General features: G+C 43.9%; 2 long non-coding RNA genes across 3 annotated transcripts; one reads left to right on the top strand and one right to left on the bottom strand.

The window, feature by feature from the left end:
* Positions 1-58,166: 58,166 nt before the first annotated feature.
* On the bottom strand, positions 58,167-134,817 carry LOC138924973 (uncharacterized). Of its 2 annotated transcripts, none has more exons than XR_011440464.1 (8): positions 134,714-134,817; positions 98,667-98,794; positions 87,724-87,802; positions 79,192-79,427; positions 70,630-78,428; positions 70,011-70,132; positions 62,983-63,172; positions 58,167-58,372 (listed from the first exon to the last, which is right to left on the bottom strand). It is a non-coding gene; the product is annotated as an uncharacterized lncRNA (long non-coding RNA). The 2 variants fall into 2 exon arrangements; XR_011440465.1 differs by lacking the exon at positions 134,714-134,817 and adding an exon at positions 132,807-132,926.
* Positions 131,717-133,744, top strand: LOC138924972 (uncharacterized). The gene is made up of 3 exons (XR_011440463.1): positions 131,717-131,822; positions 132,238-132,548; positions 133,451-133,744. It is a non-coding gene; the product is annotated as an uncharacterized lncRNA (long non-coding RNA).
* Positions 134,818-144,179: the final 9,362 nt, after the last annotated feature.

Genomic DNA, 144,179 nt, shown 5'->3' with positions numbered 1-144,179 from the left:
AGCAGGCTAATTGGCAACCTATAGCTGTGGCCAAGCATACGTGGTCTTGCTCCCGTATCCCTCCTATCAGAGAGCAAATGCATGCTTTGGCCCAAGGGACCATCTATGTATTGGGTCTTCTTGCTCCGGTCTCAATTCTAATCCTTACAACCACACCATCAGCGGCGAAGGCTGATGCAGCAGTGGGAGGCATGGGTACATATAAGCATTCCATAAGCCATACAAGTATTCTGTAACTCAAGATTTGGGGAGCATGGTCCTTCCACCTGCTTGCCCCCATCCTAAGTTAGTTAACCCACCCCAACCCTCTCCCCTTGCTTCCTATTTTGTGTTTTAAATAGATTTAGTAAACTGGGTGTTTTGATCACCTAAATTTGATCTGTGAGCCCTTCTGTTCTGAGACCTCTGAAATAACTTAACCAATAAAGTACTTAGAGGCTACCATTGCACCACAGTAATTTCTCATGACAGGGACCTTGGGAAAGTCACCTCACCATTCTGAGCCTCAGTTTTCTCATTTAAAAAAAAAAATGGAGCTAATGCTACACATTTGGCAGTACTGTAAGAACAAATGAGATACTTGTGAGAAGGCATAGCAGAGCGCCAGGCATAAGGTAGGTACTGACCAAAAAATAGTTCCTTCTGCCTTTGTGTGACCCTGCACCTGTGGCTAACCTCAGCTTTATCATCCATTAAAAGGGTTTTATAATACCTACCCCACAGAGGTGCTATGAGGATTAAAATAGCATTTCTGAAATCACCTTGCACAGGGCTTGACATACAATAAATGGTCAATCCGTTTAAATTTCTATCTTCCTTTCCTTATAAAGTAAAAAAAAAAAAGTGTAACAGCTGCCTCAGTGATATAATTTCAAAAATGTGGAAAATCTCTGTGTTCACCACCAACTCAGGCTACATCCCTCACCTACTCTCCCTGCGTCCCACTCCTTTGGAGGGTTAGAGCTTTTGTTCCTTAATAGAGAATTACAACTCATCCTGAAGGAAGAAACCAAATGACTTCAATTCACCCTAAGACACAAATGACTAACAATAGATCCTGGCACAGAGATAAAGATTTTACAGGAAGAGGGAGGAGGGAATAAGAAGACAAGGGTCAGAGGAAGGGCACTCAGAGGTGAGAGAGAAGAGAAGGGCCTCCAGAAATAGGACCCAGACACAAGGCCATAACAAAGACACATTTATGGCTGTGGATCTGTCCAGAAAGGGCTAGGCCAGAAGAGTCTCTCCCTCAGACAGCCCTCCCTCAGACAGCCTCTCCTCCAGAAAACCCCTCCCTCAAACAGACAGCCTTCCCTCAGACAGCCCCTCCCACAGACGGCCCCTCCCACAGACGGCCCCTCCCACAGAAAACCCCTCCCTCAGACAGCCCCTCCCACAGACAGCCCTCTCTCAGACAGCCCCTCCCGCAGAGAGCCCCTCTCTCAGACAGCCCCTCCCACAGACAGCCCTCTCTCATACAACCCCTCCCACAGAGAGCCCCTCCCTCAGACAGCCCCTCCCAAAGAGAACCTCTCCCTCAAATAGCCCCTCCCTCAGCTAATTCCTCCCTCACACATCCCTCCCACAGATAGCCACTTCCTCAGAAACTCCTCCCTCAGACAGTGATGCAGCCCCTTCCAAAGATAGCCCCTCTGTCAGAGATCCAGCTCCTCCCCTGGTAGAAGATGAAGATGTATGCCCCTCAAGGTTGCAGGAGTCAACAGGCAAGAAGGGAGCAAGCATCCTATGGAAATGAGTTGCAATAAGTTGACATGGTCCATCTCCTGGAGAAAAGACCATCACTCCTCCTCTCCTTAGGGTGCGCAGACTACCACTCTTCTCCTTGGCCTCAGGGTGTGGGAAGAGGATTGTGGGATTTGCGGCTCAAACCAAAAGTGGCCCTTGAGTGAGTTTCACGTTAGACCAGCAGAGTCCCAGAGCAGTCTGGAAGCCATGGAGGGAGGCGGCAGAGAGCAGTGAAAAGCACAGTAGTCTTCGAGTCAAAAGTTCTGATCACAGGTTGAAGCTTCACACCTTATTAGGGCTGCACCCTGGCACAAGTCATATAATGTCTCAGTCAGTCACCAGAGTAAAATGGGGATCAACACGTACCTGCAGAGCAGATTTACCTCGAAGCTGGCAAAGCTGAGCCTCTGGTCCCCTGCACTTCCCGCACCAGCGAGCGCAGAGTGTTTGGAAATGGAAGCAGGTTGCCGGCAGGAAGCATTGTATGTAAGCATTTCTGATAAATTGCCTAAAGATCTCAGAAGAAAGAGAGCTGAACTTCCAAGACTATAGTCATTTTGTATGTGGGTGATTCATTTTGTGTCATGCTAAATTCATATTCACTTCTATATCTAATTTTATATTTGTACTTTTCCTAAAGCCTCCTCCCTCTAAACTGTACCAGCTTCAGATCCCACAAAACCTGGATCCTCCCCCTAAAGACCTCAGGGGGTTGTTATGTGGATTAAATGAAGTGGTCACAAAAAATGATTGTCTCACAGAAAGCTGGAAATAAATGCTTTTTAGATCTGATTCTGAGGTCCCTGCTCAGCACCCTTCTACCCAGGTGAGGTGGGGTAGGAGGAGAAAGGCAGCCCCGGAGGCCTCCCCCACTTTGGGAAGCCGACTGTAGAGTTGGCGGGGAGCCTGCGCTCTGCAGCCAGGGCCCCTCTGGTCAGACAGAGCCAGATGATGTAGTGACTTGATTCAGTGGATAAACATTCAGTGCAGCTTGCTGGAGGCCCCCAGCCTCACATTACTGTTGACACAGAGCAGATTCCCTTTCTCTAAACCACTGTTTATATTTTAGCCAAGTGTCCTACATAAATCTCCGATCCAACCACCAGACTCTCTGGCTGCTACAGAAGTGACCAACTAGAAAACAGCCTAATAAGGAGTTTGCTGCAGAAACTGGGGGTATCTCCAAATGAAAGGCTGTCTTGGGGCCACTGACCAGGAAACCCTGATGTGAGACTTTCCGAAATGAGGGTCCAGAACAGGATTGGGGGCAGCTTCATCTAAAATAAAGATTCTTTTAAAAAACGGTGTCTCAATTGTAGGACCAGGTCTATGAAACATAGGTTCAGTTCAGCTCGGGTTGAGAGAACATTCTGAAGTCCTGGCTCAGTAGTTCTAGAAAACATATAGGCTTGCTTCCAGTTCATACTCATTCTTTGATAGGGGGTTTTCAGAAGAAAAATAGAACACAACTTGGTAATCGCTTTGTGGTTCCATAAATTAATATTCGGTCTTGGTTCAGAGCTCAGCACAGTTGTGTGGTAAGCTGTGGTTTGGGGTTCACGGGCTGGCGGAGGCCCCTGCTTGGAAGGCCTCAACGCCTGGAGAGCTGTGGCTTCAAAGAAGCAAAGGGGAAATCTTCTCCTTGCAGTAGGAGCTAACAGCTGAATCCAGTTCATCTTGACTCAGCAGGGGACAGTTCCAAAACTGCTCTCCCAGCTATAGCTTTTGGGCGTGGGCCTCTTTCTTTTCTGCCATAGTCCTGCTTGTATCATAAATAGTCTAGTCCAGAGTAGCTGTTATTTTAAATAATAATTTAAAAGAGTGAGAGTCATCCTCAGGGATTGGAGGAAGGGAGAGGGTGTCTTCATATTTAGATATTCTGGACTTGATTATAAATCCTAGAGCTTGGCTGCTCTGTGGGGATCTTGCTTCTCTGGGCTCACCCTCTCTACATGGTTAACTGACTACTGCCATCTAGTGGATTTGGAGGCCTTTGATGATCCGGCGCCTCATGGACATGACGTTGGGCATTGTTTGAGAGAAGCTATGCTTAATTAGGGCAGCACATCTTAGGGTGGCCTGTAGGTAGGGTTATGGATCAATTGCCCTGGGATATCCTCATATGAAATTTATCCTCTTTGACGTAGGTTAAAAGAGAAAAAGCAAAAGTTTAAAACTTTAGTGCCTCTGGGTCATCAATGTTCTGGAGTTTATTTGGCAATTGAATCGAAACTGCCGTTCACAGCCTTACAAAGACTTAGTTGGCGCTAAGGCTATGCGTAACAGCCTCGCTGCTCAATTCCGAGCTCTCCATGCAGGCTGCCAGTGGCCAGATCAGACTATGGGTGTGGCTAGGGTGATGGGAGGAAGCCCTCAGTAGGAAACAGAAATCTGGGTCCCTGCAGCCATTCTCTGAGAGGGCTGTGCCTTCCTGTCCAGGCAGCCCCTGGGCTCAGGCCCCAGGTGATGGGTATGCCCTTCCCTGAGGAAGGAAGAAAAAAGGGGCCAGGCCTGAACCCCAGAACTTCTCTCTACCGAAGCTTCTGACTACCTGGAGTGGTTGTTCTGCCAGAGCAGATCAAAGAACTGCTGATCTCGAGTTTTCAGGAAGCTTAAGAAAGGGATCAGATGCAGGCTGCCCTCTGGCCGAGTGGTTAAGTTCGCGCACTCTGCTTCTGCGGCCTAGGATTTTGCCGGCTCAGATCCGGGGCACGGACATGGCACTGCACACCAAGCCATGCTGAGGCAGTGTCCCACATAGCACAACCAGAAGGACCTGCAACTAGAATATACAACTATGTACTGGGGGTCTTGGGGAAAAGAAAAAAAAAAAAGAAGAAGATTGGCAAAAGAAAGGAATCAGTAAACGTGCATAAGTTAGTCTCTAAGATGAACAATAAATGTGGTATGGCCCAAAACATTTGAATGAACAACCACATCAAGACAAACCAAATCTACACAAAGCATTTGGATGAAGTCTGTAAAGATTTCTTTTTCAGATATTGTAGCTTCATTTTCTCCTAGATTACAACCCATCCCTCTTCCCTTGCCCGGTGAGGCTGTGAGGTTTCTATCCAAAGCTGGAAACAGACCCAAATCACTCTCCTCCACCCCCCTCCAACCCCAGGCCTCAGTTTCCTCATCTGGAGAATGAAAGGGCCGGTTTTATTACTCCTTACATGTCTTCCAGTTGAATTTGAACTCTTCAAGTCTAAATTTTCCTTTGCACAGTTTACTCAAGTTTCTACTAGACGTGCTCAAGGTCTGAGGCAGACCGAACTCCAGATCTTTTACTATTACTTGGAATGTCTCCTGAGGTATGTTCATGCAGAACTGGAGGCTTTGGGGGCTAGAATAGGAAGTTGAGCTACCATCAGATGAGGTGTGTTAAAATGATTTTTGCAGAGTGGGCCTAATGAGAAGACAGCCTGTCTGGGCTCCAGCCTGCCTCTAACTTGGGTGACCTTGGCAACTTATTCATTCTCTTCAACTTTGCTTTCCACATCTAAAAAATGAAAATAGTCACCCCCTACCCTATCGCCCTCTCAGGATTGTTGGGAAGAAACAAACAAACAAAAAGGCATAAACTGATGCAAGAAGTGCTTCCTTAAAAAGCTCAATGTGAATTTTGAATGCCATTTTTCTGTTTAGGTTAGGCTAAATCTATTTAACGCTATAAATCTCTTCCAGATGATGCCCATCAAATGAAGAGCCAAAGAATCCGTGTCTGAAAGTTCACAGACTTTGCTTTTGAGGAGAAAGGCTAGACCAAGACCGAGATAAATCAGTCCCTCTAACCAACAGGGAAAATTTGGACCTTCTTTGGGCCTGTTCCTTCCAGTCCTTGGAGCATCGTTGCCTGGAACTGGAGCTGGGAGGAAGAGATGGCATATGGCCTGGAAACCACTGGCATGTTGCTTTTAGTGGATGGTAATGAGGAGAGCCGGAACTCACATCTTTACCCAAAAAATCTGCTACTGCTTCCCCTCGTCCACTGTAAACCCTCCATGAAAGAAGAGAGAACCAGAAAACTGCAAGATGTGCTTCATAATTGTCAATAACATTTGTGTCATTTTGATGCTCTAACTCTATTACGTTAATTGCTTTCCTCTCTACACTTTATTTTAAGGTGAACATTAATTGATTCCCAACTGTAATCACAATTATGGTGAGTTATCCTGATTAATGGAAGATGTGATTAATAGGTAGGAAGGTGCAACTATTTCTCCTTCCCAGAGAAGAGATGATATATGCCATTATAGCTGCACTGTAGGCTGCATTTTCCTCAACAATTCAGAGCTAATGCACAGCTATCAATCACCAACTTCCATTGTTCTGCCCAGTTGACTAGACACAACTCCCTTCAGTATGGCCTGATTCTCCTTGCCCACTGACTGTCCACGCTTCCTTGGGGAACTCTCTTATTCCAGACCCCCAGGGTTCCAGAGATAAGAGAGATGCCAGCATGTCAGCTCTGAGTTCTGAATCATGAATTCTGGCGCAGTTAAGATGGGCAAGGTGACAGGTGTGTACACCCAGGACGTACACCCTGTTGTCCTGAAGCGGAGGCCCCTCTCTGAAGCTCTCTCCTTCCACCCTGGCTCATCTGTCCTGTGTCTTGCTCTATCACTGCCTTGCTGAGAGACAGAGAGGCTCATCAGATGTACTGACTGGTTTGGTAGCTAACGCTGAGATAATGAACTCTCCCCAGTAATCCTGTAAGAGGAACCTTGAGTATTCCTCTTTATGACTCCTTTACGTTGATCAAACTTCCTTCCCAGTCTCGTCTCCAGGCAGCATCCCTCTTGCCTAGACCTCTCGCATCCCAGTCACTATAATTTAGTTACCTATTGGTCCAGTGGCATCTTCTGTGTAGAAGCTTTGGGCTATTTGGAAAGGAGAATTAGAAGATGCTTTGAAGCTGAAATGCCCGATAAGCTTGGAGGTTTCCTTCATAGTATTTGTTTACTTGGGGTGTTTGAGGAGGGCTTCTCATGGAGAACTTTTGTGGGGAGCTTATGTTTGTAGTCCATGGCTCTATCAGCCTCTGATAGTGTCCAAAATTCATACTTCTGTGCCTTTCCCAGAGGCAGGAAGGTCCTTTCTCTCTCAATTGTCTGGTGAGATCCTGCTCATCCCCCAGGGTTGAGCTTAAGTGTAAGATCATTCCAACCCAGGTGCCCGTCTGGCCAGGCAGATCGCACCTCCCTCATCTGCACTCTCAGGCACTCTGGCCATACCTCCACACTGTCCACACAGCACAGCAGCATCACAACCTTGTGATCCAGACGTCTGCTGTCCCAATTATGTGCCAGACAAATGTCTGAGTCCCTGCAGAGCTTAATGCAGCTTGTGCATGCCCCAAGACAGCCTCAGAGGGCGCCAGCAGGGACTGAAGTCCAGCCCTCGCTCTGCTTGCCAAGCCCTGCTCCCTGGCCTGGAGCTAAACCTGCCTACAGGAAGGGAGCTTTTCTCTTCCTATAAAGGCTCAGCCTTTAGCTGACAGCGCTGGCCCTGGCTGAGTCAGCCCAGGGGTACATCGCTTCCTGCAGGGCCCAGACACGGATGTGCTCACAGCAGCCCCACTCTGACTCTATGGGCATGATTTGATCAGCATGACCCCTGCGGATGACCTCAGCTCCTTCACTATTTTTTGTAAATGATCAATCACACTCAGCTTTTGCAGCTTTTTTGTAGACTTTACTGAAAATCTCGAAGGGAAGAAGGAGAGCTGTGCATCTTACATGTTGTAGCACACCACCTTGCTAATCCACCTGGCGCATTCGTGTTCTCCCCACAAACGGTGCCCTCCCAGTGACAGCACAACCCGGCCTCCTCCTCCTCCTGGCCCAGCCCCTTACCGCCACAGCCCCCCCGGCTCCCATCCCATATCTTCTTCCTCCTGGATTTCCCCTCCTCCCTACATCCATTTCATGATCCAAGCAGACTCCACCTCCGACCTCAAACCTGAAAATTCTTCCATCACAGCTCGGCAAACAAGCTTCAGTTTCCAGGATGACACCGTCCCCCATTTTACTATTTCCTCTCATGCCCTACCACCAGACTAATAATGATAAGTTTAAAAATACCCTTCTGTTATAATTTATGAGTTAATCTACCAATTAAAATGTGAGTTCCATGAGGGCATGGATTGTGCATTATCTGTCTTGATCTTATCTGGTCTGACTTAGATTCAAACTCCAGCTCCTTCACAGACTGGCTGTGTGACTTTGGGCAAGTCACTTAACTTTTCTGATCCTCAGTTTCCTCACCCACAAAATAGAGGCAATTATCATGCCTATTTCAGAGAGTTCAACGACCCTCTCATTCAACTATGAAGAGTGAATGAAACGATGCACATAAACGGCTTGGTGTATAAGTGTTTGATAGACGTTAGGTATTATTATTAGTGTATTACGAGGTATTATTATTATTAAATATTAGTGGAATGATTGCTGAATAGGATTGTACTCTCCTCAACGTAGCTGGCAGCTGCCCTCATGGATGGAGTGATGTAGGTTCATCCTATTCTCCAACCACAATCACCATCAATAGTAGCCAAATGCTTTCTCACAGAAAATCATGCCAGATATGTAGCTGCACATGAGACTCAGGAACTTCTTTATTCAAATCACGAGCCCAGATCTTGCCCATGTGTGTGGGTTTAGTCCCAGGATTATACATTTTAAGGATCTGTGGATGCTGGGTCTTCCTTCAGCCTCAGGGCCTTTCTGCTCTTAATTGTTTTTGTTTCAAAATAGCTCAGCTCTTCCAGGCAGAGGAAGCAGTAGGCTAGGTCCTGATGGACAGTTAATAGATGTGTGTGGGCATGTGTGTATGTAAATATTTAAGCATCTCAGAAGAACCGAGATTAAGAGTTGTGGACGTGTGCATCAAAGATGATGTTACAGGTTAAGGCCCTTCAGTAAAAGCCTTGCTCTAAAGCTAGTATAGAGACAACAGGCACATTTTCAGTTTGGTTCGGTTCAACAGATTTTTATTCATCATCTACTGTCAACTTAAAAAGCAGATTTGCCCCTTATTTTATCTCAAAATTAGTTTATTCAGGAACAGCCAAAAGAATTGCAACTTGGGATGTGCATGCTACAGCAAACCATAGGCAAATCCAGAAAAGAAAGGAGAGGATCTGCCTTTATAGAGAAAAAAGAGGAGAAGGGAGGGGCTGTTCTAAACGAAAGTCCACTGGGGGGACTAGAAGTTCAGGGCAGCAACGGCTTCTCATTGGTTCAGCTTTGGCATTTCTCATTGGCTGGGCGGTTGCCAGGTGAGGAGAGAAGTCTTCCCTGAGCAGGAACGTGCTTTTACTTCTGGCGGCAAGGTGCAAGCCTTCCTCTCTTCCTGTTTGGTTTAATTGACGATGTGTGATAGGGCGTGAGAGCTCCCCCTACAGGCCTTCCCAACTCCGACTTCGTTAAGGTTTCTTTTATTAATTTCCACACTACTAAGTGCCCAACGCTGTGGCAGACAGTCTGATGAATAGCTCTGTGTTGCTACAATAATACTGCATAACAACAACAATAAAAAACACGACACCTGAGATTTCTTTCTCCTGCATAAGATTTCTTGCTCCATCATCTGGGGTCAGATGGTCTAAGTTGAACTTGGCTGCAGGTCTGCGGGTCACCTGGAGAATATGTTTTATGCGTTTCTCTTCCTTTGTGGACCCATCAGCTACTCTGGGAATGTTCTTCTCATGGCCTGGGCGGAGGGGAAAAGCCCAAGCCCAACCATGCTAGCCTCTGTTTTGTCATATCTTCTAATATTTTACGGGCCAAAGCAGTCTCATGGCCAAGCCTCAAGTTAAAGGCTAAGAAGGTATTCTCCATCTACTATGAGGCCAAAGCAACTGCACAGGCAAGCCCGAAATCAACGGAGTAGGGAAATATACCATTACCCATGAGGTGAGGGTGGAGTGAAAATTTCTGCACAATAATCCAGTTTACCGCATGCCCTCGTGGTAATTCAGTATAAAAGAGAGCTTCCTCTGAACCCCGGAAGTGAGTCCAGGCTTTATCATAAAGGAGAGGTGATTGTGCGATGTTGTTATGATTTTTGTTGCCGTTGTTGTTGCTTGCTTATATTTCGGTACATCGGGGCAAGCCGATCAAGGAAGAAGCAGGACTAGTGCTCGGAGCTGACGTTTTGATTCATTCTCTGGATCGCAAGGAGTATCTGAATAGCAATACTTAGGTTACAACTTTAAGTTCTCAAGCAATGAGGTGCTGTTTGAAGCTTTAGCTGCTCACTGAAAGTGTTTTAGCCTTTCCAATTTAGAGATAAAGCATGCCTTTTGCTAAACTTAATCAAGGATTTTTGGCCTGGGCTTCCTGAAAATACAAGCAGAACATTATATGTAGTGTCCATCGTTTTGTCAGGTCGTCAATAGGCCCGTAACTGGAGCAAGGGAATCCTCTTCTGGATTTCCACAAAAAGGGCAAAAGAGATCTTCAGAAACAAAAGCTCGATGTTGAATCCCAGTGAAACTGCAGACTTGATTGCTAAGGAGATGGTTTCTGAATCCTCATCAAATAGAGTGGTGATCCCATTCTCCATGTTTCTGTTCAAAACATCCAAGCCAAATTTACTTATTTCCTTTTGGGAAGTCTGTAGATTTCAGTAAGGAATTTGGCAATGACTCCTACAATACTCTTGCAGTCACATTAGAAATATGGGCAATAAGACAATACGCTTAGGTCAAATCTTAGTTATTTAGAGTGCTATTTAGAAAATGTTGATTAAGGTCACCCTGAAGGCCTGACTCTGGCCAGCTGCCTCAGGACTCTGTCCCTGGCCCTCTCCTGTCTGACAGTTTTATCAATTACTTGAATGAAAAAAAAATTAGAAAGCATGCTAATCAAATTTATGGGTGAAACAATGCTGGGAGGGTCAATTCAAACAAGGGCAAACCTGCACTCAGAGTAACAGGCTAGAAGTGATGCAGCACATTTAACAAAGAATCACAAAACCCCAAATTTAGGCCCTGGAGCAATGCAGGTTGTGAAAGTCAGCTGCCTTGACAAGAGTTTAAGTAGAAAGCATCAAGCGATTTCAGACGGGCTTCAAGCTCCGTCTGAAGCAGAAGGGTGAATCAACTGCCCAGAGAGCTGACAACATTTTAGATGCTGCCTTCATAGCAGTTGTGTTCCAGATCAGAGAAAGTCATAGTCCCACTGGACACAAAGTTGATTCAGGCCCTTCTGTCACCCCAGAAATGACCAGGGATAATTTGACTTTCTGGCCAGCTAGAAAGACATGCTCCTCTTCTCTCATTTTTGACTGATTTTCCTTCCTACAGCTCTAGCTTTAGGCATAGAAGGCATAACTTTTGATCTAGCAAATAAGCATTTCATGCATTCAATAAATATTTATTTAGCACCTATCATATGTAAGCACTATACTGAATACCTCTTCTAATGCTAGAGGTGGGATGAGAACCAAGATAAACACCAGAAGCCCGCAGTAATGGGGGAAAATACACAAACACACACATTACAATGTGAAAAGCGCTAACATGATGGTGTTTGCAAAGTGCTGTGTTAACACTGATTTCTCCCAGGCAAGAAGTATTTTCTTGGGCCACAGAAGGCAGCTCTTTGTTTTAGAGGGAATCAGCATCGAGGTCATTTCATCCTCAGGCCAAATACAGGGCCTGGCACATAGCAGATATAATAAACAGTAGTTGATGAATGGAGGGATGAGAAGAAAGACTGCCTGGCAGATCCGAGAGCAAGTCCCAACTCTGCCACTTCCCAGCAGGGAGACCATGGGCAAGTTGACTCAACTCACAGAATCTTAGTTTCCTCATAAGTAAAATTGGTATGGCGATCCTCATCTCCCATGCTGTTTTGCAGATTTAATGAAATGGAATGGGCTAACAGACGTAAAGCACCCATGATGTTTGAAAGTATCTGGGACCTAGTAAGAACCTAGTAAGAATAAACTTTAGTATCCATTGTTCCTCTGACTCATGTGCCAGCAAGATCGTGTTTGGATTCTTCTGGGCGTCACATTTTAAGAAGGGCATTTACAAGTTATAGTCTGTTCAGAGAAGAGACCAAAATGAAGAGAGGTTTAGGAAGCAGGAAAGACTGAGGGGCCAAGGAGGCGAAGACAATTTAAGGGCTTTCCTCTGTGAAAGGAAGTGGCCTTTTCCAATAGAGCCCCAGAAGGCCATACCAAAAGGGGTAGGAGATAGAGGAGTTCAATTCCAGCTCTGGATGGAAGACTGTCCTGACAATTACAGCTGCCAAGAATACAGTGAGCTGCCTCTCAAGCAAGGAGCACCTCATGGCTGGGACTCCTAAAGCAGAGTCTGGAGGAACAACTGCAGGGTGTTCACACAATCACTTATTTATCCAACAGAATATTTATTGAGCATCTACTTTGTGCTCTCATCTTTCCTAGGGAAATTTGGATGAAAAAGAAAAAGCAAAAAAAGGCAGCCCCTGGATCTAAGGCTCTCACAAAAGCAAACTACTGTAACACGCATTATGCTGTAAACCGCCATGGGTATACAGAGGGTTTTGTAGAGGGGTTTTGCATTTGGTTGGGAGGCAGGACAGAAAGACCTCTAAGGTCTCTTGACTCCTATTATTCTCTGATTCTGTGTAAGTCACAATCTCTGTCTGCAAAGAATTTACTCATCTGATCCACAGACTTTCCTCAGAATTAAACCTTGGAGATCCAGGCCCCTAATGCTCCACTGGGAAGACTCCACAAAAGTAATAACAATGGTGTCTTCTACCAGAAACACACGAGTCTGCTGGAAGAACATTCCACATCTGTTGTAACATCTGAACCTCACATCTAACCTATACAGAAGACCATGTCTAATAGATAAGGAAATGCAGCCACAAAAACAACATATGAGACTAGCCTACAGTTACCCAGATCAGTCCTAGTAGGGCTGGGTAGGACTCAGGTCCCCCAAATCCCATTTACTGTTCTTGCCAATAGACCATAATGCATTTAACTTTCTCCTTTGGTGGATTTTGTCCCAAAAAGTTTCTCCTTTCCTCTGCCTCCTCCCCTCCCCTCTACTCCGTTATTGCAAGCACAGAATCTGGCAGATGAATGACCTGGCTGATCGCCCACTTTTCCCTCTGAAATGTAGAACCCGACATCTTTTATATTTGGAATTCCAAACACAGTCACTGCTGTGTCAGAAAAATATTAACTGTTTGAGCAGCGGGCCTTGCCACCAGCCCGGGAGAATGATAAGCACAGGAGGAGGAGGCAAGCGGCTCGCTGCCTTTGTTCAGCTCTCAGGGAAGGTGCCTGACCTAGTTCGGGCGGTGATCATGCTTTTTAAAAATAAAATAGAGAGATTCAGAGGCCTGCGCTAGGAGCATTAGCTGTGTGGGGAAATGGCCTTCTTCGAGACCAATAAATGTGTGCTTTGGCTTATTTATTTGGCTTTCATTTGATGTTGAAGTGGCAACCAGTGGGCAGGTCCTGAGGCCAGGACTTCTGCAAATGTTGGGCCATTTGGGATGCTGGCAGTTCCGTTGCCATTTTTTATTCCTCTGAGTGAATCACTCTGACAGCCTGACAAGGCTGCTGAGAGACGGCGTGAGGCTCCTGTTTCGACAGTTGTCCTGTCAGACTGAATAGCATGCTGTGTCCGCGTGGGCAGGAGTCGGGGAGAGAAAAGACAGGGGAAAGATGAGGGCGCATGAGCAGAGAGCTGCACTGCAGCCTGGTATGTCCCATGGCCAGGGGCCCTGTGAACACCTCCAGAGCCACTCCCCAGGCTGGTTTGGAATTCTCTGACTTGATCGGGCAGGTGATTTGTGTTTTGTTTCCAGAAACACCAGAGAGAAAATATAGGAAAATCTCTAGACTTTCATTCATGAAAGGTTGTACGTTGTAAGGAATTCCCTAAAAGAAACTATATTTTTCCCATGGCAGTATCATTGGAAGATGACCCACACCTACACACCCACACCCCACACATGTACACACACTCACACACACATTCACACACACGCATTTACATGCACCAGCACTTCATAACCCCCTTATCTTGCTTTATTTTTTCCATAGCACTTAAAATTTTCGGAGTCACTTATTTGTGTAATGTCTGTCTCCCCCTACTAGAGAATATTAACTCCATGAGAGCAAGAACTTTGCTGTTCATTGCTGCGGGCCCAGTCAATAAAAGAGTGGCTGGCACATAGGTAGTTCTCATTAAGTAACTGTTTCTTCACTTGTGGCCTGAAGTCCTGTTATTGGGGATTTATTAACTTAGTTTTCAAAGGCTTCAGTTATCAAAATGCAAACATCCCTAGAACAGCACTTTAAGTCTTAATAATAGTTCCCAGCTAATAAATGTTAAGGACAGAAGACTCTGCCGTGATACTATGGAGCATAGACACTTTCTAGAATTAGGCTCGAGAGGAAGGCAAACAGGTGAGGAGGAGCTGGAACAGTAGTGTGAGAGACAGGTAGAAGACAGTGACAGAGCCTGAAATGTGGTCGCTTGATTATTTTGCCTTTTGGTTCTGCCTTGGAGTCATGTTTGACTCTCAGCTGTCCCCAAATCCATCATGAGCCCCTATCAAATCGTGTCAGCTCTGGTGGAAGGACTCCTCTCCATTCTCACTATTGACGCCATAGCGCCAGACCTCATTGCCTCTCCCCGCTGGGTGGTGTCACTGATCACCTAACCAGCTTGCTGCCTCCACTCTTCCCATTTTAGCCATTTTGCATACCACTTCCAGGCCAACTTTCTAAAATACCACTTTCTTCTTACTCCCCTATGGTCATCATTAGGACTTCTTATCAATATTTCTGATTCTCCCTTTACAGGCATATGATAGGCACATGCCTCATCCTGTTCAGTGAATTGGGAGCAAAGTGATGGCTGTTGCTTCTGGGCTTGAGCACTTCATTGCTGGTGTGAGACCCTCCAGAGCTCTTTCTCTCTGTTGGTAGCACAGTGACTGCCAACATTTGAGATTATTCTGGGTGCCTGAGTGACCAGGATGAGCAGACACCCCTGCTAACCCACAGAGGACATGGAGCAAAAAATTAACCTTCATTATTTGAGGCCCTGATAAGTGGAGGCTTTTATTACTGCAGCATAACACAGCCTATCCTGACTAACGCATAGCGGCCACATAAGAACCTACGCTGTTTTTCACTACCTGTGATTGTCTGTGATCTAGTACGCAGGCTGTGGTTAAACAGAACTGCATCTAAATCCGAGTTTACTACCCACCATTAGATAAGGGCAAGCTGCATAACCTCCTGAGTCTCCTCATTTGTCAAATTGGAATAATAATACTTACTTTGGGTTGATAAAAGGAAATAACCCAGTAGTAATGCAACCTATGGCAGGCACTCAACAAACCTGCTTAATATGGGTAAGTACCTCTTTCCTCTTCCTCCTCTTTATGCTGACATTTGCATGTTTCTAACAGCTGCCTTGCCGAGCCCACCTGACTTACCTCCACTACTCACCCTTGCAACAGATGCTCATGATAGCAGGAACAGTGATTCTCAACCTGGCTTCACATTCAAAACACTCAGGCCCTCTGTTGAACTACCCATGCCTCACCCTCACCCTGGACCAATTTAGTCAGCCTCTAGAATTGGGGCTTGGGCTTGGTTTTTTAAAAAAGCTCCTCTGGTGATTTAAATTGTGCAACCAAGGCTAAGAACCCTGATCCAGAAGCACACTGCATGAGTGATGAGTACAGATTCTGGAGCCAGTTCCCTACTGCTACTTCCTAGCCATGTGACTTGGAGAAGCTTTCTCTGTGTCCTTTCCTCATTTGAAAATGAGGGTGAGAATAATAAATTCTCTACTTCACAAGCTGTTGTGAGGGTTAGTGGCATAGTGTGTAAAGCACTTCTGAGTGCACGGCCCATGGTAAATTCTCAGTGAAGGTGATCGCTCCTTCCCTCCGACTGCCCTCACCCCTGCAGTACCTCCTCCTCCTCAAGGCCCTCTCCATCTCACCCCTCCCTGAAGCTTTGCTTTGTAACTCCTTCACGCACCTTCTCTACTCCAGATCAACTGCATGTGGAGTGTGTACTGCGATTCGGCCTTTAAATATACAACGTACTGCCCTTCAACCTATTAAGTCTGTCTCCTCAACGAGACTAAAAGCTGCCAAAGGAGTGGTGATAGCCCATGCTTCCTTTTCTTCTCTGTCCCTTACAAGAACTTTGGAGGACTGTGCACATAGCACCATTTGCTGATGGATTGGCAACTGATGGATTCAAAGACCAGTTTTCTGTAATGGCTGCAGTCACTGGCACCACCAACAGCTTTAACACCCCATCACATTCTCAGGGCTGGCTCTCCTTCCAGAAATCAAGCAGAGGTTAAATAACCAGGCAGTCAAAAGATCTAGATCTGAACCATTCGGCACAGAGGACAGAAGGACAACCCTCACCTCCCCAAGTCCCTTTGAGGGTGGTGATCTCACCCATTTGGAGGAGAGAACTGAATTTTAACTTGCATATTCCAGCTGACAAATGATGCTGCTCCAAAGAAAGGGAATTCTGGGAGGATTTTACTTCTTGTTCTTCCTAATCTCCTAAGATCCATTGAAAAACACTTCCCACCTAAAAATCTATGGACCCTCCTGGCTTTGGCTCAGTTGATCTGGGATCCATCCTTCCAGGAGGCTGCCTCCTGGAAATCGCAGGCCCCCTTGTTCATCCCAGAGGCCCTTCAGATGGGGGAAGGAGAGACAGAGGAAACTGGTGACAATTTCTGAGGAGGCTGGGTTGGGTCTCTGAGCCCACCAGACTGGTATCTGTTATCACTGCCTCTTTTCTCTCCAGTAGTCACCATGAGAGAAGAGATCAGGACTGATGGTTGGGAGCTGAAGAAAAAGTTCTCAGATTCATATGAATCCTGCCAACAACTCACCTCTTCCAAATGTCCACAGGTAAAGAGGCGAAAGGAAAAGAAGGAACCAATCCTCCCCACCCGCTATGCTCCAGGCTTTTGGTGCTTTACACAGCCTTCCATCGACTCCTTGTCACAACATGTGGAATGAGTTTTCCAAATAAGGAAACAGTCTCAGACAGGAGAAGCAACTTCCCTGGTGAGGGTCAGAGCCGGAACTGGAGCCAAGTTGGACAGTGATTCTTTCATTTATTCATCCTCTTGCAGGATTTAAAGTTCCTCATGGTGATGGCAGATGATGATGGCAGGAGTTGAGGTAGAAGGGAGGAATATGAGAGATTTGAAGCTCACATGCGTGTGCACGCATTAAAAATGTACCCGGGATTTGTTTTAATCGGGTATGGTAAGATCGCAGGCATGGAAATGATTGTCATGAAGGAAGAAGTTTATAGTCATAGGTTCCTAGAAATGGGAGGCATGGCACGACACGCAGGGCCACATGGGGATAGACCAGGGTCAGTCAGGAGGCAGAAGGAGTGGGAATAGCACGCCCCAGAGCTTAATGGGGTTCTAATAGGAAGGAATGTGTGAGGCAAGGTAGGTACACTGAACAAGCTTAGGACTGGATAGTTTGAATAATTGCAGGTGGCTTTGAGCTATAGAGTGGTCTCGAGCTATCCAGTACCAGGCCCTGGGGTGATTTACCGTTTGGGAATATTGGCTTAGTGTGTGAGAGTTTGATAAGAGAGATGGTTGGGGGGGGTGGGCTCTGGATGGGTTGGTTTGTATATGAAAGGTGCACTGTCAGGAGAGTCACTGGCTGTCTCTGGGAATTAGCTAGCCTGGGAGGTCTAGGTTTTCCAGGATCAAGTTCCCAAATGCCAGAGCCTCAAGAACACAGAAAATAAAATATACAGACAATAAAATGTGTGATGGAAAACTCTATAGATGAAAACAATTGGGAGGAATAAAAGGTGATTTAGTCCCACAACTCATTCCACAAAAGACAGAAGCCTTCTCCTGAGGTAGAGTCTGAAAATGGCAACAATGAAGCTGGAAGAGGGCCAACACCTCCTCTGGGGTCGATGCAGCAGAAAGGAAGCAGCATCCTCAGGGAAGAACAAGTTTTGGTCAAGGTATGAGGATAAAGGGAGGAGTCCAAAAATGTAGGGATTTAGGAAAGAGTCATAGCTCTAGAGACAACAATGGAAACAGATCAAGAGTGGAAAACAGCGCACGGAGGTCAGACAGATGGCGTAAGACAATAGGTGAGAGGCCTGTAGGAGCTGAGAAACAAGGATTTGGCGTTATGGTTTAATTGACTGCCCTAGGTCGTGGACCCACACAGGCTGAGGTCCCAAGTAGTTCAGGAAGCCTGATTAAGCTGGCAGTACATAGTCAATGCTCACTAGTTTGATAATATGTGGCTAAAATGTTCCTGAATTTTTTAATGAAAATTCTTCACAGGCAGCTGTAGAAAGGATTTCTTGGCCTCTGATTGTCCTACTCCCAGTAAAATTACAAGGCTTAGGGTGGTTCAGAGTTTTAAGACTTCACTTCTGTAAATGGAGATGCCCACGGTATTGGAGGAACTGCCTTTGACTTCTCCCCACAGAAACAGGAAATCCCTGATGTCTCCTAGTGGAGCCCCCATGGCCCATATTTCTTGGGGTCTTTGCTTTCCAAATCTGTCACTATTGCAACAAACAAAGTGAGTGCTCAGGATATCAAGACACAGGAGACAGAGGAAGTGGGTATGAGACATAGTTGACCTGAGATACTTCCAGGACCTCTAGGTTCAAAACCCAAGGAGCTCCAGGTGGTCACACAAAGATGTAGAGGGTTCGTCCCCAAACATTTTTCTCTTAACCAAAGGAATCAGTTATTGCTCAACTTCCCAGTCCGGCCATATGGAAAGCCTGAAGTTTGAACTTTTCCTGTGCCTCTGCACCTTCCTCCCAAAGCTTCTTTCTCTCCATGTTGCATGACCCCTTGCTGGTGCTGACCTTTATTCTTACTTGCCCTCCCTACCACATCCCACACTTCGTATTTGCCCCATATGATTGCTTTTTAATATGTTTATTCGTTTGTTCCTCAAATATAGAGCACCTACCATGTACCAGGCACTGTGCTAGATGTTGGCAGCCCCTGATTTCTATGCTATGTAACAATCTCTGATCAACCTAGATTCATGAAGGATCCCCTACATGCAAACACAAGGACCAGGGTGGGTCCTGGGGTGAGGTGCAGGAGGGGAGACATGCTCAATTCAACTCCTGACTGGCTGGAGCTTGCAGTCTGTAGAGGAGACATGACCTACACAGGTCTTCATTCTGTAAGACAAGCTGAGCAATGGATGGGACACTGCTAAGAGGTGTCTTTTCAATTATGGGAAGAGCAGAGTTAAATCCTAGACTCTTCCATTTAACTCACTGTTTGATGTTGGACAAGTTTCTTATTCCTCTGGGAGCTTCAGTTCATCAGGTTGTAAAATGGGAATGATAATTATCTGCCCCCAAAGTTGTGAAGATCCAATAAATTGATCCCTGTGGAAGTGTTTTATAAACTGTAAAGAAAGATGAGGATTATTAGTATCTACAGGTTAAAAAAAATTGTGTCCCCAAATCTTACTCCTGAAGGATAAGCTGTAGTGTAGAAATGTTTCCCCTGTTATCCAGATCTTAAAACCAAACAAGCTGGCTTCTGAAAGGTCTGTAGCCCTAGGGAGATATTCCTAACCACACCCTTTTCCAAGTTTCTATTACAAACTCTAGTAGTTCCCAGAGAGCCAGGGAGTAAGGAGTACACAGCTTTCTGGGACGCTCACTCACAATCAGGGCCTCTGAACTTCATGGACATCCTCTCTCCAGAATGTACCCAGTCCGAGATAGCAGAGCTGAGTGCCCATTCAGATAATGAGCTGCACAGCTGTGCAGCGGCAGCCATTTCCCCAATTATGGTGGCATTAGGGAAAGTTATTGGGAAGGACTTTCTCCCACCATTGAGTCGTAAATGCTTTGCTAATTTGCCTGATGATACATTTATGATGGTTGCTTGCTGATCCTCTTCCACAATCCACCTTTAATGGCTGGTCTGTTTGGAGAGGCCAGTCTTCTCCAATGAACCAACTTTATTTCATTATGGTTTATTATTGTATTTTGTTCAGGGAGTGCCTGCAAAACGAGAAAGTGGCCCGCAAAACTCTCTCGTCACGGGTGTAATTACTGCCTCAGTGCTTAGAAAGAAAGAAAAACAAATAGTAATCTTTGCTAATTGAAACAGTAAAATATGTGCAGTTCAGAACTATTCTGTGTAGAATTTTAAGAGGAAAAAACCCTAGACACACACACACACAAAAGTACACACTCACACACAAAATGGAGTGTTGACCCTGAAACTATGAATTATAAATAAGCAGAACTCTCTCTCCTCTTTCTTGCTCACTCATCTGTCTTTCGTATCTCCTTATTTTGTCTATGTGTGTATGTGTTTGAAGCTCAGTGTATTGATATTAATTATTTTTCAGATTTTGGGGGGGTAGGATTATTCTATAATTAAATCCATTTCCCTTGAGAGAATTTACTTCCCTTATTTGCATTTCTTCTGCTCCTTTCACAGAAAGAAATGTGAAAAGAAGGTTTTGTTTGCACTTGGTTCTGCAATTGCTCCACTCTCTCTTTCTTCTTTCTTTTTTTCGCAGGTTGTCCTAGCCTCTGGCCATGGCCGTAAAACACAAACCAGTCAAGGATTCTCAGGGCAATTTTGCACATCTTGGGTAAGTGTAGGGGGTGGTGGTGTTGTCCTCCATAAGAGAAGCCACTTGTTGAGTAAGTGAGCAATTCATCACATAATTAATTTGTTTCTATTGTAAAGATAAACCAACTGCTGGCTTCGGCTGGTTCTACCTCCTCACTGAATCAGACACAGCATGTGCAAAGGTGGAGAAAGCAGATGAAGCTTCATGGATAACTTTCTGGCCAATTTGATCATGTTTTTAAGAGCATAAGGATCAGAGACAGTGTGATACATGGAAAAGCAGAAGCTTTATGGTCAAACAACCTTAGGTTCAAAACGTACCTTACTTTAAGGACATTTCAAGGTGGAGCAGGCCCAGTAAAGCCTCCTTCTCACACTGACTACAGCTAAAGACTCTGGATGAAATACAAAGAGCAACTGTCTGAAGACTCCAAAAGTAAACAACTGCAAGCAGATCGTGAAGGGGAGTAACACCTGGAGGTGCAAACAACATGGGGATGAGTTCCTGGGGCTTTTCTTTCCCTTTTGTCTCACAGCATTGACCTGAGCATGGCCCCACACATGGAGCGGTACCCCATTGGCGGCACTTGCAGCTAAGATTCTGATTGAAACATCATTCTTCTGGTCAGTGGAACTGAGCAAATGGGGTGCCATAGGCAGAACAGCGTGAGGGAAATATTGGAGGAGAGAGAGCTAGAGAAGAAAATCTTCTGATTCTGTGTATGAACCCACACAGGTCCAGGGTCACCGCTAAGCTGGGTATGCACGAGAGGGTATAGCAAGGGCTTGGAGAACTGAGCTGAGATACGAACCGCCACCCACAGCAGGTAAGACAGAATTTATAATTGATCCTGACTAAGCAAGATTAAAATAAAATTTTTAAAAACCAACATTTTCTAGAGGACTTTAACAGGATGTAGACGATGCACAACATAGCATTTATACTATACAGGATGCAATCCAAAATTACTTGACAGACAAGGAAACAGGAAAATGTGAGCAAATCTCAAGGGAAAGACAATCATCAGACGTTAACCGAGAGCTGATCCAGATTTTGGAATTATCAGGCAGATACTTTAAAGACTTTAAAGTGACTATTGTAATTATCTTGCATGAGATAAAGGTAAACACACATGAAAAGGATGGAAAGAAAGTTCCCAGCAGAGAAATAGAAATCATAATAAAGGACCAAATGGAAATTTTAGAATTAAAAAAAATAATCCAAATTTTTTTTTTTTAATTTTCACTAGATGGCCTCAATGTGACTTGATGGTAAATCAGTAGGCATTTTCCAATCTGAAGGACAGAGAGAAAAATTACAGCAAACTAAAAAACAGAGCCTCAGGGACTTGTGGAATGATATGAAAAGGTCATTGGTCATCATCCCAAAAGGAGAGGAGTACGGATGTTTGAAGAAATGACTAAAAACTTCTCAAATTTGGTAAAAGACATAAATTTACAGATGTGAGAAGCTCAGCAATTCCTAAACAGGATAAACTCAAAGAAAACCATGCCCAGACACATAACAGTCAAACTACTGAAAACCAAAGATAAAGAAAAAATACTGAAAGTAGCTATGCAAAAACAGTACATTGTATATAGAGAAACAATTATTTGAAATACTGTGGATTTCTCATCAGAAACCAAGAAGGTCAGAAGAAGGAGAACAACATTTTTAAAGAACTGAAAGAAATAAAACTATCACTGTAGAATTCTATATCCAGCAAAAAATATTCTTTATAAATGAAGCTGAAATAAAAACATTCTCAAATGAGGGAAAACTAAGAGAAGTCATAACCAGTAGACCTGCTGTAAAAGAATTTTTAAAGGAAGTTCTAAAGGGGAATGATAACAGAGGGAGCTTAGATCTTCAGGAAAGAAGGAAGAGCAACAGAAATGTTAAATATCTGGATAAATGTAAAAGACTATTTGTCTCCTCTTAAGGCCTTGAGAATATGTGTGGCAGTTGAAAATGGAAATTATAACATTCTTTTCTCTTTTTTTTTTTTTATTGAGGAAGATTAGCCCTGAGCTAACTACTGCCAGTCCTCCTCTTTTTTGCCGAGGAAGCCTGGCCCTGAGCTGACATTCGTGCCCATCTTCCTCCACCCCACATGTGGGACGCCCACCACAGCATGGCGTGCCAAGCGGTGCCATGTCTGCACCCGGGATCCGAACCGGCGAACCCCGGGCCACAGAGAGGTGGAGCATGCGAACCTAACCACTGCGCCACTGGGCTGGCCCCAAATTATAACATTCTTTGGTGGGGTTTTTAACATATGTAGAGGTGATATATATGACAACTATAACATAAAGGAGGAAGAGAAAGAGACCTATATAGTTTTAATGTTTCTCCATTTTACTTGAAGTAGCAAAGTATCGACTTTAACCAGACTGTGAATGGTTAGGTATGTATAATGTAATCCCTAGGCCAACTACTAAAAGTAACACAAAAAGAATAGTCAAAAAGCTGATAAGTAAATTAAATGGAATACTAAAAAAAAAATAAATAAATAAAATAATCCAAAACAAGTAGTTAGAGAGGTAAGCAGGAAATCAAAAACAGAAGGGACAAACAGAAAATGAATAATAAAATGTTACACCTAAATCCAAGTATTTCAACAATCATATTAGCTATAAGTAGTCTAAACACACCAGTTGAAAGACAGAGATTGTCAGATTGGATTTTTTTTTTTAAATCTACCTTTACTGCTTACTAACTATAAGACTTTGGAAAGTTACTTAATCTTTATGATCCATAGTTTCTTTATCAATTACAGAAGAGTAATAATATCTACCATGTAGGGATATTATAAAGATAAAATGAGGTGATGCCAGTTAAATGCCTAGTGAATAGTAAGAACTCAGTAAATGATATCAACTATCTACCAATGACCCTTAACAGTGACCTCTAACAGCTACTAAATTCATTAACAGGGGTGTAAGGCCACTATTCCTTTAGCCCTGTATTCTTTTGTCTTTGAGAAAAACACTAGCAGAAAGATGTGATCACAAAAGATTGAGGATATATCTTCCCCCAAAGCATGGTTTTTTAATCCCACTCTGAATCGGACACAAAATTACTATATATTTTTTTCTTACAGTATCACTACATATTTATAATGTCTTTAGCATTAAGAATTGGTAAATTTTATAGATTGGCCCTATTTACACATCTTCCATCAACTCTAAACATTTATTTATTTGAACTAACTCCTTCAACTCTCACTAAAATAATTCCTACTTACTAAAAAGTAATATCGATTTTACTTCCCATAAGCATATTTTAATTTCACAATATTGAATGTCATAATAAGGACCCAGGCCACTCAAAATCTGCCCTTACTGACTTAGACAATTAAGGCATCCACTAATGAGCACACATCCTCCACAGGAAGGCACAGCACTGATGCAGTCTCCTTGTGGAGAAGGTAGACTCCTGGGATTCCAGCCAAAGCAGAGACAGGAACGTAGAGACTGGGAGTACATTTAAGAAGCCAAGGCTGCCAGAGTGCCAGAGAGGCCATGGACCTTGAGCTCCATCAGCAGCTGTCAAATTTCCTCAGTGAATATTTTTCCAGGGGTAAAAATACAGAGAAGTTCATCTCAACAACTATAGTGCTACCCATATGCAGGGCACAGAGCCAAGGACCAGGAATAGAGAAATGAACCAGTGAGTGAATCAGCACGACTGCTACTCTCAGATGGCTAAAGGCCTGATGGGGAAGACAGCTCATCAACAGATCATTTCAGTCAAATGTGGTCATTGCTCCGTTCATACCCTATTGGACCAGCTTCTGAAGGCCTTGATGCCTAGAGACCGTGCTCCCTCCAACTCCAGCTGTCCTAACCATCAGTTTGGAGAATCCCTAGTCTGAGAACTTCTGGTTTTCTTCAGTCAACATCATACACATAGGGAGATTTGGGAGTCTATATATCCTCCTGGTGTTTGCAGTGTCATTTACCATTTTTGTCTCCTGTCATAGGAGCCATTATAATATTTGCTTAAGTATTTAAATCAAGCCCTTTGCTTTAAGCTAGTGGTTGCGGAGCTTTAATTAAAGCATATTTGCATACATTAATATCACCCAGCTTCTCTACATTTTAACTGTATTATTGCATTCAAAACATGACATTTCAATAACAATAGTTGTCAGTGCCTAGGCTCTTATTTATGCCACAATTACAGGTCCTGTTAATTATAGCCCCGGCCGGCTTCTCCAGCTCCTTCTGACAGAGCCGCTTTGCAGCCAGGGCTTCAGCTCTTTCAGTGTGTGCATTTCACCATTGGTAGAGCAGCTCGACCATGCAGCAAAGGGTTTAAAGACGTCGGCCTCCCATTATCTCCAGCCCTGCCAACATTCTGGGCCTTTGGGAGTCAAGAGGAGCAAATGCAGCTTTTATATCACAGACTATTGGGCCTGGCAGCTTCTGGCTAATGTCCCAGACTTTACTGAGGATGGATTGGTGTGTTTAAAGCTGAGGACCAATGCGAACTCTGATCCAGGTTGGAATCTTCTCTAAGGTTGGAGTAGTCAAAAGAAAGAAAAGAATTTTGGTGGACTATGAATGCTATGAGTTGCAGTGAAGAAATAATAGGGAAGTTTCTACCTCATGAGTATTGCTGAGCATTGCTGGAGTCTAGAAAGGGATGGGAGTGGATAGCTGCTGCTTAGTCAGTGTCACTAATGAGCTGGATGCTCAGCACAATAGAAGGTCCAGTCAACTGATGAATTCCTGCTCCTACTTGTGGATTTGGTCCAGGTCACCCACCTCTCTTGACAAGCAGAGTTTATCATTCTCGCCTCTGTGCGCTCAAGGCATATGGTACTGAGTCTGTTAGGGCACTGATCTCTCAGCCTTATTCTCCTCTCAAGTTAAACTATGAGTTCCCAAGGGAAGGGACCATACTTTGTTTATCTTCCTGTTGACTGATACATATGGGCCCCCAATAAACACTCTTGGGGAAAAAATGAATAAGATACCATAATACCAGATGCTAAGGGTCTGAACCAAAGCCCCAGATCAGGTAAGGGCCCAAGTCGTGGCAGAGGCCAAGATGAAAGGTCACTACCACACCTGACAGAGGGCGAGCCTTGCTCCCGCCAGTGGACTCGCCCAGCCAGCCCAGTCACTGTCAGAGCATCCAGGGAGCCCATGACCTTCATTCTGCCCCAGCAGCCTCACCAATCATACACTGAGCATCCCCTCCCTGTGGCCCCTAAGGAAGTCTTCAGAAATCAGAAACATGACTGGCCTGGGGTGTTCCAAAACTGCAGCGACAGCGAGAGAGGGGAGGCCGTTCCAAAACCTCTTCTGCGGGCGCAGGGCCTTTCGGAACCCCATGATGAAGCCAGAGGAGTGAAAAATCAGCCTGAGCCTGACATCTCCAAACACTGAGGCTAGAACAATAAACAGTGAGCTCAGCGGGCAGGGAGACAAGGCTGCCCTGGGTTTCTCATGTTTCTACCCAAATGCTCTCCTGCAAGCTCCAGCCCACAGACAGCCTGTTTGTCTACTATGGGCCCCTGAGCTGTCACTGACCTCTGAGAGCCAGGCGGAGCTTCCTGGCCTGACAACAAGGTGACAGGAAATACTTCTGCAGCTCAGAGAACAACAGGAGGACACAGGGAGCCTGAAATTGCCATGGCCTCGTTGGAGCCCTAAGGTGGTGGGGCAGTAGGGCTGCTCGGGGAGAGCACGTACACTTGGTTTGAGCTCATGCACTGGACAGGGAGGGTGGTCCCTCCCATTGTTAGCAGCCATTTTTTATGCCCTGTCTGTGTACTGCCTTGTCTGCAAGCTTTCTGCAGAGTTCACTTCAACAAAAATATATCGAACACAGGCTCTATGCCAAGTACTGTGCTGGATTCTGGAGATAGAAAGATCAGTTAGACTCAGATTCTGTCTCAAGAGAGTTTGCCATCTAAGTGGAGAGACAAATAGTTAGTATTTCTATAGTGTTAAATGGTGATTTTGGGGTGTACATGTTACCAAAGGAGCAGAGAAGAGGATCACGAGGCTGAGCCTGGGTATCCAGGAAAGCTTCCTGGAGGAGGAGACATCTGAACTGAGTTCAGAAAATAAATAAATTGTATCCAGATGAAGAAATATGGAAAAGGTATTTCCAGCGACACAAGTAAGATGAGCAAAGGCACAAACGTGAAACCATGTGATGTGTGCAGGAAGCTAAAAGCAGTTTAATGGGGCTGGATGTACTGCAGGACAGAGACTAAGTATTGGTAAGTCTGAAGGATTGGCAGGGGTCAGGTCATGGAGGGTCTTGTAGGGTCCTTTGTGGCAAGGGAAAGAGCTTGGATTTTCTCCACAGGAAAATGGGCAGTCTCAGAAGAGGTTTAGGTAAGGAAGTGGCATCAGGGGATCTGGTTTCCAGAAAGATCTCTCGGACTGCCGTGTGGAGAACAGGTGATTAGAGGACACTCCTGGAGGTGAAGGGACCCATGAGGAGGCTGTCACTGTAACCCAGGAGAGACCTCAGGGAGAGGCAATGAGTGTAGAGAGCATTGGGAGAATTTGAGAGATATTGAGAGGATGGGCTTGACCAGACCTGGTTATGAGGCTTTAGGGGGAAAGAGAGGCATTAGGAACACCCTCGAGATTTCTGAGGTGGAGAGCTATGGGAAGGGTAGTGATGTTGTCTGAGATAATAATGGTAATTATTATCATATTAATGACTTACTATGTGCTGGACATTATTGTGAGTGCTTTGCATGGAATATTTCATTTCATATTTGCCACAACCCTATGAGATTAGGACTATTACTTTATTTTATAAATGAGGAAAACGAGACACAAAGAGTGTTAGATAACCTGCCCGAGGTCACACAACTACTAGATGGTGACCTTGAGACTGTGAACCCTGGGCAGTCAGTCTCCAAAGGCTATGACCTTGACCGCTGGGCTGTGTGGCCCCCCAGGACACAGGTGGTGCCACAGGTGCCTCCCATAGTGTCTGGCACTTGGTCGTGGGAGTCTGTCTTGGTTTGAGTTACTCTAGCAAGTACAGTCCACCCTCCATGTCAGCCAGTTCCACATCCGTGGATTCAACTAACCTCAGGTCGAAAGGCCTATGAGGGTCGCATCTGTACTGAATACATGCTGACTTTTTTTGTCGTTATTCCCTAAACAATACAGCATAACAACTATTTACATAGCATTTACATTGTATTAGGTATTATAAGTAATCGAGAGATGATTTAAAGCATATGGGAGAATGTGAATAGGTTATATGCAAATACTAATACTACACTATTTTACATAAGGGACTTGAGCGTCCACAGATTTTGGTATTTGCAAGGGTCCTGGAACCAATCTCCTGGAGATACTGAGGAATAACTGTACTTTATTTGGGAGGTTGTGACATATTAAGAAATACTTATTTGGTCTCTGCCTTCGGTTCTTGAGAAATAGCTCCTAAACCCTTGTAATTTCCTGAGTGATAGGGGTGTTAGGAGCATCTTTTGTTCTAATATTTGGTCTTTGAATCCAATTCCTGACACAGAGCACCTAAAACCCTTATAATTTCCTGAGTGATGGAAGTGATTGAAGCATCTTACACAGAGCTCCTAAATCCCTTGGAATTTCCTGGATGATAGGAGCATCTTTTGGTCTAACGAGGTGACTCTTGGTGGACTCCTGGATAGCTTCAGGACGGGGCTGGTCGCCAGAAAGACCAAGTCATGATTAGAAGCTTAGAATTTGCAGCCCCATCCTCTATCCTCCGAGGAAGGGAGAGGAGCTGGAGAGTTGCTAATCGATCATGCCTACGTGATGAAGTCTCCATAAAAATCCCTAAACTATGTGATTGAGAGAACTCCCGAGTTGGTGAACACATTCACATGCCAAGAGGATGGTGCACCCCAACTCCATGGGGACAGAAGCTCCTGTGCTCGGGACCCTTCTGGACTTTTCCCTGTGTACCTCTATATCTGGCTATCCATCTGCATCCTTTATCATGTCCTTTATAATAAATGGGTAAATGTAAGTAAATATTTCCATGAGTTTTGTGAGCCATTCCAGCAAATTATCAAACTAGGGGGAGAGGGAGGACTCATGACTGTAGCCAAGTCAGACAGACGTGTGGATAACCTGAGGACCCATTACTTGCAACTGGCATCTGAAGTCGGGGGCAGTCTTGTGGGACTGAGCCCTTAAACTCGTGGAGTCTGATGTTAACTCTGGGTAGTTAGTGTTAGAATTCAATTAAATTGTAGGGCGCCCAGTTGGTATCCAGAGAGTTGGAAAATTGGTTGGTGTGGTGAAAAACCTCCCACACATCTGATGTTAGAAGTGTGATGAGTAGAGAAACAGTTTTCCTTTAGAAGTGATCCCAGGAAACATCAGTACAGGAGTGGAGAAGTGAGACAGAGGAGGGAAGAAAACCAGTAATGGTAAGGTGATGTACAGGTTACAGCTGTAACACTCGGGCTCAGTCCTTCTGGGGACTTCTGGGATCAGCGTAGAGCATGTGCCTCAGAGTCGTCCTGCCTATGGGTTGAGGAAGCTGGGGTCTGTGTCTGCTCACTCCCAGGCACTTCCAGCCAGCTGCGATGGCAGGCAGAGTGGGCTCCGGTGGTCAGAGGAAAGCAGACAGACAAAGTATCGTAGATGCTGGCAGTGGAAGTCTGGCCAGAAGACAGGTGAGAGCCAGGGGGCATTGACAGTATCTGCTACAAAACCCGGTAAGTACCTTTGAAATGCATAACACTCTGCAATGCAGAACGGAGGACTACTTCCATATGCCTGAGCTAAGGAGGGCAGAGAGACCACTGGAGACAACGTAAACTGGATATTCCAAGTGTTTAACCAACAGACGTCCCGAACCTCTTTAAAGTTGTATCATGGAACTTGCAGGACTGAAGGACTCTGGATAAAGTTCTTGCTGTGCTGGTAAGGGAGGAAACTGAAAAAAGCAGGAAAAAGAAAGAAGGCTCTGGGAGATTTTTCACCTTTCCTTATTCCAAAATCATGGGTGGAGGGAATGTCACCCAACTCAAACCTGCTGGAGGGTCCTCTAAGTAGAAGCATTGCCAGTGGCTCAGGACTCTACTTGCACGGGGTCAAGGCTGGGTGTGGGGGAGGGGATGCCTCCTCTGCGTAGCTGCAGCCCATATTCCCATCAGCAAGGTCTCCCCACAACGCCTCGCTCTGAACACAACCACATAGCCCTTACCCCAGGCTTCAACCAACTCTAGGTCTGAATTTCCATTCACTTCTCTAAAGCAGAAAATGCAAGCAGTTTTGTAGTCCAAGGTCAAGAAAATGACCACGTAGCCGTATTCCTGAAGTTTGGTGCAGAAGCAATGGAAAGATTGCAGTAGAATTAAATGTTAATTATAGTCTTAAAGGTAATTAAGACTTAGAGGATTAGAGAAGATGCTTTATAACAAGATCTGCCCATTAAGATAAAATGTGCAGATCAGGACTTGGACTCTGTGTTCAAAACCATGCAAAACTGTCTTCTAAAGAAATATAAAGTTATTCAAGTTGGGCTGACTAGATATGGAAAAATCAGAGAGATGCCTCTTGTAGATAGAGAGTTAAGAATTAAATGTCATCAAGGCTGTCACCTTCATCACCACGCTGTCGGGTAAACTGTCTACGCAGCTACTCACTTCAGATACCAGAATTTGAAATGAGATCAATCTCTCTGCCCCAAATTTCCAACAGACTCTTTTATAAAGACAAAAAAAAAGGTTCAGCTGAGAATAATCCAGCCAATACAATGAAGTATACTACATGCAGTTTCTTTTTTTTCTTTTTTTAAAGCTGTCTTTCTGGTGAAGTAAACATTGTTCCATCTCATTTAGGTTCTTGTTTGTTTGTTTGTTTGTTTGTTTTAAGAAGTTGGCCCTGAGCTAACATCTGTTGCCAATCTTCCTCGGGTTTTTTTTCCTCCCCAAAGCCCCAGCACATAGTTGTATATCCTAGTTGTACATCATTCTTCTAGGTGGGATGCTGCCACGGCATCGCGTGACCAGCAGTGCTAGGTCTGCACCCAGGATCCGAACCGCGAACCCCGGGCCACCAAAGCAGAGCTCACGAACTTAACCACTACAGCACCGAGCCAGCCCCTACATTCAGTTTCTTAAATGGTAATCTTTAGCAGGAATATGTGTATGAAATCAAGTAAGTAGTGAAGATGAAGTTCAAACTAGGTCTGTCTGATGCCAAGCTCATTGCTTTTTAACTACATCCTTCTTGTCTCCCAAATGAACAACAATGTGTAGGGACACCCACTGTCTGAGGAGTGACTGAAGATTAGGTGAGGAGGAGAGAGTTAGCGGGTGAGAGAAGCGAGCCCTGATGCTGGGTTGGGTACGAACTTGGGAAGCCTGTGCCGAGGATGAGTCCACAATGCCCCTGTTGGCCTCTCTGCTCCATGACTAGGCAGCTTCCAGCTGGAAGCGTCTCCAAATACTCAGCGCTTCCCCTGCTTAACTTTCCACTGCCACCAACAAGGATGGGGAAAGCTCACCTTCAAACACCACTCCTTTGGGATTCTCAGGTGTGCCACTTTCTCTTGTCTTTTGTTTTCCTGCCTGTTGTGGACTGAATTGTGTCCTCCCCGCACAGCCCATATGTTGCAGTCCTAACCCCCAGTACCTCAGAATGTGTATATCTTTGGAGAGAGGGCCTTCAAGGAGGTAATTAAGGTTAAACGAGGTCGTAAGGTTGGGTCCTAATCCAATAGGACTGATGTCCTTATAAGAAGAGACACCAGGGGGGCACACGCACAGAGGGAAGATCACGTGCAGACACAGCGAGAAGGTAGCCATCTGTGAACCAAGAAGAGAGGCTTCACCTGCCAACACCTTGATCTTGGACTTCCAGCCTCCAGGACTGTGAGAAATAACTTTCTGCTGTTCCAGCCATCCAGTCTATGGTATCTTGCTATGGCAGCAAGAGCAAACTAGTACACTCCACCTGCCCATCCCCCACTTCCACCCCCTAGAAAGGCCCAGCCTACAAAGTCAGAGCATCTCAATTCCCCTGTCTCTCAAATGAAGGGCTGTAGTAGACTCTCCCTAAGTCACTTCTAATTCTGGCATTCCATCCACCTGTGACGTGAATGATTCCCGTGGAGTGGGAGAGAATCTCAGGGTATAAACTGTGAGTGCATAAGATGGCTCTCTCTCAGCTCACTTAGCTCAATGGATTCTGCTGACTTTTAAAGCATTACTTAACCTCTTCCAGGATTTTATTTTTCATTCACTTCATGTTTCCTAAGTACGTGCTGACTTCTCTGTTGCTATGCCTCCCTGTTTTACCCTAAGTCCAAGTAAAATGCTCTTATAAACATTTACTTGTACTCTTTTTCATATTCTCTCCCTCTCTCCTCTCTGTCTCTCTCCCTCTAGAACTTCAGAGTCAGACACTCTAAACTTGAGACCTTGTTCTGTTACTTAACATTCAATGCATAATTTTTGGCCTGTTGGCCTTTCCAAGCCTCATATGCAAAAAAAGTATGTGGCAGAAGTTGCTGCATGCCGTCCAAATCTAGTCTCCTTTTCATTCTTAAAGGCAGACTCTGACTTTTCTTGGGGCATAAATGTGCAGAGCTAGAAGACCCAGCCCCATTGCAGCTAGATGCAGCCATGCGACTAATTCCTGGCCAGTGAAGATGGAAGTGAAAATATTGGCAGGTTGCTTATAAGAGCTAGTTTGGCTGGGAAATGAGCCCTTTGTCTTTCCTCCTTTCTTCCCTTCCTGTTTCCCAGAATACAGGTGTGATGACTGGATCTTAAGAAGCCATCTTAGACCATGAGGTAAGCAAGAGGATAAAAGAAATGCGCTGAGGATGACAAAACAGTACGATGGAGGAACATGGGTCCCTGATGACTCTGAGGAGCCTCCATACCAGCCCTGGGCTGTCTTGCTCTCAGCTTCTTTTACGTGACAGAATAAATCCTTATGTGTTTAAGCCACTGTTATTCGGGGCTTTATATTATAAGTAGCCAAAACTTTACCCATCAGATACAGAAAATAATAATACCTCATAGAATTTTTGTCAGAGTAAAATCAGATCATATATGTAAAGAAATTTAGTACATTCTGATATACAGAAAGTACTCAATAAAACTTAGCTATGATTATTAATAGTCCTATGCTTCCTTGATTCACTGAAGGAAAAAAAGAAGGGTTGTTCATTGAGTTGGGCCCCAGGTCTGTACTTTATCAGAAGCTCACCTCCTAGTGGCTTAGACTCCAGTGTCTTGGTGTCTCCAGAATTCTGCCCTGACAACGGTGCCTCTCTGTGGCATATAGACCCAGCCCAATGGCTTACCCTGGCCTGCTGATCTCAGCACTTTCATGGTTCTTTCTTATTGCTCATTCCTCTCCAAGTTTGTATACAATGTCACCTTTCCCTCTGACCTTGGTGCTCACCCTTCCTGACCCCCTCAACCCACACTCCCGGAATCTCTCAGGATCACCACACACACCCTTTGCCTTCTCATGAAGTTCCTGCTGCTTCTGAAACCTTCTCTCCAAGCCTAAACCTTCTCAAATACCTGCACATTTCCTTCTTAATAGAGTTTAACACTTCTGGCTTGAGCAGAGTGGGCCTGCCTCCAAATGCACAGTAATTTCTGAGTGGAGGTTTTATTTGTTTGTTGTTTTTTTACAGAATCTAGCTCCTTCTGTATAACAGCAGCAACTGGATTCCTGACGACAGAAACCATGTGAGATAATAAAACGTGCATTGTTTGGAGCTGTTGAGTTCTAGGGTTGCACCATAGATAAGTAACAAACTCCCGGAGGGACGTTTCATGGCATCTCTCAGAATGCCTTGCACAGCGTTGGTCTCCTAAGAGGCGTATGTTAAGTACTTGTCAGTCGATTGCTTTGACCAGGAGGACGGCCTGCTCCCTCCAGGGCATGGGAAAGTTGAAGGAAGGCTATAACGTGGACCTTTAGGGCGGCAAAGAGAATATAAAATGGTGAACTAAGGACAGCATAATACAGCAGTTTATTAGCTCTCTAGGGCTACTGTAACAAATTATTGCAAACTCAGTGGCTTAAAACAATGAAAATTTATTCTCTTATAATTCTGGAGGCCAGAAGCTAAAAATCCGTTTCGCTGGCCTACAGTCATGGCGCCAGGAGGGCTGGTTCCTTACGATGCTCAAAGGGAGAATCCACATCCCAGCTTTTCACGCTTCTGGAGTTGTGTTTCTTATACTCCTTGGCTTATGGCTGCTTCCTCCATCTCCAGAGCCAGCAGGGCAGCATCCTCAAATCTCGCTCCACTGCTGGCTTCACATCACCTTGTCTCTGTAAGGACCCTTGTAATTATGTCTGTCCCACCTGAACAATCCAGAAGAATTTCCCCATCTCAAGATCTGTAACTTGATCACATCGGTTAAGTCTCTTTTTGCCCAATGAGGAACATTCACAGCTTCTGGGGGTTAGGCTGTGGACATATTTGGGGGCCATTATTCAGCCTACCACAAGCAGAAAAACCCTACTTCTAGAGTCAGACAGACTCGAATTCAAATCTTCTGATTAACAATTGTGTGATGTTGAACAAATAATGTTTCACCAAGCCTGGGTTTTTGCATCTCCATGGCATGGACAATAAAACCTGTGAAATGACTAGGATATGTAAAACCACCTGGCACTTAGTGGTTTCTAAGTAAGTCCTGGCTTTTCTCTTCCTTCCTCTTACAGAGTAACCAGGAAGAAAAGGACCTGGGCCAAGAAGGAAGAGAACTCGGGCCCTGCGATTTGTAAGCAGTTTTGTGTGGCACTCACGGTTTACACAACGGCTTTACGTCTACTGTCTCGCTTGACTGGAATTCCCGTTTTACCAAATGAACAAAACAGAGGCACAAAAGAGTTAAGTGATTTTCCCAAAATTACCCAGCTAGGACGGGTCAGAACTAGGTTTTCTGATGCTAAATCCTAAACTTTTTCCTTTATACCCCATGCATTCAGGTAGGGCCTACAAGAATCCGAACAGCTACCAAACAAACTAAAGGAAGAGAGAAAAGAAGGACACCAAAATAGTGTGTTATTGTGAATGCTTGGAGGAATGGTGCTTGAAAGCTAGGAGAGGACAGAAAGGGAAAGAGATGATGAGAGGACTGCGTTCTCCAAAGCAGACCCAGGCTGGCTCTGGGGAAACAGCAAGAGAATGGGACTTGTCTTCACCCCGATATGATCCATTCCCATTCCTTTCCTCTCACAGAGGTGCAGAGGAGCACTGTGGAGAGTTACCTCAGACCTTTGGTCATAAATAACTTTCAGATGTGGCTACTCAGTTTGACTTATCTGATGAGATACCATCTTGGGGGTCAAAGGTCAATCCGGGGGACGATTCCATGAGCCTTGGAGGGAATTATGTGGGAGCTCGCTGTGGCGAGGCCTGTCTGGCTCCTGAGCGTGGGGTTTTCCTCTTGGTCATCTGCTGGGATGGAGCCACACTCAGGAGGTGGGAGAGCCACTCTGCTGAGGGCAGAGGTTCACACTGGACTTACACTGAGGGAGAGGGCTGTTTGACCCCACTAGGGTGAGAATAACAAAATAAAATCAATAACATGAACACATCACACTTAGCCCTTAGCATTTACAAAACTCTTTAACGTATGCTTTCTCACTGGGCCTCACAAAATCATGCTCATTTTACAGAGAAAGAAGTAGATACAATGGAAGAGCAGTCAGTTTCTGAATGTTGAATGTGGGCTAATCACTGGGCTAGGAGACTTATAAGAATTATGCAAACATAATCCTCCGCAGTTCTCCACGAGGTAGGTCTTCTCATCTCCAGATGAAGGACCTGAGGCTCAGAGAGGCTTGCCCAAGGCCACAGCTGCCAGGGGACAGAATCGGAAGTGAAACACAGAAAGGGCAAGGTGCTTACTAGCAGAGGATTGCAGACGAGAACATGCCTGTCAAATGCCTGGCACCCGGTAAAGGCTCCGTAAGCAGTAAGCGTTACTTGCTACCATCAGTGTTCTTCGAAAAGCTTTGGCCCATCTCCTCTCCAAGGATCACTCTTCCGAGGGCTTCACCCAGCCAAATCTTTGCTCTGGAGTTGGGTTAAGCCATTGCTGGCTTCAAGCCCTTCTCCATTAAAAAGGACCCACGGGGAAAATGAATGCACTGGCTTCCTACCAGTCATCACACCTTTGTGTGAGCCATTTATCAGAAGGATTATCTCTTGGGAAGCCTAGGAGGGAGCATTCCTCTCCAGTTGTCAGAGGATTTGATGAGGGAAAGCGGGGAGTGCAAGGTGCCAGCAGGTGCGTTGTGTAGGGTCTGCTTAAAGTAGCCCTGATTATGGACTGGAGAACCCTAAGTAACCATCACTCCCCCAACTGCGAACCCAGAGAGGGCACGATGGCCATCTCTCTCGTGGCTACAGCTGCTTTAGGCGCTTACTTGGGAATGTCTGCTTGTCCACTGATTGAAAAAATGGACACTAACACCAGTGCTTGTTTCCACAGATCAGGCCCAGCAAAGCCAGGTCTCCCCAGCTGGGCCACCTCAACTCTGACCAGCAGGGGTCACATCTGAGTGACCAGAAGCTGAGAGGTAAGGCTTAGCCTCTGAGAGTCTGGCCAGCTGACAGCAAACCTTTGGCTGCTGAGGGCTAGCCCCGCCCTTGGTCAACACATGGAGGGAATACTGAGGAAGAAGCAGCAGGGAGAGTGGTACAGCCAAGGGGAGGTGGCGCTGGTCTGGGGCCAGCACCCAAGGAGCCCAGGAATCAGGGAGCCCGCAGCCTGGATGGACAGAGGCAAGACCAGAGTGATCTACATGGCAAAGTGTGCCTCTGGAGGCTGGCGCCAATGCCACTTAAATACGTCATCTCAGACAACTGCTGAGGCAGCTGTTTGCCTAATGTCCTTCCTGGCTGGTGGCAGGAGGCTTTGTCATTTCCCCTGGATTCCACCCCAGTCAGATGGGAGCTGAATCAGTCCTGGGTCCGGGCCCATCCCAGCTGAAGGGATGGCGTGGGCCCTTTCCGTGTCCACATAGGTCTTGGCTTTGATCCTTTCTCCCTGGAGGAGGAGTCAGAGGGCCCTCCCCAGCAGTGGGGGGGACACATCACAAGAGGGCCTTGGAATAATATGCTCCTGTGGCATCCCAGAGCCTGGCCGTCGACGTACGTGAAAACACGCCTTCAATAAAACATGGAAAATTAAGTCAACCTGCCAAAGGCTTCCTGAGGGTTGGGAGTAGGGGTCACTGTAGCAGCTAACTTAATTTTTCCCTTAGTTTCTGTGTGTTCTGGAAGCAGGTGGACAAGTGCAGCCAGACTTCAAATGGCTCCACACGGGAAATGGGATTGGAAGAGCCCTCTGAGGATCTCTGAGGACAATATTTTCCCCCTTTTGGCTAATTTCTATTTCAGTGTTAAGGAGAGGTCTTTTGTCCCTCTAGGCTGCTGTCCTATTCACTTTAATTTAGAAAAGAAGCCTTTAAAATATTGAATTGAAAATTATTTTCATGGTCTGGGAAAAGAGCCCCAGCTATGGGGGGCCACAGGAACAAGGACTAACAAGGACCGGAACACAGCAGCACGCACCAGCCTGCAGGCCAGGTCAGGGGGCCCCCAGATAGGGAAGACTCATCTCCAGCATGGTCACCGCACTGAGGCCAAGGTGAGGAAAGGGAGGACATGAGGTGACACGGCCAGGTAGGGTGGGGCTGTGGGGAGTGGGGCCCCAGAACCAGCCCAAGGCAGGACTGAGCCCAAGCTTTGCCCAAACACAGAGAGCAGAGGGCTCCAAGCACGAGGTCCAGGGCAATCCCAAAGATGTCTTTCTGCCTTGTTTCTCCAGAGAAGGGGGAAATCCTCAGGCTGCTTAGGGGCCCCCATCTCCCTCAACAAGGAACTCTACTCCCTAAGGGATGACCACTTGGTCCCTGTCCCTGGCTCTGCCCCAGGACAAAGTGCAGAAAAGTCAGTTCAAAGACAGCAAGCGGGGTCAGAAGAGGTGGGCTTTGGGGCAGAGTGAATCAAATCCAGGCCCCCACTCACTGCCTGGGTGGCCCTGGGCAAGCAGCCTAATTTTCTTATGCTTCCCTTTCTTCCTCTGTAAAGTGAGGATGATGATATCCACCTCAAAAGCATTTTGTGAGGGCCAATACCTGGAGAACAGCCAGTGGAGGGCCTGTCACATGGGTGCACAATGAAAGTCCTTGTCCACTTTCCGTTTCTTCTGAGGAGGGGCCCAGGGAGAACACGGAGACCCCAGCCTCGGAGCATTTGCTGCCAAACCTAATGGCACCTGATGCCTGAGCCTCCCATTTGAGAAGGCATGATCCACCGAGGGACAGGATGGAGCCCCAAACCCTGAGGGACATTTGCTGGGTCTCACTCAGCACAGAGCCCCAGTAAGCTACCCAGGGAAGCACCCATAGCCACTCACATTTGCACAGCATGTTATAAACCTCAAAGGACCTTCCCTACGTCACAGGCATTGGCTTAACACCAGATACCGGATTAGGCAGCTAGAGCAGGTCTGTCTTCTATCTTTCTCATTTTACAGATGAGAAACCTAAGGTTTCAGCAGCTTATATAAATTGTCTGAGGTCATAGAGCTAACGAGAGACAGAGTAGGGGTTCAAACCCACTTTGGATGGTCTGGTCCAGTGCCCCCTCCACCACACCCTGTGAATGAGCATCTCTCTGCTGAAGCCACACGTGAGGCTGAGAGGGAAGAGATAGGAACCCACCCAAGCTTAACCACAGCTTCTGGGTTGGAAGGGCTGGGGTGGGGGTCGACCCTTCCAGAGTGGCTTGTTAATTTAGTGCTAGCTTGAACCCTTCAATTAGCTGTTGGACAGAGCCAGGCCCAGGAGCGATGGACAGCAGGGCTTAATGGAAATGGGGATGTTGGTGACGATATGAACAATCTGAATTATGGTCTCAATTTGCACAGAGCCTGATGGATTTGCAATAATTCCAAACCAGGTCAAGTGTCTGTGTCTCCTCTTTTGCTGATCTCACACAAAGTCTCTCCATTTGTCAGGCTCCGGCTCGCTCTCCCGGAGTAGCTGCCCGCCCTCTCCCTCCCTTTGTTAGCTCTGCTCTCTGCAGTTCTCTCTGCAGCTCTCTGACCCGAGGGCATCTCTGCAGCTGGGCCCAGGAGGACTGGGGCAGCCACTAGCAGATCTTTGGGACCTGGGAGCTTTGAGGCCATCCACAGGCACAGACCACACTGTGAAGTGAAGAAAGGGACAGCTCTCCACTATCTAGGGGCTTCATCCTGTGGTGGTTTTTAAGACAAGTGGACAGCATGACTTGGTACCTTAGGAGCTCACTGTGTGCAGGTGTAATACGGCTATAGTTAATGGATTCTGGGATATAGTTGAGTCCTCCTAATCGTAGGAATTAGGATAGCAGAAGTCTGGAAGAAGATGCCAGAAATTCCTGGCCAAGTCAGGAATAACTAACATATTCCATTGTTCACAAGCATTCTTGAAAACTGGGAAGATCTAATGACATCTTCCATCTTTCTGGACTCCTATAGCTGGGGCCTTTGAACATGCGACAGGTTGGTTTCACGGTGGGAGGGTGCTGATGTCAGCTGGAGGGCAGTGGCAGGATCTGTAGATTTGCTGCTGTCAGTCTCCCTTGTCTGGTACTAGCCTGGCTACAGTGGTGGAGGAAACCTCTCGGGTTGTCTTGGTCAACCACCAACCTGGTGCTTCTCCACAATTTCCCTAGCAAGCGGTCGGTCAGCCTCCCTCGGTGCCTTCAGTCCTGGGGATCCAGAGACTTGATGGGGCAGCCCGTGCCATCTCCAGGCTGCTGTATTGCTCAAACATTTTTCCTTCTATTAAGGAAAAAACTATCTCCCTACAGTTTCCACCCTTTCTTATGTACACCAAGGACAAAATAATGGTTAATGAAGTATTTAATTTTATTTTGGTGTGATTTGCTTGGGGATTGTAGCATAGCCTCCTCTCTTTCTTCTTCCTGGAGGATCTCCCTGGTCTACTTAACAGCATGGGTAAGGAAAAGAGCACTAGAGTAGGGTTCAGGAGACCTAGGCTGTGACCCCAGCTGAAGCAGGTCTGTTCATGGCTCTGTCCCTTCCCTTTCACTCGATATGAATTCATCCATACATGTTGCTGGATGAGCCACAGTTGCTGGAGTAGCACCTACTATACACTTGGCTCAAGGATGGCTGTTGTAGAATACAGAAGATTTTTAAAACAATAATAACAGCAATTATTATTATTACTATCATTTATTGAACATTTATTATATGTTAGGCATTTTGCTAAATACCTAAGCTCTTCCAATCTCACTTCTCCACCTTAACAGTTCAGGTCTATTATTCTGTCCATTCCATAGATGAAGAAACAGAGGCCCAGAGAAGTTAAGTGACTTGCTAAACATGACATAACTGATCACTGTAGAGGTGCGATTTGAACTCACATTTGTCTGGTTCTCAAAATATGCTCTTGACTGCTATGCAAAGATACCACCCCAGCCTCATGGAATCTAAAATCTAGTAGAGAAGAAAAAACTAAAACACGAGAAACTCTAGGATATACATACAAATATTGAGTCACTATGTTGTACACTTGAAACTAATATAATGCTATATGTCAATTGTACCTCAATAAAACAATTTTTAAAACCCACTAAAGACAATAAAAGATAATGAAAAGGGAGAGCAAAATTGAACTTGAATCTAAACTTCAGTCTAATAAAAGTGTGCTGTGCTAAAAACGGTAGCGCTCTCTCTCTCTCTATATATATATCTGTTGAATGAATGAGTGACTCTCCAGGCAGAGCAAGGCAGAAAAGTCCCAAAGAAAACATGGAATTTGAGAAAATTCCAGGGTACTATTTCCAGGGGATTAAAAGAACTGAAAGAAGAAATCCTGTGCGGAAATCACATTAAAGAAAAGATGAAGTTTTAACTACCCATTCATCCATTCACGTCCTAAACAAATGTCTTTAAGCACCTCTTTGTTACAGGCATTGTGTTAATAATACTGTGACATTCAGTCCTTGCCCTTCAAGGAACTAGCCTGGGGGAAAGTCAGGTACTTAGGGTGGTGGAGTGAAAAGGAAAAAAAAAAAGGAACACCAGGATAACAAAGTAAAACAGCAAGGAAGATGCTACTCTGTGTTGTGCAGATGGTAAATGTTTTGGCCTTGAGAGAAAAGAGAGAGCAGGGTGGGCCAGACGCGTGAGGAAAGGCTCCTTGGAGTAAGCCTTGGAGCGTGGGGAGAAGGAGGCAGGGAGAGGAAGCGTGTTGAGTGAACAGTGAGGAGGGCAGAGGGGGCGGAACAGGGACTTGGGGTGTGGTGGGCAAAGGATGCTTAGAGCCACGTGGTGAAGGACCTTGAATGCTGGGGTAAGGGATGTAACATTTATCTCCTGGACATCACAGAAGAGCTTTCCAGCGAGAAAAGGCATGGAAGTAGGACTGCATTATGGTGTGTGGAGCAGAGAGCTCGTGTGCCACCTGGACGACACAGCCTCCTTGCCACTCAGCACTTGCACGGAGTACCTACCATGCTACAGTCTGTGAGACAGGGGGTGGGGGCTTGGTGAATAAGGAGACTCTTTAAAACTGCCCATCTTTAGGGTGAGAGAAGGTTAGGAGAGAGAAAGAGAAGAGAGGCACACAGAGCCAGAGGTGGGTGGGACAGTGGCAGGAAGTCATGGCACAGGCCAAGTTCTAAGCCCCGGGAAGGCTAGGGGAGACCATGGCCACAAGGCTTCTGGGTACCCACGGGTAAGAGCACCAGATGCACCCTGGAGGCCAAACACTCCCAAGCTGGGGAGCCTGGGAAACTGCTTTGTAAAGCATCCTGCCCCAGCTCATTCCTGAGCAGTGGGCCTGGGGCAGGTGTTCTGTAAGAGCTGAGAGGCTCTCAGTGGGATCTAAGCGGTACTAGCCAAGCCAACTGTAGTGTCTGCGCAGACAATGCAAAGGGCAAGGCTGGCTCCATTTCCCTTCCAGCAGGGCTGAGGGTGGCAGGGGCGTACTGAACAGCGGGTCTGGCAGCTGCTCCAGACTGTCAGCCTCAGCAGACCCAAACGGAAAATATCACCTGCTGGTTCTGGAGCATGGTTCTAACGCAATGGCTGGGGAGCCCCACATTCTATCTGTCCTGCCAGACAGCGACTGTGCCTTAGGGAGCAGAAAGGCCGATGTATTTATTGTCCACGGGAAATGAACAAGTAGGGCCTGGGAGGTGGGAGCAGAAAGAGATCACAGGGCTTGAGCGAAACCCCAGCCCAGCAGAGGTCAAGCACCGTGGAAAGGCATTCTTTAAACATTTCTCAAGGGATCTGAAAGTCCCTGTTTACTTAATGACCAGAAGAGCTTCAAGAAACTCTTGGAAATCATTTGTTCAATGCTTCACAATTTACAAAGGTTTCTCATTTGCATAATTCCATTTGATCACCGCCACAGCCCTTTGAAGTAGATTAAGCAGATATTACTCAGCATTTCACAAATGAGAAGGAGGGTCACAGAGGGCTGCGTCCAGCCCAAGCTTACGCAGCTCAGCAGTGGCGGTGCTGGGGTTCAAGCCAGGGCTTCTCCCTTCACAGCCCATGTTTCTCTATTAAACCACGCTCCCTACTCTATAGTGACTGTTGGATCGGAGGAGGCAAGACAAATCTTTAAAAATAAGAACCCTGGGGCCAGCCTGGTAGCGTAGTGGTTAAGTTCGTGCACCCCACTTCTGCAGGCCAGGATGCCAGGTGCAGACCTAGCACCACTGTCAAGCCACACTGTGGTGACATCCCACATAAAATAGAGGAAGATTGGCACAGATGTTAGCTCAGCAACAATCTTCCTCAAGCAAAAAGAGGAAGATTGGCAACAGATGCTAGCTCAGGGTCAATGTTCCTCACCAAAAAGAAAAGTAAAAATAAGAACCTCATGGTCGCTTTGGGAGCACACTAATCTTCCGTGAGAAATAGTTTAAGCAGTTTCGGTCACCCACTTATATCCCAGAAAGGAAGAGACTGAGATCTAACAGTTAGCTGAACTCCATGAAATGTATTCAATGTGCTGGGCATGGTATATATATTTATTTAACATTCATTGTTTATTCATCCATTTATCCTGCAAATGTACTGTAGCAGGCATAGAGGCCTGATGAGAAACACAGAAGACATGGTTCCTGCTCTCAGAATTTAAATTCTGGTAAAGATTACCGAACATAAACAAACATACAAAATCCCCTGCATTATGCTAAGTGCAATGAAACAAAGAAATAAAGGACCAAGGTGGATAATAACGGGGAAGGAGGGTATCTTCCCTAGATACTGTAGTTGAAGATTTCCGTGACGAGGTCTCATCGGAAAGATGAGAAGAAACCAGCCATGTGAAGAGATGGCAGAAGATCATTTGAGGCTCACAGTCTGGGACAGCTGGCCGTCCCCAAGGAGGAAGATGCTGTGGAGTGTTTAGATGGAGCTAGGTTTGCCGGGCTGAACAGAATGGGAGTGTAGCACCTTGTGAAGGAGGAGCAAGTTGGGGCAGATTGCACAGGGTTGTGTTAGCCAGGGCAAAGAGTTTGGATTTAATCTCATGTAGGGCATTGAAGGCTATTACACAGGCAGAGGGCATGACCTAATATACATTTTAGGAAGGTCATTCCTATTGCTGTTTGGTGGGTGAAGGGGGTAAAGTTGAAACAAGAGGCCTAGTAAGAAGGGTAATTCACTAATTCTGCTGGGAAGTGATGATGGTGTGGATTGGGGAAGGCAGTAGAAAAGAGGCAAGTGAATGTAGAACATATTTTGGAGGTATAACTGACAGAGTTTGTCTTCGGATGCTATAGACGGGGGTTAGAGAAGGGAAAGAATCACAAATAGTTTCTAGAATTTTAATTTCGGTAATTGGATGGGTGACAGTGACATTTATTGAGATGGAGCAGACAAGTTGAGAGCAGGTTTGAGAGAAGAAGTGGGAGTGAAGAATTCTCTTTTAGACATGTTAACCATGAGATGTCAGTGGGAAATTTGGGAGAAGATGTGAAGTAGGTATTTGGATATGTAAGAGTTCAGATGATAGAGCTGGGCTGGAGACATAAATCTGATAATTTTCAGAACCTATATGGCATTTTAAAGTCATTGGAATGAGAACATCTAGAAAGAGAATCTAGAGAAGGAAAAGAGGGGGTTCATCATCCAGCCTCACTAAGTCCAGCACTTAGAAGTCCTTTAGAAGAGGAGAAGCCAGCAAAGGAAACCAGGAGTAAACAGTAGGGTAGGAAGGAAACCAGGAGCCAAGAAGTCACAGATTCCATAAAGAGTTGCATGTATCAAGAAGGAGGAACAGGGGCTGGCCCCGTGACAGAGTGGTTAAGTTCACGCTCTCCCCTTTGGCGGCCCTGGGTTTGCTGGTTCAGATCCTGAGTGTGGACCTACACACTGCTCATCCATCAGGCCATGCTGTGGCAGCATCCCACATAGAGGAACTGGAATGACTTACAAGTAGGGTATACAACTATGCACTGGGGCTTTGGGGAGGAAAAAACAAAGAGGAAGATTGGCAACAGATATTAGCTCAGGGCCAATCTTCCTCATAAAAATAAATAAACGAAAATAATTTTAAAAATAAAATAATAAAACAAGAAGGAGGTATAATCAGCAGTGCCAAATTCTGCTGAGAGGTCAAGATAAGGATTGATTTGGCCACCTGAAAGCCATCGGTGACCTTGAGGAGAGGAGTTTCAGCAGAGTATGGAGGTAGGAGCCTGGTGGGAATAGATTGAGTAGTAAATATGAAGTGTGAGACTAAAACAAACAACTCTTTCCCCCAGCAAAACAAACAAACAAAAGACAGTAGCTGGATTAATCTGGTCAAAGGCAGGTTATGAAGTATTGTAAGTTGGGAGATGCTGGAGCATGTGTGTGTGATGTGAATGATTTGGTAGAGTGGGAGAAATTAATGACTCAGTAGAGACAGGAGATGACCAAAGAAATACAATTTTTGAGAAAGTGAAGGGAGACAAAATTAGAGCATCTAAGGAAGAACTGACTTAGAGAAGAGACGCTTTTTTTCATTGTAGTAGGAGGGAAGGAGAAAATTGTTGCTGATGCAGGTGGATTTGTAGGTTCAGTGAGGAGTTAGCATCCAATAGTTTTTATTTCCTCAAAAAAGATTGAGGTCATCAACTGAGAATGAGTGTGGAGCAAGGGAATGGGGAGTTAGAAGAAAGAAGAGAAGGCATGAAATGATTATATTGGGAAATAGAGAGTCTACCGGAAGGACAGCATAGGGTTACCAGGCAGTGATGAGTGCCCAACTGAAATGCATCATCATGAATTTAATGAAAATCCAATTTGTTTTGTGACTTTCTCCATTAATGTCCAGCTGCTCAGGAGCAGGTGCAGAGAAGGAAAGCAGTATTTAGAAGCCCAACAGAGGAGTTTTGCAAGTCAAGTTTAATGGAGGCAGAGAGAAGCAGAGGAGCTGAGGTTATTTGTGAAGGAGTTGTAATGATAGACCATAGAATCTAGGCTGGACAAGGGAGAAAGTAAAGCTAGGCAGGTGCTGATAGAAAATGGAACATGAATGGGATCAAACGATTAAAGGTCATCTTAATCAAAGTTAAAGATTTGTGATAGAGGAGGTATCTATGCAAGAAAGGTGGAGTGAGAGGAGGTGGGTTGCAAAATGCTATGCTTGAAATTGAGATTTGAGAAGTGGTGTAATTTCTTTTGATTGCAAGGCCCAGAGTATGGTCATTGGAGTGAGGGGGTCAAAAAAAAAGAAAAAGAAGAAAACATGGGTGGATGTGAGAAAGTCAAGGAAAAGAAAGTCCAGAGTATGAAATAGCCCATCCTTTTCTCCTGAAGTTTGCTTATGCTTTGTTTAGAAGCAAATGGAAGATGTGCACAAAAACATATCTTGAAATGAACTCATCGCTTTCCAAGATGTAAATGCCCCACTTGAGTTAAGAAGCACATGTATGATCTATTCCAGTGTTAAGTAAGCTTGTCTTTTATGGCTGTACAACTACCAGTTGTGGTGCTCTTTATGGAACATCATGAAATATGGGCACATTAAACTTAAAATAGCTCAACATAAAATTTTTTGCAATATCAGACACCATCTAATACTAGATTCCAGTTTAGATAAGTAGAGTAGCTGGTGTCAAAGTCCTAAGAGAATGAAATTTAAAGTGGAGAAAATTCTACCCATTAACTTAATGTTTCCCAAATATTGGGAAAAGACACCCATCCCCCGTTGCTCATTTTTAGCTTGAGAATGGTGTATACATGATATTCTGTCCAATTGAGTCTATAGGGCTCAAAGAAGAAAGGGAGCGACTCCAGGCCCAGGAGAGAGGAGAAGTGAGATGCTCCACCCCAAGGACTTAGTAATAAAACGAGATAGAGCTTCTTCCTTTTGATCCTTTAAGAAGGGAGTCTGAGGAGGGGTTCTGAAAATCAATGGGCAGCCCCATTCACATTTCTATATAGAGCAAAGAATAACAGAGAGAACTTCAGAAAATTGCCTGAATCTTTGTACCTGGCACATGTCTGTTGGTTTTATTACCCAACTTCTTTTTTTCTAACTAGTGGTTTAAAATACTTTGAAGTGAGAGAGAGTGTGTATATTCATCAGAAACTTGGAGTGCGCTGAAGAAAGACCTCTGTGGGCTAATTTCAATCATTTATAGCCTATTTCTAGTCTCTTTGGTCAACTCAAATGGCTTATCTGAATCAAACAGTCTGTAACATGAGGCGATAAAAAATAGAAAACAACCCTAGTCCCTGCATTGCGTGGACAAAAGGAACAGACGGAAAAGGCTCCAGTTTCCCAGGCCCCAGTATCAATCTGAGCCTAGGTTCACAACAGACCTGATGGAAGAGGCTGATGAGGGCCGGAGGAGAAGTGTCCAATCTCAAGTCCTCATCCTGACAGGATGGATCTAACGCCACCCACAGCACCCAAGGACCTCACCAGAGCTCAGAACTTCTCCATGGCCCTCCCTCAAACCCCAACTATGATTTGACTTCTGGGGATGTTCAATGAACCAAAATTTCCTTCTGCTGAGTTATATGGACCACAGAAAATTGTTGTGAGCTCGTGATACCTTTGGAGCTACTGTTTAAACCTTGGACAACTGAATGGCCTTGACTCCTGTCTTTTCCCAAGTGGAAAAAACATCCACCGAGAAGATCCCCACGCACAGTGTGCACAAAGTGAAACTTCTTCACCTCGTTCCTCTTCACTCCCAAGAAATCACAACAACAATTAGCATTCTAAAAGATATCTTCTACTGAGAAAGCAAGCCCCGAGAGGTAGGACAGGCTGTGGCAGCTATGAAAAGGGACAAGAAGCGAGCTGGATCACGGAGTCTGAGAAGAGAGGGAAGCCAGTCTGAAAGGGAGCTTCACCAGCAGGAGGCTTCTTAAAGTTCTCCTGAAGTAATGATGATGATAATTTGTGAAATGTATAAATCTGAGACTTGGGGAAATGGTAGCAAATCTGAAAAGAAATGCCTTTCTCAACCCCCATAAAAAGGAGACATATCAATTGATGACTTTCTTTGTCTAAAATGCTTCTTGGGGAAGCCAAGGGAGTTGAGTGTCTAAAACTTGAAGAAAAGGGTAGAAATTTCGAAAAAGCTTAAAAAGTGATGAGAGTTTGGGGCTGGCCCCGTGGCCGAGTGGTTAAGTTTGCGCGCTCCGCTGCTGCAGGCGGCCCAGTGTTTCGTTGGTTCGAATCCTGGGCGCGGACGTGGCACTGCTCATCAAACCACGCTGAGGCAGCGTCCCACATGCCACAACTAGAAAGGACCCACAACGAAGAGTATACAACTATGTACCGGGGGGCTTTGGGGAGAAAAAGGAAAAAAAAAAAAAATAAAATCTTAAAAAAAAAAACAAAAAACTGATGAGAGTTTGGGTAAATGGGGAAGGACTCTTTGTCCTGCCCCACCCCCTCAGTCGATTAGAGTTCACTGTTGCTATGACCAAGGGAGAGAAAGGGGGTCACCTCTCCTTTGTAACTCTGCTTCTGGACTCCTGGCTTCTTGCCTCAGAATTTATCTCAGCTCCTCCTCCATGCCATTTCCAGTCTTCCAGTACAGGCTGGACATTAAGGGTGTGACCGATTTTACTGCAAGATGAGACTATTACAGTCGTGTTCAGGTTATATGACTTTAGATGTGTTGACTTCATGTTCTGCTCAGGCCATCAATGGTTCGGGTTTTAAATTAACACTCATACACATTGTAGAAGTGTGAACCAATATCGGCTCTTTAGAGGGGAGCTCGGCAATATGTACCAAAAAACTCAAAGGGAGCACATTCTCTTGGAACCAGCAAGTACTGTTCTAGGAATCCATCCTAAAGAAGTAATTGGGCATGTGCCAAAAGATTTCATAGCAAGGTTGTTTATCTCAGCACTGTTTACAATCGTGAAAACTTGGAAATAGATTTACTATCCAGCAATAGGGGACTGGTTAAATAAATTGTTCACATTCAAAAGATGGAATGTTAGGCAACCACTAAAAATAATATTGAAGGGATATATTTATTAACTTACTAATTCCCTATGTAGGTTAAATGGAAAAACAGATCACAAATGTTATTCACAAAACATACCATTTTGGTAATCTCTACATAGATGAACAGAAAAAGATAAGCACTGATATTAACAGAATTACTCCTGGGTGGCAAGATTATGAATGTTTATAGTTCCTTTTTCCTGCTTTATCTGTATTTTCTAATTTTTCTACAGTGAACAAATATTGTTTTTATAAGAAGAAAAAATATTTGTCTTAATAAAGTTTTCCTCAAAAATTTAAAAATACGTTTTCTAAGGCAAATCTCCCTTCTTGCCTCCCCCTCATTCCCATGTCCTCTCCCCAGAAGCAACCTGTTACTGGTTTCTTGGATGAATTTTCAATGATACTCTGTGCACCAACAAGCATATGCAGAAGAAAAGAATTATTTTTCAAAACCACATTAAATTAAAACTTAACCCGAGCGGTCAGGAAGAGCTGGCGGCTGAGGAAGGAAATGTATCTCAGGCGATTCTTTAACTGCCTCTGACAAGCAGGGCAGGAACCAGGGTGAAGAGAGTGAGGTACTTGCCTCAGGCGCAAAATTTAAGAGAGTACCAAGTTCTCAGTAATTGAGATAAAGATTATGCTAATGTAATATTTTAAAAGTCAAAATCAATGCAAGGAATCCATGAAGAACAAAATAAAGACAGAACTAGTATTACTGTTTTTTCCCCGTTGCCTCAGGCTCCAATACGGTTCCATCTGGCACTGTTTCTGTCAGTGACTAGGAAAGGAGAGGTAGCAGAAGAGAATGCTGGGGGAAGGGGGAGGGGAAAGTGGGAAAGAGACCTGACCTATACTGAGCATTCCCTCTGCGTCAGACACTGCGGCTAGCACTTTCTGTCCGTTATGGCAGAGGATGGAACAGGTCTATCCCACTTATGATGGTTCCCTCTGCATGGAGGAAGCTCCCCGGGTAGCGCTCTGACCTTCTCTCCTGCCCCATCCCTCACTCCTCCACAGGGAGGTGAAGTGAGTCCCCCCGATGGCGGGTTTGGGTGAGGAACTGTGCACGCAAGCGTAGCCCAACCTCTTCTTGCCTCTTCCTCATGGGCTCTTCTTCCTTGCCATAAGTTTTCAGGAGCTGGCCACAATTACCTCACTTTCTCAGGGAATTACCTCCCTCTACGTAGAGGGAAGGCCCCCGGCAGCCATGTTCATACAATATGACTTCACCTGCTGGCCATTGCCGATTTGACCAGGGAAGATAGCTGACTACAGTGGGTCAGTTAGAGTCCCTCTGGACTTTGCAGGTAAGATTCGAAGAAAGCTAAGAGTTAGGACATAGGGAGAGCCAGCTCAGTCCACGTGGCTGGCTGGGCCTATAAGAGTGAATCCAGGAGTCGGGAGATGGCCACCTTCCATTCACCGTGGAGGGGGACCTGGCAGATAAAGCTGGTCTGCAACAAAGCAGATGTGAAGAGAGGTACAGAGACAAGAGACAGGGATGGGGTCCTTGTGATTTCCAGACCCTTCAGAAACCCAGCTGTGTTCCAGTTCTTGGCCTCCATGAGATGATCCTGTGTACTTAAAATAAATGTTCCTTTTCCAAGCTTAAGCTAGCTCAGCTGGTCCCAGTTATTTGCATCTGAAGAGTCCTGACTAATACAATCACCTGTGTTAGTATCACTGTTCACATCTGCAGTCATATCATGGCCGAGACCCTGCAAACTTATGTGTCTGCTGGATTGCTTTCCTGTGCTCTGGGTTACACTTCCACAGAGTATTTCATTCTCTAGATGACTTGTTCCTCTCCCCTTCTCTTTGCTTCTTTTCAGTTATAAATTCACAGACTATGAATTAAGTAGGACTGTTTTGCATTGTTTACTTCCAAGGCACGTTAGTCCACGTAAGCAACACTACCTGCTGCAACAAGCAACCCAAATGTCAGTGGTTTAGCACAATAAAAGTTTATTTCTCACTCACACAAAATCTAGCGTGGATGGTCCTCACTGGGTACCTATCCTCGGCAGCTTTTGTCCAAACAGTGATTTAGAAATCTGGGTTCCTTCCAATACATGGCTCCCCCAACTTCTAGAGTCCCATAGCTATTCACTTCCTACCACACTGTTGGGGATGGTAGCAGAAACCACAGAGGATTACACTGAATGTGTTATGGCTAAGCAGCACACATCATTTTACTCATATTCCATCCACCAAAGTCAATCACGTGGTTCACCTAGATGCAAGGGGAGCTGTGAAAGGTAGTTTAGCTATGTGTCTAGGAAGGAAAGAACAGGGTCTATACCATAGAGGAAGGTATGATGCATAAGTCCATGGCAAAAATACACTTCTTCTAGTTCTACGCCCCTGGGAAGGTCATAGCTACTCATTTTACTCATCTTTTAAAATTAGGAGGTATATATCAGTTGTTGAAACTGTGTTCTTCAGAACCCTAAGCTCCAAACAGGTGCCCTAGAGGGAGCAGTATGCTAGAAACAGCTGGTATGGTCTCCCTAAAGTGGATTGCTAAGCTCTATGAAATTTTGCTAGCATGGTGCTAAATGAAGCCATTATTAACGTTAGATTGCCAATAGAGAAACTTATAATTAAATTATGTTTAAAACAAAGGTAACAAATATTCCGAATTTATCACTCAATTATTTTACCACATTGTATTCTGATCTATGTTCTTGAGGTTGTTTACATCAATTTTATGTTTATGGTAAAAATACTATATAATGGTATGCTTCTGAGCAATATTCCCAACTTCATGTTCAGTGACATCACATTGGTAGCTTGAAACCAGTGGAAGTATTTACATCGTAGAAATCTGAAAATGCTACAAATCAGGGCTCTTCCTCCCCAGAGCCAGGTATTAAGTACTTAGTAGCACATCACTGTGCAAGGCCACAGAGGGTAAGGAATGTGGGGCAAGCTGCGAAATGAGACAGAGCCAGAAATGCCCCAGGGCCGTGCCCCCTTCCACCCACTTCAGTCAGAGCAGATGTGGTTTTGTTAGTTGTATACACCAGCCTTCCATGTAAGCTTTTGTTTGATAAGAGTATTATACTGCTTTAAACAAAAATCTTTCTAAACTCCTAGACTACAATATTTACAAGGTCCCATCCTACCCATTCATTCTTTCCTTCATGCATTCACTTAACATTTACTCACACTTAAATTTTATGGTGTAGACAGGGGAACAACTTATTTGAAGTCAATTATGATATTAGTCAGTGTTTCACCCTGTTCCCAGGAAAGGAGAAAGAAAGCAGAATTAATGTATATTGAGCACCTCTAGTTTATCTTAAGTCATTCTCATCACACTCAAAGGAAAGGAAAATGAGACTTAAAAAGTTAAGTGACCCAACCAAGGGAGACATAAGAGGCAAGTAAGATCTTCCTTTCAACTCCTCTTGCTTTCCTCACCAGATCTTGAACATTCATTCAGCAAACGTTTGTTGAGCATTTACCGTGTTCCTGACACTGTTCTAGGTGCTTGGTGTACACTGGTGACCTAAAGATGAACCAATCAAAATAAAATGTTAGCTTAAATTGATTAGAATTAGGCCAAGAGAAGTATCTTTTCCTAAGCTGTCTTAGCCTCAGCCAACCCAAGAGATATGTCTAAAGCTAATTAGATCCCTTTTTTTGTTCACTTAGCACTGTACACTATTGACTTTCAAATTGAGGGCAGAAAAGAGTAGGACAGAAGATGAAACATAAGAATGAGGCACGAGATTGTGAAAAGTGAGTCACAATCAAGAATAAAGTATTTCTTCATTCTCACCATTGCTTTTCAACATCATAGGGGAAGTTCTAGTTAATAAAATATGACAAGAAAAGGAAATAAAAGGTATACAGATTGAGAAGGAAGAAATAAAACTGTGTTTGTTCACAGATGACATGATCTTCTATGTAGAAAATCTGAAAGAGTCGACAAAAAAAACTCCTAGAACTAATAAGCAATTATAGCAAGGTTGCAGGATACGAAGTCAATATACAAAAATCAAATGCTTTCATATATACCAGTAATGAACATGTGGAATTTGAAATTAAAAACATAATACCATTTACATTAGCACCATCAAAGATGAAATACTGAGGTCTAAATCTAACAAAATATGTGGAAGATCTGTAAGAGGAAAACTACAGAACCCTGATGAATGAAATCAGAGAAAAACCAAATAAATAAATATTCCTTGTTCATGGATAGGAAGACTCAATATTGTCAAGATGTCAGTTCTCCCCTACTTGATCTATACATTCAATGTAATCCCAATCAAAATCCCAGCAAGTTATTTTGTGGATGTTGACAAGCTGATTCTGAAGTTCAGAAGGAGAGGCGAAAGACCCAGAATAGCCAATACAATGCTGAAGGAGAAGAACAAAGGTGGAGGACTGGCACTACTGGACCTTCAGACTTACTATAAAGCTACAGTAATCAAGACAAATGGATTAATGGAACAGAATAGAGAATCCATAAATATATAGTTGACATAAATATAGTCAACTAATCTTTAACAAAGGAGCAGAGGCAAACAATGGAGCAAAGACAGTCTTTTTAACAAGTGGTACTGGAACAACTAGACATCCATATGCAGAAAAAAATGAATCTAGACACAGACCTTACACCCTTCACAAAAATTAACTCAAAATGGATCACAGACCTAAATGTAAAATGCAATACTATAACACTACTAGAAGACAACACAAGAAAAAACCTAGATGACGTTGGGTATGGCAATTACTTTTTAGACACACCACCAAAGGCGTGATCCATGAAAGAAATAATTGATAAGCTGGACTTCATTAAAATTAAACACTTCTGCTCTACAAAAGACAATGTCAAGAGAACGAAAAGACAAGCCACAAACTGGGAGAAAATATTTTCAAGACACCTATGATAAAGGACTAATATCCAAACTATACAAAGAACTCATAAAACTCAACAATAAGAAAACAAACAACCCTATTAAAAAATGGGCCAAAAACTTTAACAGACACTTCACCAAAGAAGATATGTAGATGGCAAATAAACATATGAAAAGATTCTCAAATGAAAACAACAATGAGATACCACTACGCATGTACTAGAATGGCCGAAATCCAGAGGACTGATAATACCAAATGCTGGTGAGGATGTGGAGCAACAGGAACTCTCATTCATTGCTAGTGAGAATGCAAAATGGTACAGCCACACTGGAAGACAGTTTGGCAGTTTCTTACCAAATTAAATATACTCTTACCATATGATCCAGTAATCATGCTCCTTGGTATTTACCCAAAGTAGTTAAAAACTTAGGTCTACACAAAAAGCTACCCATGGATTTTTCTAGCAGCTTTATTCATAATTGCCAAAATTAGAAGCAACTGAGATATCCTTCAGTGAGAGAATGGATAAATAAACTGGTATATCCAGACAATGGATTATTACTCAGTGCAAAAAGGAAATGAGCTATCAAGCCATGAAAAGACACGGAGAAATCTTAAGTGCATATTACTAAGTTAGAAGTCAATCTGAAGAGGCTACATACTCTATGATTCGAATTATATGACATTGTGGAAAAGGCAAAACTATGGAGACAGCAAAAAGATAGTGGTTGCCAGAGGGTAGGGATGAATAGGCAGAGTACAGAGGATTTTCAGGGAAGTGAAAATACTTTGTATGATACCATAATGAGGAATACACGTCATTATACTTTATCTAAACCCATAGAATATGCAATACTAATAGTAAGCTGTAATATAAACTATGGACTTTGGGTAATTACGATGCGTCAATGTAGGTTCATTAATTGTAATCAATGTACCACTTTGGTGAGGAATGTCGATAATGAGGGAGACGGGGGTCGGGGCTGTGGGGGTTGGCAGGGAGAACATGGGAAATCTCTGTACCTTCTCAATTTTTGCTGTGAACTAAGACTACTCTAAAAAAGTCTTAATTAAAAAAATTTTTTAATAAATAAAAGCAAAGAATAAAGTATTCCCAGCATTATGCTTTCTCTGTAAATATCAGTGGCCTGAAAGTCTTTCCTGTCCTCCAGATTTTCCTAACTCCTTCCAGCGTACATAAGTGTGCAAAGCGCTGCACCACAAACCTCTCTTCTCAGGCTCTCACTTATTCTCTGACCAGGACCCAGGAAGACCTGGTGCCAACTGAGGATCTCCGTCTGCTGGGATTTGCTAAAATCAGATGAAGATTCTTTGAAAACACCTTGAGTTCCTTTAGTCTGTGATGAACCAAGAGGGTAAAAATCAGGGAGCTTCTACTGCCCTATCCCAAGCAGCTGGAGAGGTCACTGTGTAGCAGTTGCCAGCATCAACCACGTGCACAGAGCTGTGCAAGCCCCCTCAGCAGAGGGAGACAGAGAAGACCCCACTGTTAGTTACTGTGACCACTGACTACTGGCTCCCCTCCAATCCTCTTTCTCCCATGACTTCCCAAAGAAGTGAGGCCAGGGATCCAGCAGATCCAGGAGCACCGAGCATTCTGCTCTGCACCCTCTCTGAGCCTCTGGCCGACTCCAGAAGCTCTTCCCAGTCTCTGTTGCTTTTGTCCTCTTTCTCCCCAGGCCCACCACACGCCCTGATATGGGGGCTCCCAACAGTCAGTACAGGGTATGGCTCCACCCTCCAGGATTCCAGGTTCATTAGGTGACCATTTTTGCATCTTTAGGAATGTGGAGTCTTGTTATGAACTCACTTGTGCACACTCAACCCACCTTACCTGCTTCCCCTTCTCCTAGGCTCTCAAGACTTAGCCAAAACCCTCTCTCGCTAGGGCAGACGGCACAGCAGAAAAACCCACCCTGTGAGCTCCTTGGAAGAGCGAGGGTGTATTAGTCAGAGTTCTGCCAGAAAAACAGAACCAACAGGACATATAGAAAGATATAGGTATATAGATATAGATATAGACAATATAGAAAGAGAAAGAGTCAGATTTATTTTAAGGAATTGGTTCGTACTACTGGATGAGGTGGGCTGGAAAGTCTGAACTTCGTAGGGCTAGTCAGCAGCCTGGAGACTCAGGCAAGAGCTGATGTTGCGGTTGGAGTCCAAATTCCTCAGGGCAGCAGGCTGGAACCTCACGCAGGGTTTCTATGTTGCAGTCTTGAGGCCCAATTGCTTCTACTTTTGGAAACCTCATCTTTGCTGTTAAGGCCTTCAGCTGGTTAGATGAGGCCCACCCACATTACGGGGTTAATCTGCTTCACTCAAAGTCTACTGATTTAAATGTTAATCACATCTAAAAAACTGCCTTCACAGCAACATCTAGACTGCTATTTGACTAAACAACGGAGCACCATAGCCTAGCCAAGTTGACACATAAAAATAACCATCACAGAGGGGTTTCCGCCTCAGAGCCCCTCTGCCCTTTGGCCCTTGCAGTAGGTAAAATGGACTTCTTCACCCTAGGATTTGGAAGAAGGAATTTGGGAACAACACCCTTAAGTATCATTAAATATAAAGAAGCTTTGCAATGCAGTCCAGAACAGGAGGAGGAAATATTTCACAAGAAATAAATTCACGAATTAAGTTGCTCAAAAGAAACGAGGGTTGTTGGAAGGAAATCAGTCTCTACTGTGGGAAGATATGTTTAACTCAAAGGACATTAGAGAGGAAACAAGCCATTGATCCAAACGAGCCTCCCCAAACCCCTGCCTCCTCCACGTTGTTCCCCATTCATGGGACCAGAAGTCACCCTTTCCACCCCACGTACCCCTGTGGAGCCGGCAGCCACTGGCCACAGTCTCCTCATCCCTACAGGGAGCCAGCACTAAGGAGGTGGAAGAGAAGAGTTATCCACCCGCATAGACACCCAGGACTGGAAGCTGGCCAGAGAAAGGAAGTGCTGCCTGCACGTGGGCTTTGCTTTTTCTGTAGGAAAGGGAAATGCCCACGGAAATAGAAGTAGAGCCAGGACACCAGAGGAAGAAGGGATTAAAGGAAAATGGGAGGGAGGGAGGAACATCGTGGTCCAAGCTGGAAATCCACCCACGGCCCAGGAGCGCACATGGAAGATGGCGTCAGAGAGCTCAGCAGCAAGGCTTCTCCCCAAGTTTGGAAGGAGGGAGATGGGCAACTAGATGAGGATCATAACACCCTATTCCTGAGTAAAAGTCTGCTCAAAAGTTCTTGTTGGCCCAGCGGGGGTACTCTTTGGGAACAACCGGGGAGGGAATAGTCACAACAGGCAGAAGAGAGATGGCGCCCTCCTTCCCGGCAGAATGGCAGCTCTGCTTGGCAGAGAGAAGTGCCAACTGCAGCAAACAGCTCAACTGGAGAAACAGTAGAGCTCATCACCCAACTTCTCCCTCCATGGAGGTGGGGGCCAGACCCAGGTGCTGAGGGACAGAGACAAATGGAGACCACTACAAGGATAAGAAATGCAGCCAGCCAGTGGCCACCACCAAGAGAGACTCGGTACTAGTCAGGATCCCTCACAGAGCGCCCTCAAATCAGGATGACTCCAGGAGGGATTAACAAAAGACTCTTTACAAAAACGTAGGAGGGCAGAGGAAAAAGGGAGAAGGCAGTGTACCCAGAGGAAGGAGCAGTGACCACAACCCAGAAGGAAGGAGCCAGCAAAGAGGGCTGCCTTGAAAGGGGCAGTGGTCAAGGAAGGTGGCCAGCCCAAAGCAACCCTGTAAGGAAGAGGCCCGGGATAAATGCCCTGACCCTACATGCCCCTTTTCCTTCCATCAACCTTTGGGGCTCCCTGTTGGCCAAACTCAACAGATAGCTAGAAGGCAAGGCGCGCATTGATGCAATCCATCAAGTCAGGACAAAGAGAGATGGAAGTGAATCTGGTGGAGGAAACAGAAAGCATCTGACTTGGTCACCAACATCCATGAGAGGTCCCTGTTCCAGGGACCCTGCAAGGGGCAACCAGTGTATAATAACAGATAACTGGTCCACACTCCTTTCTGCCTCCTCCTGATCTTGAAACTGCCTACATACATATGTTAAGTATGTTTCATGCACACTCATACACATGCACACACACATACATGCACACAGAAACACATACGCGTATGCACACACTACACACAGATACATACACACATGCACACAAACGTACACATACGCACATTCCACCCTTATTCACAGTCTGCAGAGGCTTCTCCAGCTCAGTCAAAAATTACAGACGATAAAACCAACAGAATTTAAATTAAGGCAAGGAACAAAAACAGGAATGATGGGCAGACTTCTCTAATTGTTACCGTTTTTAGAAACCAGACAGTAAATGGCAAAAAGGAAAAGAACGTGCCTCCGAAAAGCAGGGAAGCTGACCAAGAGGTCTCTCCATTATTGGAAACAGAAAGGAGAGGGGCTGAGGAGTGTGATGGGACAGTTGGGACCAGGGAGGCCGCACTTCTCCAGGGAGGGTGAGGGCAGCCCGTCCTCTCCCTCCATCCATCACCCCTTCTGGCTCCCTGATGCCTCCCCACCTCCACATCTTCCTCTCCCACCCCAGGAACTAAGCATTAGCAGGGAGGATGTGCACCAGACCGGAACTCGGAAGCTGACCAGGCTTTCCACTCTGGCCACGACTTTCTCGATGTGTGACCTCGAATGTGTTCCTGAAGGTCAGCTCCAGACTATAGCATGTCTTTGTGCAAATTAGAAGAAGACGTCCCTTTTGGACAGATAAATAAGAGAGTTCCCTCTGGTTAGGATGCAGCACCTCAGGTTTCCCAACTTGGCAAATGCTGCTCGGCTGGATTTCCACCCTCCACCTCCCTCTCTCAACAGGGCCCCCTTGTACAGTGTCCCAACTGCCCAACTGTATGCGGCAGTCAGGTGTCACTTGATATCTGTACACCTCAACTTACTATCTGTACACCTCAGCTTGTCTATTATTGGGGAGAATATCCGCAAAAAAAGGGAGACCCAAAGCAGGAAACAAAACACAAGGGGAGAACCAAGGATTGAGAAGTAATTCAGGGCCTGAGGATACAGCCTACCCAGGATAGAGTGGAAAGAGCATGGGGTTCTCTGCCATATGTGACAGGGCAGGAAGCCTACATCTACTGAAACGTTAAAGGAGCAAGACGGAGGCTTTAGGGATGTCCAGTGTCTGAATTCTGGGTTACATCATCATCATCATCACTGATTTCTTGATAGAGAAGCTGACCAGCTGCCAGCACTTCCTAATCATTGCAGCCCTGCCAGTTACTAATTGATTTGGGGTAACTCTAGTCCCCAGGGTCCTCATCTGTAGAATTAGGTAAACAGAGTACCTTTCTCACAGAAGAATTAGAAGAATAAAGTGGCAGAATATACGTGAAAATGTTTTGTGACTCACACAGCATTACAAGGCTTCTTGTCGTTGTTGGATGACAAAATGCTCTTCTGATGACCCTGGGGCTTTGTTCCGGCCTCCACCTGGGTCTCTTGCTCAGTTTTTTAGGAGCTTCACCGTCAGTTTAGGAAGTGGGTTTCCGTTGTCTGCCCCCCAGATGGTCCAGGAAAAAGGCAGCTTGTGTTCTGGCAGGAGAACTTTAGGTTAGACTTAAAGAAGAACTTCCTCACATAGCGGCAGGCGAGTAAATGAGAAAGCGGACTTCCTTTCTGGGAGAGAATGGAAGGGTCTTTCAAAACAGCAGTGAGACCCTCATCTGCTGAGGAAAGTGATTTAGAAGTGTGTTTGAATTGACTCCCGGGACACCCTGAGCCATGGAGATAAGAGCCATGCTTATGAGCCCCTTCTAGGCTCCTCTGCAGGCTCCAGAGGTTAATATTTCCATTTAAATGGAAATCGAGTGCAAAATTATTAGCAACTGTTCAAAAAGAACCAAATTACAAGGAGCTGTTCTTTGTACAGTACAAACAGAGCTGCCACGGATGTTCTGCACCTTTAATATTAAGGTGAGTCCCGCAGAATGTCACTCCTCCATCTGCTAAGGAGTCGAACCCCAGGAAATGGTTTATTTGGAACACAGACTCTGTGCAGCCGTCAAACTCCCCCAAGGCCATCAGATCCTGGTGGGCCAAGGAGGGAGGCCAAATGCACACCTTCAAGCACACCTGCAGAACACAGGTCATGCCCGTCCTCATCTCCCAGGGCACTGCCTGGCACATAGAGTCAATCCTCATTATTCGCAGATTCAGTATTTGCAAACTCGCCTACTTGCTAAATTTATGTGTAATCCCAAAGCCAGTAGGCACAGCCCTCTCACGGTCATTTGCAGACACGGACAGAGCAGTGAAAAATCTGAATGACCTGCCGCACTCGATTCCAGCTGAGATGGGAGAAGGTGATGCTCTGCCTTCTAGTTTCAGCTCTCATACTGTAACAAGAGTCCTTTTCACCGTCTATTTCATGTCACATTTTTCATATTTTTGTATTTTTGCATGTGTGTGTGATGTCACTGCTTAAAATGGCGCCAGGCCTAGTGCTGAAGTGATGTCTAGTGTTCCCATGTGCAAGAAATGGAATGTGCCTTATGGAGAAAATCCGTATGTGTGAGATAAGCTTCATTCAGGCATGAGTTATAGTGCTGTCAGCCATGAGTTCAATGCTAGTGAATCAACAATGTATATTAAATTAGGTGTCTTTAGACAGAAACACATGGAAAACAAGGATGTATACTGAATGGGTGACAATGATGGATGGTGTGACCAGAGGCCCAGAGGCCCAGAGGAACCTAACCCTGTATATCCCCTAGGAGCAATGGTTCCTCGTGCACTAATTCAGCATTCATGGAGATTTATAGAAAACAACTCCTGAGGAACACAAGAGTGAGGATTGACTGCAGAAGGTGTGCAATCAGTAGTAGCTATAGCTTCTTAGGGTCGTCTCTGGGCTCAAACATGGAGGCGCTGTTCTTAATAAAAGAAAAACCCTGGCCAGTGGGTTTAAAAGATCTCCCCACTCATAAAAATGCCTTGCTCCTCAGGCCACTTTTTTCCTAAGCTCAGATCTGCAGAGCCCACCATACGGTATAAGGCCCAACAGGATCCACAGTGGGTTATGTCTTGAAGGCTTTGGCCATGCAATGTCCCCCTCCTCATATGCACGGGAGTTCCCAGGGGCCTGATGGAGAAGGGGTTACATGATTGATAGCTAGGGTGGAATCCTCTCATCTGGGACTGCAGGGGCCTCCCCAAAACTCAAAGAGTTGTCACAGCATCGAATTGTGCAGGAATTCAAAGCTCAAAATCCCAGGAAAGGTAGGGGTCCCTGGAGCGTGAAGTCTAGTTTTCAATGGGTGGGACCTAGAGCCAGCACTGAGCCCATGGGAATGAGGGCAGGAGCCGAGGAGGGGCTTGCAAGTGGCAAGGGGCTGGGGAGAGGGCCAAGCACAGGCTGGTGTGGGAGCTTGCCTTTATGAACCCTACACTGAGGGCTGGGTTGGGGGAAGCTCCCTGCAGGGTGGAGAAGAACAGGAGTCGGCCTCTTCAATAAAGCAATGTGCGCTTATAAATGCCATCAGAGGAGTGCCGTGGACAAGGCAACCCAAGGCTTTAGAGGAAAGCCCAAGATGGAGCTGGGGAGAGGCAGAGAAGGAGAAAAAATATTTCCAGTTCTCAAGCTCCCTGAGCAATTTGTTCTGGCACCAAACACACATACCCCCATCATTAATCCAAAAGCCCATGGTTAATTGGGCCCACCCTCCCTAAATGGCAATTGAGCAACGATTTACTATTGATCAAGCTTACTCCTTGGAGTCTCACCTTTGACCCCCAAGTGGTTTATCAAAGCATTCCTAATGAGTTCATAGAATACTCATCCTGAGAAAAGTTTTCTCCGCCTTTCCACATTTCAGGTGATATTTTCATGCTCTTTAGAGACTATGGTTCAGGAAATAGCCCAGCTGGCCTACCTCTTTTGGGGTCTGGCAGTGGGGCCCACAGAGCTGGGGGGAGAGCCTGGATTGCTCATTCAAAAAGCCCAGGCCACATCAGCATCTAGATTCATCCACACGTATCGCATCATCAGGCTGGGTGCCAGCTGCTAACTCCAAGCAAGGGTGTGTTAGGGTGTGACTTAAGGCCTGAGAAGTTGCCGTGTGAGTGGCTTCCTAATTGTATCCTTTCCCATCCAGGACAATTATTATCTAGATGATTCTTCAGTGGCTTACCAGCTAATTAGAATCACAGGGACGGGGGCCCAGGATTCCGCTCCTGGCTGGCCCTGTGTAGTGCAAACACTCTCCTGGCTGGTCAGACCTCGAGTTGTCTGCTCCTCGTGTCCCTAAGGCGGCTCTAGCTCAGGCTCTCGGAGAGGCAGCTCAGCAACAGGAAGCACTTGAGAAGCGGCTCTCAAAGGGGACTTCTTGCCTATCTGCTGAGGGTTGGACCTGGCTTCTGAGATAATGGTTTTTCCACACACAGTTCCAACAACTGGAAAGCTAATTAGAAGCATAAATCTGCTTGGAATTTTTTAAAGGAAAAAAATGCTCCACAACCATTCCTACTAAAGCCTATTAGAGGTAGAATCAGAAGTTAGGATCCTTGGAGAGAGTCCAGCAAACTCAGTTTGTGGTGGACCTGTGGGTGGGGTAGGGAATGAATGACATGCTGCCTCTCTCTCCCCTCTTTTCCATTCTCTCTTCCTGCTCCCCTCACCCCCGCCCCCCTTCCTCCTCCTGAGTCTTCATCTTTCTTTCTCTCTCCCCTCAACCCATATCTGTCTCTCTCTCTGTCTTTGTCTCTCTATCTTGCACTCAGAGTGCGTGGCTTGGAGGAATTAAAATGTAAAACCGTGGGGCGCTGGCTGGCTGGGCGGTTACCATGACTGCCTTCTCTCCCTTCACTGCAGGTCATGAGGCTGCAGCTGCCTTCCAAACACCCTGCTGCTATGCTCTCCAATTCGGGGAAATTCTCTGGGCTCCACCTCCACCTTTTGCTTTAAAACTTTCTTGTTTTCATGTAATTTCCTGTCATCTGCCCAGTGGCCTTGCCTCTGGATTTGCCATCCGTTCCCAGCTCTTTTGGGCTTCACGGCTCCCTTGGGTGATCTTGGCTCTGATTTCAGTTTCTTTCCAGTTGGGTCTTCTTGGTCAGTTTTCCTCATCTCTACTTTGCCTGAATCCAGGGCTGTGTCACAGCACAGGCATCGAGAAGGTGGATGACGGCCTCAGGAAAGCCTGAGTGCAGAGGTACCCCAGATACACAAACCTTGTAAGGCTGGTTGGACATGCATAAGACCAGGCACTGGGGCTGGGAGAGGGAGGTTTACCATGCTCATGTTTTAAGCCCTGGGTTGATGCTGTTTTAAGCTGACTCACTGCACTGCTCGTTGGATCCACACCGCACAGGCTAGAAGTGAGGGACAAAGGAAACCAGGTGGGTTGGGCTGGGGACGCATTCTGGGATTTGGGGTATGAGACGCAGCTTTGGAGAGTGAGACAATTAGGAGGAAAACAGGGGACTTCTGAGAAGTCTTATGAAATGTGGGTTGTGAAATGGACCCCCCTTAACGTTCTTTAAGAGATGTAAGTCAAAAGATGTAAATTATTATTTAGTGGTTGGAGTGCCCTTCTCTACATGCAACTCTATACAGAAGCTAAGCAACATGGGATCACAGCTTTTTCTCAGGTTATATCAGAAGAGTCTAAACTGTTTAACATGGCGAATCAGGTCCTACATAGCCTTAACTCTCCAGAGTCTCAGCACCATCGCTCCAGGCATAGTTTACATCCAGCCAGATGGAACTTATTTCAGTTCCTTTGACAGGCCAGGTTTTTTCTCCCTGCATTTGAAACCATCTGCCCTGGCCAATTCCTACTCAAGGTTTTAGCTTCACTGCCACTTCCCAACTCCCCAAACCTGGGCTCCATTCCTTTCCTCTGTCTCCCAAAATACCCTGTATAATCCAACCGGTTTTTCAGACTATACCATAATTGTGGATTAATTGTCTTGACTTGATTATAAATACCTTGAGGGTAGGGATTGTCTGTCTTGCTCATCACTCAGTCCTCTGTGGTTAGCATTGACTGATACATAGCAAATGCTAGATAAATACCTACTGAATGAATGACTTCCTCCAAGACACCATGCTGACTCTTGACATTTTATAATTCTCCACCCCCACTGCCACTTATATCTCTTTTCTGACAGTTTTCAGCCTTTAGAGTATAGAGTTCACCCACCTTCTTCTGCTGGAAGAGCAAGAATGGAAACACCCCGGGCGCCAGGCTCTCACCCTGGGGGTTCCATTAGCAAGAGCAGTCTCAGTGGAAGGAGAGAGGGCTATGTGGCACAGCATCCTCCAACAGGCAGGACATTCACAGCGGGGTGTTCACGTCTCCAGGACAGTCTCTGCCAGATGAGATGCAGAACCTAACCTCCAAGAGAATTTTTTCTTTCTTTAGGATTTCCTTTCTCAGGCTGCATCTTTCTCCTGAGAGAAAGAACTCATTCATTCTTCTCAATAAACAAACATGTACTGAGCACTTACTACATGCCGGTCCTTGTCATTGAGCAATTTGCATTCTAATAGGGGAAATAACCACCTAAGGACATAATTAGAAAACATGTGGACAGTGGACAGTAGGGGGTCCACAGGGAGAAGCCTAACACAACCTGCGGGCATTTGTTCAGCCCCCTGAGACCTCCATGGATGAGCCTCATTTTATTCTTTCCCAGTCAAGCCTCTTCTCTCCATTCATCTCCTCTTCAGTGAGTCCTCTGTTTTCCTTCTGCCCTAGACAGCTGGATGCTCCTGCCCACCCAGGCAGTTTCCTGGTTCTCTTCTAAAGAGTGAGAGCCTCAAACCTAGGAACATCCTCCTGGGAGGCACTGCCTTCAGCCTCAGCTCTTCTACGCCCTGGTCATCCTTCACTCACAAGTGAGGCACTGAGTGAAGCTCCAGATTTAAGCATCCAAGGATGGCAGGCTATGTGACCTAGGAAGAGGCTGCCACCCTGTCACTTTGAATTTTCTATTTGTGTGCAAGACCTAACACAGATATCTGTACACAGCAGAGCTTTTTCTAATCTTGACTTAGACTGAACCTTAGAAGAGGAAAGGAGACTCCAAGCCTCGTGTTTAGGGAGTCAAAGCATTTTCTCAGAAGACAAGACCTAGAGAGGGGGTTTAGCCTTGCAGCCTTTGAGGTTGGGCTGCTAACATTCAAATCTCAGCTCCACTGCTGAGTGGCTAACCATTAGCTGAGCTATTTATCCTCTCTGTAAGCCTGAGTTTCCTCAACTGTAAAATAGGGGTAATAATAGCTCGTATTTCATGGTGTTTCTATGAGGATTAACTTGGATAATTTATGTAAAGCCCTCCATACAGGGCCTGACACATGGCATTCAATAAATGTCAGCTTTATTTTTAGAGGCCTGTTTCAGGTATTGGGTAGCACAGTCCCCAAGCAAGACCCTAGGAGCCACATCTCGCTGGGAGAGCCAATAAGAAGGAAATTTTAAAAGAGATGACAATGATGGATTAAGTCCCACTTTTGGACTCCACATGCTGGCTTCCTCCTTTGATTTCTTCTAGGTGAATCTTAGATGGCTGCCTAGCATTTTACATCAAACAGCTGTAGGGCAGACACAGTCTGGAAAGTGTGTTATTCCAGCCCAGCAACCCAGGGCTGAAGGGCAAGGACCAACCGGAGTGACCAACAGGAAACCTCATCATCCATCCCTGGAGACACAGACAAGACAGACCCCAGATGTTGCCACTGAAACCCCCTTGCAGGCCCTTGTCCTCCCATCACTGCCACCAGGAAGTTGAGTTTCCTGCTCATGACTCAGCCCTGAAGGCCTCACCTCCTCCATGACTCCCCTCCTACCACCCCAAAGATGTGGTCACTGCATCAATCCCTCAAGCAGGGCCCTTGAGTGACATGAAATCTGCTTTCCCGCAGAGGTGAGGGTGCACCCCTTACACAGAGGGCTTAGTGGGCAGCTGTCAAGTTTTCCAGCTGCCCAGCACCTTCTGAAGACCCATCATAGATTTGGGGAGTTGGCCACCCTACGGATCCTGCTTCTCAAAGATAGAAACAAGAGCAGTCACTTCCCCAGCCTCCTTTGCAGCCAAAACACAAGCAGGTGACTGATGGCCAGCAGGGATGGCCAAGGTCACATTCCGGAGCCAGCAGTGGCTTTGACACTGAAGGCAGCCGTGATGGCAATAATCAGGTCCCTGGCAGTGATGCAATCTATAGCATCCAGTCGGCGGCAGTGGCGGTACCAGCAGTTTTCTCATTAGGCCAGTTCTGCAACATGTAATGGAGCATTATTCCGGGTGTGTAGCCTCCAGTCTGCGTCTCCAGGCGCCACTGATCCTGTGAGACACCCAGCATCCCTTTACCAAACCTTTTCTGCTTAATCAGCCAGAATTGTCTTCTACTGCTTACAACTAAGAACCCTGATTCTTACAGGTAGAAATCACAGGGACACATGGTGACAATTTAGAAGTCAAATCTTACTGAGATCTCTCTTGCTTAATAATTCTGTTTAATTCTTCTAAATTCTTTATGTCCCTGGCCCTGCTCCAAAGGACAAACTCAGACCCAAATGGCTTTTAGGCAAGCAGAGCAGGCTGTGCCCCTGCACTGCAATGTGAGGAGGAATGACAGCATCTGAGCATTTGTCAAAACAGCTTCTTCCAGGGCAGAGATCCAGCCTGTCTCTGTTGGGATGATTCCAAAAGCAGGCTCCAGGGGCCACAGCTACAGGCTGGGACCAAAGGCCTCCCTCAGGCAGCTGACACATACCAAGCAAAGAGACCAAGTTCACATTGGGGTCCAGAGCTTGTGGGGTCTGAGATGTCAGGCTAAGGCAAGGAAAGAAGAGTGATGGAAAGACTGAGGAGCCTGCGCTGACTCAGAGAGATGTGTTTGTGATTCCTTGGCTGCAACTCTTCCTGTCCAGAGCTTGGGAGCAGCCACCACTTTAAGTCCCTAAAGGGCCCTGGCACTGCTCACAGAAACACTGGCGAGGTGCCTGGTTAAGCATAAACAAATTAACCTTCCCAGACTCCTGGGGAGCTGAAGAAGGAAGGCATGGCAGCCCTGGGATGTGTCTACAAGCTCCCTGCTAAGGGTCTTCCTGTTTCCCTAAGACCCTCTGATCAGCATGATTGTCCAGGAGAGACCTGGCCTCCAGCTCAAGGACAGAAGGAAGATGAAGCCACAGGGCAGCTGGAATGTGAGCTGTAGGTTTGGAGCCCCCTGAACCATTTCTCCCAGGCAACTGCCTGGCTACTGTGCAAAAGGAATCAAAGCCAAGCCAGGAGAGAGAGAGGGATGAGAGCCCCAATGGCAAAGTATGAGGCCATACATCCTCTGTGCCAGCTCTCCTCTGGTTTCAGGAGCCAAGACAGGTCCTCTTCTGCTCAAGCTAGTTTGAAGTAGCTTCTGTCACTTGCAACCAAAAGAGGCCAAACCATCATAACTTCCTAAGACAGAGTCTTATCCATGTTTCATTTTCTCTGTATGCTCACCATTGACGTTACTGGGGATGAACTATCCTTGCATGGAAGGTGAGCCATTGTGCTTCTGGCTTGAGAGGCATGTTTTATTCATGCTTTACCATGGGCACCTCACAACAGAGCCAACACAATCCAAACACCTATGAAAATAGCAGCCTAAAGACATATACTGACTCATAGCCTCTGGGAGAAATTTCTGCATAGGTCTGCAGAAGACTTTAGTCTTTAAATCTATTGATAGATTTAGTCAGAGAAGAGATCCAGGCCTCCAGCCCCGCTTCCCCCCCCCCCCCCCCCCCACCCTCCTCTGGCCTTGCCCTTGACCCTGGGAATCTTGGATTGCCAGGCTTATCTCAGAAGACTCAGGGAACTGGCTGACTGCCCCTACCAAGTCCAGCGCTGCAGCAGTCAAATAAAATGAGGCCCCACTGTCCAGCTTTCCTGGCCCCCTCCCACCTTGGACCGTTCATATTCAGGGCTCAGCTCCAAGCTGGAGCCACACTCCCTGCATTCTTTACTCGGGATGCTGGCACAGAGCTCCAGGCCCTAGCCCAGCAACAACCGAGGCTTTGTTACCCTGGGGCATGGAAAATTCTCTCCCTGACAGGCTAATTCATTTGACTCTTATTAAGACACAGACCCCCACAGTGCTGTGTCCTCTACTCTGGTCTTTGACAAGCCCCTGGCGCATCGCCCCCAACTTCCCACAGACTCACGGGGTCGGAAGGGAGGTCATCCAGTCCAACCTCCCACCCGGGACCCATCCTCCACATCCCTGGCAGCTCCCAGCCCAGCGAGGGAAGCACCTCCCCCTGAGGCAGCTGTCCCATTGCTGGCTTTTCAGTTGTTAGAAAGTTCTTTCTCATATTGAGCTACAGCTGACCCCCCTGCCACCCCGTTCCTTTTCTATCTTATCACAGATGTAATTCACTCTCATATCTACTGGATGGCCCTGAATTTATTTGAAAACAGATCATTTTGTCCTCAAAAAAATAATTCTCCAGCTAAACAACCCATTTCTTCTTTTATTCCTTATAGTTTTCAGACTCATAGTCATTCTATCCACTCTGGCCTGGGTATTTTCCAGTTTACAAACATCAGACTTACTTTGTAGCATCAGAACCAAGACCTACTACAGGTGAAATAGTTAAAAAAAAATCCACATCAGTTAATTACAGTTTGATCCCTCTCCTTCAGCCTCACTGGAGAACTCTAGAACTTGAATAGTTGATAGGGCAGAAATGCTTAGTTGCCTCCAAATATCCTTTTCCCCTTCTTTTACTTGACAGAACCTATTTTGTTTTTTAGCTGGGCACATTGTAAAATATTTCAGAGGCAATCATCTGTTGCAGCTGTGTCATCATGAAACTAATTTCTAATCAAAGGGAGGTAAGCAGAAATGTGTGAGGAACTTCCTAGAAGCCTCCCCAAGAGTCAGGAGGTGAGCCGTTCTTTCTGCCAGCTTAATCCTGCTTCTGGGACTCAGATGTGATGACTAGAACTCTGGCAGTCATCTTGGACCACGAGGATGAGGCCCTCACATTGGAGCAATTAGACAGAAGGAGGCTAGGGCCCTGACAACGCTGTGGAGCCGCCATACCAGCCAGCGACTACCCAGCTCTAGACTCATTTTATGTGAGAAGTGAACCCTCTTGTTTAAGCTATGGCACTTGAGGCTTCTCTTAAATATGCATTCAGACCCAATCCTAAATTTACCGCCCTGTAGTCACTCTCGTGGGCTATGTGTTTACCCCAAGGGACCTCACACTAGACAATTCTGAGACCAGAAAACTTCAGCTCTACTCATTAATTCTTTTATTTTTTATCTTCTCTTTTTTCAATGCTTAACAAAACGTCACTGAAGACTGAGGGATAACATGAAGAGATTATAACCAGAAAAAACTTAAACCTGAGGTTTTCGTTTCCTAGGGCTGCTGGAACAAAATACCACAAACTTGCTGTCCTAAAACAACGTAAATCTATTCTCTCACAATTTTGGAGGCCAAAAGTCCAAAAGCAATATCACAGGGCTGGAATCAATGTGTCAGTGGGGCCACGCTCCCTCCAGAGGCTCTGGGCAGAACGTGTTCCTGTCTCCTTCAGCTCCTGCTGGCTGCCAGCATTCCTTGGCTGTGGCCACGTTGCTCAAATCTCGGACTCTGTGGTCATGTCACCTTCTCCTTCTCTTCTGTGTCAAATCTCCCTCTGCCTTTCTCTTCTAAGGATATGTATGACTGCATTTAGGGCTCACCCAGATAATCCAGGATAATTTCTCTATCTCAAGATCCTTAACGACTTACGCAAAGTTCTTTTTGGCGACACCGAGTACCATTTGCAGGTTCCAGGGATTTGCATGTTGGTATGTTTTGAGGGTCATTATTTGAGGGCCTTCCACCACTGGATGTTAAACACGGCTCCTCTCAGAGCTTAAGACCTAAGACCACAGTGATGTCTTAAAGCAGTGTCCCCCACCTAGCTCCTGGCCTGCTGCCGTGCTGCAGGGACAAGCTTACTATCCTGCACAGAGTGTCCGAGGCTCGTCTCCCATAGCCAGGACTTAAGTCCCCAGCTCCTCCAGGCTCAAAGAGAGGAAAGTGTTTCCCATGCTTGCCTCTGCCACCTGCCTTCATACCCCACTACTAAGTCAAAAGCCCGCAGTCCCACCTTCTTCTCCTGTACCAGGACTGGCCTCTTATTAGGATACTTGACAGCAGGATTGCCCAAAGGGATGTGGTCCAGGTCCTAAGGCTCTAAAAACAAACCAATTCATCTCAGAAGTCAGTGCTCAAGGATTCTCCTACTCATTCCTTTGAAGAAAGGCAAGGGACTTCATCGGCAAGCCAAACAGGAGGTGGAATAATGTAGATCTGAGCTCTAATTCCTCCGTTTGCCAGGTACTTCACCTCTATGCATCTCAGTTTCCTCATCCGGAAAATGGAGATAGAAGGGATAATAATACCCACCTTGCAGGGTTATTGTGAGAATTTAAAAAACTGTATGTAAATCATGTAGCACCATGCCTGGCTCCCAGAAGCTCGGAAAATGGGGGCTACGCCTCATCCATTCAGTTTTCCCACCAATAGTTGACTGAACATCCTACTAACGTTGGAGATGCGCTCATGACTCAGACAGCATCGCCCCGCAGTAGCTCACACCCTGGGTCTGATTCCCATACAAGCCATCTCCAACGGCATGTGTGCTCCAGTGCAGACTTGACCAGAGGAGCGGTGGAGGAACCCATTTGTTCTGGAGCTTCTTGTCTTGTCACTTTCTCAAAACAGGGTAGCAGAGAAAAATTTACAGAGAAGAGTGCAGGGCCCCACAATGTGGCAGGATGGCCCGGAGCTGCCGGAAGCTCCACTCCTGAAAGTGGATGCTGACTGTAAGGACACCCAGCCTTCAGAGGCTGGACTCCAGGCCACTGCACATTGCACTGACCCTCTGCTTATTACTCACATGAGGAAAATAGCCCCCTATTTAGGATTTTTAGTTAAATGCTAAAAATTGGTGGTAAATTAATTAAGATATAACTTAAACAGCACCAGCCTTCCCTCATCAACAGTTCCTAAGACAGGACAGGCAGCATTAATTGTTGCAATTAATTAGGCATTAAGCTGATAATGGGTACAGCTGCTAACAATTAACAGCTAATTATGTCAAGCACTTTAACCATTTCACAAAAGAAATGGAAATTGGAGGGAAGGGAGAGGGAGACGAAAAGAGAGAAAGCAGTTACCTTGTAAACAAATGAGATGCAGTTAGCTCCAAATGCAGCTGGATCCTGCTGTTGAAATGACAGGAGAAGTTGATACCAGCCCTGTCCCCAGCAAGGCTGAGCTGCGTGGAAGCCATGTGAGTCTGAAATTGAGCAGAGGAAACTGAATAGTGAGCAGAGCCCACACGTGCCGAGCTATGATCTCAGCGCCTGGCATGCATTAACTGTGTAATCCTCACAGTACATCATGGTAGGTATTGTTATTAGTGCCATTTTATAGATGAGGAAACTGAGGCACAGAAAGGGTAAGTGACTTGCCCAAGGTCACTCATTTATAAGTGTTAGAGCCTGGATTCACACCCAGGCACATTGGCTCTAGGAAACACCCCAAAACAAGTGGACCTCACTAATTTGCTGAATTCTTAAACCCAGATAGCAATGTTTTATTGAACCATGAGCTCAACCAACTAATCTTAAGAGGAAAGAAAAAGCACCTTGTAGGCAGTTCAAACTGGAACTGTGCATTTTCTGAAGTCACAAAGCTGACAGAAATTCAAATCACTCGCAATCCAAGCTAGTATTTCATTTGTGCCCCTGAATGTAAGGCCCTCGCTCCCTCTTCTCCATGGAGACCTGTTACCTGCTGGGATCTGCCAGCCGTCTCCTCGGGGGCCCTCAGATCCTCTTCCCCAGTGGACTTTGCAGCAAGCATCATGGGTTGGTTTTCACTCAGGACTGTTTCCAACAAGCTTTATCTTTATCACTTCATGGGAGAGAAAAGGGAAAGGACTAGAAGAATCAGGCCAAACTAGCCACCTATACACACACACATACATACATGCAAGCACACACATGTGAACACACACATGTGCACACACACACGCTTACCTTACTTAGATGATTTACTAAAGAGGAGAGGGTTGCAGCAAAAAGGATCAAGTCTACTTGTCCTTACTTAAAACCAAGAGAGATAAAGTGTCTCACCTGGTGTCCAGGGGATGGCAGATAAAGTCAGGACTGAAAACTTACGTCCCCATGCTCCATATCAGAACATCTCAAATTTGAGCAAACATGAGGATCAGCGGCAGAACTCGACACTCAGATTCCTGTGTCTCTCGCCCAGAGATTTCAGTTCAGTGGGTTTGGGTGGGACCCAAGAAACTATTTCTGATAAGTTCCCAGGTGGCCATGCTGCTGGTCCACAGACCACACTTTGAGAATCACTGCTCTGTACTACCCCATTTCTGGCTACTCGTCCTTGTCCCAAGCCATCAGACCTCATCAAGGCCCACTAATTGTCCAGTCTGGCCCAGTGGGCACAAGTGTTTGTGTTGGTCCCACTGAACTGGAAGTTCAGGTGGCAGTAGTTGGTCATCCTTGCCCAGGACTGTTCTAAACAGAATCCAGGAAAAGGGGCCAAGCAGGCCTCCTGTTCCACTCCCCTGCCCCACCTCCTGTCTCACCCAGCTTGAGGGTAGAAGGAGTTCTCTGTTTGCTAGGAGTAAAAAGGAAACTGTACCACATTAGAGCAGTCATGGGAGGGCTTCTGAGTCCACAGGTGCCCCTGCCTTTGCCAATACGACCCGTGTCTCCCTCATCAGGATTCCCAAGGGGCTGAGACCTGCCTTCTCTCTCCTAGAGGCAAGCCCTTCAGGCCCACCAGCGACCCTCAGGGCCTCCTCTGTGATCACCCTATCATCTTCCTGGCGCTGGGACTCAGGCTGCCAGAGCTCTGCGACTGAAACTAGAGCTGTGGGGGCCACCTTGGGGCCAGTGGCAGCCTGTGGGGAGCACACTGTGGGCAGGAGCCTTTAGGGGGTGGAGCGAATCGTCACCACAGGGAGCTCCTTTGTGCTGGCTGGTTTCGGGCTACACTTTGGGGCTACGGAGGATGAGTTGCCCAGAAACACTTGGCCCAGCTGAGGTAAAATCACCAGTCTTCTGTACTTCCAGATGCCCCTCTTTTAGAATTCATACCCTTTCATTCAAAGAGGCTCAGAGCTCCAGTCTTGGTACGGCAAAGGGAAATTTCTGGAAAAACTTAGGCATTGGACATTGGGGACTTCACATGTGGCCTTTGGTAGGGTTATTAAAAACATCATAGGGGCACCTTCATACGCTGTTGGTCGAAGTGGAAATTTTTCCCTTCTCTCTGAAAGGAAACATGACAAAGTATATCAAAGACCTTTAAATGTATAATTCTGCTTCTAGGAATTTGCTTTAGGGAAATAATTGGACCAGGGCTCAAAGACGGATGTACAAGGGCATTCATTGCAGCATTATTTATAATATCAAAAAAGATAAACAACTTAAATGCATAAATAAAAATAAGAGTTTGGTTAAATGAGCCATAGGAAATATATTCACTGAAATATTATGCAACTAATAAAAATGATATGGAAGAATTTTTATAGACAAGAGAAAATATTCATAATAATATTGTCAAATTATAAAATTCAGCCTATAAAACAGTAGATAGAGAATGTGATTTTTGTAAAACTGTATATGACTCTGTGTGTGTGTATGTGTGTTTGTGATCTCTGGAGAGAGGAAAAAAAAACACTAAAAGGGCATACACCAAAAGGTTAATAGTGGTTATCTTTACATGATGAGTATATAGGAAATTTCTGGGTTTTCTTTTGTATTTTTCAGACTCCATTGAGCATACGATGGAGTCTGAAAAGAAAAATCATAAACTAACTAACATAATTACTAGTGATATAATTTCAGGTGACCCGAATAGGCCATGATAAACATTTTGGGGTAGAGCCTTCCTATTGTTTCTACAAGTCTATATGGTAAACTTAGAAGGATAATTATAAATACACAGATGACTTTTTAAAAAATCTGCATGCACGTGTGCAGACAGGCCAATGTGCTAGTAAAAGAAAACACATTTTCAGTACATAATATACATATTCATTGGTCCCTATACTCCTTCCATCCCCCACTCAGGCAACAAAGATTTTTTTCTCCATAATGTCTCCTAGCAGCCAAATACAGGCACTGCTAATGAATATTAATTGACCTAACATCTTGTGGTGATGAAACTGTGCACATTTCCCTGTCTCATTTGGTTGCTAGGGAACCATGTGAGACAGCCGTGGGGCCCTGGGACGTAAACCTGTTAAGTGCAGGGCAGTGTTAAACCACAAATCAGAAATACTCCACCTGGTTAATTGTGTATGCCAGCAACTATGTGTATGCATGTGGTCCTGACAAATAAACAGAAACAAATAAATATCAATAGGCAGCTTGGCAGTGGGCAGGCAAGCCAGTGGAGATGGGGGTAAACTCTCAGATACTACAGCCCCTTCACCAAGGATCTCCTGAAACCATCCTTTCTTCTGGAATCCCCTTCCGAGGATTCCATTGGCACTGTTGTTCCTTCCCCACCACTCTTCAAGGTCTAGAGTGGAACCATGCAACTGGTGCTGGAGGCAACACCTGAGAAGGGGAAGGAGGGAGTGCAATAGTTGGATATAATTACCCTGAAATTGTAGGCATCATTTCCCAGCAGCCCAGTGCTCATATCAGGTGCAACCAATAAGCTAATGAGTGAACCCGGCCTGCCTGAGATTTTCCTTCTGTACCTGACTTTGACTCTTTTTGTTTCCTCCTTCCTAACCCTTTCCTCTTCTGGCCATTCAACTAGTAGAGAACCCCTCCTTATCAGTGTTGGTCCCTTGTCTGGCCGCCTCATCCCCTTGCACTGCGCAAAGAGCACATCCCATAGCACAGGCTTCTGGAAGACCACACGCACGGAGGTTCCCTCTCTCCCTAACTCTCCTACTTCTCTTTCTTCCTCTCGTCTTCTCTCTGTAAGCCCTCACTCTACACCAATCCTCCTGACCATTCTCCCTTTCCTTTTGACTAGGCCCCTTCCCTACAAAATAAAGAAGTCCTTGTCCTTGGGTCCCTTCCTGTAATATGCCCACAGGCATGTCAAAAGCCCCTCTATTCTGTTTGGCAGGCTCCCTAAAAGGGAGGGTCAGGCTCCAGTCTCTGCATCTGCAGTCTTGGCTGGGAAATGGAAGGGTGGGCCCTGGTCCTTGGAAGTGAAAGGGAGTGAGGCTGGGGATGGTAGGTGTTCTTATTTGAGCTTCATCCAGTTTTTCCTCCAGTACCTGAAATTAAATACAACCATCAGGATTAATTTCCTTCAAAAGACTGCTCTGTAGTCCATATGAATCCGTATTTATCTAAAATATGTCCATATAAAAAAATTCATATTCTTTCTTCTTATTTCCATCCATTTATTCCTTTAACAAATACTAACTGAGCACTTGGTCCATGCCCAGAATTTTCACTGGGTCCTGTGTGGATCAATGATGAATCTAAACAAACACAGACCCTAGTGTTATGGAGCTTAAAATATTACAGAGAATCCAAAAAAACCAAAAACCAGTTAAATAACCTCACATATAATAACCTTCCACAACTGAGGAAGTGTGGTTAGGAGAGGCATGTGGAGCTAGGAGGGGAGGGGCTGGTCACCTAATTTCGGGGACGAGGGAAGGTCCTGAGGACATGGACTCTTATGTCTCAGGAAATATCAACCTGATACTCACCACCCTCCCTCACCTCACCAACGTGAGATGGTGCAGGTCTCTTCCTCCCGGGTGGAGAGGAGGTTGTGTGGTTGGGGGGAGAGAGGCTCTAGGCTCTTCTAAATGAAGAGAAAAATGAACTCATTTGCCATTTTTCTTTCTCTCCCCACTCTCCTCTGAATTTGAAAATGTTGAATTCTCAGAAAGATTCTGAAAGAAACTCCATGTCATTAAACACATAGACCGCTTTCCACAGAATGGATCCTGGTGGCTGTAGGCTTCTTTACAGGTTAAGGGTATTAGGGGGGAGCAGAGGTGGTGGGTGTGGGTGTTCAAGATTAGAGAAGCCAAGGAGTCAAGTGGCTCTGTTCAGGAAAGGAGAAGGGTAGAGAGACATCCTGAGGGAGAGAGAGAAGATCCCAGAGTGAGAACATGGGGAGAGACACAGAGATGGGGAAACAGACAAGAGGCCAGGTACTGGTGGCCAACAAGAGAGACCAGAGAGAGACACCCAACAAGAAGCTGGGGGACAGAACAGCCGCTGCCTTCTCCAGTTTCTACTACAAGACCTAGCTACAATCTATATTCCCCAAATACCTTGTGGAGTAAATTTGTGAGGAAGAGTTGAATCTACTTTAAGGTTAGTTTGGAAAAGCAGAAGCTGCTCTCAGCCTCAGAACTGGAAGGGATCCAAAGAGGTCATTCAGCCCTTTAGCTGTAATCCTCTCGCTTGTTTCTTCAGATGGACATCTGGCTTCTGTTTGAACACAAAGTGACTGGGACATCACCCCTTCTTAAGGCACCAGTTCTAATGCTGAGGACGTTTTCCCTTATATTGAGAGCAAATCTGCCTATAACATCCATCTCCTGCGCCATGATCTTCACTGGGAAATTACATAGACCAGACTGGCCCCTCCATCATGCAAGAGCCCGCTAGATACATGAAGACACAGTCTCCTTCATATCACTGTCCTCATTCATTCATTTATTCATTCCCTCTCCAAAGGCTTACTGCAAGCCTGCTCTATGATGTGCAGTGATAACTGTAAGGGAAGCCAGCCTTGACCTTAGTAGCCCAGAGCTTCCTGTGGGAGACAGAGGCACATGGACAATTTCAATAGAGAGAGGTTAGAACCTGAGAGAAGGGCCCATCCTTCTAGGACATTTTAAGAATCCACTAAAATGAAGCCACCGTATTTTTACAAAGATAATTTTTAATGTACAAGGTTCTAGCTGTAGCCTTTCCATCCCAGGCCGTGATCCTGAGGAGACTTAGTAAATGTGAACAAGGGGATCTGGCAGGTTGGAATGAGGAATGCCAAGTTAATGGACAGATTCTGCCGTCTAAATCCAGCCACCCCCACACATGGCTGGTAAGAGGCTATCCCTTCTATCGAAAAGAAACCTGAGACATTACCTCAGGTTTATCTCAGAGGAGTTGGGACGAAGTGAGGGAAAATAGCTCCCTGGCCCTCTGGCCAAGCCAACAAGGAAGATGGCATCTCCTCAGTCTAGGTCCTGAATTCCCTAGTCCCTCAGAGTCTTTGATTCTTATGACAGAGCCGTCCCACTAGGTTCCATGAAGCAGAACATAATAGCTGGGATTTTCTATGCTGGAGACTCTTCGGGCTGTGAAATGGTTCTCTTTCAGAGGTCTACCTCAGGAATGTGGGGCACAAACTTCTTGTTTGGCCAGAATGTAGAGCTGGGAGTCAGCAATATAAGAAAAGCCTGGAAACTGAACTTGGTTAGACACAAGTTTACTAAACTCTTACAAAGCAGTTCAAGCCTCCCTCAACTTGTCCCACTGGCAGTGTTCTGAAGGCCCTATGCCTCAGCCTTGAGGAGGAGGCACCTGTGTGATGCAGGCAGCAGGAGTGCCAAGCATGGACCAATCTGGCCAGCATGCAGAGATGCATTGTCCAGGAAGGCTAGACCACTGCCCACAACCACTGTTGCCCTTTGATGTCTTAGAAGTTGGACTCTAGGACACCAAAGTACTCAAAGATTTCTGTTAATTCCATTATTTGTTTTGGCATTGGGAATTCGCCATTGAATCATAGAGTTCTGGGAGCAAAAGTGGCTTTGAGATACCATCTTGTCTTTCCTATCCTCCTTGCCAAGCCATCTTAACCAGCAGAGTATCTGTTCTCTACTAGTATGAAAAGAAGAAAACATGGGAACACAAAATGGTGCAGCCACTTCGCAAAACAGCTTGGCAGTTCCTCACAATAATAAACATAGAGTTTTGACCCATCAATTACACTCCTAGATGTCGACCCAAGAGAAATGAAAACATATGTCCACCCAAAAACTTGTACATGAATGTTCACAGCAGCATTACTCATAAGAGCCAAAAATGGAAACAACTCAAATATCCATCATCTGATGAACCGATAAACAAAATGTGGTATATCCATCCAAGCAGTGGAATATTATTCATCAATAAAAGGAATGAAGCACTGATACATGTTATAAGCTGGATAAAAGTTGGAAACAGTATGCTAAGCAAAAGAAGCCAGTCACAAAAGGCCATATACTGTATGATTTCATTTATGTGAAATGTCCAGAATAGGTAAATGTATAAAGAAAATTATTGGTCATAAATGGCTGGGGGTAAGGGAAATGAGGGTGGGATGTGGAGTAAGTGCTAATGGGTATAAATATTCTTTGGGGTATGATAAAAATATTCTAAAACTGGATTATGGTAAGGGTTGTACAACTCTGTAAACTAAAAACCACTGAATTGTGTACTTTAATAGGTTGACTTTATGGTTTGTAAATTATATCTCAAGAAAACTGTAGAAGAAGGAGGAGGAGGAAGAAGAGAAGAGGCAAATTTTAGAGCCACAGAGGATAGTTTCCTGGTGCCAGGAATAACATACTCTAGTCCCCAGATAGTACATGTCTCCATGAGTGAGTGTGTATGTGTGTGTGTGTGTGTGTGTGTACTTCCTGGGCTCAGTCAGGAACACTCCTACTATAATAGACTGTTATTCTGGTGGCCACCAACAAGCCTTGCTTCCATGTAACCACACCCTCTTTGTGCAGTCCTCTCCCACATTGACTCTGGGCTTGGCCATGCGACTTGCTTTGGTCAATGGGACATCAGCAAGCATGACACAAACAGGTTGGATTAGTGCTTGCACACTAGCGCTGGTCCTCTTGGAATGCCCTCACTTGGATCCTTGGGCCACAATTAGAAGAGATCCAGCAACACACTGAAAAGGTCACATGGAGAGAGAGAGAGAGAGAGAGAGAGAATGCCCCAGCCAGCCCCCAACCATACAAGTCATCTCAGCTGAGAGAGAAGCCATGGATCAAGAATCTATCTTGGATGTTCCAGCGCCAGCAGCCACTGATGGGACCAAAGAACCACCCAGCTGAACCCAGCCCCAAGTGCAGAATCATGAAAAATAAAACATTGTTACTGTTTAAGCCATGAAGTTTTACAGCGGTTTGTTATTCAGTAAATACTGAAACACCCTGACAGCCTCCACCCTTGTCACTCAAGACTTGATAATGAGCTTCACTCTGATGGCTTTGAATTCTGAGATGGATCTAAGGAAAAACACGATTCTAATGTGTGTATAACGCGCCATTTGTCACTGTTGTTTAGTGCAATTTAACACAATATTTATCTGATTGGCATATCAGTTACTTTACATCATGGAGAATTGGCTGTACAGGGATTCTGTGCTTGGCAATGAGAAGATTGATTATGGTTATTATACTAATGGCTGAAAAAAATGAATTTCATCAAGAAAGTTGTTTTGAAGCTGTAGTGACGAGCCAAGCCTTATATGTTTACTCACAAAACACATACTGCAGACTAAGCGCTGATCCTAGAAGGCCTTGGGACCAAGATGCTGGAGCAGCCGAGACACACCTGCAATGACAGGTAAAGTGCTGCCAGGAGACAGAAACACTTTTCTTAAGCCTTTTCCCTGGCGTCGTAATCACTTTTCTATTACCCAGACCATCTTAGCAAGCAAAGTGTTTTCGAAAAAATCTCCTATCTCTCCACTAATGGCTGGGTCTACCCTCAAAAAGACGACACGGGTGGGAACCCTTCAGAAACACTTGACTTTCCTCTCAGCTCTGAGGCATCTGTTTGCATATCCTGTGATGCTGCAGCGACCACGTCTGTTTGAAAATATTAGCAGTACACACGTTTCCTTGTGTAATCAAACATTTTGACAGTTAAGACTATGCCAAATAAGGGTTTTGTTTGGAGTCTATTCGAAGGGTTGGAATTTAGACGTATATTTTAAAAGATAAACCTGGAAATTTGGGGGTTAAAAACAATGTTTTCTCTCTCTATGGCAGGTTCTCGTCACTCACTTCAATTAATTGCCTCATTTTCTCACTTTATCTCATCGCGGTTACAGTTCTGCACCTGAAGTACAGGGTCTTGGTGGAAGGAAGTCATCTTTGTGCTCAATAGAAAGTTTGTTTCAAATTCCTGGCAGGAGTCAGAGGAACGGTGTGCAACTGCTGGTCACCTCTCTGGACCCAGCTTCTCCATGGACTCATTAGACTCAGAGAGACCTCCCCAGACCTTTGCCACTGACGAGAGAAAATGAGGTTTGCTGGATGGATTTTAGCAAGGGACGGAGCTCTCACGATAACACAGCATTAGTGAAATTCACCTTTGGGGCCATTTGCTTGCTTCTAGCAGCGCTTCTCTTACGATCAGTGTTCTCTGTCCCCACTGCAATTTTCTTGCTTCGAAAAATAATAGTGTGACACATGCTTCAACTACAAGACGTAGGACTGGCCACACTCCTTGGCACCCAGTAGATTGGTCCCACCAGCAAATGCTCACCAACCAGTGGTAAACAATTGGAGGGGACATGAAAGCTGAGAGGGAGTCTCTGCAATCGAGCTGCATAATGAGAGGAAACAGAAGAAGAGCTTCTGTTAATAATGACACAGTAATTGGAGGTCACCCAAAGAGAGCCCTGGTACACTCAATATTCACATTAGCTTTGCACAGAAACCACTGTAGCTCTTTCTAAAGGACTAATGTGAGCAATAGTGAGGTTGTTTATCAGATTTATCTGGTCCCAGCAAAATGTACTTCCACCCCAGAGGGAATTTAGGCCAGCCTGTAGCACTTCACTACGAGAGGAAAATTTTTGATTGGAGTCAGAGGGTAATTAATGCAAAGTTCAACTGCCCACCCAAAACAGACCCCATGAACTCTAGAGCCATTTTGTAGGCATTTTCTCCTACACAAAGTATGCGCGAGTGGTTACTTCCTAAGGAACAGAGAGCATTAGACACTTGCCACGGCAGGACTGACAGGCTCTGAGGGGAGCTGGGAGGCAGAGGGCAGAGTGCCAGGAGTGTGTCCAGTTGGATATCTGAGTCCCATCAATCGCATTTGAAAAACCAGTCCCCAGCTCTTTCCTTCCACCCTGCCCCCATCCCTCCAGGGTTGGACTGAGGGAAATTCATTATTGTTTGCTAAGTCAATATGAAATTCTAAGAAAGAGATAATTTTTAAAAACCCCATTGTGTGGATGGCTCATTATAACATCCAGATAAATCTTGGGTCTATTAAAATTCTTTATTGCCATAAATTATAATGGTATCGAAATAGATTTCCTTTGCAAAGGGAGTTCCATTGATATGATTCATATAACCACCCAAAAATGAAATTTGCACAGGGATAATGTGGAGGTGATGTGTTAACACCTCATTTGGGTCAGATTTTAAGGCTCCTTTAAGCAACCAGAGTAAGAAGACGCCCTTCCAACTAAGGGCTTGGCTACAGGTGGGGCTCTGCGCACCTTAAGCTTGCCCCCTAAGCTTCCCGGCTCCACTGCTATCTCAGATTTCTTCTCTTGCATGCCTCCCCAAACTCCATAAATACGAAAAACAAGATGGTTCTTGACTCACTCTCACCTTCCCAGAGAAAAACTGAAATTCAGACCTAAAACACACAGAGGATTGCAAGGACCTTAAGGGTGGTGTTTATTCCTTTGTATATCCAGTCTTGGGCATGGTAGATCATTGACAAACTTTCTAAAATGAATTAAGTAAACAGACGAAAATATAAGATCTTTGTTTCTATTTGCATTAAACCAGCAGGTGAGGGGACCTCTAAATCAGAGACTGTACTGGGTTGAATAGTGTCTCCCCAAAATTCATGCCCAATTGGAAGCTGCGAATGTGACCTTATTTGGAAATCGGGTCTTTACAGATGTAATCCAATTAAGACGAGGCCACCCTGGATGAGAGTAGGCCCTAAATCCAACATGACTGGTGTCCTTATAAAAAGAGGGATATTTGGGCACAGAGACACAGACAGAAGTACGAGGAAAAGCCCATGTGAAAACAGAGGCAGACATTGGAGTGATGCATCTACAAGCCAAGGAATGCCAAGCAACTTGCAGAAGCTCAGAGAGGCCACAAAGGATTCTTGTCTAGAGTCTTCAGAGGGAGCATAGCCCTGCCAACATCTTGATTTTGGAATTCTAGCCTCCAAAGAATAAATTTCTGTTGTTTGGAGTCACCCAATTTGTAGCGCTTTGTTACAGCAGCCCTAGGAAACTAATACAGGGACCTTCAGGGGAAGGTTATTTGGTGACTCTCTCAGGGTCTACAGGCAACTCTCCTAAGAACTTAGTGAGAAAAACAAAGTCAAGTTAAGACCACCTTCCAAGATGCTTGGGTGAAGGAAGGATGACTCAGGCACCATCTGCTGGTCCTGCCCTCATCTCTTTTCTTTCAATCAACACAAAGAAGGAAGGAGACACCAGTCATCCCTGGAGACTCACTCAACACTCTTGCTTCACAGTGCTTTGAGCTCCTTAAGCCCCAAGGCTTTCACCTGCACACCACACCAGCCCCTCACCCCGCTAGCTCCATGCTTCCCATCTAAAATCTTAAAGCCTATGAGGCCAGCCCAGTGGTGCAGAGGTTAGGTGCACACATTCCACTTCAGCAGCCTGGGGTTCGCTGGTTCGGATCCCGGGTGCGGACATGGCACCGCTTGGCAAGTCATGCTGCGGCAGGCATCCCACATAGAAAGTAGAGGAAGATGGGCATGGATGTTAGCTCAGGGCCAGTCTTCCTCAGCAAAAAGAGGAGGATTGGCAGCAGATGTTAGCTCAGGGCTAATCTTCCTCAAAAAAATAAATAAATAAATAAAAATAATAAAATAAAAATCTTAAAGTCTAATATCCCTTCTCCATCCTTAGCTGCCCACTCACCTGTCTCACGCCACTAACCACATGTGTTCATTCGTTTGGTCAATCAATCAATCAAGAATCATTCCCTACCACAATTCACTTATGACTTGGCACTCCAAATTTAGTCCTCACTGAGGTCACTCTGCAGGTGTGACTTGCCACCTGTTCTTGTGAGGGTCATAAGCAATGTTGCCCCACATAACTTTTGTAATGATAAAAATATTCCATATGTGTACACTGTAGCCACTAGTCACCAGTGTGACTAAGAAACTGAATTTCAATCATATTTAATTTTAACTTTAATTTAAATTTCAATAGTTATATGTAGCTCATGGCTACCATAGTAGATAGTTTAGGTCTAGAAGAAATTTTTTAATCAGACACAAAACACAGAGACACAAAGAGCCTTGCAGACATCACACACACACACATACTTCCCAAGGATGAACATTAATTCTCAGACCATAAGGAGGAAAAGAAACATGATGTAACCATTCCATAATTTGCAAGGCCATCTCAGCTCACAATGGAGTTAATAGCCTACATCACTATGCAGATGGGTATTAGTTCAATTCTTCTCCTCCAAACCCCAAACTCCTCTCAAAAATCCTTTGGGCCACTGAGAGTAAAAAATGGGCCTATTACTGAACCTCCCACTCCTTAATGGCTGTTCTAAGATCCTGCTGATGCTCTGACATCACCATTTACAAGGGCTTGATTAAGTAAGTTCTCAAACAAGGTGCCATTCTTTTTCCCAGTCTAGGGGAAGAGAGAATTGGAGGAGGGGAGGAGATTGTTCTTCCAGTTACATTTATTCCATCAATAATCCCCTAAGCTTTATCTCCAGCCTCCCGCTTTCTTCTAGAAGTTTCTCCTCTGGCGCATAAAGTGGTGAATTTGGACCTCAGCTCTGCTATTCTCCTGGATCTGATTTCAATCTCTGCTTCTTAACAAGCGTGTGCTCTGGCCCAAGTTCTATGAGCACATACAACATGGGTCAAATTCATTCCTATCTGCGCCGAATAAATGGAGCAGGGAACATGAAACGCCTAGTACAACATCCCTATCTCTCTCCTTCTTTGCTAATGAAGGAGGCTTTCTTAAAAAGAAATCTGCATCCTCCCTATGAACAGATATTGAGAAGTTGGGAGGCAATAGCCCCACGCTGGCTCATCAAGGACTCTGAACACAGTGCCAAACACCTAGACATTTGCAATCATCCAAACGACGGAAGTTTTCCATGTTAATCCGAATATTGCCCATAGAGGAAGCATGGTCTGGGAAGAGGTGTGTGTGTGTGCTTTGCTCTGATCACGGTAATGAAAGGGCTGCGGCATCCAGTTCTAGCTACGCAGAGTTCCTGATCCAGCGCAGTCAGAGATAAAGTTCTTCAGCTTCTGTCTTGACACAGTCAGGCCTCTGGTCCTAAAATAAGCACAGGGCTTGTTTCTCTGACTTGAATCATAGCTGCCTGAGTTAGCTGACAGGGCCTTTTAAGATTTTTCTCATCTCAGGGCGGCTCTCTGTAGAGCTCTATTTGATCAATAATAAAATAGCTATCTAACCACTCTGGCTGAGCACAAAATGGAGTTTGATTTTCAGAGAGATGTCAATGTGGGGGATGATTCTCAAGGGTGCTCTGCTTTGTGCAGATTCAGGGTGGAGCTCTGTGCCTGGCGACATCTCAGCTAAGACCCCTGAGGGGAGCATGAGTGACTGGGACAATGGGAATGCCCATGTTGCCTGCTGGTGATTTCACCCTTCACATAGCTTGTTGGCTTGCAATGATGGCAAGAGTCTTTATCATTTCTGCCTATGCACGGGGCAAAGTTGGACCCTTGGGACATAGACCAAGGCTGCCTTCTGTGGTGCCCCTTTGCCATCTCCCATTGTCACCCTCATCCTCTCTTGCTCCTTCCCCTTAACCCAAGAGAATATTAGTGTTTAAAAAAACCCACCAAGCCAGCCCCAATGGCCTAATGGTTAAAGCTCAGTGGCCCAGGGTCAGTTCCCAGGCATGGAACACACCACTCATCTGTCAGCAGCCATGCTGTGGTGGCAGCTCACATAGAAGAACTAGAAGGACAACTAGAATCTACAACCATGTACTGGGGCTTGGCAAAGGGAAAAAAAAGAGAGAGAGAAGATTGGCAACAGATGTTAGCTCAGAGTGAACCTTTCCCAGAAAAAAAACCAACCACTCACCCATAAACAATTTCATTTTCAATGCATGTGAAAACTAAAGAAAAATGCCAGACTAGTCTTTCTCCTTTCTTAAATGCTTATTAATTTATTCAACATTTATTGACTTTACTAAATGCCAGAATCTGTTTTAGACCTGGGGATACAGAAGAGAGAGCCAGACATTCAACAAGTCTTTGCAGCAACTGTTAAAATAGAGGTAGGTGGTGGAGTGTGATCTGTGGGGTCAGACAGACGTGAGTGTGAATGCCAGCACTGCAGGCTCCAGCCTTCTGGTTCCCCTCCCACCTCACTGGCCACTCTCTTTGTGCATTTTTTGCTGGTTCCTCCTCATCTTCCCCACCCCTAGGAAGAGAAGGGGTCCTAGGCTGCAGCCTTCTTTTCCACCTACTCTCACTCCCCAGGTCCCTGAGAGCTTTAGCTAGTATCTCTATGTTGTGGCTCTCATTTGTTCCTTGAGCCTTAAGAAATTTATTTCCCAAGGCCTGACTTGTTCTCAAAATCCCAGATTCATATACCCAACTGCCTACTTGCCATCTCCTCTTGGAAGTCTACTGGAGGCTCCCAAACTGAATCCTGATCTTCCCTGACTGAGCCTGCTCCTCCCAGTCTTCTCCTCTCAGCTGATGGCAACTGCATCCCTCTAATTGCTCAGGCCCAGACCCTTGGAGTCATCCTTGACTCCTGCCCTCTCGCCCACCCCACATCCAATCCATCAGCAAATCCTTTTAGCTCTGCTTTCAAGACACATCCATCACTGCTACTGCCCTGGTCTAAGGCCTCATTGTTGCTCTCCTGGATTATTGCAATAACTTTTTAAACGGCTTCTCTGCTTCCAGACTTGTCTGCCCACTTTATCCTCAATAAGTACCCAGACTTATCTTTTTAAGACCTAGACAGATACATCACTCCTCTGCTCCAATCCCTCCAATGACTTCCCATCTATCTGAGGAAATGCCCCAGGAACCCCATCTTCTGCACCTCCCCTCTCTGTCCAGCCAGACTGCCTTCCTGCCTCTTCCTTGAACATGCCATGTATGCTCCTGCCTTAGAGTCTTCTCCTCCCCCAGGTATCCTCCCGGCTCTCACCCTCACCTTTGTCTAGTCTCCGCTAAATGTCTGTGGGGCTCTCCCTCACCACCCTCTATAACAGCACCCAGCACCTCCCCATGCACTCTCTGTACCTTTATCCCGCCTTGTTTGGCTTCCTAGCACTATTGCCCTATGACATCGGCAGACTGGGTGTCTTACTTGTTCATTGTCTTTGTTTCCTTGCTAGAATCAATTCCATAAGATCAGGTTCTTATTTTTTTACCCCAGACTGTATTCCCAGAGCCTTGAAGAGTGCCACCACATAGCAGGAGCTCAATAAATGTCTGTTGAATAGATGAACAAATAAAATAATGTTCTTTAATTGTAATGGAGGAGAGTCTAAGATGCCCAGGTGCCTGCCCGGCCCAGGGCCTACGTCTGAAGAAAGCAGCCATATGCAGTTCCTTACACAGAGGTTACTATGTTTTGGATCATGTGACCCTGTGACCCTGATCACTGCTGATTAAACCAGCAATCTGCACTGCTGAGACGGCTGCTCCTGCCTCTCCCCACTGCAGCCCTGCCTCTCTCCACCTCCTCCCCTGCTGTTCCCCAGACAGCTAACATATTTGGACTAAGGCAATGCTGTCCAATGGAAATACTATGGAAGTCATATATGTAATTTCAGATTATCTAGTAACCACATTTTAAAAATGGAACAAGAAACAGGCAATATTAATTTTAATAATATATTTTATCTTGCCCAATATATCTAAAATATTATCATTTAAGCACATAAGCAATATACAAAATATTAATAAGGTACTTTACATTCTTTTCATTTCTACTGTCTTCCAAATCAGGTTTCTATTGTACACTTATAAGACATCTCAATTCAGACCTGCCACGTTTTCAAGTGCTCAATAGCCTCATGTGGCTAGTGGCTCCCACACCAGACAGTGGAACACTAAGAGGGTCACATTTAATAGCGAGTGGGCAACTGTGTCTTCATGATCAGGATCAAGGTTTTTCTCTTCTGCTTCTTTTCTTCCAACTAGCTGGTTCAATAAGTGAGTCTGGCCTCTCAGGCGATGCTGGACGTTTCCCATTTGGCAGGGCCCGTGTCCCGGAGTCAGGCCTGGCCTCCCTCCCTCACCCTCTCCTCTCCAGCTTCCCCACCTGAGACTGGGTAGACAGACGCAGAGGGAGGAAGTTGGAAGCCCCATTGAACTCTTCCAGCTTAAGCCACATTTTCCACAGCAATTTTTACCATCGTGTGGTAGACAAGGTAATGCTTAATAAAAACTGTGCTTTGTTTTCCATTTGGCTCTTTTTCCCTCTGGTATATTCCCTTAGCAAGGAACTCGAGTAGAAAAGAAATGAATGGTGGGATACAGGCACAAAATCCCATCTGTGAGCTCCAAAGACTTCTGACTCATAACAGGACGTGAGTTGGCAGGAAGATAACATCCAAAGAAGGCTCCATCCTACATATTGACTCAACTGGCCCAAGGGCATCCCTGAGATAGGCCACAGAGAGGGAGTAAGCGGAGAGAAGGCAGAAGCAGAGAAACCTCAGAGCTAAAGTAGAAAGCAGGATCCACATTAGGGGTAATGTTGGGGGTGAACAGCAGCCATAAGGGGGAGATGAGCTGAGTAGAGCGAGGGTCATCAGGAGCTGCGAAGGAACAAGATGTTAAAAAGAAAGCAAAGGCTGAACCCCAAGAAGAGGGGTGATTGAAGTGGCTGCTGTTTCTGGACAACATTCCTGGTCTGCAGGAGGACTGCCTGCTTAGTTTTCTCTACTTCCTTATATGCCTGTGAGTCCTGGAATACACCGCCATCACCTGGGGCCCCTGAACGTGCCTCCATTCTTTACCACCCTGAATGGCTTACTCCTCCTGTTCCCCCAGATGGCTAAGGGTCTGCTGAATGGCCGCTGTGTCTGGCTTTATTATTCCTTGCCTTTACTCTATCCCAGAACTCCTCACTATTCGGGAAAATAGCCCTTCCAGAGACCTGCTCTCTCCTTGTCTTCATAAATGTCTGGACATGCCTGCACGCCAGGAATGGACACTTACTTTCAGGCTGAAACTCCCTTCAAATACTGGTAGGCATAGGGAGGCACATGGGCAGCAGAAAAATCCAGCTCTGGCTTTGGCTTCACGCTGCCTTCCTCATCAACCAGAGAGGGCCCTGACCAGGCCTCTCAGACTTCACAACTGCCAGGCAGTGCCCTTTATAATCAATTAATTGGCAACACTCAGCTACTCCAGAAGATCTGTCTTCGCAAACATCATTATGAAACACTTGGAAAGCATTGCTGCTCAAAGTTCTCTGCTGGTGCTGTAACAGGGGACTCATGTGGATGTGGTACTCTGTCCTCTGGGAGCTTGAAATCTTATTTTGAAGAGAAAATAAGAAAATTTTACCTGGGAAAGATGAGATAGCATCATTGCCCATGGATTAGACTTTGGGCTTAGAAAGCTTCTGCTGTCTGTGTTAATTTTCTTGCTAACACCATAATTGCTGCCAATTGCAGAATACTCAATATCGCCCACACTTTTCTGGTGGATAATCTACACTAAGCCATCCTTTAAAGTTCTCTCTGCTATTATCGCCTCCTCTACTTAATTAATTCCTTTGTTTAACGTCCATGCAATATTATCAACATGTTTAGTTTTATCCCTAAATGCAGCCTGCCATCCAGCAAGAGTTAGAGAAAAAGAAAACAGAACACCTAATTACCTTTAAAGTTTTTCAGTTACTTCCGCACTTCAGCCTTGTTCTGCCACCTTTTTTGTCACCTCCAAACCAGCACTCACTTCTAACCAAGAAAAAGAAAAGAAAAGAAAGAAAGATCTCAATAAGAAGAAGTGGTTAGTGTGAGAGAAATGCGGTCTGCTCTCCATGCCAAGTGGCAGAGGGAAGCAGGCAGAGCTGAGCAGTGACAATGGAGGTACACCAAGAAGAGGAACCTGGACGTTTAGCTACCCCAACTTGAGTATTCACGGTCATCTTTAGATTTTGTTCAAATGTAAATACAAAATTTAAAAAATCAAAAATACTTTTATGATTCTATTTTGGATTTTCATGCTTCAGTTTCTACCTCCACCCCACATTACCATCATTAACGAATGGACGTAATCTGCTCTAAAACAGTGTTGCCCTTTGGTACAACAGAGTCCTTGTCAGGGAGAGAGTAATATGCCAGGGAATCTCCAAGTTTCTCAAAGTTCATTGTGAAAGTCTTTTTTTACATCTATAACCAACTCATTTTAGTGCTTTTTTGTTAAAAAAAAATTATTATCCACCCCTCAGCTCTTTGGAGAACACAGAGAATGACAGGAATTCTGAAATCAGTGAACAAGAGCCATGCTGCCAAAGACTCAATCTGGTGACCAACACAAAAATCACAAGAATAATAGTAACAGCTGGATCTGTGAGGAATTGTGTTCATCTGGTAGAAAGAGAGACTAGACCACAGTGTCTTGAACACATAAGGGTTTACTCATGTAAAAGAAATGTGGAGGCTGGTATGGTGCCTCCCTTATCATCAAAGACGTAGCACCCTTTTTCTCTCCACTTAGCCATCTTTGTTGTGTGGCTTCCATTTTCAAGATCCCAAGATGTTTATTGGGGATCCAACCATTATGTCCCTATTCCAGACAGGAAGAAGGGGAAAACAGCAAACAAGGCACATGCCAGATGTATAGCCGATCCTTAAGGAGCTGTTCCAAATGAATTGCTTCATTTCTTTCCCCCCACCAAATCATTTTGCATCCCACCAACCTTATATGGGGGCTGAAATTTCTAATATATTCACCTTAACCAGAAAGGTTCCTGTGGAGAGTAAAGTTATCTTTGTTGTTGTTGGCTGTCCAACACCCAACCTCCTTCTTCTTTTGGAGGACTTCCCTTATGGTGCATCATCTTATCAGGAACACAGCCCTGTTTCCCACTACAAAACCCAAAGGGACAATATCTTTCCTTCCTTGCCTTCTGGCAGTTGTGGAAACAGGGACCCACCCAGTCAGGCACGCCAATCAGACACTACTATTCAGTAGCTTCAGTCCTAGAAAAACAACACAAGAAAAAGGAATGAAGAGAATTGTCTCACAAAGGCAGCTGCGGCATCCAGCAGGGGAGTCCAATAATAGTTCAAAGTGTCCACACCAAGAGGGGAATTGTACTGGCCAGACAAGTCCAGCTAAGAGCAGTTGTTGAACTTCCTGCTTCTTAGTCCTTCAGTGCTTCTCAGTTCCTGTCTGTCTTTCAGAGCATGCCTCTGTCCACTGGCAGTTCTGAGCTTTGTCTTTTCAGTATGCCCCCTTTATGCTTAAGATAGCCAGAGCTAGTTTTGGTTACATGCAATGAAAAACACCCTAAGTGATACAATTAGGAACATGTGTATTATTGTTCTAGTCTATGCTCTTTGGTTACCAGCAGTAGAAGCCCACACAACTTACCTCAGGTATGGAGGCAAGACCTAAACTCACAGACACAGAGACTGAAGCCCTATGGGAGAGGATACTGAGAAACTGCTGGGAACAAAAGCTGACACCTAGAGGTCACACGGACTCTCATTTCTTTCAGTCTCTTTGCATAAATATTCCTTTCTCATCTCTGCTTTATTAATCAGCTTCCTTTGCTTACTCACAGTTTCTTCATCTCCATAAGTTTTACTTCTTCTTCATGGACTCCTATATGGAATATACATGACCTTTTTGCAGATATGCTATTATTAAAGCATTCTAATTTCAAGCTCCTTATCTCTTTATTTAAAATCTTGACAATGGAACTGATTAGTGACAAGTTCAGGGATACACACAGTCAAAGCAGCTATAATAGGGCAATGGGGCTCATGCTTGGGTATATGCCTTCAGTGGGGGCTCCCAGAGTAGCAGTCTGTGAGCAGGGCAAGCAATAGAACCTTATTAATACAGAGATGCAATGTGATGTGATGTAATGTGAATACCTGGGAATGGCACAATTTTTCGAACCAGACCTCAGATGCTTAATCAATGACATGTTTTGAGCATCTACTATGTACAAGGTACAGGGCCAGGAGTTAAGGAGATTATAAAGAAGATAATGTGTGCCTTCCTTCAAGGACTTTACAATCCACACACAAAAAATGTTAAGAGATGAATTAACATATACCTGGTTAACAGTTAAAGGCGTATTACTTACAAACTGATAGAAGAATTCAAAAGAAGGAAAGGTCGTATTAAACTATGATGATCAAGGAAGCCTATACAGAGACAGGGGATTTTGTTATCTTGAGGGAAGATAAGAAGTGGAATGATATTGAAAGTGAGCATAGCAGTAGGGTAACGGTGGGGGCATCTGAAACAGAGGATGAATACTAAATAGGCTGACAGACAAAATTTGAAGAAGTAAAACCCAGAAAACGAAGATCATCCATTCAAAAATTTCACCTGGTGCAATCATAGTGCTAAAGCAATCTGTATGTTTATCAATGTAAACAAAGGGGAAAGGGAAGGAAATGTGCAATTAAACTTGGGTAGTAGAGATGGGAGATTTAAGATTCTGATAATGGCAAACTACATCATGAGAACCAAAGATGGTACTGAAAATCTGGGGAATATATAAGAACATCTGTTAGAAGCATCAGAGAGCTAACAAAATAGGGGAAAAATCACTGCTCCAGGATTGAGGAGAAATGGAATCCCTGGTGAGCTTGGCATTTAGGGATGCTTTTTCCCTGGGGATGTTTGCCAACTCCAGGGGGGGTGACCTAGAAGGTGATAAACGCCTCTGGCAGTCTTGGGGAAAAAAAAAAGTAATCCAGAGACCACCATAGGAAAAATCCTAATGAATCCTCTTGGCTTGGGACTCAGAAGTATTCAGGTCATCTTAGGGACTGTGGCTCAACTTCAAATAATTTCAAACCATAAAACTGAATCAAAGTGATTTCAAACTGTTAGTACCCCGAAGCATTTAGCAGAAACAAATATAAAAATCTTCTCTGGAAGGAGATAATATCTTGAACCTCAAAGTATTCCTACAAGCAATTTTGCAAATACAATATCCAGCACATAATCAAAAATAAGAAGGCACATGAGGAAATAAGACTACATGGACAATACTAGCAAGAGGACCAAGCAATAAAACCAGGCCCACAGGGACTACAGATATTAATTTTATCAAACTTAGACCTTAAAACGACTATGCTTCCTATGCTCAAGAATATAAAAGGGAGCTAGGAACTTTAGATGGAATTTCTGAAACTAAATACTATAATAATTGAAAGTTACAACCCAACAGGTGGTTTAAACAGCATATTAGCAAAGATGAAGGGGTAATTTATGAACAAAATTTCCAGAAAGGAACAGGGAGAGACAAAGGAATAAAGAACACAAAAGAGAGAGTAAGAGATATAGAGGATAAAGTGAACTTAATTAAAGTCCCGAAAGGAGAAGAGACGGAAAACAGAATAGAAGCAATAGTTGAAAAGACAATGGTTGAGAATTTTCCAAAACTGATGAAAGATATCAAAGCATAGATTTAAGAATTAATATTAAGGATAAATGAAAGATATTCACAACTAGGCACACCATTATTAAACTGCTGAAAACTAAACACACACACACACGGAATCTTAATACCAGACAGAGAAAATATCAAGTTACTTCCAAAGGACCTCTTACTCTCAATATTAAAGAATATCTACAACTCAATTAAAATTAAAAAGGCAAACAACTCAATAGAATAAAGGACAAGAAATATGAACAGGTACTTTACAAAAGAGGATATCCAAATGGCCAAAAACTTATAAAAACATGTTCAACTTCATTAATAATCAAGAAAATACAAATTAAAATCACAATAAAATAACACACTCATCAAAATGGCTTTTAAGTGCACAAGATAAGGTATCGATGAAGATGTGGAACAAGGGGAACTCTCATACACTTATAGTACAACAACGTTCAAAAACTAATTGCTAGTATCCACTAAAGTTGAACAGACATATTCTATATTCCAGATCAGTAATTTCAGGCATAAGCACTGAGAATCATGTATAAAAAAGTTCATCACAACACTATTTGTAATAGCCCCAAACTGGAAACTATGTAAATGACCATCAATAGCAGGATGAATAAAGATTGTGGTATATTCACACAAAAAGGCAATATATAGCTTTACTGGGGAAAAAAAGCTTTACTGAAAAAAACTCACTACAGCTACATGCAATAAAATGGATGAAGCTCAAACAATATTGAGCAAATACAGTCAGACACAAAAGAATGCATAATTTATTATATAAAGTTCAGAAACATGCAAAACAAGCGTTTTGGGGTGTGTACATAGTGATAAAATTATAAAAAGAAACAAAGTCGTGATTTCCATAAAAGTCAAATATTAGTACTTTGGAGGCAAAGAAGGGTAGGATTGTGGGGATACTTCTGAGGGGCTGGGCGTGATCCTATTTTTTCTTTAACCTGGGTGATGTTTTACAGGTGTTTGCTTCATGATAAGTGATTGATCTGTACATTTTTGTTTTGCTCACTTTTCTGTGTTAAATTTCACAACAAAAAATAAAGGTTTTTTAAAAAAAGAAGTAGAGTCAGACTTTCTTAAACTATTATATACTGCATATTCACTGGGTGTCAGCCACTATACTAAGCACTTTACGTATACTTCATATAATCATCCCAACAACCCTAAGAAGGACATTTTATCTCTGCCCCCTCCCCATTGACTGAGCCTTGATTTCCTTAACTGCAAAACGGGGATCATAATATTAACTCACCTCCAAATGTTATTATAGGAATTGAATGAGACAAATGCAAAGAACTTCAAAAAAGTGTCTGACACATAGGAAGCACTATTTAAAGGTTAGCTATTATTTCATTAGAGAACAGTACTAAGACTAAGTAAAATCAAGCAGCTTGCACAAGCCCACACAGAGAGTAAGAGAAAAGCTAGAATTTGAGCCTATGTCAGACTCAGTGCTGGGCCCCTTCCTCTTCACCAGGTTAGTGTTTCCCTGGAGTGCCTTGTGAGTTTTATGTCAGACACTAAAGCCATCCAGTTGTAGAAGAGTGGAGCTGAGACTCCGGCTGGCCTCAGCCTGCCCCCTCCTCTGGCAGCAGAGGCTGGGCTCTCCCAGAGGGAGAGCAACGGAATTTGTTCTTTATGTGAACTGACATCTCTTATTCACAATGACACCTTCATTTTTTTTAAGGAGTGAAGGCTATCCTATTTCTTATTCCAAATTAACTTAGTAAAGGAAATGCTTTTTGGGTACATGCAGTCAGAGATGGTGGCACTGTAATTGTGCCTACTGTGGGAGGAGCTCTAGGGTCACAGCCAGCCCTAAGGCCCTTCTGGAGCCCTTCCAACCAACCCATGTTGGTTGAACCACTGTGGCACCAAGTATCTGCAAGTGGACAGCCTGATGGCCCCCAGGGCTCGTTGCTCAGCAGATGCCAAACAGGACTGAGTTGCTAGAAACCAGAGAAGTGACTGATGGAATGGAGATGGGGAGAGAAAGCAGGGCAGGTGGACAAGGGAAAGAACATTTCTCTTCATCTCAGTTTTTGTCTTTCTTTTCTTTCATGTCTGTTTTTGCCATCTCCCATTTGAATGAAATTACGTTCTTGAAGCTGAAGAAGGCTGCTTTCACTCTCTCTCCCACTTACCCCTAACCTAATCCCACTTATTAAATCAACCAAGACCCTATAATAGTTTATAGTTTGATAAGAGCTTTTACACGTATGAGTTCTCAAAAAAAATGTGTTGGGGACTTCTGGCTTAAGTTCTGACATGTAAAAAATTTGGAAGTCATCACTTCTACCTTTTCAACAAGAAAATACTGGGCGAATGGAAAATCATTGACTTTTCTTGGACCCATCAGAGAACTGAGGTCACGGGGCAAACTACAGCCTCCAAATCTAGAAAGACAGGCACATCCAGAGAGAGATGGCTGAGATCTGCTTACCTGTAATGGAAGTCACTGGAGCCATAAACTGGTAGCAATAATTAAATGGAAATTTTGATGACTTGCTAGAGGCTGAGCATGAATTAGCATAGAGTGAGAAACTCCTGGAGCCACAGTCTCAGGGGATCCCCACACTTTACCTCCAGGAACATCACTAGGTTCTCACAGGTGAAGATTCAAAAAAAGAAAAGTGTCTCATGGTTCTGAGAGGAGGAAAGAAAGAGTAATCACTGTGAAATACAACCAGAGCCTCCTCCATAAAAAAGGTCTATTCTTCAAGAGAAAAGACTTTGCCTGAGCCTTATTCCAGCTGGGGAAAGGAAATTCCTCCTACTCTAGCCAACTCCAACACTTCTGTCTCACCTAAGGGAGGAGAAAAATAGTCAATAGGGGTCATGGCTTCAAGGAAATAGACTGGGAATGCTGCAGCCAGGGTAGGGAGCTGGGAGGAGCAAAGCTATACCACCAGGGAAATGCTTGCGAAGGTCACAGCCCTGAGATGCAGGCCCACTAAAAGACTGAGGTTTACTTATAAGACTGTAGAATGGGCCCCCTTTCCCAACTACCTCCATGCCAACAGGACTGCAGAAACCAAAGCCAAAGAGGAAATCTTGAAAGACGCCAGAGGGGGAAAAACACACTTCACCTAGAGAGGAACAAAGCTAAGAATTATGGTGAATTTTCATCAGAAACCACGTAAGGAAGAAAAGAATGAAGTGAAATATTTAAAGTGTTGAAAGAAAGAAACCTACCAACTCGGAATTCTGTATCCCTCCAAAAGCAAAGGGGAAATGAAGACTTCCTCAGACAAACAAAAAGCTAGTGAATTCATTGTCAGTAGACCTGTCTTGTAAGAAATCTTAAAAGAAGTCTTCAAGTAGAAGGAAAATGATATAGGCCAGAAACTTGGCTCCACATAGAGAAAGGAAGAGCATCAGAGAAAGAATAAATGGAGATAAAATAAAATCTTGCATTTTCCTATTCTTAATTGATCTGAAAGATAACTGTTACTGTTTTTTTAGAGCAATAATAGTAACAACGCATTGGGCGATTATAGTATATGAAAATGTGGAATGAATGACAGCAATGTCACAAGAGAAGGGAGGGAAGAATTGAAAAGCTCTGTTAAAAGGTATCTGTACTACACATAAAGTAGTACAGTATTACGTGAAAGTGGACTTGGATCAGTTAAAAATGTATATTGCAAATCTAGGGAAACCACCAAAAAACTTTTAAAAGAAATGTCATTGATAGGCTAAAAGAGGAGATAAGTGGAATCATATAAAATGCTAAATTAAAACTAGAGAAGGCAGGAAAGTGGCAGGGTGGAGAGAATAAAGAACATATATAACAAACAGAAAACAGTTACAAACATATCAATAATTTATGTCTATATCAATAATCGATATATATCAATAATCACTATATCAATCACTGTAAAAATGAATGGCCAAAAGACATCAATTAAAAGATAGAGATTGTCAGAGTGGATTAAAAAAAATAATAAGACCCAACTACATGTTGTCTAGAAGAAATCCAGTTTAAATATAAAGACTCAGATAAAAGTAAAGGGATGGAGAAAGATATACAATGCTAACACTAATCAAAAGAAGCTGGATTCGCTATATTAATTCCAGACAAAGCAAATTTCAGAATAAGGAAGATTTTCAGGGATAAAGAGGGGCATTACATAATAATGAAAGGGCTAAATTCTCTAAGAAGACATAACAATCCCTAATATGTATGAATCTAATAAAGGAATGTCAAAATACATGAGGCAAAAACTGATAGAACTGAAAAGAGAAATAGACAACCCTCTATTATAATTGGAGACTTCAGTATCCCTCTGTCAGTAACTGATAGTCAAGCAAGCAGAAAATCAATAAAGATATAGATGACCTAAAGAGCACTATCGATCAACTTGATCTAATTATTTATAGAATACTATATACAATATATGCTATTTTTTTACATTATATAATATTATATACATTATAGAACACCATCAACAAGAGGAGAACACATGTTCTTCCCAAGCTCACATGGAACAATCATCAAGATAGACCACATTTGTGCCATAAAACACACCTTAACAAATTTAGAAGAATACAAATCATACAAAGTACATCCTCAGATCACAATGGAACTAAACTAGAAATCAATAACAGAAATACAGCTGAAAAATCCCCCAAATATTTGGAAATTAACCAAAACACTTCTAAATAACCCATGCTTCACTGAAGAAGCTTCAAGATAAATAAAAAATTATTTTGAACTATATGAAAATGAAAATACAATTAATCAAAATGTATAGGATACAGCAGAAATAGAACTTAAGGGGAAACTTACAGCATTAAATTAATATATTAGAAAAGAAGAAAGATCTAAAACCAATAACCTGTGCTTCCGTCTTAGGAAACTGTATAACAAAGAGTGAATGAAGCCTAAAGCAAGCAGAAGAATAGATAATAAAATTTAGAGCAGAAGTCAATAAAATTGAAAATAGGAAAACAATAAAATCACCAAAACCAAAAAGCTAGTTCTTTGAAAAGATAGATAAAAATCAATAAGTTCTAGCCAGGTGAATGAGAGAGAGATTGAGAGAGAACACAAATTGCTAATATCAGAAACAAAAGAGGGTCATCTCTACTCCCATTGACATTAAAAGCATAACAAAGGAATTGCAAGAAGAACTCTATGCTCACAGATTTGATCATTTAAATGAAATGCGCCAATTCCTTAAAACAAGTAGATAACCTGAATAGCCCTATATCTATTAAAGCAACTGAATTAATATTTAATTACCTTCCAAAAAAATTAAAAAGCACCAGGTCCAGATTGTTTCACTAGTGAATTCTATGAAACATTTAAGAAAGAAATAATACCAATTCTCTACAATCTTTTCCAGAAAATAGAAGCAGAAGGAAAACTTTCTAACTTATTCTATGAGGTTAGCATCACTCTATCACTAAAACCAGTTATAGATTTTATAAGAAAAGAAAATTATAGGCCAATGCCTCTGATGAACACAGATGCAGAAATCTTCAAGAAAATATTAGTAAATCAAATCCAACAATGTATAAAAACAATTATACAACACAACCAAGTGGGATCTATTTCATGTATGTAGGGCTGGTTCAACATTCAAATATCAATCAACATAATTTACCACATCAACAGGCTGAAGAAGAAAAACCATACGATCATATCAATTGATGCAGGAAAAGCATTTGGCAAAATCCAACATCCAATCATGAAAAATCTCTTAGCAAACTAGGAACTAAGGGGAACTTCCTTGACTTGATAAAGAATATCTACAAAAACCAACAGCGACCAACATACTTAATGGCAAAAGACTGGACGCTTTTGCTCTAAGATTAGGAACAAGCCAAGGATGTCCTCTCTCATTATTCCTACTCAACACCATACTGGAAATCCTAGCTAATGCAATAAGATCAGAAAAGAATACTAAAAGTATGCAGATATGAAAATAAGAAAACTGTATTTATTCACAGCTAGCATGATTTTCTATGTAGAAAACCCAAAAATCTAGGAAAAAATAACACCGGGAACTAATAAGCCAGTACAGCAAGGTCTCAGGACACAAGTTCAATATACGAAAATCAAATGCTTTCCTATATACTATCAATGAATGATTGGAATTTGAAATTTTTTAATATACCATTTATAATAGCACCCAAAAAAATTAAGTACTTAGGTATAAATCTCACAAAATACAGACAGGATCTGTATGCGGAAAACTACAAAACATTGAGGAAATAATTCAAAGATCTAAATAAATGGAGAGATATTCCATGTTGCTGAATTAAAAGACTCAATATTGTTAAGACTTCAGTTCTCGCAGAGGGGCTGCAAACCAGAGTAGTTCTAGATCTGGAGTGAGGATGCCCCCAGCAGGGTATCACGAACCAATGAATTCACTTAAAAACCTGGAGCAGAATACACATACCTAGACATACCTGAAAGCCACTGGATCTGCTGCCCAGAGCACTGTCATTTCTGTGCTCCAGTTGCCACCCCAAGTGAGGGAAATACTGATAACTCCCTTTCGTGCTGCCCTTGGAGTCACGGCTGCCGTTAGCCCATATGTCACCATCGTAGGAACCGGAAAAGCACCCCTTCCTCCGACACAGGCAGCCCCCCACCAAGGTACCCTTGGCAAGTGGAGCTTAGACTGGATTTCAGCCCCCTCTTCCCCCCTCAGCTGAGTACTAGTGTAATAAACAACCTACATAGCTGTACTAGCCGATGTAACCCCACAAGGGCTGCAAAGCATGGGTTTGAGGGTTGAGTTAAGCATTGATGTCCCAAAGATTTTAGCTGATGAACTCTTCCAGTTTTTACTCCCTCACCAGTGGAGCCCGCATACTTAGAACTCTGGCAAAAGCCCATGTGAGCTAAGTCAGAGGACAATCGGAATAAAGCATAGTGGTGATAGCAGCAGACAGACAGACAGACAGCAGTTCAAATCCTGGTTCTGCCATTGACTACTTGGTGAGCCTTGGGCAAGCACTTCATCTCATTGAAACTCTGTTTTCTTATCTGTGAAATGAAGCCTATAATGCATTCCTTTGAGAGTTGTGGAGAGGATTCAAGGAGATAATACTGACATATCTACAGTGTCTGGTCCATAACAAGAACTCAGTAAATGGTAGCTGTAGTTGTTGAGTGACAGACAATCTTATCCCCCACCTCCTACCTGGGATCAGGTTGTCACACTTCAAATCATGCCTCAGGGCGAGTTCCCCAGCCTCGTCTGTGCCTCAGAGAGATTCCTGATGGTCTGTTTAGCAGGTCCTCCAAAAATGTCTAGACAAACTGAGACACCTACAAAACAAATTCTAGTTAGTTGTATGAGCATCTATCTCGCATTTTTGACTGTGTGTTTCTAAATGGAAGGGAATGGTCTTATTTATCTTTGTGTCATTTCTTGTACCTGATCATTAACAGCTGTTGAGTTAAAGAATTCCCATCAAACTCTCTGATCTCAACTGCTTTTGCCTGATAGGTGGTCCTTCTGGGGCTGCTTCATTTTTTCTAGGTTCTGCCTCCAGTCAAAAGACAAGTCCCCATGATGTGGAGAAAAGGGAACTCTCATACACTACTGGTGGGAATGCAAACTGGTGCAGCCACTATGAAAAACAGTATGGAGATTTCTCAAAAAATTAAAAATAGAAATGCCATATGATCCAGCTATTCCACTACTGGGTATTTATTGAAAGAACATGAAATAATCAATAATTCAAAAATACGTGTGCACCCCTATGTTCATTGCAGCATTATTCGCAATTATCAAGATGCGGGAAGCAACCCAAGTGTCCGTCAACAGATGAATGGATTAAAGAAAATGTGGAATAGACATACAATGGAATAGTACTCGGCCATAAAAAAGACAAAATCATGCCATTTGTGACAACATGGATGGATCTTGAGGGTATTATGGTAAGTGAAATAAGTCAGAGAAAACAAATACCATGTAATTTAACTGATATGTGGAAGATAAACAAACACATAGATAAAGAGAACAGATTAGTGGTTACCAGAGGGGAAGGGAGTGGCGGGAGGGTGAAAGGGATAATGGAGCACATTTGTGTGGTGATAGATTAAAACCAGACTATTGGTGGTGGACACAACACATTCCATGCAGAAACTGAAATATAGTGATATACACCTGAAATTTATACAGTGTTCTAAGTCAATACAACCTCAATAAAATAATTTTTTTAAAAAAAGAAAAGTCCCTATGGAAAAAAGGATTCTACTTTAAGACCTGACAGTCAAGTATGCTTTAATGTAAATAAATTTATCAGACTTAGATTCTTTGTAGAGTACTAGTTTTAATTAAGGAAAAAGGCTGAAGAGTTTGGAGGTTGGTTCTCAAATGTTTAAAAGATCTGGTAAATATATTACAGATTTTTGTAGAGGTAAGCCCTGCTAGAAGTGTCCATGACCATTGACTCTAATGATAACATTAAGTGACATTTTTTAATGCTTTCCAGCTTTGCATATACCAACAACAGTACTACGCAGTTTTATGTGTACTGACTCATTTAGTCCTCAAACCACCATATGAGGTGGATCCTTTTATTCTGTAGATGAGAAACTGAGCCACAGAAAGTTAAAGTAATTTATCCAAGGTCACACAGCTGATAAATGGTGAGATGTGAATCCAGCAATTTGAAGCCGGAAGACTTGCTGGTCACTCCTTCATTCTGCCTCTTACTAGGCACGGACGCCTGACTGTCCTGCAAGTCAGGCTGGAAGAACATTTTGTAATAAGACTGCGTAATTTTTGTGCCCCTCTGAAACCACAGGAAACAAGATAAAAATTAGACAGAGGAGGGAAATTATTATTATTTGCAGATATTATGATTGTATATCAGGAAAACTAAAGAGAACCAATTTAAAAAGTACCCCAAACAATAAGATTGAGATCACTATTTACAAAATTAATATTACAACAATCAATAGCTTTTCCAAAAACAACTACCAGCCAGAAAATATAATGGAAGAAAAAATATCATTTAGAATTGTAATCCAATGGAAAAAATATCTAGAAAAAACTTAAGCAATATGTAAGATCGATATGAAGTAAACTTTAAATAATTGTCTAATGCAAAATAAAAGATTTAAATAAATAGAAACATATTCCCTTTTCTTGAATAGAAAAATTTCTTACAAAGATGTCTGTCTTCCTGCATTAATCTATAAATTTAGCATGATCAACACCAAAAGAAAACAACTGTGGGGAGAGGCAGAGGGAGCGTAGACTCCTCAGAGGGACTCTGAAATCCCTCTATCGAAAAATGAAATGTAAAAACACCACAGTATGTCTGATGAAGAAGGACTGTGGGGGAAATGTTAGCCCTACCAGATATTAAAATATATCGTAAAGTCATAGTAATTAAAATAGTCTTGTACTGGCTCAACAATTAACCGCCAGAAGAATGGAAGCAAATAGAAAAACCAGAAGTAGGGGCCAGCCCAGTGGCGCAGCGGTTAAGTGTGCACGTTCCGATTCGGTGGCCCAGAGTTCGCAGGTTCGGATCCCAGGTGCGGACATGGCACCGCTTGGCAAGCCATGCTGTGGTAGGCGTCCCACATGTAAAGTAGAGGAGGATGGGCATGGATGTAGCAAAAAGAGGAGGATTGGCAGCAGATGTTAGCTCAGAGCTAATCTTCCTCAAAAAAAAAAGAGAAAAACAAAAGTAGACTCAAATATATGCAAAAATTTGGTTTATGTAGAGATAGCTTTACAACACAATGGGAAAAATATATATTATTCAATAAATGGTTTGGGATAACTGGCTAGGCCACCCAAAAAAAGAATGAATCCTTTCCTCATTTCTTTGTACCAAAATAAATTCCAGATGGATAAAATATTTAAATGTAAAAACTGAAGGCATAAGACTACTAAAAGGAAACTCAAGACCCATTTTTTTTTACATAATTTGATTTACATAATTTGATAAAGGATTTCTTTAAGCATAGCACTACTTGGAACATATTTAAAAAATGGATAAATCTGACTGCATGAAATTTAAAATGTCTACATGACAAAAATACCATAAGCCAAGTCAAAAAGCAAGCAATAAAGAAAGAAAGAAAAAGTATTGCAAAAACATGACAAAGAATTAGTTTCCACATAAAGAGTTCTAAAGATATCAATTGGAAAAAGCCAAACAACCAATAGGAAAAAAAATTATGAAAAACATCGTTACAGACAAAAAATACAACTGGCTTTTTATTGTGTGAGAGGATATTCAGTGTCACTTATATTAAAAGAAATGCAAATTAAAATCACAATGAGATTTCATTTTTTTGCCTACTAGATAGGCATAGAGCAAGAAGCTTGATAACGCATTGATTGGGAAAGCAGACACTCTGAGGCACTATTTTCGGGAGTTCCAAACAGTGTAACCTCTTTGGAGGGCAATCTGGCAGTATCTATCAAAATTTTAAATTCCACTTCTAAAAATGTGTCTGATAGATAGGATACACAAGAATGTTCTCTGCAGTACTATTTATGGTAGCAAAAGAAAGAAAAATCTAAATGTGCATCAATGGGAAACTGATTATGAAAATACTGGTATATCCATACAGTGAAATACAATGTAGCCGTTAAGAAGAACAGGCAGACCTATATGTACTAATACAGAACAGCCTCCAAAATGTCAGGCACAAAGGCAAAGTGCAGAACAGTTTGTATAATATTCTACAATTTTTTTTAAAAGTGGAGTATGTATATAAAGACTTATATATACAGTAGATCAGTTTTTTTTTAAATTGGGTGGCAACCATTTGTAGGTTGCAAACTCAATTTAGTGGATTGCCACCAATATTCTTTAATGCTTGCATTTTTTATTCTGGGATTTTTGTATGTTTTATTTAAATATTGATGAAATCATATTTGATATTAAATTTATGTTTTTCCTTATCATATATGGGAAAGGTAAAAATTATTTTGTGCAACTTTGTTACAGTTCTATAACTGCATAGTGGGTCATGATGGGAAGTGTATGTCTTACTCTGGGTTGTAGACAAAAAAATTTGAAAAACACTGATATGGATAATTCTAGAAAGACAACAAATTGGTAAACAACCTTTGGGGACTGTGGGGTCAGAAGTGGGAAGGAGAATGACTTTGCCCACATACCTTTGTACTATTTGTATTACCTATTCAATTTTTTTGAAAAAGAAAGAGAATGAGGGGCTGGCCTGGTGGCGCAGTGGTTAAGTTTACACATTCCACTTTGGTGGCCTGGGGTTCACCGGTTCAGATCCCGGCTGCAGACCTGCACACTGCTTGTCAAGCCATGCTGTGGTAGGCGTCCCACATATAAAGTAGAGGAAGATGGGCATGGATGTTAGCTCAGGCCCAGTCTTCCTCAGCAAAAAGAGGAGGATTGGCAGCAGTTAGCTCAGGGCTAATCTTCCTCAAAAAATAAATAAATTAAAATAAATTTAAAAAAATAAAGAGAATGACATAAAAGAAAAAAGAAAAAAAGGAGCAATTTTTTAAAGTATGTGTTTTGAAGTAAAGAAAGTGCTTGCTTCCGCTTCTATTGAGTGAATGCCAGGAAAAATACAGAATGTTTGGACTTCACTGTTTTTACCTTATCTTTTGACTGATAGTTTTATCCCTGACTCCAGAGACATTTTTCTCCATGTTTATTAATACATGCATTTTACTCAGAATTACATCAACACTGATGTACTTCCTTTAGGGAGCAACTCTTTTCCCTTATGAACTCCACTGAGTTGATTTAAATCCTCAGTCACTTTTATACACTGTCACCATAAACCATTTTTATTTTTCCATATCTATTTCCTTTTAATAAAATTAATTTTTATCAGAAGTATTTTCTATGTAACTTTTTAAACAAATATTTGATTCATTGATCAAGTTGTGTCCATATCAAACATTGATTAATTATTATTTCTGCCGTTAGGAAGTTTCCTTTGCCACCATTTTCAACAAGCCCAGTTTTTTTGAATCTTATTTTGCACATCTAAATTGAACCATGTAGATCCCTACCAATAAACCATGTGTGGTTTTAGTTGCTGTCAGTTTTATTTTGTGTTGATTAATCCAGCCCCAGATATTCATATGGCTTGGCTACAATGTTTTATAGCTAATCCATGAGAAAATTGTAAACATTCTTCCTAAAATATTCCAGGCTCACCCTGCGGTCCAAGATTGGTCTGTTAGATTTTGAAGCCAATTCTTTGGCATCCTTCTGAACACTTTGAAAGATGGATACTATTTCTCCAATCCACTGAAAAAGCCAAGAACAAACTGCTCATCACACAGTGGTATTGACAGCTCTCAATTTGATTGATGGTGTCAAAACACATTATGTGGACATCTAACAATGTACCATTACTGTGGGGTCAAAATAGTAGAGTCAAAACATCCCAAGCAGGCACTCTGCTAGGGGCTTGGCTTGTAAAGTTGAAAAGCCCAACACTTTCCTTCAAAACATGTATTGTCCTACCAGACATCCAGATACCCCCAAGATAACGATACGATACTCTATGAGTAAATGCTAATGGTGATGTGCTATAAATATCATAAAGGAATTTTGTATATTTGGGCCCCTAAGAATAGGAATGAATTTTTCACAGTGAGCTGATGGAGTCTGAAGCACTGAGATCAGTCCTAGTGGGAACTTTGCTCTGACTAATGTCACCAGGTGTGCTGGGATGGGGGCAGGCAAACACAGAGAGTGGAGGTGGAATGAAGTGTGTAAAACCAGGACCCAGGGAGTCCTGTGTAGACAATTAAAGTGATGTTTCCTTCCATCCATTCTCTGGCCCATTTGTCTCTCTTCTTCTACCCCTTGGAACCTGGGTCTGAAACATGAGCTCTTTGAGATTCTAGATGTGATTTTCCTTACTGTCTCCTACCTACATCCCATTCTTCCACCCTGCCTCCCGCAGGGCTTGAGAGTAGAGCTCTAGATCACCAAGTAACAGAGGCTCGGGCAGCTGACCTCCTGAGAGGAGGAGGGACCAAGAGAGGAGGCTGGCAACCTGCCCGGCATTGGGACTGCAATATGCCCATCGTGAACACCTGATTTAAATTTCACATTGTTCTTCTTTCCTCCAGGGCAGCTTTGGCTGGCTTGAGTCTTAAACCATTTTTTTTATAATGAATTTATGACCTTGACAAACATTAATGCTAATCACAGCATTAATTCTAGAGTTTATTTAAATGTATAGCTTTGGGCTTTGGTCAAAATGTGCTTTTGTCTGCAAAGTTACCATATTACTTTCTTCATCGGACAGAATATTTGAAAAGATACCAATTGTTTTAGCAGCCAGTTCCCTGCTCAGAAACAATTAGACTGAAATGCCCACCGCTGAGGCTCGCAGACACACCAGTCCTCTGGTTCTCCCCCTAGAACTTTCTTAGCCCACCACCCAGATCAATTAGGAAGGACAGTGGCTGAGATGAGGGTGGGAGAGTTCACAGTGAGCCTCCCCACCCATTCCCCGTCTTGGGGTGACCCAAGGCCACACTCCTCAGCAGTAAGGAGACTAGGGGGCCAGAGGGAGCTCACACCTCAGGCACCTCATGGTCCCACAGCCAGCATCCCCCCAGCCCAGGCCACACCTAAAGAAGGCAGCCTGAGGAAGCAAACAACACTCTCCACAAGGAGCTGATTGCAGGCAGGAATTAATGCTTTGGAACATAGTATTATTGTATTGATTTTAAATAGATGTTTCACTTCTCTTTAGTAATGAACTGTGGGCTCTGAAGGGAGCCAAAAGAAATCAAAAGAAGAAAAGAGAAGAAATAAGAAACAAGAAAAACAACCCCCTAAAAGTCTTCCTGGGTTATAGCTGTAAAAGGAGCTTTAAAATTCTGTTTCGAATTGCTGGGTCTCTGACAGCGCAATTGTGATAAACTGATGAATGTCTATTTATACCGAAACATAAAACATATGGATGGTTATTTAGAGGACAAATGCATTTTGACAGATATCTAATTCCACTCTACTGATAGGATGTATTTTGTCAGACTCTTCATTTCATTTGAGACGCAATCACTTCTGGTTTCCAGTTCCTTGCCATGGTGGAAATGCATTTGTCAGGCCCTCCAGCCCCAAGATGGGTTTAAAATATTGCCATCACAACTCTGCTTAAAACCAAGGAAAATCGTAAACATCTCCTGTTACCCACCCACACAAGAAATATTACCAAGTAAATGCCTTTGTGCACCCAATTGTGTAGCAGAGAGAATTATTCAAAAGTCTTCAGTGTAGGTTATTGGCAAATACCAGCCACCCATGACATATTGAATTATGTATGAGCATAAAAGGAAAGGAGGTTAATTCCCTCAATGCTTAATGGGCAGAAGAAGGGTTCCCAAGATTGTACTGGAGAAGTTCTACTCTGCCTTCATGTTTCAGCTCAAGAGTTAGCTCCTCCAGGAAGCATCTTCCGACTCATCCAGGCAGAATTAAGCTTTCCTCTACGTGCTCTCCTGTACCTATCCATACCTCCGTTAGACCCTTTTATCACTCTGCATTTCAATTTTTCTGATAGAGAACTTGACTTTTCGTTTTTGTATCCTCAATGTCTAGAAGCACACCCAGTACATAGTAGGTATTCAATAAGCATTTGTTGGATGAAAAAACAAATGAATGATTATTGCTTTACAGCATTTATCACCCAAAATTACTAATCTACCTATCATTTTCCTCTGCCAAATCATGAGTTCCTGGAGTATAATGACTGTCTTATTCATATCCATTTCCTCAGCTATGAACACAGTGTCTGGCATATAGCAGATACTCAATAAATGTGTTGACCTGATGGATGGATAGATGGATGATTGTTTGAAGCTTCTGGGTATTTCTAAAAGTCACCAGCTACATATACACCAAAAGCATCCCCTCCTCTCAGCCCCTAGTCTTTAGATTTTAAACTTAAGTTTTCCAAGGATAGGTAGCATCTGTTTTTAAAATGTATTTCCTGAATACTTCAAGAACAATTGGGGAACCCTTAAAAGAAATCTAGATAAAATAGCTTGCATGTCTTTCCTTAGAGCCTATTTGATGTCCCCCAATATGCATTCTTCCATTCTTCCTCAGTAATAAAACCTCCAAATTTTAGCTGTGCACAAGGTACCTGAAATAATAACATTTTCCAGCCTCCCTTGCAGTTGGGTGTAATCATATGACTAAATTCTACCAATGGGATTTAAGTGGTAGGGTCGCATGCAACTTCCTAGAAATACCCTTAAAGGAAGGGGGCATGACCTTCTTCCCTTCTTCCTTTTTTCTACTAGATTACAGATAAGATGGCTGGGTCTCCTGCGGCCATAATGAACTATGAGTTAAAAGTCACATGCTGGGCCAGCCCTGTGGCTGAGTGGTTAAGTTCACACACTCTGCTTCAGCAGCCCAGGGTTTCACCAGTTCAGATCCTGGGTGCGGACGTGGAACTGCTCATCAAGCCATGCTGAGGCAGCATCCCACATGCCACAACTAGAAGGACGCACGACTAAAAATATACAACTATGTACCAGGGGGCTTTGGGAAGAAAAAGGAAAAGTAAAATTAAAAAAAAAAAAAAGTCACATGCTGAGGACCAGAGAACATTAAGATATCGGCCTAGGTTCTCAATCACTTTGTGGCCTGCCCAGTGAGCCCTGGACTGTCTATCTCTGTATTACTTTTACATGAGCAAAATTTGGGGGTTTAGTCACTTGCAGCCTAACCAATCCAAATATAGGCATCCTGCTTGACACATATAAGAAATATTAAGAATCTTCTATCAAACTGAATTGAATTGGATTGAATTGAACTGAACCAACACTAGGTACAGTAAGGCCATGCGCTTTTAAATAAGAGAAACTTCACTGGAAACTCAAGGTAAGAGATGTTTGAATTGACAACGCATCCCTGAGAGCAGCTAGTCTCATACCTCTTCTCACTCGGCTCTGGGAAGGTTTCCAGCTGAAGCTCATTTCATCCTCAACATATGGGAAGAAAAGGAACCATTATTGCTACTGTTAGAATATTCTGTTAGCTTCCATCTGACACAGTCCCAATCTAGAACTGTGTTTCAACCAACAGTCTCCCTAATAGAAGAAATCCCACAGAGATGACAGTTCTAACTTGGGGTTGAAAGTTACCACTCCCAGCCCATAACTAGGAAACATCTTGATTCAAATGGGCCAGAGCTCAATTTCCATCTCCATTTAAAGCTTTGACTGTGGTCATTTTTCTGATAATGTCCGGGAATTTCATGGCTTTTTAAGCAAGATGAGGTTGAATGGTTGGATTTACTGTGGGTGAAATGCTGGCAGAAAAAACTTCAATTTAGCAACTGTTATCATGGACTACAAATCAAGGACTCTGCGGAAGAGTGATGCCGTTGAAAACAGTTATTACTCAATGTTAATAAAAAAAATTATGGATCTAATAAAAGTTAATGGGGAAGTATCATGTGCCATAAAAACTGCAGTCAAAGCAAAGAATGCTGGGTTGGGGGAGGAAATTCCACTATAATTCTGTATTGTCTGCGAGCCAAAAATGGCCACGTCCATAACACTACTAAAGTGCAAATTGTCACGCAAATCAAATTAAACTGTGGAATATTTAGTAATAGGATCACCTCCTTTTGTAAAAATAGAAAGGAGCAAGTGAGAAATTACCCAGCAAACCTAATTCATTAACTACGAGCAAGATCCTGGTCTATGATTGGCTACTTTCAGTAAATATCAGTAAGCTTCTTTCTTAGGAACTCTATATGTGTCTCCCAGCTAGGCTGAGAGCTAGGTTCCTCTAAGGGGCTCTGACTAGTGGCTAAACAGAGTGGCTGTGGTTCTGAGGACTTTAAGCTTCATACAGCATCCATGATCCCTATTGAGATTGAGATAAGGGAAATCACAGGAATTCGAAACCTCCCCCATCCCTTTCGCTGCCACCCTAGTCAGGGCACCATCGCCTTCCACCTGGACTCCCCCCAGCCTCCTAACTGATCTCCCGACTTCCCTCTGGCTTCCTTCTGTCTCCACCCATTCATATCCATTTCCCACATGCCAGCCAGAGTGATATTTTTAATTTACAAATAAGATGTTATCGCTCCTCTGTTTAAAATCCTTCAGAGACTTCCCTAGGCTCTTAGGATGAAAACCAAAATACTTTTCAAGTCTCAAATGGCTTTCCACAATTTAGATCCTACCCGTTCTGTCTCATCATGAGCCACTTGCCCCCACACTCAGCCACATAGATGGGAGTAGACCCCCCCACTCTCACTTCTGAGAGTTTGCAGTTGCTGCTCCCATCACATCTACTGTCTGCCAAGATCATTCAGACTCAATGTTAATTTCATTTCCTCAGGAAGGTCTTCCCCTGACCCCAGATTAGGTTAGCTTCTGCTGATGCGTGCTCATAAGGCACCCTATACTTGCCCCTTCGATAAAATGTAGTATACTATTAATTATCTGCACAACGTCAGTCTTCCCTACTAGACTTTAAGCTTCTTAATGATAGGCTCTGCGCCTGTCCTATTTATCACTTTCCCCCAGGACCTAGGACAATGCATGAAAATTATAGGCACTCAAATCCTTAACTGTCTGAATGAATAAATACATGCATTAATAGTCCTCAAAATCCAGTTGGCTAATGCCACTGATTACAAGATGAAATGACTGCTTGTAACCCTCAATAAGATAAAGATTTAAACATAGGTCTTACACCAGAGGTTTAAAACTCAAATCAGGAAGTGCAGCGCGCTTGGAGCGGAGAGAAACTTCAGGGGTAGGCAGTGTGCACAGCCCCTCCTGGAGATGGAGCAACAGGCAAGACTTTTCAGCCACCTTGAATTGCTTCTCACGGTCAGAAGTGAATCTTGCCAGGAAGACCCTTTCACGGTCTTTTGGGGAAAGAGCCTCAGAGGGCTAAAGTTGGGAAATCATCATTTTGAAACCATCAGAGTAAAGATTAGTACAGGCAATAATTATCAATAGGATGCTAAATCTGGGGGGAAATTCTGGATGGACTTAAAAGGTTTCCCCACAGATTACTTATTAGTTACAGAGGATAAAATAGTAACTATACAATGAAGAAATTGAACAACCCTTTGCCCAGTTGATGAAAATTAAGAAGGGGCAGATGGATATTGTATGACTCCACCTGTGACACTCTGAGAAGGACACAGCATCTGAAGGATTGTTCTGGCCTGGAAAGCGTAGTCCAAATCCAATGATGAGGGAGCATGAAGTAAACCCAAAGAATGAGAAACATTCTTTAAAGTAAGGTGGGAAGAGAGGTTCTATACTCAAAAATGTCAATATTATAAAAGACAAAGAAAGGCTGTGGAAATGTTCCAGATTAAAGGAGACTCAAAGGACAAGACAATAAAATGTAATACATTATCCTAGATTGGGTCCTGCACTGGAAGGGAAAAAAATGCTCTGAAGGTCACCATTGGGTGAAGTGACAAAATTGGAATACAGACAGTGAATTAGATAAAGATACCGTATTACTGTTAAACTTACCAAAGTTGATAAGTATCCTGTGGTTCTGTAAGAGAAAGCAAATACTCCTATTTTGGGGAAATACATACTGAAATATTTTGGGGTAAAGGGCCATGATGTGTCCAGCTTATTTTCATATGGTTAAGAAAAATATTACATACACACATACAGAGAGAGACAAAGAAACAGAGAGAGAGATGACAAATAATAAAGCAAATGGACTATATGTTAAAAATAGAGAAATCTGGGTTTACTTTGTGCTGTTCTTATTCCTGTAACTTTTCTGTAAGTTTGAAATTATTTCTAAATAAAAAAAAATTTAAAGGGGCCTTCAGGCTCTAAGCCCTCTCAAGATAAGCTCCTCCTGGCCACCAGGCAAAAGAAACAAAGCCCTGGCTTTCATAATGCCAAACCTTGCGAGGCACCAGAATCTTTGTCTGATGCGGAACAGGTAAGGCAAGGCGGGGGGGAGCAGTGGTGGGGGAAAGATGGGATGGACCCTGCACCATCACACATAGCCCCTATGTTCTGCCCCTTATAACTCTTGAGGGTCTCCAGAAACCACCTCAGGGACTTTAACATGCAAAGCACTACCACAGAGCTGCACACTGCCTAAGAATGTCTGGTTGCTTAGCAACCCAGACTCCTACTTGAGAAGATAAAGCTGAAACTCTCCCTCTGGGTCCCAGGGTTAGTGCACTCTGTAGAGAGAGCCTCTATTGGTCAAGTTGCAGGTGAGACTCTGGCTAGAGCTGAGATCCTAATAGGTCCTAAGCCCCATTAAGCAACATCCATGGTTCTGAGGGCTTGAGCTAGGCACAAAGTCTGGGAATCCAGGAATTCAGCCCAGTAAAATGTAAAGTGAACAAACCATCAATCAAGTCACTTCAATGCTCCCAGCCTCAGTTTCTTCACAGATCAAGGAAGATAGTTGGGATGGATCAGTGGTTCTCAAATCTAGCTGCATATTAGGATAACTTAATAAGCTGGTAACTAACCCCCATTCTGTAGTCAATGAGATCAGAATCTCTAGGGATGGGGCCCAGGCACTGGTATTTTTTGAAAGCTCTTGAGAGGATTCAAATGTGCAGGCAGTGTTGAGAATCTAGGGGCCAAATGACTTATTAAGTCTCAGGTATTTCTTTTAGAGATAATTATTTGGTGCCTATAGGGATGTCTTGATTCTGAGTCTCTTCCTCCCTTCTTTCCCTCCAAATGGGGCCCCTTGACCCCTACACTTTAGGCTCAGCTCTGCCCCAAGCCTAAAACTATCCTTGACTGAGCCCAGGTCCCTCAATCCAAGCCCAACAATCTTTGCTGCTGGTCCAACCACTATCCAGCCCCTAATTTCTCAAGGCCCAGACCTACTTTGTGCCTGCCAAGAACTGTGAAGAGTCCGAGATTTTACAATACTTGTAAAGTAAGAAGTTAACCTGCTGCATTTTCACGGATGCTGGTAGAAGACATGATATTCCTGGGTCAGAGACAAGGGACAGTTTATTACTTACAGCAGCAACAATAGTGTATCACTATTTTTACACCAGTTCCCCAAGCCCAGATATCCACAGGGCAACATGCAAAGAGCCAGATGGCACCTGCACACAAAGTGGGTTGTATTCCAGGATAGTAAGCCTGAGCTTAGGAAACTCAAATCTTTATAGTAGGCAATAAGCATGACTGCCCTTTGCTCCAGAAAGAGACACAATCTCTATCTTCCATGCTGTTCACAATACAAACATCCTTGAAAAGATAGTCCAGTGCCCTGCCTGCAAGATGTGCAGAAATGTGAAAGACCCATGGAAAATTGCCTCCCATCAGCACCCCAACTCTAACACCCTGTACGAGAGCCCCTGACTTGCTCATCTGCTTAGGATCAGGGCCTCTGGGGCTGCCCTTGCTCTTGTGAATTCTCTCAGAGCTAGTGTTCTACCTCTGAACCCCAGTTCTGCAGCCAGGACCCGCTTCCCTAACACCCAACTACCTATAGCCACCCACCTGAACTGCCCATCACCACAATCCCTTGGATTATCTCTCTCCAAACTTTCTTTCCAGGCAAATGGGTCCCCAAGGCTTTGACCCATGGAGAGAGCTCTCTGAGCTGGGACAGAACATGAGAATGGGGCAGACCTGGCGAGGCAAGGGCACAGCAAGGATCCAGGGCAAAGGGAGGGTTGCAAGCTAATCACAGCCTAAACCAGTAGTTCTCTAACTTCAGTGTGTACCAGCATCACCTGGGGGAGTTGCTAAAACATGATTGTTGGGCCCCACCCCAAACATCCCTGATTGACTAGATCTGAGGCAGGGCCCGCAAATATGCATTTCTAACAAGTTCCCAGGCAGTGCCAATGCTGCCCTAGTCTAAACCTTATCAATCCCAAGTACGTGGGCCGAGAAATGACAACCAGTTTGAGAGCCATGGAATGCCAAGTGGAGGCAGCAAGAGGAAATGTTTAGGAGATGTGGAAGGGATATTCTTCAGGCCTGCAATCCAGAGGCAGGAAAATTTTTATGAAACTCTCTCAGCCTTGCCTGTGGGTCAGGGAGGGTGCTGTTAGGATCATTTAGGATAACGATATTTTGGGCTTCCTGATGTTGACCACCTGTTATCCCAGAGGCCATGCCCACCTGCTAAACATGCTTCCTCCCAGTATCTGCGCGGGTCCTGCTGTCTGGGTCTTGTCCTACCCCATGGGTGGATGTAGTTGGAGTTATGGTCCTCTTAGCCTGCCCGGGCCCATTAGAGTTAACCCAGTCATAGTAGTGTCTGTTTTCCCCCATTTCCCCCACCATTTGTCATTTATATGTGCCAACCAAATCCATTCTTCTCCTGTTCTCTGCTCTGTGCCCCAGAGGCTGATGCCCTAACAGACTGAAACACCTGGGCTACCTAGTTTCCAGTTAAGTTTGCTCAATGGGAGGCCCTGGCAGGAGATCAAAGGATGAGAAAAGAGAAGTTCCTGGCATTTCTCTCACGCTCCTCCTTCCTCCTCAGGGCTGTCTCTCTCGCAATGTTTGCTTTCTACCCTGTCTGCCACTACTACTTGGTGGCTCCTCCAACATGGTTCCAGATTTAAAACTAGAAAATTGTTTCTATAAAACTATTTTCTCCTCCTGTCCCTTCAGGCTCATGGTGGTAATGGAGTCCGCTGTTATTGCTGAATGCATCATGGTCTGTACCTGTTACCTTAGCCCCGCCCACACCTCTGTAAGCAGTCCCTTCATTGAAGTCTCTTGAACCTCTGAGTTGGATTCTGTTTCCTGCTGGGACCCTGACTGACACCCCTATCATGCCTGGCCATACCCCAAGGTGCACCTGAGCTCCTCTCTGCTGGACAGAGATACTAAAATGTGCCTTTCTCAGTAACAGAGTGGAGAAATAGCTCGCTATGTCTCCTCGGGCATCCATCCAGGACACACCCACTCCACAGGGCTCCCTGTGTGGAGTGATGTGGAGACAGCAGAGAGGTGAAGCATAGCAGATCGGACCAGAGGCCTTGTCAGCCAGGCGTTGGAGAGCCCCTCTCCCCAGGCAGCCTCCCTCAGGCAGAAACGGGGCTTTGTGATAGGACCAAAGAGAAAGAGCAAGGCTGCGTCTCCTGAGAGCGGATGTGCTCCTGAGGCCCTGCTAACCTGGTTTCCTAAAATCATGTCAGGAACAGCAGGCTGGTACCAGCAGCACTCTGGAGTCTCGGATGATGTTGCCATGGTAACAGTAGGGTCACTGCTTAGCAACAGGCCAAAGCTGCAGGAAGTTGCTAAGATATTTTCATGTGTGTTAAAGCAAATGGATGTTTATCTCAATCTTGAGTGTAAATACACTGTGGGGGAAAAGGAGAAAACATATACACAAAAACCACCTACTGATGTGAAGAGTTGCATATCCGCTGATACTTGAGGCCTGGAGAATATGCCTTCTCTCTGAAGGAGACAGATAGGGAGACCATGTATGACCCAATGAAGTATATCCTCTTACCCCCTAAAACAGCTGCCAACCTGACTTCCTGCTCACCCAGCCTTAAAACCTTCACCACCACCTAATTTCCAACATAGTTTCCAAATCTTTCTCCCTAATGGCTTTTGAGAGGCCATGTAGTGTAGGAAGTACATGTGAGGACTCTAAAGTCAGATCGCCTGGGGTCTAAAACCCAGCTTAGGCCCTTTCTTGCTCTATTACTTTGCATAAGTAACAACTTCTCTGTGCCTCAACTTCCTCATCTGTTAAAGGGGAATATTAATAGTACCTACCTCATAGGACTGTATGTGAATTAAATAATCTATTCCACATCAAACACTTTAAACAGTGCCTGAAATTTAATGAGTGCTTTATTAAGGATAGCTGTTTTTAATATTCAATGAAGTCATGGGAAGTTTCCCACATGCCAGGTCCTAGAGAAGGAATTAAGAATATAAAGGTTGGTGAGGCGTTGGTCTTACCCAGGGCCCACAGCTACTCCACTGCGGCAAGAGCAAAGGCCCAGCTCCTTGTGTGGTCATTCAAGGTACCCCAAAATCTAGCTCCAGCCTGGCTTTCCCTCCTTAAGAGTAGTTGTGAGAATTAAATAAGGCAATAGTGTAACAGTGCAGAATGGTGCCTGGCATACAGTAAGTGCTCAATAAAGGTTACCTATTACTACTAAAATTATTATTATCATCATCATTATTACTACTATTATTATTGCTACTCCCCCAGCACACACATATCACATTCTGGTCCTTGAATAAACCTCATGCACTCCCACATTGGGGTCCTTGTTTATGCTGGTCTTGACCACCTGAAATACTTTCCCTCTTTCTTTCCACCACTCTCATGTCCATGTGACCTTTGAGAGCAGGTCCAGCCATACTTGTTCCTGAAAATCTACTCCAGGCCATGGTCATCTCCTCCACCTTGACCACATCCAAACTCTCTTCTGCCTTGTGTTTTAGATGTTTGTATCTTGCTTGCTGAACTGGTGCATAAGCCCTCTCTATCAGACACTTCTTATGCATCTTACCTGTCTTGGGCCCTTTAGCACTGTTCCACCTCTGTTGTCACCACAGTGACCAGCGCTGCATGGACTCCACCCAACCCCCACCCAGTCACCACACTGGGTCCTAAGGTCATTTTGCCTCAGCAAAGGAGACACACATGGATGCATGACCATGGGGTTCACAGATCTTACCACGTTCCCCATTGTCCAGAAGCAGCAGCCTGAAAGCCTGGCAGAATGAACAAAGGCACCAGCTCAGTGACAACTCCCCGAAGGGCTAAGGCCTTCGAAAGCCAAGGAAGGGACAGTTAGATACTATAAAGGGACAATTGCAGCAACTACAGTCTAGCAAGCACATGGCAACTACGGGCAATGAAGGGATAAATTTAGTGGCGGTCTTTGCTACCCAGTGTGTCCATGGACCGGCAGCATCAGCATGACCTGAGCACTTGTAGGGTAGAATCTCAGGCCCTCACCAGACCTCTGAATCCGATTCTACATTTTAACTCAACCCCTAGGTGATTCAAATGCACATTAAAGTGGAGAAGCCTACTAGGCAATCCACCAGGCAAGCAACCTAGAACTTTGAGCTGAAGGTGAGAGAAATCTAGAATGAGTAATGACGGAGAGTGGGGTGATGAATATTAATTATGCTCTCAAACAAGTGACAGAGGTGGGAACTGTAGATTCTTTCACTTGTCCTCTTTTCACAGAGAGGGGCTGGTTACAGCCTTGATGGAGAATTTGTGACTGAATTTGTATTTCCCACTCAGGCAAAGAGGGAGGGTATCTTGTTCTCACAAAATTGGAGGCTCGTATTCTAGTATGGGGGCTGGACATAACAGGAGAGCATTAGCAGAGCTGAGCAGTGCCGGCCTAAATTGTATCAACCTCTCCCATGTGCCCCCTCAGAGCCTGTTGGCCCACCTCTCTTGCTCCCCTAGCCACCTGCTCCACACCAGCTGTTGATTCCATACGAACTCCACCCATCACCACCCAGCCACCTCTTCCAGACTCAGACAATCATCATATCATAGTGCATGGTGGAGGGGAGGAAGACATTTCCTCTACCAGCTTTGAGTCCTTCTGGCCAGAGAACAAATTAAATTCACATGAGACAGAATAAAAGGAGAAAATTAAACAAAGCTTTATAACAAGTATATATGGGAGAGGCTCAGGCAAGCTGAGCAACTCGCCAAAATGGCTGAAGCCACCACCTTAAATATCATCTTCAGCTAAAGACAAAGGAGAATGTTGGGGGTTGGGGGAGTCAGTTATGGGAGATTACCAGACACATACAGTGAACAAGGATCAGGTTATTATGCAGATTTAAGTCTTTGCCTTCTGCATTGATAAGGGTTTCTAGAGATAAGGTCATCCCCCCTTCTTCCTGTACAGAAAGGGAGAAACCTTTGCAGATGGAGATTTCCTTTACAAGGTAAATGTTTCTTAACAAAGGGTAAGTAAACTCTGCTTTTCAAAGTTTCTTTCCTGTCTGTAGTTTTTAAAAGTAACCAGCCCAAAATAATCCTTGTGCCAAAGAGACATATCTTGGGGTGGCCAAGTCCAGTCTCCCACAATGGTGTGGTCTGACTTCCACAATGGCCCCAGAACGACCATGTCATACAAACTAGTTAAGTCCTCAGGGCAAAGTTTGGTGAAAGGGAACAAGAGATGGAAAAGCACCCCCTCTCTGTGCCCCTCCCTTTGACAAACTGTCCCTAGATTTAGTAGCTCAAAGGGCCTCTCTGAAGATGGTGTCATGAGACTAAGCAATTGTTGGTGCTTTGTCTCAAGCAGTGGCCAGCCTGGTCAGTACCCCTTGTGTTTCATCTTCCTCCTTCCCTTCCTCGTTCCCCCTTCTTCCTCACCCACTTCCTTAGTTTTCACTCTCCAATAAAATATTAGCAGCCTTTTGCCACAGGCTTTGCTGTCTAGGGTTCCTAAATGATGATACCTTTAAGGGCAAAGACCCATGTCTTCTCCTTTCATCTCACTCAGCACCTTGCCCCGTGGCTTACACAAGATGAGGACCAAATATTCAATGCCGGGAGAGACTTACCTAGAGAGGAGGGAAAGAAAGACCAGCAAAGATGTGGGACACTCTCACTTTGTAGGGTTTGTAAGAACTTCAACCTCAGTAGTTAAGGGTTTCAGAGGGGGAAAAATGATGCTAGAAAGCTGCTATGCTGCCCTGGCTTTGGTTTAACACCATCTTGCAAATAAATATGCAACATTCTCTAGCCTTGAAACCCTGTGCGCATTTGTTTTCCAAATATCATAATCATGACAATGGGGACTGAGTCTGGTCACCTAGCAAGTATCTTGCACAGTTTGAGCAATGGCTTATCGGCCAAGGGTGATGGCAAAACTCTTATCAGGAACATGTTTTTCCTTTTCTTAGAGTTCCCAGCACTAACTGATGATGACAACTCTCAAGGGTACCACTTTCTTAGGTTCTATTTTAAAACATGCCAGAACAGCATCAGGCCTCTGGCCTCTGACTTTTTCATGCCAAGTCCTGTTTCCACAGGAGCTACATAAGGTCCACTGCCCTTTTGGCCCTGGACTCCCAGCTGACCTAGCTGTATTCTGTGTCCCAGCCAGAGGAAACAGGCCAGGTTCAGTGGCAGCTGTGTCACTGAATCCACCACCCCATCCCAGCTTGCAGAGCACCAGAAGCACGGCTGACGAGTAGGAACCCTCAGGAAAGAGCAACCACTATGACCCTGATTCTTGTTGTTACCCTGCCCTTTACTGGAAGATTTCTGCCTGAAAGTAAGGTTCCAGTGGCATTTCATATACCAGGGGCCTCCAGGAAAAAACAAGATTATGTAACTAAGGCTCTTAACCTGAGGAAGAAATGGAAAAAAATACAGTAAAATAGCCAACATGTACTGGGGCTTTGTGTATTACAGGCCCTGTGTTATTATTTCACTGTCATCTATTATTTCACTTAATTCTAACCTAAGAGGTAGATACCATTATTCTTTCAAGTTTACAAATGAGGAAACTGTAGCTCAGAGAAGTTTAAAAACTTATCCAACCTACAGAATGGGAGAAAATATTTGCAAATCATATGTCTGATAAGGGACTTGTATCTAGAATATATAAAGTCTTTATGACTCAATTTAAAAATGGGCAAAGGATCTGAATAGACATTTTTCCAGAGAAGATATACAAATGGCCAATAAGCAAATGAAAAGATGCTCAATGTCATTAGTCATCAAGGAAATGCAGAGTAAAACCACAATGAGATACCACTTCACACCCACTAGGATGGCTAAGCTAAGAAAGACAAGTAATAGCAAGTGTTGCCGAGGATACGGAAAACATAGAACCCTCAGACGTTGCTGGTGGAAATGTGAAATGGTGCAGCTGCTGCGGAAAGCAGTCTGGCAGTTCTACAGAAAGGTAAAGACAGAGTTACTGGATGACTCAGCAATTCCACTCCTAGGTTTCATTCCCAAGAGAATGGAAAATGTATGTCCACACGAAAGCAAAAACACTGGATGTTCACAACAGCCTTATTTATAGTAGTCAAAAAGTAAAAACAATCCACAAGTTCTCAACTGATGAATGGATAGAAATTTGCCCCAAGTCACATAATCTCTTCTTCTGAGTAAATGGAAATGAGATAGGACTCTTAATTTTCCTTCAAGACATGTATGATAACGGAGAAAGGAATAGAAGTTGGTGGTGAGGAAAGAAGCTTATGCTGGTGAGGCAGTAGATAAGAAAGTTCTACTGAAACATGAGGACAGTCTCCCTATTTCCATACAATTCACACGGGAAATCTCCATGGATCTAAGACAAGAATCCTAATGGCAATGTCATCTCCAGATGAGAGTCCCCTTCACTGGGCAGGAAAGAAGCAGATTGTGCGAGAGGAGGAACACGATGCATGAAAGCATGTCTCTTAGTCTGACCTGCAGAGACATCGGGTGTACCTTTCAGGCAGTGTCTGGGTTTCCTGTAACGCAAGGGCCTGATCCACTGCAAATACTCAACAAGTATTTGGTGAATCTAATTGGTTTCTGTCTGTGCTGAAACTAAACATTCTCTTGGGAACCCCATGCCCAACACAGCCCCGGCACCTAACCCAGTGCTTCGCAAATAATGAGCATTCAATAAATATTTGTGAAAGGGATGGGTGGTTGAGTGAATAAGTATCTGTTAGCCTGGGAGACAGGTTACCATACATTTATGAGACATATCAGAGCAAAAAAAATGAATGTACCAAGTTTAACTCCTAAGTGAAAAAATTAAGTAATTGACCATAATTTGGCCCCAAAATGTTATCCTCCTCTGTCTACCATCACCACCGCCAATAAGGCAGGACATCTGGAATTTGGGGAATGGGTTTTAAAGAATCCCCCAATTTCTGATTGATAGTTTGGTAAATGGCAACATGGAAATTTCTAGCTGGAAGGTACCGTAGAGATCCCTGAGCCCTTGAAGAAAAAGAAGGCTGGAAGAACGGTCATTTTGTGGGAGTGTGACAAGAAGCTGTGTAATTTCCCGAGGATAAGCTGAGCCCAGGCAAGGAGTTCACGCATCAACGGCAGTGCCCATAATATCAAAAGTTTATGAAATTGACACCGTGTCTGTTGCACATTATTATTTGATTACTGGCTCTGGATAATTCACTCCCCAAAAAACTGTGGCTATATGACCATGGTTTTGCTGGAAGGCATTACAATGAAAAAAGAAACCTTCCCAAAATGGCCCAGTGTGCACATTTCACACAGGTGAGTCGTGATGAAGGGCCGACTGGAGACTGCACACCCAGCCCCTTCCCCAGAACCGCGCCAGGAGAAACCTTCCCAGGCCAGGACTTCAGAAACCCGTTCACCTCCTGCAAGCACCAGGATGATAAGAGCAAAACTGTTCCCCAAGGAGAATCGCGTCCTTGGGCAGAGCAGTGGGGCGAACTAATTTCTAATAATGAGGCTGTAAGCTACAGTGTTTGTCTACAAAACAGCCTTATTCATGAAGAGTAAATATGTCAACTAATTCAGGAGGCATGCTAAATCTCCATTGTTTCTGAAGTTCAGGTTTCCTGGCTCTATAAAATGTGATGCACGCCTTCAATGTGTGCAGCAGAATCTGTGAGATTGCAGAATGCCACATTAAACTCAGAGCTCCTGGGCTAATGAGGGTAAGTCCATTTTGCAGTAATGAATTGTTGGTAATAGGCCATCATGGAACAGATGTCTCATCAGTCATTGCACTGAGACTCCCACACTCCAGAGTACTCGGATAGCGTGGGGAGTTGGCACAGACCAGGGAGGGATCCCCATCTCTGAACTCTGGAGTGGAGCCATCCCCATGAGCAGAATCAATGAGTGCCAACATAGTGTGATTGGAGGCCCCCCAAATCCTCCCTAACTCAAACTATGTCCCCACCCACCTGCCATAGGACTTAAAATATCCTCCATTGAATTGTCTCCTATTAAAATGTAAATATGTCACCTGGAAGAAGTAACACATTAAATTAGCATCCATTATCACTCATTTTCACATTAGGGAGAGCTGGGCCCTGAGGGAATGGGAAGAGGAGAGGTAGTCATTGCTGGCAGTGACTTAGAAGAGCCCTGAGAAGGTCTGGGTCAGGGAAGCAGGGCCAGGCTGGGCAGTGTGCAGCCAGCTCAGCCAATTCTTGCTCATCCCACCTACTGATGCTGCGGGCTTTTAAGTATGTGTTTCCCCAGTTACCTGAGCAACTCAAGGTGTTACCACACAAAATTGGGGTTCTCCGTTCATGCACATTAACCAAGCCAATTAAGTATGGCACCAGCCTTTGGGAAAGGAGATCAGCTTTATTCTGTGAGATCAATCTGCATGGAGACGGGGACGTGTGCCCTCAGATCTTTCGTCCCGATTCAGGATTTGGGGCAAAATTTAAGAGGTTAAGGAGAACAGGCTGGCACACGAAAGACGGGTGGAACAGGTTTTGACTGGTGGGCTTCAAGCATTTATGGTAAGGTTTTAAATATTTATGGCAGAGTTCTAAACATTTACGATGGGGTTCTAAACATTTTTGATGAGGTGGGGAAGGAATTTTAACACTGGATCTTCCTGAATGAGGGACCCTTCACTTCAGATAAGAGTCCAACTTTCAAGTTCTTGTCGTGTCCCGGTCATGGGTTCCGTGGGAAGGAGGATCTTTGGTTCTGTAATCATTTCAGGCCACAATTTCTTCTTTTGCACGTGCCCTGGCTACCTGACTTTGCAGATGTTCTGAAAGGCGATTCTTAATCACTCTACTGATAAGAGATAGAATCAGTTGAACTGGTCCTGGAGGGCCCGTGGTTACAAAGGGAGGGCTATAACTTATTTATCTTTGCAAATTCCCAGAACCTGGCACATACATATTTAGAAAATCGCAAGTACCTCTCCAAGAATGTTTGCTGAATAAGTGAATTTTATCCTCACAGCCTCCTGAGGAAATCAGAGGAAGTCTTATCATCATTTTATAGATGAGGAAACTGAGTCTCACGGAGGCCCATTTACTTGCCCAAGCACATGGGATTGAAGACATAAGCTCTAGATACACAAAGAGGCAGAGAAAAGCCTGCACTGTTTATCTAAGAAGAAGAATATACATGGGAGGTAAGAGTAGAATAAATTAGGAGCAAATTTTGGGTGCCTTTAAACATCAACCTGAGAGTTTGAGTGTTATTCCGGAAGCTCTGAAAGTTTGTTTAGTGACTGGGAAGGCAGGAAGCAGAAGAATACAGAGAAATGTGCAAAGCGACATTTTAGAAGGATTATTGGCATAGAGGAAAATACGATGGGATGGAGAATCAAGAAATTAAAGAGTAGTTAAGAGATGCTTTGTGCAGAAATAGAAGGAGGGTAGACATTTGAGAGACTTTAGGAAGAACAAATAGAGCAGTCTCAGTGACGGATGAACGAGGAGTGGGTCAGGGACAAGGAGGAATGAGGGACATTGACTGGATTTCAAACCCACTTCACTGAATGACAGAAAATGGACAGCTATGGGAAATCTGGATGGGAAGCAGACTTTTGACCAAGGATAAGTTCCACTAAAAATAATTGAGTAAGGTGACAAAGGGATACTCAAGTGAAGATGTCCATGTGGCAGTTAGAAATTTGGTGTCAAAATCTCAGAGATTTAGTGGAAGCCATGAAATTAGATGCCATCTCTGAGAAAGTAGAAAATGAGTCAAAGTCAGAACCTCCCAAACTGAAGGAGACAGAGTTGGGTAGCGTAGTGACAACTGAAGCCAAATAAGAGTGTTTCAGAAAGGTAGAAGTGACAGCTCTAGATGCTACAGAAAGGTCAAGGAAAATGAGGAGAAATGGTTGTTGGGTTTCAAGAATAGGCTATCGCTGGTTATCTTTAAAGGACAGTTCAGAAGTGTGGAAAGGGCAGGAAAATTTAAACAGGGTGGGGGCAGTGAAGAGAGGAAGCAATGGGAGGGGAGGAGAGGATTTTGTCCTCTGTGGCAGGGGCTGTTTATTTGTCCCTTTCAGTACAGGGAGATCCGAGCCTATATTTTACGTCAAGAAGAAGGAGCCAGCTCAGAGAGAGACTGAAATACAAAAGAGAGCGTGAGCGATGCTGGGGGAGGCATGACGTGGAAGCAGCAGGAAGGGAGGGGATGGAAGTCCAGGGAGGTTGAGAGAAGGAGGTGGCGGTGGGAGTCTAGCATGAGGGAAGGGAAAGCAGCAAGCAGGGAGGCAAGTCCAAGAGATCACTTTTCTGGAAAAATCAGAAAAATTAATTCCCAGGGTTCAGTCTGGCAAAAAAGAAAGTAGACTCCCCAGGGGACAGAGAGGGTCCCAGACGACAAAGGACTGGATTCAGGTGTTGCCAAGATTTGCCCAAAATGGGAGAGGAGCAAAATCATTTCTAAAGTTAGAATCTCATCTATATATTGCTGACAGTCCAAATAATGTAGTCTCTACCTAGAAAAACAAGGTCATTGAACACTAGTTCTAGAAACATCCTGAGACTTCATCTGACCCAACTCTCACTTCACCAACTAAGAAAATAAGAGAGGTGAAGTAACTTAACCAATATCACATAGCCAGTTAAGGGCTAAACCTGGACAAGAATCTAGGACTCTTAACTCCAGGTCAAGTGTAATTCCCACCAAATAGCAACTCTGAGTGCTGGATTTCCTGGGATAATTCCAATCACATATCATTTATTCTTTCCAATAATGATTTTATTAAGTCTATAACAAAATATGATTTCATTTTTGTAACTTCAAGTGGCTTTTCATATTAAAAATTTGAAAAAAGCAATAAGCCAGAAAAAGTAAATCATTTGTCAGATGATGTCCCCCAATTTTTGGTTCTGCCATGACATGGCAGAATTATTATTAGCATGGCTCTGGAGTCAGAGAGCCCTGGCTGGGAATCCAGGTAAGCCCACCACTTACTACTTGTGTGACATTGAACCAGAGGCTTGACCTCTGCTGGGAGAGGGTCCTCAGCTCTCAAGGTGCAAAGAGGGGCGGGAGGCAGCAGCCATCAACCACGCTGTCAATATTGCCCTCAGCATGGGAGAAAAGTAAGCGGTGGGTGAGACCCAGAGAGGGAAGCAGGCAAGGCTGCGACTAATAACGTTTTCCCTCTGGAATAATCCCTGTGTTTCAGCCAGAGATGATTTGGAGGTTTTTTGAGAGGCAGACCTGAAGAAAAAAATGTAATTACTTTTTCCTGCACTTGAATTTCAAGGCGATGTCCTTTCGAAGGAAAAAAGGCACTTGAGGAAAGGAAGGGAGGTGGCAGGGAGAGAAATGAAGGATGGAAAAGGATCGTTCGTGCTGAAGCTGGTGACATTTCACCAAAGTGACTCCCTTTGGGAGCAGCTGGTACAAATGTCATTCAGCTGAGACAGTAGGAAGCAAGAGAGTGATGGGCTCTGGAGGAAATAGCATAGTCCTCTCCTCCTCTCACCAGCCACTCCCCTCCACCCAAATGCTGACTCTCTGGGGAAGAAGTCAGGACCATTTAGCTGAGGTCACTGGGCTTGTGGTGGCTACAGACAAGTGGTGGCATTCACCACAGTCATAATGAAGCACAGATCCAACCCCGGGACAGCTGCCCCAACAGCAGGGCCTGAGGTCTCTGTCTGAAGACAGCAAAGCTCTAAACTCTCTCTCTCTTTTGTGGACCAGCAGACCAGGAGAGACAAGGCCATGAAGCAGCTTCCCCCAGAGCATCCCAGGAGAAACGCAGCCACTGATGACTAAAGAGCAGGTGTGAATGTCTAGAACAGGCAACCCTGGGGCTCTTCAAGTTGATAATTTGGGGGCATGAAAGAAGGAAGGAGAAGAGAGTTAAGCCAACCCAGGGTTGAATCCCGCCTTGCCACTTACTATGTGACCTTAGCTAATTATTTAACCTCTGTGCCTCAGTTTCCTTATCTGAGAAAGAGGGATAATATAGTTCATGGAGGTGTTGGAAAGATGAGCCTAGGAGTGAGCACATGCTCGAATGACAGCGTTACATATACAGATGGATTATTAAGGAAGCATCAAATTCATTCACACTGACAAAAAAGCATAGGTCCCTAGCCAAGGTCTCGAAAGGCAGGAGAATGGACATTCATAAAACTCAAAAAAGCTTGATGAGACTGCTCTTTCGGGCTACTGATGTCCCAGACAGTGGCTGCATATCTCCAGAGATTGATGAGAACTTCAGAACTAATGTATCCTTCTGGGGCCTGAGATGCTTGTCCCACTGGCAAAACCACTTCTTAAAAATCTATTTTTGTTTTTTATTTACTTTCAATATGATTTATCCCTCCACATACTTTTCGAAACTATTCGCTGCAACCGATTGCAGCATAATGTTTGGCACCAGGTAAGTGTGCACTTACTATTGAGTGGGTCCTTGATGCCCTTGTGAGGCCCCACCTGAATCTGCTGTCCAAATGCTGATCTGGAAGGTCCTGGCCCTTCTAGAAATCAGTGGTGTCTAGTATAAACCAAGGCCTTGTAACTACCATTTAGGACTGGTTCCTATGAGGACTCTAGCAGATACATTCAAAGAAATAGCTTTGGAAAAGATTGAAAACATCAAGCTTAGAGCAAGTTTTCATCAAACACCAACTAACATAGTCACAAGCAAGAGAAAGCCAGGTGGAGAGAAAACTTATTGAACAAGTTAGAAATGAGTTTCTTCATTCTGGCAAATGCAGGTGATTCGTATGGTTCTGTTTTAGGAGCAGAGAAGAAAAATTGCTCAACAAACTAAGGCTTTCTTTCTGATTTTGAGAAAGCAATCATATATTGAATCTCACTTGTCAGAGGCTCCTTGCTCAGGTGGAATGATAGAAAACACAAGGGCTGTGTCTCCCAGCAGAGCAAGATTTGAATTCTAGCCCTAAGACTTTCTGTGAACACTTAAATGAGTTGCTTAGCCTTCCTGGACCAGAGGTTTCTCATCTGTAAAAGGAAATAACAAATGGCCAGAAGCCCCAAAGCTATGCTAACGATCCAAAAAGATTTAAACTATAATTGAAAAATTTAGGTTAAGTTGAAAGATGCTTCTTACTCAAGGTTCCAATGATTGGACTTTGTTTGATATTTTGGAGTTTTTGTTGTTGTTGCGTGTTTTTGTTTTTAATAGAGAGCTCTGTTTTTTAAAGGAAGATCTTTTAGTTTCAGCTAAACATGTCTTTGGGAAGCAAACTCTCGGGACCTGAAGACAATAACCAAGGTCTCCTAATTGAAACTAAAATACCTACAAGGGAATAAGCTGGCACTTGAGTGCTGACTCGTAAGCCTGATTACACAAAGTTCAGTATGAGAAGGAGTTTCTGACATCTGCAGTTCCCTAACGACGGAATGCATTCTTTCACTACAAAGTGAATTTCCTGCGTCTCTTCTGGTCCTCTGCTGGAACATTGTAGAAAAGGATTCCCAGATTGCAAGGAAGGTTGACTATAGGGTCCTTGTCTACACATTTGCTCACTGTTAATACTTAGGGAGGAACACACCACTGAGTAGCTAAGGAGGGGCACACAGGGTGAGGGACCCAGCCTAACCATGTTTTCTTGCAAATTAGGTGCTGTGACAACTCAGGCACTGAAACATACAGACACAGTATCTGTGTTTAATTAACAAGCTGGAGAAAACAAATGCTAATAATTGATTGATGCATGAGAATGAGTCTTTGGGAAAACACCCAGCAGAGTTCTGCCTGCCAGTTTCCCTTTGAGGTAGTGATTAGCATTCCACAGCTCCCAAAAGAAACTTCTACAGAAATGGTCTCAACTCCAAATAGATGCTGCCCTTGGCCCAGGAGGAGGGAAGATGAGGATGTGGTTCTCTATGTCTCCAGTTATCCACAGGTGCTACCCTGAGTCTCTCTGGGTTGGGTAAGCAACATGTGTCACAACAGGCATGCTTCTGTGACCCATTTACCAAGGAACCAGTAAGGCTGCGTGTTGTGAGTGGGTCCAGACCGGAAGTAGCAAGGGACAAGCAGCCCTGCCACTGGGGCTTTGACCCAGCAGACACAACCTCGCTCAAAGTGTCTGTGGCAAATCAGGAGGCTGTACGGGACCTCTGGAAGCCCCGGTAGGGGAATCACAGCACAGACCTCCAGGGTATGGGAGTAAAGACCTGCCCTCCTCTCCTTCTGAGAAGCCATTCCCAGCTTGTTACTGGGCCGCAGCAGATACTAAACACCTAACCAGGAAATATCAAGCGACCACGGGACCTGAGTTTCCCCTCATGAACCTGGTGCTATCTGATCCTCCAAATCAATGAAGCTGAACATGCACAATAGCATTCTGTCACCAAAAGGAAGAAGCATATTCGAGGAGCTGAAGTCACAGTGGACCTGCCCAGCGGGAGTGGGAGCCACCTGTGAGAAGAGGCTGTTGCTGGAGACACCAGCGGAGGTCACCGTAACCCATCAAGTCCGTGCTCTCCAGGCAATAGACATCCTCTTCCAGCCAGTGAGTTACATGAGGACCAGCCCTTCTCACATAAAATAGTAGAGCAGTGCTTCTCAGCCGGGAGCAATTTTGCACTCCCCCCACCCCAAGCCCCCCCCCCACCCCCACATCTGAAGACAATTTTGAGTGTCACAACTAGGGGGTGCTAGAGGCATCTAGTGGGCAAAGGGCAGGGATGCTGTTAAAAAGCCTACAATGCACAGGACAGCACCTCCTGCAGCCTAACAAAGAATTATCTCACTCAAAATGTCAAGAGTGGCAAGGCTGAGAAAACTTGCTGTAGAGGAAAGGAAAGAAGAGAAAATAAAGGAAATCAGAGATTAACATATACCCAACCAAAAATAAACACAGGTACAAACTTTCTTGTTTCTACAACTCCTTACAATGTCATGGTGGGTATTCTTTCACTACCCATCCTGTTTCTTCTGTGTGCACGTTAATACTCCTGGGCATCCTCGGAGTTTTATCGCCAGGAAGAGTTTGAGTCCCTGCCCTGAGTATTTACTTATATCTCCCTAATCCTGCCCCAGACCCCAATTCCAGAGGACAACAGTCCTAGGACACTCACAGGAACACTTTTCCTACCACCCACCAATCTGATCTAGACATCCCAGATGGGAATATTTTTGGCTCAAGTTCATTTTCATCCATGCAAAAGATAAGGATATTTTATATTTGCATTATATTCCTACTCTTCATCTATGAATTCAGTATTAGAAAAACTTCTTCATTCATTAAATCAACAAATATTTTTTGAACACCTGCCATGTGTCAGATGCTAGGCAGGTGGATGTCACAATGGTATAGAGAGACCAAATTTCTGCCTGTCTTCACAGAGTTTACAGGCTATGGTTCTGTGATCACCGTTATCATTTTCATCATAGGTTTATTGAAACAAGAGGCCAGAAGAACTTACATCTCATCCAGTTCCTTCCCCAAGACCTGTGGTGCCCTCAGGTCATCTCCTGCCCTGAACCTAACCTGCCTGGAACCTATTGGTTGAGGGAAGCAGCAGGCACCATCCCCTTGTTCGTCACTGTCTTGAGAAGCTCTTCTCCACAACTTTTCCACCATTCCATGCCTGGCTTATGAGTTGCCCTCCCATTGTCTGCTTAGCCTGGGACTCTGAAGGATGTACTGGGGAAAGGCCAATGCACACACTTAAAATGGAAGCAAAAATGCCAATGTCCTTGAAGAGGCCAGAACACCCTCGCTGTAACTTGCTGAGTTCCCTAGCCTAATATTCCTCTCTTGCCACCCGGAGTAGAACGACTGTTCTCTGAGGGTCCTTGGATTGTTCCCAGTGTGAGCTTCCAGCTTGAGCCAAACTTGCGCACACTTCTGGCCTTCAGTTTGTCTAGGAATCTCTGCTGACTTGGAGGGGCAACTTGCCAGAAGCCCTTCTTCACCAGGGGCCTAGAACCCACCTGGAAAAGAATAAGGGAGTTGGGAAGAGCTGTTCTGAAGTCCGGCTTAAGAGAGAGACATCCACAGGGGTGTCTTACGCTTGTTCATTGTTCCGCTTCCATTGCCTCACCTTCTGATGCCCATGGTAGCCCCTTCTGTGATGGTGACTTCCTATTGGGCTTCCTATCATCTGTACTTTTCAACTTGTGCTTAATGTCATGAAGTGACATCTTGCCATTCACTTTATATCAGAACACTTGATAGTACCCCTTTGTGGTTAGAATGCACCCAGAATTGTGGAGTTTTCCACTTTTCTTATGTTCATGTATTTATATTATTCAGGAAATATTTATTGAGCATCTACTCTATGCCAGGCACTCTTTTAGACACTTGGAGTTTACATTCACAGAGGAAGTGGTGACAGAAAATAAACAACTTAACAGAGGTACAAAAACACTGAAGTGAGGTGAGGGATAGAGTGATGGGGATGGGAGCAGGGACACAACAGTCGGAAGGCTGCAGGTGGAGGCGTTGGCCTTCCATAGAGCAGGGCCTGCTCATCCGTTACACAGGATGGAGGCAGCATACAGGGCTCTCAGAAGACAGTAGGTTAATGAATTTGGTGATGGACAAATATAGTTCCATTCTGATATCTTCTATTTTCTTGGAAAAATGAAATGTAGGTTGTCAGTTGCCAAGAGAGGAGAGGGCTTTTGGAGGTTGAGGAGAGAGTGAGCAAAAGGATAGAAAGCCCCTTACAGACTTGAAGAGTAAATTAAATAAAAACACGTAGTAGGAGAGCTGAGGATCCACTTGAGCTTAGAAGGATCAAGTTAACGTGTGCTGGTTTTTTCCTGCGCAAAGGCAGGAGTGAAGGAGCAGACTTGGGTCAACCAGTGTTGACGTAACAGAAGGGTGAGGTGTTAGGGAGTTCAAGATGCAGGCAAGTCCTTGGGGCTGAGCACAGTCCTCGATTCCTCTGCCCTCACAGTGAGTTCCCTTCAGGACTTTTTTCTTCCCTAAGAACCTCAATGCAGGACCATCCTTATCTGTCAGGAAGTTCTTATACTACTGAAATTTGAAAGGCAAAGGGTTAGGATCTAGGTCTCTTTTCTGAGGAAGCTCCTAGGCCCTTTATGCCCCCACCTCTTTCCCAGGAGTCAGCTCTACCCACCAAGGAATATAGGAAAGGGCAAACTTTGCCAAGTCACAAAGCCTGAGCTGTCCCCAAGCCCCCAAACAAATAGGGGCCCACCGTGAGGATTTCCCCCCAGTATTCAAGAGCTGCTCCATGGCATCTTTCTCCATCCACCTCCCACTGGGTGAGACATTGGGGTGGGCTAGAGGCCCTGCATTAGCTAGTGGAGGCATGAGCTAGTGAAAAACAAATGACCTATTTGTTCCCTCATCTGGTAGAGCTCACGGAAACTTGGGTTGCACTCTTCATTTCCACAGATTTCAACGAGACAAACCAGCCACTCTGCAATTTAATAAGAATGATGTAGGCCATGGCTTAAAGATACTGCTATTCGTGTGCAGAAAAGAGTCAGAAGAGCTGGTGCAAAGACAGCTAAGACTTGGCTTTGGCAGAGGAGGTGAAACAGATGTGGAGATGAGGGGACAACCGTGTAAGGCATTGGTGGCATGTATGTGATTAATAGGCTAGTCCCTAAAAAGCAACAGCATGCAAGGTTGGCTCCAGTGCCCTTGCTTTTTGCTCTGCGTCCTCCTCGTCCCCAGCCAGACAGCCAATGCCCTCAGGCTGGCCCTCCTGTGGAGACCACATTGCCCTGCCATCTGGGCCAGCTGCCCACACTTCCCTCCCCAGCCCTAATCAAAACCAGTTTCCACTTCTGAGCACTCATAGGAGACTACCGCTAAGCTGATAAATTAATTCAAGCTAATGCAAATTATGGCTTAATATGTTACCCTTCCCAGACAACATTTACATTTCTAAAAGCAGCTTCAGTTCCTTAAATCTAAGGGAGTGACTATCATGGAAATGTCGAGCATTGTGGCAGGCAGGTAGGGGAGGCTGTGGAAAAACATTAGCATTTCTAGGGCCCTCAGAGGTCAGACATGGGAGGTCCCATCTGTTCTTTCTGATCATCAAGTACCTCGTGGGCCAAGAGGCACCAGTGTCAAATCTTCCTCTAAAACCAGGAGATTTCTATCTTAAGAAAATATGTTTATAATGCACTTACTTGGCTATTGCCTGTATTACTTTAACATATGCAGATGAGATTTTTCTGTGCAATCAAAATAAATCTATGATAGTAGTTTGCTTCATTTCCTCTTCTGCACTAGGGAATGTGACTTCCCCCAGGACAGAATAGAGAAGAGGAGACATCTGCCCATCACCAGCACAGGAGACCTCTTTCCAGAACTGGCAGCCCTGCCCAGGCCACTACAGGGCTTTCTGTGCTGATCCGGGTGCCAGGCAGGAGGATATCAGCTAAAGCCTGCTCCAGCTGCCTCCGTGCTCCTGGGAGAAGCAAAGGGGAGACCTAGGCTCCCAGAGGACTCAGCTACAGAAAGAAGTTCTGGCATGTGCCATGTAACTTCCACTTCTCCAGAAAACACTGTGGTGATGCGTGAGTCTGTACATCAGGGAACCAAACTTGTTGATGTCAAGGTTTATTGTGAGAAGCCCTAAGCTTGGCACAGAGATGGTAGTTAAGGCCCAAACAACAGCTTCCCTCAACGTCTCTCAACTTTCCTTGGTCTGTGAATGAAACAAAATCCAGCCTTCTGCTTTTCTAGACACTCATCATGCCCCCCCACCCTAGAATGGAGAGAGACTGACCCCTGATGTGCCAGAGTTAGCAGGCACAGGGACAAAGACAGGGTTACTGCTCAAGGAGCCCTGGAAAACCTGAAGACCTAGACTGAACAGCAGGCATGGAGGGGGCTGCTCATGCAATGACAATGTCCACCAAGGCTCACAGGGACCTCTGTGGCCTCCATAGCCACTCATCCATTCATCCATCCATTATGCAGTCATTGGTTATTCATTAGCTAGAGGAACCAGCAGGCAGCCCAGCTCCAGGTCACAACTGACAGCTTCCAGGAAGGGTGAGACACATCAGTTCTCCAGATGATACATTCGCTACTCATCAGTGAGCTGGGGCATGGTGTTACCATGAGGAATGTGTTTGTCTTTGGGGGTTAAGGCAGAGCCCAGCACTACGAGGACAAAGCAAAGAGCTGCTACCTGGTTCCCACTCTGATGGGAAATCAGAAGCACCCGTCACTTCCCCACTACGGGCCAGTTATCTTATTCCTTCTACAGACACAATGCTCTCCTGAGTTAATCTTCCACTAAATGTCTCCATGCTTCTGGAACTTCAATTACAGCCCCTCCTCCCCCAGGCAAATGCTGCCACCCTGCAAATGCAGTTTAAATCATCACGCACAGTTTTTTCCTGTGCTTCCTCATGCTGGTAGTGTCTTTCCATTTCCACTCTTTTCAAGGGCGCCATTCAATTTGTCTTGCCTTCCTTCCTCTCCACATCAGCCCAGCACACCAAGGTTCCCTCCAGCTTTCGGTCTCTCTGAAGGCTCCTCTCCCTCCCACTCTCATCTCAAAGATTCTCTCTGATTTCTGCTTCTGGTTTCCACCTCCCAGTTCTCAGCTGCTGACACTTGCTTTGAATCCCTTTCTTGTTTTCTGCTGCTCCATAGGATTCAATGCATCAAACTCTGCTCTGATTCCCCAGGCCTCCTCTGATTCCCCATTGCATTGAACCCTCCTGATTCTCTGAAATGTGGATATACACCCACACCCCACAACTGCTGCATCTTGTGCAAAACCTAGATATTGGCTCCCTTTGGTTCTCACTTCCAGGATGGCTTCTAGGGGCCACAGGCCATATCACAGCCCCATGCCCTGACTTCACCTAGGAGGGGAGGTCATACACACCTCTCACTGCCTTTTTTTTCCTAGAAATGGAAGATGGAGCATGAGCACTTCTAGTATGTGCTTTACTTCCTCAGGATGGAGAGGACAGAAGACCCTAGAAGGTTGGCATCCCAGTTCCATGAAAGGCAACTCTACCAGGTTGCTTGCCAAGGCCCCGTGGCCCCTACCACCCTCCCTGACATTCATAGCAGCAGCCCCTTCCCTCTTTGCCTTGGAGACAGTGGGATCACCAAACTTTACAAAGAAGAGGTCACTCGAGGCTGAACACTGTCCCCGTCACTGCTGCACATGTTTCTCCTGCAAGTCTGCGATGGAGCACTGTTTTCCTTTACATGGTAAATTTTTTTTTTCTTTTTTGGACTTCAAGTGCAGAAAGAGCTGAGTAAATCGTGTTCCTCTTTTTATGATAAATCATCCTCCCTTAGTGTTAAAGAAACAGTGAAAAGGAGCAAGGAAATAAAGAAGGAGGGCTTCTCATTTAAAATATTCGTTGACTAGCAGTCCTAACTCAGACCTTCCCTCATTTGCCCCTAAAATATAAAATCGCAGGAAAAAATCAAAGATACCCAAAAGTCTTAAAAACTAAGACTTACTGTTAACCTCTTGCTTGAATTCAGAAGGAGACTCTGCTAAATACCAGCTCAGTGGAGCTGAGTGTGAAATAGGTGGTGAGGCCAGGCCATCAGCCAGGAGGAAATGGGTCTCCCATTCTGGAAAAGGCAAAATTTATGGAGACAGTGAAAAATCAGTGGTTGCCAGGGGCTAGGGGAGAAGGAGGGAGGAATTGGTGAGCACAGAGGCTTTTTAGGGCAGTGAAAATACTCTGAATGATACCATAACGGTGGATACATGTCGTTATACATTTGTCCAAACCGACAGAATATACAACACCAAGGGTGAACCCTAATGTAAACTATGGTCTTTGGGTGATAATGATATGTCAACGTGGGTTCATCAATTGCACAGTGATACAAATATATCACTCTGGTGGAGGATGTTGATAATGGGGGAGGCATGTCATAAATAAATGAAAAGCAATAGGATATATTGGAGTAAATGAGGAAGCCATTTGGTGGTAAATCTAATTCAGCCTGACCTTGTTTTTCCAAAATGGCCTGACATGGCCTGTTTAGCATGCATTGTTCATCTGCTTTAAATATTTGCTATGTCCCAAAGCCAAGAATGATGCCCTTAAAGATAAGGATGTAACTTCCCTCCATATCGTCATTTCTTTAAGGATAAGCATCTCTTCCTCGAAACTAAGGATTAATTATTGACCTGCTCTGCTCACCTTGTGATCACTCACCTGCTAACCACCAACCTGCTGTGCCAGCTCAGCATCTCAAGACAGTAGTAAAAGAGATATTCCTGTCGTATGTGATGTATGCTCTTTGTTCCAAGACTGCATATAACCACTCTGTACACCCCACTTCTTTGGTGCCCTTCCTTCCTCGGGGAAGGAAGGCCCCAGGCTAGAGTCCTCAAACCTGGCTCATAATAAACTCACCCCAATTTTTACTTATAGATTGATTACGTATTATTTGCATCAACACATGAATGGGGCAGAGAGTATATGGGAAATCTCTCTACCTTCCCCTCAACTTTACTGCAAACCTAAAAATGCTCTAAAAAATAATCTGTTCAATATATTTAAAAGATATATAACTGAGTTAAGAATGGGAGAAGTTATTTGCTGACTACTGAAGTCTACTAAAGGTAAATCTAAATAATTACCATAAGCATAATTGCAAACTAAATGCAAATGTCAGAAATAATTCTTGAAAGAGAAGACACATAACACAAAAATAAACACATTTTTTCATTAATATACTGGATTAATAAAACTCCAGTTTACATTAAAACAGATGGAAAAGTACGGAGGGAAGAGGAAAGTAGAAAAGTGATAGTGAAAAAAAGTAAAATGTATGTCAAATTTCTTATCCTATATGTCCATAGTCAAAAAACGTTATTTTATTTGCTATTTTTATCCTCAAAAAATATATAAATAGATTTCCATTTGTGAGATTATGATGGGCTAAAAATTTGAACCAACACTATTGCTGGAAAAAACTAAAAATTCCAGAAAGATATTTATTAAATCTCTTTAAAAGCAGAAAAGACCTGACAGCATACAAGAAATTACCAGGCCAAAGTGTGAGTGAGATTAGAAATCCAACCAGGAAAACACAACAATTAAGCAGACTTTGTCCTGAGAGTGTCTATCTCTGCGAAGTTGAGCTCCACTTTTGACATCAAACTTCAGTGCCTGAACTAGACAAAAGGGACAGGTGTCACTGCAACATTTGTCTGGTGACCCCCTCCTCCCCTACATACACACACAAAGCTGGGACCCTAAAAGACTCCATCTTCAAGATAAGGGTGAAGTAGAAGTAAGCCTCCCCCTCCACCACCATCCCTCATGACCACCACCCAGTCTACTAGTAGAAAAGTTCCTTGGCATTGGTCAGAAGAGGGTAGAAAGGGTGAAGGCAAAAGTTACCTGAGAAGTTGCAAATATAAGCAGCTCCTGAGCAGATCTGTAGCTGAAATTCACATAATCTGGTTGGCCGGGGTGGGGATTGAGGAGTGGACCTCAGGTCGTGAATTTAATCTAACGTGGTTCCAGATGGGCAGTTCCCCTAGGCATGCAGCAGAAGTAAAAATAAATCCTCTCTGAAGAATGCACCTTCATACTATGCCTCAAACAATCTCTAAAAATAATATTTATCAGGGCAATGACATTCATACAGTCAAAAATAATAAAACAGGTAAAGTAAGAGGAGTGAAAACCAGCAGAAACAACAAAGAGCAGAGACAGATCAGCAAAAACTTCAGACACTGGAATTATCAAGCTAGCCTAAAATTCTTACTATGTCTAAGAAATGAAAGATCAGTTTTTAAATATCTGCAATAAATCTCTGCAAGGAAGCTGTAAAAAATTATAGCATATGTTTTTTAAGAGAGAGGAGGGGAGTGGCAATAGTTGAAATGATAATGGCTGAGAATTTTGCAGAATTAATGAAAGATACCAATTCACAGATTTAAGAAGCCAAACAAATTCCTAGAAGAATTTAAATAAAAAGAAATCCACACCCAGTCCCAGCATAGATAAATTGAAGAACACAAGAGAAAAAAAAAGTTTTTTAATCCTAAAAGATAGATTACTTCAACGGAGCAACAGTTACACTCATAATCAACTTCTCAACAGCAGCAGTGGCACCCAGAATTCAAAAAAGTATCTTCAATGCACTGAACAGGAAGCAAATGCCCATCTAGAAATCTATTATTGGCAAAAAAAAAAAAAAAAAAGTATATTTCCAAGATGAGGGTGAAATACTGACAGCTTCAGACCAACAATAACTGAGAATTCACCATGAGCAGAGCTTAACCAAAGGAAACTATAAAGGATGTACTTCAGGCAGAAAGAAAGTAATCCCAGATAGAAGGACTGAGATTAAAGAAGCAATGGAGATGGGTGCAGCTGGTGGCATAGTGGTTAAGTTCACATGCTCTGCTTTGGCGGCCTGGGGTTCATGTGTTCACATCCCAGGCATGGACCTACACACTGTTCATCAAGCCATGCTGTGGCGTCATCCCACAAACAAAATGGGGGAAGATGGGCACAGACATTAGCTCAGGGCCAATCTTCCTCACCAAAAAAGAAGAAGAAGAAATGAAGAACTCAGAACATAGTGAATATGTGGGTAAAGCTAAACATTGAGTATATTAAAAGGTAGCATTAAATACTATTAATAAATAGTAATTAATACTATTAAATAGTGTTAAAGGGATAAAAAAAGAAAGAATTACTACATGACAATAATAATATATAAGCCAGGAAGGTGGTGGAAAAAAAATATTCTAAGGTTCTCATATTATCCTAAGGAGACAAGAGATATCCATTAACTTCAGACTTTGATAAATTAAGTGCCCATATAATAATTTCTCAGGTCTCCACCAAACGAATAGAAATGGAGTAAATACTTCCAAACTGGCTGAAAGAAAAATAAAGTTATTCTTTAAAATCCTCCATAAATCCAAACAAATGCAAGAAAGGGGAGTAAAAGAAACATAGACCAGGTCGAACAAACGGAAACCACAGAATAAGGTGGTGGATTTAAATGCAAACATGTCAGCAACGACATTAAATCTAAATGATTGAATGTTCCAAATAAAAAACAAAGACAGCCATGCTGGACTAAAAATAAAAACCTTGCTATATCATTCTCGCAAAAAAGCACATCAAAACTTTAAGGATACAGAAAGGTTGAAAGTAAAAGATAGTGTTTATATAGTTATTTGCTTAATAATTGTTCAATACAAAACATGTATTTTATGCATTTTTCTTTAATATCACAGTAAAAACAGTTTAAAGTACATATTTAAATGTTTCTAATACTTAAAGGTAACCAGTAACATCATATGGAAAATAGGACGTATTTTCCAAATCACTAAAAGCATATAAAACATATTCCATATAGCTTAAGACAGAAAACAAAGAAAAAGCAAAGAAGCATAAAAATGGAAAGCATAAAATAGGTGGCAAATATAAAAATAAATAAATCATTCATGAGATAAATAAAAGAAGTTTAAATACCCTATTAAAATAAAAATATTCTCCAATTGTAGTATGAATTCAAATCCTACTACATGCTGCCTACAAGAAATAGACACAAAGCAGAATAGCAAAAAAATGGTATGAAATTTTAAAAATGAGTAAAGATTTTTCAGGCAAGTGCAAAATGATGCAGCACAGAAATAGCAATGTTAAATTCTGAAAAGGTTTTATTCCGAGCAGAAAACATTCAAAAAAACATAAAACGTCACCTTATATTTGTAAAAGTTATAATCCACAATGAAAATATAATAGTCATAAATTTTTATGTCAAATAATTCAGCATCAAATTACAAAGAGCAAAAATTGTTGGAAACACAGGAAAATTGGTAAACACCATAATTGTGGAATACTTAAACACCAACCCTTTCTTGATAGATTAAGGAAAGAAAAATAAGACATAGAGGATTTGAATAATAAAATTAATAGGATGGAATTAATAGAAATACATCAAACGATGTACCCTACAATCATCAAATACACCTTCTTTTCATGTGCTCATGAATCATTTATAAAAGTTGATACCGAGCTAGAAAGAAAGCTTCAATAAGTTCCTAATGCATATATTGTGGAAGCAACATTCTCTGAAAACATCATAAAACTAGGAATTAATAAGAAAAATGTTTAGGTGAAAAAACCTAGAAACTTAAAAACAAATTCCTAAATGAAATATCTCAAAGAGAGAAAACTAAAAATAAATAATCAGAGATACACAGATGTATATAGAGAGTGTTGTTTTTATTAGTGGAATATATGAATTCACTTTAAAACTCAACAACAGAGGTATGGTGAAAAAATATTATGACTCTTCTCTTAAGCATTTGATGGGAAGTTTTTCTCAGAATTTTAATGGCATGAAAAAACTCATGACATGATATGAATGGTTAATGAATAGTATTGAATTTTATATATATTACACGCAATAATTATTACAGATAACATCAAATATATATACATATGTGTATGACATAAATGGACTGAATGTTTGTGTCCTGCAAAATTCATATGTTGAAGCCCTAAAGGCCAGTGTGGCTGTATTTTTGAGATGAGGCTTCCAAGGAAGTAATTAAGATTAAATAAGGTCGGAAGGGTGGAGCCCTGATCCTATAGGATCAGCGTCTTACAAGAAGAGACACCAGAAAGCTCACTCTGGCTTCCTCTCTCCACCTCCCGTACCCCCGGGAGCAGGCAGGCACCAAGGAAAGACCACGTGAGGCCAACAGCAAGAAGGCAGCTGTCTGCAACACAAGGAGAGCGTTCTCGCCAAATACCAACCCTACTGGCAACTTGATCTTGGGGTTCCAGCCTCCAGAACTGTGGGAAAATAGATTTCTGTAGTTTAAGCCACCCAGTCTGTGATATTTTGTGATAGCAGCCCAGGAAGACTCAGACAACTTCGAACTGAGCCTAGGGGAAATGGCAGCAAACTCCTGACCCGCTAGATATTGCTGGGCTATAGAATTACTTTTCTTTATGCTCTATTGTGAATATAACTTTCATAGTTAGAGTAGAGGGTGGGTGCCTAATCAACAAAAGAAAAAAAGACAGTACTGTCTACTGAGAAAAGGCTGAATCTGCTCATCTTATTACTTGCACACACCACTGGGAAAAACTACTCTTGGGAAGTTGACACAGGACACTTGGTCAATGAAAAATTACATGGAAACTGAGGACCTGAGAACTTGGAATAAAAACTGGTAAAGATGATAGAGGAGAATCTTCTGCTCTCCTTTGCAGGAAAAGTTTTTAAGTTTTTAACACATATATATATTTGTATATAGGTATGTATCCGCCACGTGTTTTCATTAAATTTTCTCATTTAAACGCTGCAACATCTATAGTACCAGAAAGACTATTATAGCCATTTTACAGATTAGAAGACTGAGGCTGGGAGAAATGGGACCAATGCCAAAGCTGGGACACCAGCTCTGGTCCTGTGATGTCAAATCCAATGTTCTTCCTCTATCAAGCTGCCTGAAACTTTTCTGGCTCAGAAGCAACTTTGGAATCTCCCACTCCATGTTGGAGGAAAGCTAAGATTTGACATAGAGCTTCCATATATTACTAAGTATTTCATTGTGCCTCTGTCTGTCTCAATATTGCCTAAAATGTGAATTCCTTTTTTTTTTTATTGGTGAGGAAGATTGGCCCTGAGCTAACTGCCAATCTTCCTCTTTTTTTTCTTTTTTCCCCCCAAAGCCCAAGCACATAGTTGTATATCCTAGTTGTAGGTCCTTCTAGTTCTTCTGTGTGGGATGCTGCCTCAGCATGGCTTGATGAGCAGTACATAGGTCCATGCCCAGGACCCCAACCATGGAATGCCAGGCCGCCAAATCAGAGCGTGCAAACTTAATCACTACACCACTGGGCCAGCCCCTAAAATGTGTATTCTTGTAAAAAGATTGTTTCTAACTGATATTTAAAGAATGCGGGTGATCCTCTGACTCTAAAGTACAGATATCTTGGCATTTGGAAACCAGGTCAAGAGGCAGTGTAGACATACCCTTAATATATAACTCCTGGCTCCACCTCATACCTGCCGTGTGACCTTGAACCAGTTCTAAACCTCCATGAGCTTCAATTTCCTCATCTATACAATGGGGTTAATGAGAAGTATTTGAAAATATTATAGTGAGGATGACAGGTAATGTATGCCTAGTTTCTAGCACAGAATAGGCCTTTCGTAAAGCAAGCCATTAGTTTCCCTTATACGGTATTTAGAGAGCACATTCCCATTTACAAACCATTTCACATAAGTTATCTCATCAAAGCCTCAAAATTCAAATTCGGAAATGATGACATTGAGGCTTCAACAACAATATTCCACTGTTTATATATACACCACATTTTCTTTATCCATTCATCCATCAATGGACACTTCATCCATCAACAGACGCGTCATCCATTTCTCCATCCATCAATAGACACTTAGGTTGTTCCCATGTCTCAGCTATTGTAAACAATGCTGCAAGGAAATGGGGATGCAGATATCTTTTTGAGATAGTGATTTTGTTTCCTTCAGGTAAATACCTAGAAGTGGCGTTCCTGGATCATATGGTAGTTCTGTTTTCAATTTTTTGAGGAGCCTCCATACTGTTTTCCATAGTGGCTGCAGCAATTTACATTCACACCAACAGCTGCCACACCGTCTTGACTCTTCTGCAGATTCTGAGGCTGGTTCCACTAAGCTCTGCTGCACCACCCAGCATGGCATCAGTCCCTCCCATAGCATAAAAGCTCACCATCCAGAAGAGGTACTTGGAGGGTTTTTTTCTGCTAATTAGGGGCTTTTCTAAGTTGATTCCTTTGGCTCTGGTAGATGATGACTGATCCAACACAAGCTCAGCTAACTAGACACATTTCCACCTGAAGAAAACTTTCTGACTCCATTCCCTGCTTTCTTGCACTACTTCTGGCAGGGTCCTATCTGAGCCCCTTCAAAGAAGCTAGAGACAGTGTGGTACAGTGTGGTGGCCCCCAAACCTGGCTGACTATCAGCTGATTCCCTTTCTATACAACACCCCAAGCACCCTTCCCAGAGTTATGATTCACTAGGCCTGGAATGGGACGCAGGAAACCGAATTGTTTTTAAGTTTAAAATTGAAATGGCTCCCTATATACCTATTGGAATAGCTAACATCAAAAAGACTGACCGTACCAAGTATTATGGGACGTGGAATAACTGGAACTTGCACACACTGCGGATGAGAATGTAAAAAGTTAAGCATACACCTACCATATGCAGCCATCTCATACACCAGCCATTTTACTCCTAGATATTTACCCAAGAAAAATTAAAATGAAAACACAAAAAGGCATACATGAATGTACACATCAGCTTTATTCGTAATGGCCCCAAATTGCACACAACCTAAATGTCCAGCACCAGGTGAATGATGAAATGAATCATGGTACCACCATACAATGGACTACTCCCCAGCAACAAAAAAGAATGAACTATTGATACATGCAACAACATGGATGAATCTCAAATAGTCATATCACATGGAAAAAGCCAGACCTCTTCCTCCAAAAAAGACTACATACTATAGTGTTGCATTAATATGAAATTGTAGAGAATACAGGCGAATCTATAGTAACAAGAAGCAGATCATGGGTCGTCTGGGGAGAGAAGAGGGAGGTAAGAAGGGCAGTTGGGAGGGACTACAAAGGGCCACAATGAAACTTTGGGGGTGATAAATATGTTTATTGTCTTGACTGTGGTGATGGTTTCACAGTTGCATACATATGTCAAAAGTTACCAAATTATATACTTTAAATATGTTCAGTGTATTGTACCTCAATTTTTACAAAATCTAAAAGGCCTTCCAGGGAGGGACCGGCCGAATCTTAAAGAGAAGCCACTGGACTCAAGTTATCGACCAGGTACACCACACCATGACCACCCCCACCACCACCAGGTGGCACAAATCCCAAATATGTACTTTAAGTGCCACCCTGAACTCTTTAAACAAACATCTAAAATAAACATGGACTTAAAAATAAATTGACACTAAATATTTTCATTTTGGATCTTTTTGTTAACTCCTTGATTCAGATAGCTGGTACTGAAGGACTCTGGAGAAAAGTATCTGCTGCCATTGTGCATTAATGACCACCTGCAGGCCTAGCACAGGGTTGGGTTCCCTGCGGTAGAGGGGTGAGGGGAAGGGACTAGAGAAAAACAAATACAACACAACCCTGCCCTAGAGGGAATGTGTCCTAGTGGCTTACAGCTTGGGCTCAGCATTCTGACAGCTCAATCAATAGCTTGGTGACAGTAAGAAAAACACCACATTGTATAACTGAATTTTTCATTTTTCATAAAATTAGGTTGTATCACATGGACAGACAGAGGTTGGCACCAAAACCTAAGTTAAGGTGGTGCTCTTGACGAGCAGAGCAGAAATATCACCCCCCAGAGAGAGCCCGTTGCCCAGTGTGGGGAGCGTGAAGAGACAAGGCTCACAGGAAGACTAGGAGGAAAGTACAAGGAAGGAGTTTGATGTGGCAGAAAATTGGCCTGAAAGGGACCTTGGATTTTTAAACAGGAGAGGGGCAAGTTCAGATACACATTTTAGAAAAATAAATCTAGAAGATGGATCAGCATTGGGATGAGACTGAGGCCCAGCAGACAATTAGGAGGTTTTTGCAATCATCCAAGACACAGCTGATGAAGCACTGACCCACAGGGAGGGAAAATTGATCATGTGGAAGTAAAAAACAACTTAATTTGGTTATCTTCTCTGGATTCCTTTGAAGGAACAAATAAAAAGTTGAATTCATCTAATATTTTAGTTAAGAGCAAGGAACAAATTTTATTCAATAAATACAGAGATATTTTAAACACAGTTAACATTGGGAAAGGCAGTCTCATGAATGTGCCTTCTTTCAACCCCTACTCAGCTGCGTAAGAACGGGCCTGGGGGGGAACACCTCCTTACTGAGACAGAGAGCCCTCACAGCCTGTGCTGAACTTATCACCTTGTGTGGGATTATCGTTCCCTGTTTCAGACTCAATGTGTGTCCCTTTGTTCTGCTCAAGCATGTGTGTCATATGGGAGTTGGCCAACCTCACTACTATATCTGTCCCCTGTGGGGAGAGGACAGGGTCCTCCTGCTGCAGCACAAGAGGGGTGTGTGTGGGCCAATTGCTTTGCATTGGCTGCTGAGAGGGACCTGCTGGCTGTTGGGGACTAAAGCCAACTATTGGAGCTGATCTTGCTCTGTTTCTTCTCTATGTAAGCAAAGCATTGTTCCATCCAGTGCTTGACTATGTTGCCTTTTCCTTGGTGTCTCCAATACCAAAATGCAGTGGGCAGAAGTGCTCAGACGTCTGCTCCTCATGATAGGCAAAAGATGCCATTGCTCATCACTTAAAATCAATAATACAACCAAGTAGGGAGGAAGAAAGAGGAGGAGGGAGGAAGAGGAGAAGGAGAAAGAAGAGCACCGAGTTGTTGCCACAGGGCAGGTGAAAGAAGATGAGGTCTTGAACCAAGACATTGAGATTAAGAATGGAGAGAAGGATACAGGTTTGAAAAACATTTAGAGGGTAAATCTGATGGACTTAATGATATATTGACTAAAGAATATACTAACCATGTCAATCACAGTGTCTTCTACACCAGCTTCCCCTATGAAGGGTAACTGTCTAGTCCACATCATTCAAAGTGGAAATGTAAGTGGTTGTATGTTATATCACATTAACCTGCTCCTCCTGTTACAGGTGCTTGAAGTGGGATGAGCGCCTGATGTAAGGGAAGCCTTTCAGTAGGCTGACAAATACCCTGCAAAGTGGCCCGGTGTGAGAAGATGAGCTGGGCCAATCTGATTCCTAATCCCAGGAATCCAAAACATTGAACATAGAGAAAACCAGGCTGTGAACAGTAGGACCAGAGGCCCAAATGAGATCAACTTGAGGCTATATGAAGAGGAAGTAGGGTTAGAACCATGAGAGATCATACCAAGACCAAGTTATGAGGATAAGCTATGATGTAGCAAAAAGATACAGGATGAGGAAGAGAATAAGGAAGTTAACTCAGAGATGAATAAAATGAGATGTTGGAGTCACATTAATGGCCAGAAAGCTCTACAAACTGCAGTTCCTGAGGTTTCTAGAACTGCCTTGGGTCCAGTTGCACTTCTTATGAGGCCTGACTCATTGCCATTAGATCCTACCTCCTCTACCTCTGCCCAAATAAGCTCCCATTACTTGAGGTAAATTGACCATGCCTCTGTCCCTTGGCAATCTAAAGACATAACTATAATAAGGAAGGTGAGAAGAAAGAGGATCCAAGGATAACTTCCAGGTTTCCAACTAGGGCGAACAGGTAGATATTAGTGTCATCAACTGAAATAGAAAATCCAAGAACAGGAATAAGGTTAGGAAGAAGAATGATACATTTATCCTTGGGCATCTTGAATTTGAGATGACCATGGGCCTTTCAGGTAGAGTCACCCAGCAGAGTTTGCCTTAGAGTTGAAATCTGAAGGAGAGGTCTGGACTAGAGATGAAGATTTCATCCTTGTGAGCGTATGGTTAACAACTAAACAGCGAGTGTGGCTGAGATCAACCAGGATGAGTGTGTACAATGAGAAATGTAGAGGGCTGAGGTTGAAACCCTGGGGAGCATGAATATTCCAGTGGCAGATGGAGGAAGGAGATCCCAAATGAGTCATACGAGGATTGGTTCAGAGATGTATGAAGGACAACAGGAAAACAAGGCACATAGAGGCCAAAAGAACAGAGTTTCAAGGAGGATGCAGTCTGAACTGCTAAATACAATGAAGTTAATAAGATAAGAACTAAAGAGAGTCTGGAAATTAGGAAACTACAGCAAAAATATGT

Source organism: Equus caballus, chromosome 7, assembly GCF_041296265.1.
Source record: "Equus caballus isolate H_3958 breed thoroughbred chromosome 7, TB-T2T, whole genome shotgun sequence".
In the NCBI taxonomy this organism is placed as follows: domain Eukaryota; kingdom Metazoa; phylum Chordata; class Mammalia; order Perissodactyla; family Equidae; genus Equus; species Equus caballus.
This window is presented reverse-complemented; position numbering and strand designations above follow the sequence as displayed.